At 48.9% G+C, this 144,179-nt stretch overlaps 1 protein-coding gene across 1 annotated transcript; it reads right to left on the minus strand.

The window, feature by feature from the left end:
* Positions 1-212: 212 nt before the first annotated feature.
* On the minus strand, positions 213-82,596 carry LOC140394391 (GRB2-related adapter protein-like). The gene is made up of 5 exons (XM_072481621.1): positions 81,972-82,596; positions 59,795-59,892; positions 44,343-44,465; positions 2,037-2,205; positions 213-949 (listed from the first exon to the last, which is right to left on the minus strand). The coding sequence occupies exons 1-5, from the start codon at positions 82,047-82,049 to the stop codon at positions 764-766; spliced, it is 654 nt and encodes a 217-aa protein (XP_072337722.1). The 5' UTR covers positions 82,050-82,596; the 3' UTR covers positions 213-763.
* Positions 82,597-144,179: the final 61,583 nt, after the last annotated feature.

The raw sequence follows: 144,179 nt of genomic DNA on the forward strand, positions 1-144,179 counted from the left end.
CCCGCATCAGTCAAAATTAGAATTTCCAGCTTTGTCAACTGGCTGGGTGTATACTGACACTGCAGCAATTTAGCAAGCTGTTCAAGCAACTCTTAACAATTTCATACTTTTTTTTAAAAAAAGAGGATTGCTTTTTTTTTTAAAGAGGATTGCTTTAAAAGAAAAAACGCCCAGGATTAACAGCCCAAGCAAACTAAGAGAAAAGCCACACATTTGGGACACAGCTTGTTTTATTTGTCTCACTCAAAACTAAGACCGCCCTCTTGTTTACTATGAACAAGACGATTTAAAAATAAATTCTAGTTTCTTTCTGACAACAGACCTCTAAATTATACATACAAACTAGGAGAAATGCTGTCAACAGTATCAAACATGCATTGCAAAGTTGACGACCACTCAGGGTTTATATTCTCTCGCACCACCAGCTAATTTCTCAGGAATTGTTGTAGATTCAGTATTAAAGTAAGGTTGCAATGGTCCGCGTGCAAAGCAAATAAAGTCACGCACACAATTTGACAAAAATAGTCAGCAGAAGAAACACGTGGTCCCAACTATTTGTAGTTTTGTGCTCATGTCAAGAGAGAAAGAGTGTGCTTTTATACAGCGCCTTCCACAGATACAGGACGGCCCAAGGCAGTGGTACAGCCAATGGAGTGCAGCTGAAGTGGTGACGCTATTGCAAGAATCAGGTTTGAGGTTAAAACAGAAGAGGACAAGAGGCCTGAGCCTTCCACCCGTGTTCAGGCTCAGCTGCTGTTGAGAGTCACTGGACCATCGGTTGGACATAGTTCCGTGGGAAATAGCCAACGCGACCTCTGCACCTTCCTTTCCACCAATTCGGATCCACGCTCTCCACAACTTCAATGATGTCACCTCGATAAAAGATCAGCTCTGTCGGATCTTGGGGAGAGAAGTCAAAGCACGCCTGGACATGTTCGGGCTTCTGTAACTAAAGCGAAAGAGCAATGGTTTGAAAACACTCCTGACAAAACAGTATCAAGTTCAGTCATTTGAGTAACGCAACGCAGAAATGGTCGGACGTCCCACTGTAATTGTGAATAGAGGCTGGCTTGCAGAGGGTAGAATTGCAGCTAAAGTAGTGCTCAGGGTTCAGGGGGTGTGGCGGGAGGGGGAAAGAGGATTTTGTTTTAATGTAGCAAGTTATGTTCTAGAAAACAATGCCTGAATGGGTGGTGGGAGCAGCTTCAAACTAACGATCAAAAGGGAATTGTATGTACACCCGAAAGAAAACGTTTACAGGGCTGCGGGGAAACAACAGAGGGTGTAGGGCTAATTGGTAGTACTTTGAAAGAGTCGACATATAGCACAATGAGTCAGTGCTGTATGGTACTACATCAGATAATGCTTCTATTCATTTTAGGAGCCAATCTATTGTATCCGACATTGGGCTGGATGGAAATCATGTAGAGTAGTATTAAAACAGAGTCAAATACACAGCGCGATGACACAGTGGTTAGCACTGCTGTCTCGTAGCGCCAGGGACATTGGAAAAGTTGGTTAAGGAAAGACAGGACATTGGAGCCCCTAGGCAGCCTGTTTACAGCTTAGGGAAAAATTGACATACCCCTATACTCACTGCCTGCCCAGAATCCATTCCAGCATCTCTCTCTGTAAATTAGGAATTGCCTAAACAAATGTTATGACCAGACAGGCAGCAATTCCTCAAAGAAGCAGAAAATGTGCATGTGCCCTGCATAAGTAGCAAGAATACCTGGTATGTGCATTATATTGCATGGTCATACATGAGGTTACTAGGGATTGGTGTTATTAGTGCAGCAACATTAAGGTTGCATTAAGTAGAAGAGTAAATTAGTTCCATGCAGGCTCTGCTTATTTGGCAAAGCCAAGGTTTTGCTTTAAACTCTGAAGATTATAGGGACAAGCCAATATACAAGGTTGAGGTCCTAGGATAGAACTTGTAAGAATACATATAGACTTAAATACATAAAGTTGATGTCATGAAATGGATAGCAACCCCCAGCTCAAACCGCATATCACATCTGCGATTAGCATACCTCGTCTTCAGCTTTCGTATCTCTCAGGAAAATCTGTTGCTTCTTCGCAATGGTTGTGGTCCTGTAGAAGTCCACCAGCTCATTCAGGGAATGAAACTTCTCTTCCCACAAGTAATATTTGCCATCTTTATCCCGAAGAACCTTAAAGTGCTGTACGTGTTTTCCATAGCTGTGGAAAAATGTCAAGCTCTTTGAGGATGCAGGTTTCACATTCGCAATCAGTGTTTCAATTTGGCTCACATTGAATGTATACAGTGAATATTAAATGTATCGCAATTGTATCGAAGCACCTCAGATTGCAACATTTAAGCAGACAACTCAAATATCATTGCACCCTTTGTAATGACCATTTTCAAATGTCTGTAATGTTTCTTTGACTGTATGGAAGCACCTCATAGTGCAACAGGATCTATGTCAAAAAGCTGAATATTATTGCATTTTGTGTAATGGCCATTTCGAAATATTTCTAATGTTCTTTCAGATACTTTACGAATAAAGTATTTATTTTACATAGATTACATAGAACATACAGTGCAGAAGGAGGCCATTCGGCCCATCGAGTCTGCACCGGCCCACATTAATCCCTCACTTCCACCTTATCCCCGCAACCCAATAACCCCTCCCAACCCTTATGGACACTACGGGTAATTTAGCATGGCCAATCCACCTAACCTGCACGTCTTTGGACGTTTTGCAACAAAAACAAAATTGATAAAAGATATAAACAGCAGCCGGAGACTGGCACTGATATTAACAGACCCAAATACCTATCCTGTCTATATAGGCCGAAATGTTTCGGCCGTTGCGATTCTCTGTCCCCCCGCCCCCCAGCATTGCACCACCCCAGTCCGGGGGTACCCCGGCAGCGAGAGGTGGTTTCAATGGGAAATCCCGTTAACAAGCGTCAGGAGTGTAGAACCCCCCCCCCCCCCCCCCACCAGCGAATGGCAAGACCCCGAGAAAGAAACGGCCAGGGAACCAGAGAATTCAGCTCATAATATTCATCTGTCGGTTATTTTAAAATGGGTATCCTGGGAGTGACGTGAGGTGAGCATGGGAATGGCTGTGTTTTCACCAGTTCTCGCTTTGCTCATCTCTTAATCCTACTGCCCATTTCATAATTTCTTTTCGGATATATGTCTTACACTCTGGCCCTGGATGATGCTGACTGGAGTTTTATGATGAGGAGCTGAATTAAATCGTAGAGAATCCTTGTTCGACCGTGGCAGTCAGAGTTAGTTGGAGTGGGGCCCAGCTTGCAATGGCATTGTTGCTGGCCTTCGCCCGACGGTACTGTGTGCATCCAGACGATGGCCGCCATAGAGAATGTTGTTCTTGATCTTGGCTCCATGATGCCGGTCTTTGGAGCTAACTTCGAAGATTTGCGAGGGATCCTTGGGAGAATGGTGGAAACGCTGGAGGGAATCCTTGTATTCAATAGAGCACTTTCCCTGGTAAGGGCCTGCCCTTGATCCATTGAGATCCTGTGTCGCCTGCCCTGGCAGGTTCAGGAGGTAGGGGCTAGGCAAGGAGTGGCCGTGATACCAGGCCCTGGTGAGAGGTGGGCGGTGGGTTTCCGACTGAGTTTGCTAATTGGATGCCGTACTTTAGTAATCTTGATCTGGGGGCAGGCGTATCAGGTTCAACGGAGCATAGTGTATCCGGTCTTCGAAGCCTGGGGTCAGTTGGGCTTCCTGACCACTGGCCCTATGCTATCCTGTTCACAATGCTCTTCGTGAGGGTTTGGAGGTGGACAATCGTGTCAGGCCATCAGCCCCTGGCTGGGGCCTAGGCTGTGGATTACTTGGGCGTCGGGGCGGCAGCATGGTGGAAGGTTCTTTGTTCGTTGGTATCCATGAGAGATCCTGAGGAGTGCTCGATGATGCTGTCATGGCTTTGGCCTTTTCGAGCAACATTATTGTTCAATAATCCAGGACGTTACTCCCTTGTTATTATGTTGTTGTCTTTTCTCATGCAAGGGTGTGCAAAGTGTGAGCACGAGGGTGAGAGTCGTCAGTTATCCTGTTTTAGAAAAACACATATTGGGTTGATTATATGAAATGTGGTCTGTGCACATTGTTTAAATGATGTGCTGTAATCCTTGTGGTTATGGGAAGGGAGTGCTTTTTAGACACCCCTTTTCTCATTTATAATGAAGTTGAGTGGAGCGATGGTGGGGTGATGGGTGGTGTGGAGTTTGGTGGTAAGGTTGGTTAAGTCCTCACTGAGATTGAGGATAGCGCCCCCCCCCCCCCCCGGTTAGTGCAAACCGAATCGGGTTTTTATTTTGTTTTTTGTTACTTTGAATTAAAAATATGTGTTTGTCTCCTTCCATGAGCCGGGCAGAATATGTATTCTGGGAATGTCTTGGGTTCCTTCTGCCTTTTCCGAGAGACGAGTCTGGTATCCGAGGAGAGGAGGTTGCGGGATGGGCGGCATTGCTGCCTCTGGCTCTGCTGGCGTGGAGGGAGAGAGATATTGATGCACACCCAAACATGGCGCAAAATATTCATCCTGAAGTCTCGTAGCAATTACCAGCATTCGCTGCCTGGAGTGTGTTCACCATTTTACCGTGTTTCCATGGTCTTATCCTGCTTCTCCCTTTGGCTTCTCCATTTGGCCTTATAGAGGCATCAAGTTATGTCTAATGATTGTATCAAGCTAGTTATACTGCTGTTCCTCTGTCCCCCTCTGTATTCTTGTCTACAGAGACTTTTCTTTTCTTGCTGTGCTATATCATTTGGGCAGCACGGTAGCATTGTGGATAGCACAATTGCTTCACAGCTCCAGGGTCCCAGGTTTGATTCCGGCTTGGGTCACTGTCTGTGCGGAGTCTGCACATCCTCCCTGTGTGTGCGTGGGTTTCCTCCGGGTGCTCCGGTTTCCTCCCACAGCCCAAAGATGTGAAGGTTAGGTGGATTGGCCATGATAAATTGCCCTTAGTGTCCAAAATTGCCCTTAGTGTTGGGTGGGGTTACTGGGTTATTGGGATAGAATGGAGGTGTTGACCTTGGGTAGGGTGCTCTTTCCAAGAGCCGGTGCAGACTCGATGGGTCGAATGGCCTCCTTCTGCACTGTAAATTCTATGATAATCTATGATAATCATTCTTGTGGTTTTGCTGCTCTTTTTGTCAAAATGTAAAACCTTAGTAAACATAGTTTAAAAAGGGTATCCTACCCAACACCACGTCCCATTTATCCATCACCCATATTTGCTGATTGCATTAGCGCCCAGTCTCCAAACAATCTGGGGCAGGGTTCTCGGGTCCCCCAGCCGCGTGTGTTTCTCGGTGGCGCGCCGTTCGCTGGCGGCGGGATTCTCTCTTCCTGCCGCTTGTCAATGGGATTTCCCATTGAAGCCACTCCTCGCTGCCAGGAAATCCTTGGGCAGGGGTGCGCTGCCAGCGGGAAAAGAGAATCCCAATGGCTTGAGAATTCCGATCCTGGGGCGGGATTCTCAGACCCCCCCGCCGGGTCGGAGAATCGCCGGGGGCTGGCGTGAATCCCGCCCCTGCCGGTTGCCGAATTCTCCGGCACTGGATATTCGGCGGGGGTGGGTATCGCGCCGCACCGGTTGGCGCCCCCCCCCCCCCCACCCGCCGGCGATTCTCCGGCCCGCGATGGGCCGTAGTCCCGCTGCTGGAATGCCTGTCCCGCCGGCAAGAATCAAACCACCTCTCTTACCGGCGGGACAAGGCAGCGCGGGCGGGCTCCGGGGTCCTGGGGGGGGGGCGCAGTGCGATCTGGCCCCGGGTAGTGCCCCCACGGTGACCTGGTCCGCGATCGGGGCCCACCGATCCGCGGGCGGGCCTGTGCCCTGGGGGCACTCTTTTCCTTCCGCCTTCACCATGGTCTCCACTATGGCGGAGGCAGAAGAGACCCCCTCCACTGCGCATGCGCGGGGATGCTGTGAGCGGCCGCTGACGCGCCGCACGGCAAAGTCATTTCCGCGCCAGCTGGCGGGGCACCAAAGGCCTTTCCCGCCAGCTGGTGGGGCAGAAATCAGTCCGGCGCAGGCCTAGCCCCTCAAGGTGAGGGCTCGGCCCCTCAAGATGCGGAGAATTCCGCACCTTTGGGGCGGCGCGATGCAGGACTGATTCTCGCCGTTTTTGGCGCCGGTCGGCGGACATCGCGCCGATTGCGGAGAATCCCGCCCCTGATCTTTAAATTCTCATTCTAGGGTTCAAATCCATCCACAGACTCTCCCTATTTCTGTAACCTCCTCCAGAGGTTGCATTTGAACAATCCAGCCTCCTTCTGCATGTCAGACTTCCCTTGTCCCATCTATCATGGCTGTGCCTTCAGGTGCCTCGCTCTAAGCTCTGGAATTCCCTTCCTGAACCTCTCTCTCTCTCTCTTCTCCAAAGAGAACACAGGGTGGGATACTCCGTGCCCAACGCCAAAATCGTATTTGGCCACCAGGCGGAGAATCCCCGTTTGCAACCGAATTGGGGGCCGCCGTTTTTCGCATGCTCCACCCCCTCCAAATTGGCGTCATCTAGGAATGAGCGGCACACCATTGTGGTGGCGCCAGCGCGTCGCTTTGAGGCTCACCCCTGATGCTCTGCCCCCCGATGGGCTGAGTTCCCGACCGCGCGGGTCGCGTGTGGTCTGAGTTTTCGTAAACCCGGTGTGGTGTCTATGGACTGTATCCAGAGCCGCCGCAGCGGGGCGGGAGCCGTGTTGCTGGCATGGGGGGCTTAGGCAAGGGCTGGGCGGTCTGGTGAGGAGTGGTCCCGGGGGACACTATTTGGCCGGCCGGGTCCAGGTCGCCGCCGTGCGCATGCGCAGTCACGGACCCGGCAATTTTCCGGCCGTTACGTCGGGAGCGCCGGGAGTTTTACTCGGCGCCGCTGCTAGTTCCCCACTGGGTGGAGCATCGTGAAGGGGTGCGCCGACTTTTGCATTGTAAAACTAGACACTTCCTCCAGACATAGCCTCAAAATCGGAGAATCCAGCCATAAGATTTTAAGAAATAGTAGAATGAATAAGCTATTAAGCCCCTTGAGCCTGTCCATCATCGACAAGGAGTGTGATGGAATACTGGATGAGTGCAGCTCCAACAACATTCAAGAAGGTTGGCACCCAATCGACAAACATTCAATTCCTCCACCACTGATGCACAGTGGCAGCCGTGTGTACCATCTACAAGATGCACTGCAGCAACTCACCCAGCCTCCTTCAACAGCATCTTCCAATCCCATGACCACTACCACATTTAAGGATAAGGGCAGCAGATAGATGGGAACACCATTACCTGAAAGTTTCCCTCCAAGCCACTTAGCATCCTGACTTAGAAATATATCGCTGCTCCGTCAATGTCACCGGGTCAAAATCCTGGAGCTCCCTCTCTAACAGCACTGTGGGTGCACCTACACCACATGGACTGCAGTGGCTCATGAAGGCAACTCACCACCACCTTCTCAAGGGCAATTAGGGGTGGGCAATGTATGCTAGCCTAGCCAATGACACCCACATCCCATGTATTAATTTTTCAAAATCCATAATGGTGGGATGTGTTTAAAATCAATCATGAATCATACTTGCCCTTTATTTCTAGGAGAATAAGAGGAAGCCAGGCAGGATTGCATGATTTCACATTGTTTCAGGTTGAAATCCCATTCCCGGGGTCATGTACAAAAATCAAAACTGACACTCAAATGCAGCACAGAGAGAATGCTGCACTGCTGGAGTTGCTGTCTGTCGGACGAGACATTAAACTCAGGCCCATCTGCCTGCTTGAGTGAATATAGAAGATTCCATTGCACCACTTGGAAGAACAGGTAAGTTCTGCTTGGTGTCTTGGCCAATACCTTGTGACTACCTCTCCTATTCTATCCATGTAGCTAGTGAGCGACTGCAAGGATGTAGGTAGCCGTGCTTGATGAAGACTCTCAGGCACACGTGCCATTGTAAAGTCGGGCATAAACACACCACTTACATAGATAGGCACTGCCAAAATTCCAATGCTGGGTCTTTTACTGTCAAAGGTTTTGAAACTTTAGGACCAATTATTTTACCCTTGCAAACTAGCCAATCGCAATTCCGAAGTGGTAGATACTGGCCGGAATTCTCCATCCGTCCGCGCTGGCGGGATTCTCCGGTCTCGCTGCGGCAAATGGAGTTTTGCCTGAGCGCCAAGTTCTCCGTTCTTGCTGGCAGCGGCGGAGGGGCGACCCCGGATCGGGGAATCCCAGCCATCAGCACGGAAAGGAAATGGAAGCAAGAAGTGCTGGAAATACTCAGCAGGTCTGGCAGCATCCGCGGAGAAACACAGAGTTAACGTTTCAGTTTGATAGCCTCCCATCAGAACTGAAACTAGGCAAAGGGCTCATTTAAAGGTCATCGCCCTGAACCGTGACTCCTCTCTCCGCAGACGCTGCAGGGCCTGCTGAGCACTACCGGCATTTCCTGTTCTCAATTTCAGATTTTCCGCCAACTGCTTTTGTATTTGGCTAGCGAGGGCCAGGTGCAATCCGCGCAGGTGCGATGCTTTTCCCCCAAAAAAAGAGAGACTCAGGAGGGGAGGATCCCATTTTGCCAGTTTTCTTGACAATGCTAGTCGATTAGAGTAATCTCTAAATCGTGCTCAATTTGAATTCCAGAAGGCTATAAATAAAGTTCCAAACAAAGCCTGGTTGATTTAAATTCTCAGCTGTGGGGATTCAGGGTAAATTCTGGGACTGGATAAGAAACTGATTGAACAACAACTTGTACTTCTAGAGCACTTTTAACGTCTTAAAATGTCCCAAATTGCTTCACAGGAGAGTTATAGATTGAAATTTGGCATCAAACACACAAAGTGATATCAGGAGGTAGACCAATAGCTTCAACAAGGAGGTAGGCTTGGAGTGTCTTGAAGGAAGGAGAGAGGTGGAGAAATGGTGAGGTTCAGGGAGGGAATTCTGCAGCCTGGAGTCTAGGCAGCTGAAAGTACTGCCGCCCATGATGGAGTGATTAGAACCAGTGATGCACAAGAGGCCAACTCAAAATCTGCAGAGATCACAGCAGGTTGCGGGGCTGAAGAAGATTCCAGAGATTGGGAGGGGTGAAGCCATGGAAGATTTTGAAATCAAGGATTTGAATTTAAAAATCTCTTGGAAGATGTCAGGTTAGTTGTTAGGTGGGTTGGCCATGATCAATGCGCAGGGTTTTGGGGATAGGGCGGTGCAGGCTCAGTGGACTGAATGGCCTCCTTCTGCACTGTAGGAATTGTATCGATACTATGGAGGGTGCTACGGATAATTAAAGGGAAATCGCAGAGTAGGGAGCCCCAAATTCCTACAGCTTTTGGGTGGGCTATAATTGCCTAACTTAAAAGGTGCTTTCATGTGGTTTCTATCTGCGGATAAGGTATATGCAAAATACTGTAAACTAGCGACGAAGAGGAGGCATCTGTGCAGCACATGGGATGTTACACGATTAAAATTGCTATGTAAATAAAAGTTGTTCAGTCACTTTCTCATCAAGTGGCAGGATTTACTGTAAATCCCCACAGCTACAAGTTTAAATCAACAGTCTTTTGTTTGGAAATATATTTATAGCTTTTCAAATTAACCATGTTTTAGTGATTACTGTAATCCACTTGCATTGGCAGCTTCCTACAGGTTCTGAGAGAACCCGCCCCTCCTGAACTTCACCATCCCTTTTTGGGGAAAGCGTTTAAGCTGCAGTTTGCACCGAACTATCCAGGTAGTAATTACTCAGCAGGTCAGACAGTATCTGTGGTGAGAGAAACTGAGTTTATGGGGGGGATTTTGAGCACGCGTTAGCAGTCAGTGGGAACGGCGAGGTGGGCAGAAAATCCGGCGAGAATTGGAAAACGCAATTACAATTGTATCATTAGCGAGCCCTGCCTCTGGGACTTCTCCCGATGGGGCCACTCGCTGAATATTTATCAGTGGCAGGTGTGATGTTACCCCGGTATGATTTACAACAGCTGGATAAAAATGTGAACGTGGTGACCTCGCCTCTGAATGGAATATCGGTGGCGAGCGCTCAGGTCGCCATTACCCTCCAGGTTAGAACGTTGGTCCATTGAATGCACTCAACTACCCCAACACCTCATGATAATGGGGGGGGGGGGGGGCAAGCGACTGCTGAGACTCTCCAGGGTCGAAGCTCTTTATTCAGGTAGAGTTGAGAGGGACAACTGGGGGGAAGTGGCTTTTGTGTGACAGGGAAGGAGGGCGGGAGGTTCATTGCAAAGGTGCTCATGTAGGGGGAAGCACATGGGTGGATGTACCAGCTACTGAGGGTCAGGACGCTGGGCCAAATGGTCTCCTTCTGGACTCTAACAATTCTGCGATTCAGTGTCTCTGGAATAGGGCTTGACCCCCATGGCCTTCACTCTTAGAGGCAAGAGGGCAAGTCAAGGCTGACATCTTGTATTCAATGCTAGATTAATTTCAAAACAAGGCATTATGCTCCAAGTTCAAAATGGAAGCAGAGGGAAAAGTGCTGTTGAGTGTCAAAGAAAGAATGACTTGCGTTGATAGAAGGACATAAGAAATAGAAGCAGGAATAGAACATTCAGCTCCTCTAGCCCGCTTCACCATTTAATAAAATTACGGATGACCTCATTGTGGTCTCAACTCCACTTTCCTGCCAGACCCGTAACCTGTTCATATCAAAAACCTGTACCACTCAATCTTCAATACGTTCAATGACTCGGCATCAACTGCTCTCAGGGGTAGAGTATTACAAAGTAATAGAGTGACGACCCACTGAGAGAGGGAATTCCACATTTTCATCTTAAATGGGAGACTCCTTACTCTGGAAACTGTGACCCTTCATTCGAGATTCCCTGCGGAGGAAACATTCTCTCAGCATCCACCTGGTCAAGCCTCCTCAGGACTTTCTATATCTCAATACGATCATCTCCCTCTTATTCTTCTGAACTTCAATGTGTCAGCACATCCAATCTGCTCAGTCATTTTTTTTTAACAGGCCAACCCTACATCCCAGAAATCAGCCTAGTGGATCTTCTCTGAACTGCTTCCAATGCGTTAGTTCCTCCTCACGAGCATGCAGTAAACTCCACTTGCAGTCTTTCCAATCTCTTGTGCATTTGTAGCAAGACTGACTTACTTTTATATTCCACCCACCTTGCAAAATAGATAACATCCTATTTGCCTTCCTATATACTTTCCTTATCCGCATGTTAACTTCTTGTGATTCATGGTGTGGACAGCAGATCCCTGTGTACTGCAGTATTCTGTCTCTCTCCAGTTAAATAACATTCTTCTTTTCTATTCTTTCTGCCAAAGTGGACAAATACGCAGTTTCTCACATTATATCACATCTGCCAAAATTTTGCCCACTCATTTAACCTATGTCCCATTGTGGGCTCTTTTTACCCTCCTCACAACATACCATCGGAAAATTTGGTGACAATACAGTTTGTCCCTTGATCCAATTCATTAATTTAGATTATCAATGGTTGAGGTCCTGCACTGATTCCTGTCGCACCCCAGTTTTCCAAGCTGAAAATCACCCATTTATCACAAATTACTGTTTCCTATTAATTAGACAATCCTCTGTTACCCCTCCCACACACCCCCTCCCTCCCTCATACCATAGCTCGTATCTCATACAACCTTTTATGTGGCACCTTGTTGAACGTCTTTTGGAAATCCAAATACACTACATCTACTGGTTCTCCTTTATCCACCTTACGTATGACATCCTCAAAAGCACTCTAATACATTTGTCAAACAGGATTTCCCTTTCAGAAAACCATGTTGACTCTGCTCCACTGTATTATGATTTTATAAATGTCCTGCTGCGACTTCCTTAATAACGGATTCCAGCATTTTCCCAATGACTGTTGCTAAACTAACTTGCCAATCATTGCCTGCGTTCTGACTCCTTCCTCTCTTAAATAGGGGCGTTACATTTGTGATTTCCCAACCTGCTGGGACCTTTCCAGAATCTATGGAATTTAGGAAGATTATAACTAATGCATTCACTATCTCTGCAGCCACTTCTTTTAAACATTTAGGATGGTGGCTATCAGGTTCAGAGGACTTGTCAGCCATTAGTTTTCCAAGTTTGTTTTCTCTAGTGATTATGGTCATTTTAAGTTCCTCCCTTGTTTTTGCCCCTTGATTTTCTTCTATTATTATTGGAGAGCTTTTGGTGTATTTTTACCATGAAGACAGATACAAAATACTTGTTCAAGGTTTCTGCCATTTCACTATTTCCCATTATTAATTCCCCAGTCTCATCCTCTAAGAGGCCAACATTCACAGAATACCTATAGTGCAGAAGGAGGCCATTTGGCCCTTTCGAGTCTGCACACACCCTCTGAAAGAGCACCTCACCTAGGTCCATTCCCCCACCCTATCCCCATAACCCCAATTAGCCTTTTGGACGTCAAAGGGTAATTTTGGCACGGCCAGTCCACCTCACCTGTACATCTTTGGGCTGTGGGAGGAAACCAGAGCAGCTGGAGGAAACCCACGCAGCCACGTGGAGAACGTGCAAACTTCACACAGTTATCCCAGGCCGGAATTGAACCCTGGTCCTTGGCACTATAAGGCCAGTGCTAACCACTGCACCATAAAGCCACCTCTAAATTTTCTTTAGGTACCCGCTTCTTTTTTACATACTTGTAGAAGTTCTTACCATTTTTATATTTCTTACCAGTTAAAGATCATGGGCTGGATTCTCCATCGCCGACACCGAAATCACGTTCGGCCGCAGAATCAGATTTCCTGACCAAATCGGGGGCAGCACCGCTTTCACAATGCTCCGCCCCCTCCAAAGCGGCGTGCCATGTATCGACGGCCACAGGACATTGCCTGAGGCCAGCACCCCGAAGCTCACCCTCCGACCTGCTGAGATCCCGACGGCACGGGACACGTGTGGTCTCAGCCGTGCGGGAACACGGCGTGGCGGCTGCAGACTCAGCCCACAGTCGGGGGAGGGCCAGTCCGCGGGCAGGGTGGAACTTTAATAGAGGCTGGAGGCACTGTGGGGGAGTGGTCTGGGGCGCCCAGCCGAAGGGGGGGGTACTATTTCGTGGGCCAGGTCCACGAGCTGCTGCCACCATGCACATGTGTGGCTATGCACCTGGCAATTCTCCTGGCCTTATCAACAGCTAGATCCGGGAGTTCTAACGCTGCCTTCCTGCTAGCCCCCAGCAAAACGGGGACTCAGACATTTTTTCTGGCATAAAACGCCACCGTTCCCGCCGGCATGGGGACAAAGCCCCAGAATCGGAGAATCCAGCCCTCTATTCTGAAATGAAATGAAATGAAATGAAAATCGCTTATTCTCACAAGTAGCCTTCAAATGAAGTTACTGTGAAAAGCCCCTAGTCGCCACATTCCGGTGCCTGTTCAGGGAGGCTGGTACGGGAATTGAACCGTGCTGCTGGCCTGCCTTCGTCTGCTTTCAAAGCCAGCTCTTTAGCCCTGTGCTAAACCAGCCTCTCGTGCCAAACCAGCCCCTAAGGTTTCTAAGGTTTCCATTTTTAATATTTGTTTAGTCACTTTCTGCTGATTTCTGAAAACGTTTCACAATTATCTGGCCTATTATTAATCTTTGAAATGTGCATGGCTTTTCTTCAATTTGAGTTCACCGTGGTGCTGCATCTTTTTTATATTCTATTGAGAAAGACAGACGCTGGGCGGAATTCTCTGTTCCTGAGGCTAATTGCCAGTGGCAAAGGAGAATCCGGGAGTGATTCACGACGGGAAAATCGGCGCGAACCCCTCACCGATTAGAATCATAGAATCATAGAATTCACAATGCAGAAGGAGGCCATTCAGCTCATCGAGTCTGCACCGGCCCCCGGAAAGAGCACCGTACTTAAGCTCCACGCCTCCACTCTATCCCTTTATCCCTGTAACCCAACCTAACCTTTGTGGACACAAGGTGAATTTAGCATGGTCAATCCAGCTAACCTGCACGTCTTTGGACTGTGGGAGGAAACCGGAGCACCCGGAGGAAACCCACGCACACAGGGGGAGAACGTGCAGACTCCGCACAGACAGTGATCCAGGCCAGGAATCAAACCTGGGACCCTAGAGCTGTGAAGTAACTGTGCTAACCACTATGCTACCGTGCTGCCCACTACCGGATACCAGTGAGGGGATAGCACCAGTGCCGCGTGGTACACCCGCGGATCGCATGGAAAACAGCCCCAGCATCATCGGGTCCCGGGCCACGCATGTGCAGGACTGACGAGCAGCACTGGTCACGCTGGAAAACATGGCGCCAGCTGTGTTGGAACTCTAACCCGCCGACCCTGACGGCTCACCCTCTGGCCACCCCCCACCACTCCCCCCAGCCAGCGGCACAGATCCTGGACGGGTGTGGCAGCACTGGATACTGTCCACAGCCGGCATGCCAGGCTCCTGACCGCTGGGGCCACACGTGGTCCACACCGTCGGGAGCTCAGCCTATCAGGGGCAGAGTATCGCGGGTGGGCCGATTAATGATCTGCCAATGGCCTTGCGATTGCGCGCGGTGTGTGTCCCAATGACACCAATTTGGAGGGGGCGGAGCATCGCCAGCCGGCATCAAACCGGCACCTGCCCCAAATCCGACGTCGGAAGCCATTCTCCGCCCAATTGCCGATCCCGGTTTTGGCATCTTACTATGGAGAATCCACCCTCTATCTTTCTTGTGAGTTATGCAATATATCCTAAAATGTCTGCCCCACCCCTTCACCATCATTCCTTTTAATCTATTTACCCATACTACTGTAGCGAACTCAGTATTCATGCGCTTGTAATTGCCTTTATTTAAGTTTACGATGCCAGTTCCAGACTTGCGTTTCTCACCCTCAAACTGATGGCGAAATTCTATCAACCTATAATCACTTTTACTTGAAGATCCTTTATTATGAGATTGTCAATTAATTCTGTCTCATAACACATCACCAGGACTAAATTGGCCTGTTCCCTGTTTGCTTCCAGAACATATTGTTCTAAGAAGCTGTCTCAAATACATTTCAGAAACTCATCCTCAAGGTTACATTTGTCCATTTGATTCATCCAATCTAATTGAAGAGTAAAATCACCCACAATGGTGGCAGTACGTTTCTTACAATCCCCCAATATTTCTTGATTTATATTCTGTCCTACAATATAGCTAATGTCAGGGGATCTATAAATGTCTTCTTTGCCCTTGCACCGGCCCTTGGAAAGAGCACCCCACCCAAGTCCACACCTCCACCCTATCCCCATAACCCAGTAACCCCACCTAACCTTTTTTTTTGGCCACTAAGCGCAATTTAGCATGGCCAATCCACCTAAGTTGCACATCTTTGGACTGTGGGAGGAAACCTGAGCACCCGGAGGAAACCCACGGGGAGAACGTGCAGACTCCACACAGACAGTGACCCAAACCGGGAATCGGACCTGGGACCCTGGAGCTGTGAAGCAACTGCGCTAACCACTGTGCTACCGTGCTGCTCACAAGTACCCTTGGATATTCAATTCCCAGACTTAGCAGATAGAGGAATCGGTGAGTGGAACGTGCTCTGCCCAGGAAAAGGAATCCACAGCAACTAATTATGTTGCAGTAAATCTCGCATTGCCAGAGTTCCTGAGAGCGAGTTTGTAACTAAAGGGTGTTGCTCATCTGTGTGCTAGGAGTGCAGGTGAATCTGTGGAGGTACGGCTGTCATCACAATCTGAACTGTTGCCTTTGGCCCCTGATTAAAGTAAAGGAAGATGATGTCAGAATGGGAAGAGTGCCAGCATTGATTTAATATATTGCTTCATTCATTTGCCTTAATTTTCATATACACAATTTCATAATGCTGTTAATTTAAAAACCAAACCACACCATTGGCCAACAGTGAAATCACCAGCCATAGACAGAATATAGTTTGGCTGTGAGCCAGTAAAACAGCGTCCGCCTGGAATATGCCCTCGGGATGGGGCTTTAATGAAACAACTCCCGCGTCAATAGGACCCCCAACAGAGCCAAGATGACATAATGTAGATCTGGTGTAGGTCGGGCCATTATATGACATTGGGCAATAATGAATGGAGGAACATTTGTGAGCAGCAATCAGCAGAAGCCCAACATTCAGTTGCCTCTCCTGCTCTTCATCAACCCTTCCACCCACCCAGAGGTTCAATCTGAGTGTTTACTGGTTTAGACTAGTGAGAATCAAATGCAGGATTAATTGGATAAACTTTTGGCAATATGCGAAACCCTTGATTATCGCTTACCAAAACAATGGATGCATTGCTAAACTATCGAGAGCTTTGCCTTTTCAATGACTGAAGGCCTTTTGGCTGTTCAATTATTGAAAGGATTTACGAAGAAAAGGTGGCGCAGTGGTTATCACCGCTGCCTCACAGCACCAGGGACCCAGGTTCGATTCGGGCCTCGGGTGACTGTCTGTGTGGGGTTTGCACATTCGCCCCGTGTCTGCGTGGGTTTCCTCCGGGTGCACCAGTTTCCTCCAACAGTCCAACGATGTGCAGGTTAGGCGGATTGGCCATGATTAGTGTGCGGGATTACGGAGATAGGGCGGGGGGGGGGGGGGGGTGGGCCTTGTTAGAGTGCTCTCTTGGAGGGCCAGTATAGACTGAATGGGCCGTATAACCTATTTCTGCGCTGTAGGGATTTTATGAATTCTACTCTATTGAAAACAAGTTCCTTTTTAGAAGGAAGGTTCTACCTGAATTAATACCAAACTTATAATCAAAACATGTTCAGCTGTTAATCACTTTGAAGCACCGAGAATCTATTCATCTTCTCTTTGCCATATCCATTGCTTTGGCTGATTTTTTTTGCTTTTGGTTCTCAAGAGATACTGCTATGTAAATCTTGAGGATATTTAAAAATAGTGACCTCGGTACTTAAATATGATTAACAGCTGAACATGTTCTGACGACAAGTTTGGTATTAATTCAGGTTTAACCTTCCTTCAAAAAAGGAACTTTTTTTTTCTCTTTGTGCGAAGGCAGAAAAAGAATATCTTTCAATAGTTAAACAACCAAAAGGATTTCAGTTGTTTGAAAGGCAAAGCTCTCCTAATAGCTTATCAATGCATCCATTGTTCAGGTCAGCAATAATAATCAAAAGTTCCTCAAATTCCCAAAAGTTTTTCATATTAGTCCTGTATTTGGCTTTTACTAGTTTAAACCTGTAAACACTATTGGATTGAAACGCAGGGTGGAGAGCAGGAGATCGAGACAGCCAAATGGTGGACTCCTACCTTTCTGCTAACAAAGTATATTCGCTCGTTTGGAACTGAAGTGACTATTTATTATTGCATAATGTTACAGAATGATTTGACTTACATCAGATTCAAGTACAAAGTGTGGGCGCACTATGCCAAGAGTTAAAGTTGGATATTCCTACATAAACAACTTAATGATGGCAGTCAGTGTTTGAAAGCCTGCCAGCTTCTTGATGTCATTCGCCTGGAGGTTGGCAACAGCGGTTTTGGTCTTGACAAGGCAAAGTACACCTTTGACAATCCTGCTGATGTAATATTGGAATTTATATCTAACGGTATGTTGTACTTTAATTGTGATTTAAGAGTCATGCACAGATAATGGAGGAGTCATGAGCTTTCATAGTAATTGGGGGGAAATTCTAACTTCAGGACCTGTGGCCAGCAAGGAGATATGAGAGGGCCTAGTCATTGTTAACTGCTGGACCTCAGGAATGGTAATTGCACTTGTCTCCAGCAGGTGGAGAGCTTTTAAAAGTGCAGCCAACCTTGTATGTTGGAAAATCAATTGTTAAATGAGTTGATTCTCTGAGTCACTGTTAAATAAATGATTTATAGATTTGGGTGGCTGTGGGGTTATAATGCAGCCACTTCATCCTTAGGCCAGGATTCAACTCCATCTCTGAAAACTAAAGTAGGATCAACATTTCTCTTGGGCAGTCTTCATAACCCAACACCTAATGGTTACAAATTGAGAAATTTTAATCTAACAATGTTTATTTTTTGGACTTATCAATTTGAAGGGTGTCTTAAATTTATTGGAACTCTTGCATTGTCAGGTTCAAGTGTGACCTGTTTTGTGTTGTCACCATGTTTTGGTGCGGTTTCATTAATCAGCTTATCTTGAGGAGGTTTTGTTTATTCAGTGATCGACTTGGGATGGTCAACATATGGTTTGGGGTATTTCCGCTTCCGATCGCATCCGGCGGGTTCTGGAACAGAAAATATCGCAATAATTGGATTGGTTTGGATTTGTTTATTGTCACGTGTACCGAGGTGCAGTGAAAAGTATTTTTCTGCGAGCAGCTCAAACAGATCATTAAGTACATGAAAATAAAAGAAAATAAAAGGAAAATACATAATAGGGAAACACAAGGTCCGCAATGTAAACACATAGACCCCGGCATCAGGTGAAGCATACAGGGTGTGGTGTTAATCAGGTCAGTCCATAAAGAGGGTAGTTTAGGAGTCTGGTAACAGCAGGGAAGAGGCTGTTTTTCCGTTACGTGATTATTCCTCCCTGTGCCCTGTCAGTGACAGGGCATGTTTCCTGATGCTCAATGTCGGAACAACATCCGTATTCATCCCCCAAATCATTTCTGCCCCCCAAAACCCCCGGCATAAACCATTTTCATGTCAGCATGACGGCAGAATGGCATTTACCAAAACATGCCCCTGGTGAGCAGACCTCCTAGGGGAACTCAGGTGAACGCGTTACTCATGGGGAGAGAGACCTGTTCAGGAAACGCTTGGGCAGTGCTGGGAGCAGGGCAGAGGGGGTTTGCTGCCGTGGTGAGGGGGGGGGTTCAGTGTCGGGGAGAGCTGGGTTCGGGGAGTTGAGGGGGGAAAAGAGACAGGGCCTTAAAAAATCCTTGTGCGATTAAGTCGCTGGTGGGATGTGCGGATCAGAACCAGTTACACGTCATGAGACTCACCCCTTAATTTTTTTCCCTGGACTGTAAGTGGAGAAAGCTGTAGTTGCTGTTGGAAAATGCTGTGGGGAGGTGCCAGGGGCCTTTAAAAACATAACTGTCTGCCCATTACTCTACATTACCGGGCTAAATGGTGCAAACGTGGAGCATAGCTCTCCAATAATATCCCTTGCCCATAACCTTAAAAGTACACCCACATTCGGAGGAGGAGGAGCAGTCTCTGTCAGGGAGAGAACCTGAGAACATCTAAGACATTCAGAAGGTAAGAAGGTAAGTGATTTTTACTCATTTTTACTTTTATACCTTTTTCAAATTGTGTGTGTCGGGGGAAACTGAAGTGACATCACAGAAAAGCTGTGACCTGAGTGGCTGGTTGGGAATCTACACTAAATTAAAAAAATTAAGCATTGGTAACTAATTAAACATAATTACTTAATTATAATTTAGAGGGATATCTAAGCCAGAGATCGGAGAGTACTATATTTAGCTTTCACATTTATATTAGAAATCTAGTGCTAGGAAACAGATAGTTAACAGTAAATTTAAAACTTTTAAACTTTTAATTTTAATTAATTTACGCAATGTCAGTTAGAGGGGTGCAGTGCTCTGACTGTGAGATGTGGCAGGACCGGGAGGCTTCCAGCGTCCCGGATGGCTTCATCTGCAGAAAGTGCACCCAACTGGAGCTCCTCACAGACCGCATGGTTCGGTTGGAGCAGCAATTGGATGCACTTAGGAGCATGAAGGTGGCGGAAAGCATCATAGATCGCAGTTATGTAAATGTGGTCACACCCAAGGTACAGGCAGAGAAATGGGTGACCACCAGAAAGGGAAGGCAGTCAGTGCAGGAATCCCCTGTGGTTGTCCCCCTCTCGAACAGGTATACCCCTTTGGATACTGTCGGGGGGGATAGCCTATCAGGGGAAAACAGCAGCAGCCAGAGCAGTGGCACCACGGCTGGCTCTGATGTTCAGAAGGGAGGGTCAAAGCGCAGAAGAGCAATAGTAATAGGGGACTCTATAGTAAGGGGCACAGATAGGCGCTTCTGTGGACGTGAAAGAGACTCCAGGATGGTATGTTGCCTCCCTGGTGCCAGGGTCCAGGATGTCTCCGAACGGGTAGAGGGCATCCTGAAGGGGGAGGGCAAACAGGCAGATGTCGTTGTACATATTGGTACTAACGACATAGGCAGGAAGGGGCATGAGGTCCTGCAGCAGGAGTGCAGGGAGCTAGGCAGAAAGTTAAAAGACAGGACCTCTAGGGTTGTAATCTCGGGATTACTCCCTGTGCCACGTGCCAGTGAGGCGAGAAATAGGAAGCTGGAGCAGCTAAACACATGGCTAAACAGCTGGTGTAGGAGGGAGGGTTTCCGTTATCTGGACCACTGGGAGCTCTTCCGGGGCAGGTGTGACCTATATAAGGACGGGTTGCATCTAAACTGGAGAGGCATAAATATCCTGGCTGCGAGGTTTGCTAGTGTCACACGGGAGGGTTTAAACTAGTATGGCAGGGGGGTGGGCACGGGAGCAATAGGTCAGAAGGTGAGAGCATTGAGGGAGAACTAGGGAACAGGGACAATGTGGCTCTGAGGCAGAGCAGCCAGGGAGAAGTTGCTGAACACAGCGGGTCTGGTGGCCTGAAGTGCAAGAAGTATTACGGGTAAGGCAGATGAACTTAGAGCTTGGATTAGTACTTGGAACTATGATGTTGTTGCCATTACAGAGACCTGGTTGAGGGAAGGGCAGGATTGGCAGCTAAACGTTCCAGGATTTAGATGTTTCAGGCGGGATAGAGGGGGATGTAAAAGGGGTGGCGGAGTTGCGCTACTGGTTCGGGAGAATATCACAGCTGTACTGCGGGAGGACACCTCAGAGGGCAGTGAGGCTATATCATAAGAACTAGGAGCAGGAGTAGGCCGCCTGGCCCCTCGAGCCTGCTCCACCATTCAATGAGATCATGGCTGATCTTTTGTGGACTCAGCTCCACTTTCCGGCCCGAACACCATAACCCTTAATCCCTTTATTCTTCAAAAAACTATCTATCTTTATCTTAAAAACATTTAATGAAGGAGCCTCTGCTGCTTCACTGGGCAAGGAATTCCATAGATTCACAACCCTTTGGGTGAAGAAGTTCCTCCTAAACTCAGTCCTAAATCTACTTCCCCTTATTTTGAGGCTATGCCCCCTAGTTCTGCTTTCACCCGCCAGTGGAAACAACCTGCCCGCATCTATCCTATCTATTCCCTTCATAATCTTATATGTTTCTATAAGATCCCCCCTCATCCTTCTAAATTCCAACGAGTACAGTCCCAGTCTACTCAACCTCTCCTCGTAATCCAACCCCTTCAGCTCTGGGATTAACCTAGTGAATCTCCTCTGCACACCCTCCAGTGCCAGTACGTCCTTTCTCAAGTAAGGAGACCAAAACTGAACACAATACTCCAGGTGTGGCCTCACTAACACCTTATACAATTGCAGCAGAACCTCCCTAGTCTTAAACTCCATCCCTCTAACAATGAAGGACAAAATTCCATTTGCCTTCTTAATCACCTGTTGCACCTGAAAACCAACTTTCTGCGACTCATGCACTAGCACACCCAGGTCTCTCTGCACAGCAGCATGTTTTAATATTTTATCACTTAAATAATAATCCCTTTTGCTGTTATTCCTACCAAAATGGATAACCTCACATTTGTCAACATTGTATTCCATCTGCCAGACCCTAGCCCATTCACTTAGCCTATCCAAATCCCTCTGCAGACTTCCAGTATCCTCTGCACTTTTTGCTTTACCACTTATCTTAGTGTCGTCTGCAAACTTGGACACATTGCCCTTGGTCCCCAACTCCAAATCATCTATGTAAATTGTGAACAGTTGTGGGCCCAACACTGATCCCTGAGGGACACCACTAGCTACTGATTGCCAACCAGAGAAACACCCATTAATCCCCACTCTTTGCTTTCTATTAATTAACCAATCCTCTATCCATGCTACTACTTTCCCCTTAATGCCATGCATCTTTATCTTATGCAACAACCTTTTGTGTGGCACCTTGTCAAAGGCTTTCTGGAAATCCAGATATACCACATCCATTGGCTCCCCATTATCTACCGCACTGTTAATGTCCTCAAAAAATTCCACTAAATTAGTTAGGCACAACCTGCCCTTTATGAACCCATGCTGCGTCTGTCCAATGGGACAATTTCCATCCAGATGCCTCGCTATTTCTTCCTTGATGATAGATTCCAGCATCTTCCCTACTACCAAAGTTAAGCTCACTGGCCTATAATTACCCGCTTTCTGCCTACCTCCTTTTTTAAACAGTTGTGTCACGTTTGCTAATTTCCAATCCGCCGGGACCACCCCAGAGTCTAGTGAATTTTGGTAAATTATCACTAGTGCATTTGCAATTTCCCTAGCCATCTCTTTTAGCACTCTGGGATGCATTCCATCCGGTCCAGGAGACTTGTCTACCTTTAGCCCCATTAGCTTGCCCATCGCTACCTCCTTGGTGATATCAATCCGCTCAAGGTCCTCACCTGTCATAGCCTCATTTCCATCAGTCACTGGCATGTTATTTGTGTCTTCCACTGTGAAGACCGACCCAAAAAACCTGTTCAGTTCCTCAGCCATTTCCTCATCTCCCATTATTAAATCTCCCTTCTCATCCGCTAAAGGACCAATATTCACCTTAGCCACTCTTTTTTGTTTTATGTATTTGTAGAAACGTTTACTGTCTGTTTTTATATTCTGAGCAAGTTTACTCTCATAATCTATCTTACTCTTCTTTATAGCTTTTTTAGTAGCTTTCTGTTGCCCCCTAAAGATTTCCCAGTCCTCTAGTCTCCCACTGATCTTTGCTACTTTGTATGTTTTTTCCTTCAATTTGATACTCTCCCTTATTTCCTTAGATATCCACGGTCGATTTTCCCTCTTTTTACCGTCCTTCCTTTTTGTTGGTATAAACCTTTGCTGGGCACTGTGAAAAATCACTGTGAAATATTGGTAGAGATCAGGAATAAGAAGGGTGCAGTCACAATGTTGGGGGTTTACTACAGGCCTCCCAACAGCCAGCGGGAGATAGAGGAGTAGATAGGTAGACAGATTTTGGAAAAGAGTAAAAACAACAGTGTGATGGGAGACTTCATCTTCCCCAATATTGACTGGAACTCACTTAGTGCCAGGGGCTTAGACGGGGCGGAGTTTGTAAGGAGCATCCAGGAGGGCTTCTTAAAACAATATGTAGACAGTCCAACTAGGGAAGGGGCGGTACTGGACCTGGTATTGGGGAATGAGCCCAGCCAGGTGGTAGAAGTTTCGGTCGGGGAGCATTTCGGGAACAGTGACCACAATTCGGTAAGTTTTAAAGTGCTGGTGGACAAGGATAAGACTGGTCCTCGGATGAATGTGCTAAATTGGGGGAAGGCTAATTATAACAATATTAGGCGGGAACTGAAGAACATAGATTGGGGGTGGATGTTTGAGGGCAAATCAACATCTGACATGTGGGAGCCTTTCAAGTGTCAGTTGAAAGGAATTCAGGACCGGCATGTTCCTGTGAGGAAGAAGGATGAATACGGGAATTTTCGGGAACCTTGGATAACGAGAGATATTGTAGGCCTCGTCAAAAAGAAAAAGGAGGCATTTGTCAGGGCTAAAAGGCTGGGAACAGACGAAGCCTGTGTGGAATATAAGGAAAGTAGGAAGGAACTTAAGCAAGGAGTCAGGAGGGCTAGAAGGGGTCACGAAAAGTCGTTGGCAAATAGGGTTAAGGAAAATCCCAAGGCTTTTTACACGTACATAAAAAGCAAGAGGGTAGCCAGGGAAAGGGTTGGCCCAAGATAGGCAAGGGAATCTATGTGTGGAGCCAGAGGAAATGGGCGAGGTACTCAATGAATACTTTGCATCAGTATTCACCAAAGAGAAGAAATTGGTAGATGTTGAGTCTGGAGAAGGGTGTGTAGATAGCATGGGTCACATTGAGATCCAAAAAGACGAGGTGTTGGGTGTCTTAAAAAATATTAAGGTAGATAAGTCCCCAGGGCCTGATGGGATCTACCCCAGAATACTGAAGGAGGCTGGATAGGAAATTGCTGAGGCCTTGACAGAAATCTTTGGATCCTCACTGTCTTCAGGTGATGTCTCGGAGGACTGGAGAATAGCCAATGTTGTTCCTCTGTTTAAGAAGGGTAGCAAGGATAATCCAGGGAACTACAGGCCGGTGAGCCTTACTTCAGTGGTAGGGAAATTACTGGAGAGAATTCTTCGAGACAGGATCTACTCCCATTTGGAAGCAAATGGACGTATTAGTGAGAGGCAGCATGGTTTTGTGAAGGGGAGGTCGTATCTCACTAACTTGATAGAGTTTTTCGAGGAGGTCACTAAGATGATTGATGCAGGTAGGGCAGTGGATGTTGTCTATATGGACTTCAGTAAGGCCTTTGACAAGGTCCCTCATGGTAGACTAGTACAAAAGGTGAAGTCACATGGGATCAGGGGTGAGCTGGCAAGGTGGATACAGAACTGGCTAGGCCATAGAAGGCAGAGAGTAGCAATGGAAGGATGCTTTTCTAATTGGAGGGCTGTGACCAGTGGTGTTCCACAGGGATCAGTGCTGGGACCTTTGCTGTTTGTAGTATATATAAATGATTTGGAGGAAAATGTAACTGGTCAGATTGGTAAGTTTGCAGACGACACAAAGGTTGGTGGAATTGCGGATGGCGATGAGGACTGCCAGAGGATACAGCAGGATTTAGATTGTTTGGAGACTTGGGCGGAGAGATGGCAGATGGAGTTTAATCCGGACAAATGTGAGGTAATGCATTTTGGAAGGTCTAATGCAGATAGGGAATATACAGTGAATGGTAGAACCCTCAAGAGTATTGAAAGTCAAAGAGATCTAGAAGTACAGGTCCACAGATCACTGAAAGGGGCAACACAGGTGGAGAAGGTAGTCAAGAAGGCATACGGCATGCTTGCCTTCATTGGCCGGGGCATTGAGTATAAGAATTGGCAAGTCACGTTGCAGCTGTATAGAACCTTAGTTAGGCCACACTTGGAGTATAGTGTTCAATTCTGGTCGCCACACCACCAGAAGGATGTGGAGGCTTTAGAAAGGGTGCAGAAGAGATTTACCAGAATGTTGCCTGGTATGGAGGGCATTAGCTATGAGGAGCGGTTGAATAAACTCGGTTTGTTCTCACTGGAACGAAGGAGTTTGAGGGGTGACCTGATAGAGGTCTACAAAATTATGAGAGGCATAGACAGAGTGGATAGTCAGAGGCTTTTCCCTGGGGTAGAGGGGTCAATTACTAGGGGGGTTTAAGGTGAGAGGGGCAAGGCTTAGAGTAGATGTACGAGGCAAGTTTTTTACACAGAGGGTAGTGGGTGCCTGGAACTCGCTACCAGAGGAGGCGGAGGAAGCAGGGACGATAGTGACATTTAAGGGGCATCTTGACAAATACATGAATCGGATGGGAATAGAGGGATACGGACCCAGGAAGTGTAGAAGATTGTAGTTTAGTCGGGCAGCATGGTCGGCACGGGTTTGGAGGGCCGAAGGGCCTGTTCCTGTGCTGTACATTTCTTTGTTCTTTGTTTGTTCTTTGTCTTTAGCTGCGTGATATGACACTGCTCCCACTGGCCTAGAGTCCCTTAACTGAGAGTGCCAAATGGCCACGGGTTTCAGTAGAAATACCCAAACATATTTTGGTTTTGCTGTTTTACAGTTGCTGTCGGCTAAAGGAGAATCTTCATCCCGTGTGTCTGGGGTAGTTTGACAATGGACATATCGCCAGTGTCTTGATAAGTAACATAATTAATTAAAGTGATACTCAAAATCTTCTGAAGTCATGGTGATGCTGCAAAAGAAGCACCGAGCTAGATACAGTCGAGGAGGATAGTCAGTTTAAATCAAATATAAAGCAAACTCTCTTAAAGAGGATGTGGTAAACCACTGTTATACTTATATTAGAGGATGTACGGTAGAACCTGCACTACAGGTTCGCCGGTAGTCCCTATCTGCTGGCTCCGCCCAGGATGCGGGGTATAAATATGCGTGTCCTCCAGCTCACAGCCATTTCGCCAGCTGCTGTGGGAGGCCACACATCTGATGCCAATAAAGCCTCAGTTTGGATTCAACTTTCGTCTTTAGTCAAATTGATTGTGCCTCAATTTATTGGTATCAGTTTCGAAGGATGGACCTCCGTATTAAACCGAATCGCCTGCGGCTGGATTCTCACTCAAGCGACGCCAGAAAGGACTTCCAGCACTGGCTAGCTTGCTATGAAGCGTATATTAACGCGGCGCCGACCCCTGTTCTGGAGGCTCATAAGATCCAGATCTTATATTCCAGGCTGAGCTCCAAAGTCTTCCCACTGATCCGGAATTCGCCAAACTACGCCGAAGCCAGGACTCGACTCAAGGACAACTACGAGCAGAAGACAAACACGCTCTTTGCCAGGCACGCGCTCGCAACTCGTTCTCAACTACCTGGTGAGTCCATAGAAGACTTCTGGAGGGCCCTAATCCCACTAGTCCGGGACTGTGACTGCCAGGACGTTACAGCTAAGGAACACTCAGACCTCCTTATGCGGGACGCCTTTGTGATTGGAATTGGGTCAGATATCCTATGTCAGCGGCTCCTAGAAGGGGCCACGCGCGACCTCACAAAGACTAAAACGCTAGCGCTCTCCATGACGGTCGCCCTGCACAACGTCCAGTCCTAAGCCCCCAACTGCGCGGCCCACCCCTCCTACACTTCATGGATCTCACAGGCTGCCACCCCAGCGGGGGCACTGCCCACCCAATACGCCTGCGCTGCACCCCAGCCAGCAAACCCTGGGGGACCCCGATGCTACTTTTGCGGCCAGCAAAAGCACCCCCGCCAACGCTGCCCGGACCACGCCGCCCTTTGTAAAGCCTGCGGGAAGAAGGGCCGCTTCGCCGCGGTGTGCCAGGCCCGCTCAGTAGCCGCGATCACCCCCACCCCCCCAGTCACGGACAATGGGCACCGCCATCTTCTCCTCCCCCCCAGACCATGTGTGACCAGTGGGCGCCGCCATCTTCCCCTCCGCGCAACACGTGCGTTTCATGAGCGCCGCCATCTTGCTCCACCCGCGCAACGAGCATTCCATGGGCGCCGCCATTTTGTAACCCCCAAGATCTTCGGGCGCCGCCATCTTGTCTACCCCTCAGCACATGGACACCACCAGCGTTCCAGGATCTGAACTCAACGGCCCCATTACCCAACGACCAACCAAGGCTCACCTCCATGTCACTCGACCAGTCTTGCCCGCATAACCTGACCAACGCATCCACCAGCGTGAAAGTCGACAGCCATGTGACCTCTTGCCTGCTGGACTCCGGGAGCACCGAGAGCTTTATTCACCCAGATATGGTAAGGCGCTGCTCCCTCACGATACTCCCCGCCAATCAAAAAATCTCCCTGGCCGCCGGATCCCATTGCGTAGCGATCCGGGGGTACTGTAAGGTCACGCTCACGGTCCAGGGCGTAGAATTCCACGGCTTCCGCCTCTACGTTCTCCCTAACCTCTGCGCTGCACTTATCCTCGGCCTGGATTTCCAGTGCAACCTCCAGAGCCTAACCCTTAAATTCGGCGGACCCTTACCACCCCTTACTGTATGCGGTCTCGCGACCCCTAAAGGTCGACCCACCTTCCCTCTTTGCTAATCTAACTCCAGATTGCAAACCCGTCGCCACCAGGAGCAGACAGCACCCAGGATAAGGCCTTCGAGAAGGCATCATCGAGGCCAGCAACAGCCCCTGGAAAGCTCAAGCAGGTAGTGGTTAAATCTGGGGAGAAACGCCAAATGGTCGTGGACTACAGCCAGACCGTCAACAGGTACACGCAGCTCGACACGTCCCCTCTCCCACGCATATCTGACATGGTTAACCAGATTGCACAGTACCGGGTCTTCTCAACGGTGGACCTGAAATCCGCCTACCACCAGCTCCTCATCCGTAAATCGGACCGTCCATACACCGTCTTAGAGGTGGACAGCCGCCTATACCACTTCCTCAGGGTCCCCTTCGGCGTCACTAATGGGGTCTCGGTCTTCCAAGGGAAGATGGACCAAATGGTCGACCGGTATGGTTTGCGGGCCACGTTTCCGCACCTAGACAATGTCACCATCTGTGGCCAGGATCAGCAGGACCACGACGCCAACGTTGCTAAATTTCTCCGCACCGCTACTCTCCTAAACCTCACTTACAACAAGGAGAAGTATGTGTTCAGCACGAACCGCTTAGCCATCCTCGGCTCTGTGGTCCAGAACGGAGTTCTGGGGCCCGATCCCGACCGCATGCGCCCCCTCATGGAGCTCCCCCTCCCCCACTGCCCCAAGGCCCTCAAACGCTGCCTGGGGTTCTTTTCATATTACGCGCAGTGGGTCCCAAACTATGCGGACAAGGCCCGCCCACTCATCCAGTCCATCCACTTTCCCCTGACGGCCGAGGCCCAACAGGCATTTGCCTGGATCAGAGCAGATATTGCCAAGGCCGGGATGCACGCAGTAGATGAAACACTGCCCTTCCAAGTAGAAAGCAACGCATCAGACGTCGCCCTTGCCGCCACCCTCAATCAGGCAGGCAGGTCCTTGGCATTCTTTTCCCGCACCCTTCATGCCTCCGAAATTCGGCACTCATCCGTTGAAAAAGAGGCCCAAGCTATCGTTGAAGCTCTGCGGCATTGGAGGCATTACCTGGCTGGCAGGAGATTCACTCTCCTCACTGACCAACGGTCGGTAGCCTTCATGTTCAACAACACACAGCGGGGCAAGATCAAAGATGATAAAATCTTGCGGTGGAGAATCAAGCTCTCCATCTATAATTACGAGATTAAGTATCGCCCTGGCAAACTCAACGAACCCCCAGACGCCCTATCACGAGGTACATGTGCCAGCGCACAGGTAGACCGACTCCGGACCCTGCACAACAGCCTTTGTCACCCAGGGGTCACACAGTTGTACCACTTCATTAAGGCACGAAATTTGCCCTACTCCGTTGAGGAAGTAAGGACAATCACCAGGGACTGCTAGGTCTGTGCGGAGTGCAAACCGCACTTCTACCGGCCGGACCGCGCGCGCCTGGTGAAGGCCTCCCGCCCCTTTGAACGCCTCAGTGTGGACTTCAAAGGCCCCCTCCCCTCCACCGATCCTCACACATATTTCCTCGGTGTGATCGACGAATACTCCCGTTTTCCCTTCGCCATGCCCTGCCCTGACATGACGTCTGCCACCGTCATTAAAGCCCTCAATTCGATCTTCACTCTGTTCGGCTTTCCCGCCTATATCCACAGTGACAGGGGATCCTCATTCATGAGTGATGTGCTGCGTCAGTTCCTGCTCAGCAGGGGTATCGCCTCCAGCAGAACGACAAGCTTTAACCCTCGGGGAAACGGACAGGTAGAAAGGGAGAATGGGACGGTATGGAGGGCCGTCCAGCTGGCCCTGTGGTCCAGGAGTCTCCCGGCCTCCCGCTGGCAGGAGGTCCTCCCTGATGCACTCCACTCCATTCGCTCATTACTCTGCACTGCCACTAACAATACACCCCATGAACGTCTTTTTGCCTTCCCCAAGTTCACATCCGGGGCATCGCTCCCGACTTGGCTCACAGGTCTGGGAACCGTGCTTCTCCGTAAACATGTGCGGCTCCACAAGACGGACCCGTTGGTGGAGAGGGTGCACTTGCTCCACGCAAACCCCCAGTACGCCTTCGTGAAGTTCCCCGACGGCCGCCAAGTTACTGTCTCCCTCAGGGACCTGGCACCAGCAGGTTCCACCCCCAAACCCCCCCCTTCGCCCCCGGCGCCACCCTTCCCTCCCCCGTCGCTCACAACAGCACCCCCTCCAGGACCGTCCGTCCCCCCTCTGCCCACGCCCGACGATGAAGAGGATTTCGGCACGCTCCCGAAGTCACCTTCGACCAGGTCAGCACCAACATCGCCGTCACCGCTTCGTCACTCTCAAAGGACTATCAAGGCCCCGGACCGGCTGAACCTCTGACCGGTCCACCGGACGCCATGGGACATTTGTTTATCTGTAAATATTAAAATCATGATTGAATATAGTTATCCACCACCCCCGCCGGACTCAATTTTAACAGGGGGTGAATGTGGGAAACGATAGTTGTTCTTATATTAGAGGATGTACGGTAGAACCTGCACTACAGGTTCGCCTGTGGCCCCTGCCTGCTGGCTCCGCCCAGGAGGCGGGGTATAAATATGCGTGTCCTCCAGCTCGCAGCCATTTCGCTGGCTGCTGTGGGAGGCCACACATTTTGGGCGAAATTCTCCGGGAACGGCGCGATGTCCGCCGACTGGCGCCCAAAACGGCGAAAATCAGACGGGCATCGCGCCGCCCCAAAGGTGTGGAATGCTCCGCATCTTTGGGGGCCGAGCCCTAACCTTGAGGGGCTAGGTCGGCACCGGACGAATTTCCGACCCGCCAGCTGGCGGAAAAGGCCTTTGGTGCCCTGCCAGCTAGCGTGGAAATGACATCTCCGGGCGGCGCATGTGCGGGTGCATCAGCGGCTGCTGACGGCATTCCTGCGCATGCGCAGTGGAGGGAGTCTCTTCTGCCTCCGCCATGGTGGAGACCGTGGCGGAGGCGGACGGGAAAGAGTGCCCCCACGGCACAGGCCCGCCCGCGGATCGGTGGGCCCCGATCGCGGGCCAGGCCACCGTGGGGGCACCCCCCGGGGCCAGAGCGCCCCTTGCCCCCCCCCCCCCAGGACCCCGGAGCCCGCCCGCGCCGCCGTGTCCCATCGGTAAGGTAGGTGGTTTAATCTACGCCGGCGGGACAGGCATTTTAGCGGCGGGACTTTGGCCCATCCGGGCCGGAGAATCGTGCGGGGGGGCCCGCCAACCGGCACGGCGCGATCCCCCCCCCCCCCCCCCCCCCCCCGCCGAATATCCGGTGCCGGAGACTTCGGTAACCGGCGGGGGCGGGATTCACGCCAGCCCCCGGCGATTCTCCGACCCGGCGGGGGGTCGGAGAATCTCGCCCCTGATACCAATAAAGCCTCGGTTTGGATTTAACTTTCGTCTTTAGTCAAATTGATCGTGCCTCAGAGGAAAGAACCCAATCCTGCGCAGGGCATTCGGTAATCTTGTCCTCTGCTTAATCCGTGCATCACTGATCACTCGTTAATTCAAACTGAGTCTATTTACTTCAGTAAACATTTAAACACAGAACTAAAGGGAGGGGACAATTTTGAACACGTTTTTAATTTACCCTGTACATGAATCCATTGTCATATATTGAAATTGAGAGGTTCACGGCTGAATCTGTCATTTGGAGCAACAAATGGTGACTCTTCCGTGCTCGTCATAATTTCCCCAGAATTTCGGCATTTAATACAAAAAAGTTGCCCTGTTTGTAAAGGGCTTGGGAATATATGATGTGGAAAACTATTTCTCTATTCATGTAAACAGCATGATTGCTTCTTTTGTCACTATTCACGATACAATTATCCCAATGTCAACTTTCATATTTAGTGTAGACTTGATTTTAAGACCCTTCCGTGCCCTGGAACGGAAGCCTGGGTGCTAAAAATAGCACCAATGGTCTGGATACTGGTTCTCCAGCTCTCTTCTGCCCTCAGGCCATTTTCCCCAGAGGTGGGATTGGGGGGTGGGGGAGGGGGCGGGGAATCAGCAGGGCCACCTACTTGCCCATGGCATGGGCAATTATACAAATCAAAACCGATTAAGGCGCGTGATTGGAAATTTTCAGCCAGCCTCCAATCGGGTGTCACGGTAGCACAGTGGTTAGCACTGTTGCGTCACAGCGCCAGGGTCCCAGGTCGATACCCGGCTTGGGTCACTGACTGTGCGGAGGAGTCTGCACGTTCTCCATGTGCCTGTGTGGGTTTCCTCCGGGTGCTCCGGTTTCCTCCCACAAGTCCCGAACGACGTGCTTGTTAGGTGAATTGGACGTTGAATTCTCCCTCAATGTACCCGAACAGGCGCTGGAGTGTGGCGACTAGGGGCTTTTCACAGTAACTTCATTGCGGTGTTAATGTAAGTCTACTTGTGACAATAAAGATTATTAGTTCTTGGAGGAGTCACGAGGGGTCAACTCTTACATCCCTCATGTGAAGCTTATTGAAAAGGTACAGATAGACATGTAAATTTCAACCAGCGAGATGTTCCGAGAGCAAGCAAAATACCCTTCTGTTTCACCAGATCACTAATTACCTGATGAAGGAGGATGAACGATATTTTTATTGCAGCAATCTCTCACTTAATTGCACCATGTTATTATAGCACTTCAAATCTAAGGCAGGAAGTTGATTGTTATTGAACAAGTGATTAACTTGTTTCTCGGTGCTTTACGTTAATGGAGACCACTGCTTCTGATGATCATTACAGCAGGAATGTTCATGTGAGCATTTTAAAGGCATGGAGGAGAAAATCATTCAGTAATTTTCAGGGTTTAACATAACATTGCAAGCACCACAGAAGATGGTGCAAAGCAAGCCAGAATTATGCAGGGTTAACTTCACATGCAAGGCCGAGCTCGCCCAGAGTTGCAACAGTTCTCTAGTTAGAACCTTTTGCTAACGATGCCAACACGATTGGCTCTTTTGCTTATTTATGATATGTACCTTGGATCAATTCTGAACAGTTTCCACAGGTCAGCTGTACCAAGTTGTGCTTACTCCAAAATTTGACAGCTACAGATATTGTAAATACTGAACGGCATTGCGTCCAAGTGCTGTTTAAACAGCCTTTCAGCATTCTCGCATTTTTAGCACCATTCAACCAAACATCAGACAGTTGCAAACATATCCATTTCACACAGCTCGAACTTAGTGGTTGTTTAAATCCTTGCCAGTAAAGGTAGCCTGTGGTGAATGTATTACTGCTACCATTCACCATTGTATTACATTGTATTATGCTGATGCCCTTGTGTGCTTTGCCTATGGCCCACCATTGTATTACATTACATTACATTGTATTATGTCGGTGTCCTTGTGGGCTCCGCCTCTGGCTCCGCCTCCTCGGGGGAGGTATGTTGATCTGCAGCCTGGAGGCGGCACTCAGTACAGAGCAGTCACAGGCAGGCACAGTTCTAGCTGATTAAAACCACAGTTCACTTCAACTCTCCGTCTCGTGTTAATTGATGGTCGCATCATAGCGACTGACCAAAATTTTCAGAATAACGGGAAAAACAGGTGACACCGGCGGGACTGGAAGATCTCAACGCCCGCCAATGACAGGCCACCTCTGCTGCCAAAACAAGGCATGGGGGGAGGAGGGATCCCGCCCAGCATATTTTAATGGTCTGTTGAGCATCTCAGATTTTAATGCCGCCATGGCTGTGGGAGCCCCTTCAGTTGTCCAGACCCTAAACTCTGGAATTCCCTCTCTACACCTCTGCCTCTCGAACTCACTCACTTACTTTTCCCCTTGAAGCCACTCCTTAAATAAAACCTGTGCGGGATTCTCCCTTCTGGGGACTAAGGCCCCACGTCCGCCGGAAAACGGGCGGGAATCACTCCAGACACTTTCCTAGAACGTCCGGGGTGATTCTCCATCTTCAAGGGGGCTAGCAGGGCCCCGGCGTACGTCCCGCAGCACCGGCTGCCGGCGTGGCCTGGCAGTTACACCCGCGGGGCCACGGGTCTGCGCATGCGTGCGGCCGTCTTCGCGTCGGCCCCCACGCAACATGGCGGAGCCCTACAGGGGCCCAGCGTGAAGGAACATATGCCCCACCCCCCCTGGAATGAGCGTGCCTGCTGATCGGTAGCCCCCGATCGTGGGCCACTGTGGAGGCCTCCCCGGAGCCGGATCACCCCCCAGACGCCCCCCCCCCCCCCTCCCCCAACCAGGACAGCTCCCGCAGCCAGAAAGGCGAGGACCCGCCAGGTGGGACCACATGTGAACGATGCCGGTGGGGCTCAGCGGAACTCGGCCCGTCAAGTGCGGAGAATCGCCGCAGGGGCCGCTTTCAATGGCCCCCGACCGGCGCCGCATCGATTGCACGCACGCGACTGGTGGCGATTCTCCGGTCATTCTCCGCCCCCGCGCTGAGCCGATTTCGGCCAAATATCTCCTTATGCAGCCCATGTCACTGCTCCTGTGAAACACCTTGGAATATTTTAGTCCAATAAAGGCGCCATATAAATGTAAATGGCTGGTGTGTGCATTTTCCCTTTAGTTTACAAATTTCCTGTACTATTATTACAGGAATATTTTGCTTGTACTGTGAATGGAGAAATGATGCAATTTCTGCGTACGCCTGCCATTTACATTTGTATTATTTGCACATTTTTAATCATTCTGGAAAGCTGTGCTGCATCAAGGCCCTTGGAGATGCTCATTGTTAACTTGCAGCAAAAACATCCAAAACAAAATCGTTAGTTGTGCTGTACTTTGTCTGCTGCTGGATATTTTAACATTGGGGGAATAAAATGCCCAACAATCGTACGACTAGAAATCCTGTGATACGAAACCCTAATTCTTTTCGGGTTAAGATTGAAAACCTCACCCTTGCCGTGCTGTGAAAAACTGGGATGATTTCAGTCTCGTGCAAGGTGACCAGACCTGTTGGGCTGTTTCAATCACTGCAAAAATAAAGCTGCCAGCAAAACATTGCTCTGGTCTGAAAAAGCCAGACGTGTAGTCATCTTACTTATAATCAATCAAACACACAATAAAGTTAAAGTTTAGAGTCAAACTCATAACCCTGTGAGAAATATTTACTAATTAATAGGTTATTTTACAATCTTTTAGAGCATTTCACTATAAATCCTTATTTACATGCAACATGTAACTTTTGAAAAGCCGTGACTTGTCCAGGAAAAAGGATGTGTGATTGTGGTAGACACTTAACTGTCCCCTGAAATAGCGAAGTGAGCCTCTCATTCAACGGCAATTAAGGATGGGCAATAAACACTGGCTCAGCTAGCGATGCCCACACCCCAATGAATGGATATTTTTTAAAAACCATTTAAACAGCACGCTGTTTCTGGCCAATATACCGGGCAACGTCTTGTTTACCGACTCCCTGTTTGTTCATTCCCTCCTCACCCAAAGGCAGTGACTCATGCTGAGATATGGTCCCACGGCTGCTGTCAACAGTCTGGAGCCTTGCTCAAGTGAACAGTCACACTCACCATATGTTACCCTGGAAAAACTAGCAAGAAACCAACAACTTTACAGCAACTTGACTCAGTGGCCAATGGGTGCATTTGTCACCCAATTAAGGGCAACGGGTGGGTTCTCGAACCTGGCAGAAGCCCTGTGGCACTGAAGAATCTGCAGCCTGCAATTCCAGGTAAAATAGAAAGAGACCACCGAATAATAATCTTTATTAGTGTCACAAGTAGGCTTGCATTAACACTGCAATGAAGTTACTGTGAAAATCCCCTAGTCGCCACTTTCCGACGCCTGTTCGGGTACACTGAGGGAGAATTCAGAGGGCGGGATTCTCTGACGCCGGCTGCCGAATTCTCCGGCGCCAGGTTTCGGGCGGGGGCGGGGATCGCGCCACGCCGGTCGGAGGCCGTTGGCAGTGACCCCCCCCCGGCAATTCTCTGGGCCCCGATGGGCCGAGCGGCCGCCCGGTTTCGGCCAGTCCCGCCAGCGTGGATTACACATGGTCCGTACCGGCGGGACCTGGCTTGGAGGGCGGCTAGCGGAGCCCACGGGGAGGGCGCAGGTGGATCCGGGCCGGGGGGCCCTCACGGTGGCCAGGCACTCTTTCCCTCCGTGCCGGCCTGTGTAAGGCTCCGCCATGGCCGGTGCGGAGAAGAAACCCCCTGCGCATGAGCAGGAAACACGGCACATCTCTCGGGATTTGTGAGAGGAAACCGGCGCACCTGGAGGAAGCCCACGCAGACACAGGGAGAACATGCAGATTCTGCACAGACAGTGACCCAAACTGGGAATCAAAACCAGGTCCCTGGCGCTGTGAAGTAACAGTGTTAACCACTGTTACCGTGCCGTCCCATCTTGAGGCATTCTCTTTGTACGTTTAAAACATGACCACAACTTTCAGACCGCTATTGTAGAGATGGAACAGCTCACAGGATGGCCTATGACTGAAGCCATGGGGCAGGTAAGAGGGGGTGGGCTCAAAGGCACCCTGGAGTGCTGGCCCCGTGGTCTGCCATCAGGAGGCTGCCTCCAAGCAGTTACCATGCCAACCCCTCAAAAGGTTCATAGGCCAATTGGAAAATTCCAGCCAGGTACTGATCCAAGATTTTCAATGGCCTGTTAATTAGCTTAACTAACCATCCATCAAGGAAAAGCGAGGTATTCCCAGTGAATGAGCTGGGACAGCGGGTTAATTTAGGGGGGATGCCATTTACGGTAGCAAGGGATAGGTTTAGGTATTTGGGGATTCAGGTAGCGAGGGAATGGATGGGGCTCCATAAGTGGAACTCAACGAAGCTGTTGGAGGAAGCCAGGGAGGACCTTGGGAGGTGGGATACACTGCACTTAATGTTGACGGGGAGGGTCCAAGTAGTGAAAATGAATATTCTGCCGAGGTTCTTGTTTATCTTTCAGGCTCTCCCGATCTTTATACCAAAGCCTTTTTTCGGAAAGTGGACACGATCATCTTAGACTCTACGGGCAGGGAAGGTACCGAGGGTGGGGAGGGCTCTGCTACAGAGGCAGAAGCAGCAGGGGGGTTGGCGTTGCTGAACTTGCTTCATTATTATTAGGCGGCGAATGTGGACAAGGTATTGGTGGTGGTGGGAAGGAGAAGGGGTAGAGTGAGTTAGGATGGAGGAGGAATCTTGTAAGTGGTCTAGTTTGAGTGCTCGGTGACGGCAGCATTGCCAATGGCTCCGAGTAGGTATTCAGGGAGCCCGGTGGAGCAGTCCACGGTGAAGATATGGAATCAGCTGAGGAGGCATTTTAGGCTGGAAGGGATGTCGGTGCTAACGCCGCTGTGTGAGAATCATGGGTTTGAGTCGGGGGGGGGGGGTGGATAGTGTATACAGGAGGTGGAGGGAAGTGGGGCTGGTCAAGGTGAGGGATTTGTATTTGGGGGAAGGGTTCGCCAGTCTGGAGGAGCTAAGGGAGAGGGTAGAGCTGCCGAGGGGTAGTGAGTTCAGGGGCGAAATTCTCCGACCCCCCCTGCCGGGTCGGAGAATCGCCGGAGGCTGGCGTGAATCCAGCCCCCGCTGGTTGCCGAAGTCTCCGGCACCGGATATTCGGCGGGGGCGGGAATCGCGCCGCGTCGGTTGGCGGGCCCCCCCGCTCGATTCTCCGGCCCGGATGGGCCGAAGTCCCGCCGCTAAAATGCCTGTCCCGCGGGCGTAAATTAAATCACCTACCTTACCGGCGGGACAAGGTGGCGCAGGGGCCTCCGGGATCCTGGGAGGGTCGCGGGGCGATCTGGCCCCGGGGGGTGCCCCCACAGTGGCCTGGCCCGCGATCGGGGCCCACCGATCCGCGGGCCGGCCTGTGCCGTGGGGGCACTCTTTCCCTTCCGCCACGGTCTCCACCATGGCGGAGGCGGAAGAGACTCCCTCCACTGCGCATGCGCAGGAATGCTGTCAGCGACCGCTGATGCTCCCGCGCATGCGCCGCCCGGAGATGTCATTTCCGCGCCAGCTGGCGGGGCACCAAAGGCCTTTTCCGCCAGCTGGCGGGGCGGAAATTCGTCCGGCGCCGGCCTAGCCCCTCAATGTTGGGGCTCGGCCCCCAAAGATGCGGAGCATTCCGCACCTTTGGGGCGGCGCGATGCCCGTCTGATTTGCGCCGTTTTGGGCGCCAGTCGGCGGACATCGCGCCGTTTCCGGAGAATTTCGCCCCAGGTATCTGCAGGTTAGGGACTTTGCACGAAAGGTCTGGAGGGGGTTCCCTAGGTTGCCGGGATACACCCTGCTGGAGCGACTGCTGCTTCCAGATGTGGAAGGGGAGGGAAGAATTAGGGATATATACAAATGGCTGGGGAGCAGGGAGGTGAGCGGATGGTGAAGATCAAGGAGAAATGGGAAGCGGAATTGGGAATGGAGATCAATTGGGGAGCATGGAGTGAGGCACTGCGAAGGATAAACGGGACCTCCTCTTGTGCAAGGATGAGCCTGATACAGTTTAAGATGGTTCACAGGATGCATATGACTCGGGCAATAATGAGTGGGTTCTTTCAGGGGGTAACAGACGAGTGTGAGAGGTGTGGGCGGGGGCCAGTGAATCACACGCACATGTTTTGACGTTGTGAAAAATTGGGAAGTTTCTGGGCGGGAGTGTTTGTGGTCTTAGCCAGGATAGTGACATCGCCACTGGGAGTAGCGGCTTGGTTGGGTGACCTGTATGACTTCCTGCGGTTTGAGAAGATAAAGTATGAGTTAAGGGGCTCAGCAGGGGGTTTTGAGAAAAGGTGGGGGATGTTTTTGATCGTGTTTTGAGGAGCTGTTCGTTGCAGGGGGGTGTATGAATGGAAGTGGGGGTGGTGAAAAAGGGGGGAAATCTCTACAGACTGTATAGTTGATTATTGGGAAGTATGTTTCCTGGGGTGTTTATTTGCTGTAACCTGTTTTGATAAGTGTTTGTAATAAAGTACATTTTTAAAAAAACTAACCATCCATCACTTGTTGCTAGGTAGTTGCTCAATCCCAAACCTGGGGCGAGATTCTCCCGAAACAGCGTGATGTCCGCCGACTGGCGCCCAAAACGACGCAAACCAGACGGGCATCGCGCCGCCCCAAAGGTGCGGAATGCTCCGCATCTTTGGGGGCCGAGCCCCAACCTTGAGGGGCTAGGCCGGCGCCGGACTGATTTCCGCCCCGCCAGCTGGCGGAAAAGGCCTTTGTTGCCCCGCCAGCTGGCGCGGAAATGACATCTCTGGGCGGCGCATGCGCGGGAGCGTCAGCGGCCGCTGACAGCTTCCCACTCATGCGCAGTGGAGGGAGTCTCTTCCGCCTCCGCCATGGTGGAGACCGTGGCGGAGGCGGAAGGGAAAGAGTGCCCCCACGGCACAGGCCCGCCCGCGGATCGGTGGGCCCCGATCGCGGGCCAGGCCACCGTGGGGGCACCCCCTGCGGCCAGATCGCCCCGCGCCCCCCCCCCAGGACCCCGGAGCCCGCCCGCGCCGCCTTGACCCGCCGGTAAGGTAGGTGGTTTAATCCACGCCGGCGGGACAGGCATTCTAGCAGCGAGACTTCGGCACATCCAGGCCGGAGAATCGCGGGGGGGGGGGCCCACCAACCGGCGCGGCGTGATTCCCGCCCCCGCCGAATATCCGGTGCCTTCGGCAACCGGCGGGGGCGGGATTCACGCCAGCACCCGGCGATTCTCCGACCCGGCGGGGGGTCGGAGAATTTCGCCCCTGATCTTCTGCAAAATGGCATGGAGGCAGGATGGTGCTGGGAAACTGGCATGCTAGTTGAAGGCAGAAAATTACATGTCTGTCTGTCTCCAGTCCCACTCTCATCAGCCCACAGTGTCTGGGCCAGAAAGTATAAAACTGGAAGTATAAATTAGATTTCACTCATGTCCAGGAAACAGAATAAAGATTCAGAAAGACAGATGGAATTCATAGTGTAGGATAAAGGAGATCGCCAAAAAGGAAAAACAAAATAATACATTTTAATTTAAAGGAAGGTAAAAAAAGATCTCCAACGCAAATTCACTTCTGAAGGAATGAGCGTCCACACTTTTAAAACCAAAGATGCTGCTTGGAAGTAATTATCACAACAACCTGCTAAAAATAATTAATTTACTCCCAGATCAACCAACCCTATCCTTTTATGGGACCTATAGTGGAGAGATAGTGGGCAAGCATTCATGTTTTCAATAGTGTAGTGAGTCTATTGGTTTGGATATAATTCAGCCGATGTAGGAGAGGGGAATCTCTGACAGCAACTTCCAGAGTTCAAATGTACGTGTGCAATGCCAGAAGTTTGTTATTTTATTTCCTTCGCTATAGTGCTGAGCACTGTTAGCCTCACCATTACCACTAACCAAACATCCAAGCCATTTTAAATAGTAATGGGATACTGGGTTCTGGATATATTGGGGTCTGGGGATATTGGGTTATGGGGATATTGGGTTCTGGGGATATTGGGTTATGGGGATACTGGGTTCTGGGGATATTGGGGTCTGGGGATATTGGGTTATGGGGATATTGGGTTCTGGGGATACTGGGTTATGGGGATACCGGGTTCTGGGGATATTGGGTTCTGGGGATATTGGGTTCTGGGGATATTGGGTTCTGGGGATATTGGGTTCTGGGGATATTGGGTTCTGGGGATATTGGGTTCTGGGGATACTGGGTTATGGGGATATTTGGTTATGGGGATATTGGGTTATGGGAATATTGGGTTATGGGGATATTGGGTTATGGGGATATTGGGTTCTGGGGATATTGGGTTATGGGGATATTGGGTTATGGGGATATTGGGTTATGGGGATATTGGGTTATGGGAATATTGGGTTATGGGGATATTGGGTTCTGGGGATATTGGGTTCTGGGGATATTGGGTTCTGGGGATATTGGGTTCTGGGGATATTGGGTTCTGGGGATATTGGGTTATGGGGATATTGGGTTATGGGGATACTGGGTTCTGGGGATACTGGGTTCTGGGGATACTGGGTTCTGGGGATATTGGTTTCTGGGGATATTGGGTTCTGGGGATATTGGGTTATGGGGATATTGGGTTATGGAGATATTGGGTTATGGGGATATTGGGTTCTGGGGATATTGGGTTATGGGGATACTGGGTTCTGGGGATACTGGGTTCTGGGGATACTGGGTTCTGGGGATACTGGGTTCTGGGGATATTGGGTTATGGGGACATTGGGTTATTTGGATATTGGGTTCTGGGGATATTGGGTTATTTGGATATTGGGTTCTGGGGATATTGGGTTATGGAGATATTGGGTTATGGGGATATTGGGTTCTGGGCTTCAATACAGCATCATTGGATTCTGAAACAGGCAAATAAATAACAAAATTGACACAAGGTGATGCGGTACTCAGTAAATTAAGGGAAACCAAGGAACTGTTTTTGATAATTCATTCAAAAACAAAAGGAAACGGTCCAGTTGTTTTTTTTTCACACTAGCTTTAGAAGAGTTAGATTGTGTAATATAAAGACGATCAATGCAATTCTCTGGTAATCAGTTTAACCTTTCTGCACTCGATTACAATTTACGATTAAGTCACAGTTTACATGACGTAAATAATATTTAGTTGCATTTTCACTAATAATAAGCATTTTAATGAAAGCCTGTGTTAATGATCAGAATTTAAACACAGCACAGCTAAAATAAAGGACTATTATCCCTCCACAGGCATCAATAGAAGATAGGTAACCTGGTCATTATAATATTTGTGGAAGCTTGCTGTGTACAAATATTCTTCAAACGTTCCTCATTGGCTGTCGGAATTTTATTACCCTACAGAACGGTAGGAAGGTGCAGCTCACTACCACAGGAAGTGGTTGAAATCATAGAATCCCTACGGTGCAGAAGGAGGCCATTTGGCCCAACGAGGCTGCATTGACCCTCTGAAAGAGCTCCCTACGCTCCCTATCCCCTGAAATTCCTTAACCACACCTAACTCGAAGATTCCTGGACATGTAAGGGGCAATTTAGCATGGCTAATCCACCTAACCTGCACTTCTTTGGACTGTGGGAGGAAAATGGAGCACCTGGAGGAAACCCACGCAGACACAGGGAGAACATGCAAACTCCACACAGACAGTCACCCGAGGCTGGAATTGAACCCAGGCCCCAGGCACTGTGAGGCAGCAGTGCTAGCCACTGTGCCGCCAGAAGTGAATAGTACAGTACATTTATGGAGAAGTTAGATTAGAATTTGAGAGAGAACGGAATCGACAGTTATGTTGATAAATTTACATGAGGGAGGATGGCATAGAAACCCCGGGAAGCAAGGACACTGGGATGGGCTGGGGCCAAATGGCCTGTTCCTATGTTCTATGCTCTTGTGTAGCAGGTGGCATGGTAGCACAGTGGTTAGCACCGTTGCTACACAGCACCAGGGTCCCAGGTTCGATTCACAGCTTGGGTCACTATCTGTGCGGAGTCTGCACGTTCTCCCCGTGACTGCGTGGGTTTCCTCCGGGCGCTCCAGTTTCCTCCCACAAATCCCGAAAGTTAGGTGAATTGGACATTCTGAATTCTTCCTCCGTGTACCCAAACAGGCGCTGGGGTGTGGTGACTAGGAGATTTTCACAGTAACTTCATTGCAGTGTTAATGTAAGCCTACTTGTGACACATTATTATTATTAATATTATTATTAATTCCATGTATGTAAAGCACTTTGGGACAGCCTAAAATCGTGCGAAACACTACTCAGTTGGAGAGGTTCTCTTTCTTTATTTCGGGCAGTGGGCCTGCTAAACATCTGCTATCAACACAGGCACCTGAAAGAGTTTGAAATAAACACACAGCCCAACAGATTACATTCACCACAGCAACTGCACCTGCACCAGAGATCAGATGAGGATGGGTGTAACTTTGCATAAACTATCAGCAGATCTCTGGAGATTTAAAGTGAAACCTTTAGAGTCGGCCAAAATGTTTGAAAATTCAGCAAATTGTGAACCTGCAAGCCGAGGTGGTTATGGAGACAAACAAAAACTTGAATGACTTCCTTTACAGTTTATAGCAAAACACAGCACGTTACCTCACTGTGTTAGTGCAGCAGCCCGGGCAATCAATAGCACCACTGTGTGTCTGGAGGTAACATTCCTCAAGACTAATAGGGATAGGGTGGAGGTGTTGACCTTGGGTAGGGTGCTCTTTCCAAGAGCCGGTGCAGACTTGATGGGCTGAATGGCCTCCTTCTGCACTGCAAATTCTATGAACCTTGCACAGCAGGACGCTCCCTCCCATCCTAATACTGTTCACAGTTTAGAAGAACAATGTTTTCTTTTCAATTGCATAGGCCTTGCTAAAGAGTATCTCTGAACCACAAGAGGTTAGCAGCTTTCTTGTACTTGTGGTTCACTGTTGCATCATTGAGTCAGAAGGTTTGTTGGTTGAAGGCCCACTGAAATGTACAATCTATGCCGACACTCTGGTGGGATGCTGCATTGCTGAATGTGCTGCTTTTTGGATGAAGCATTAAACTGAGGCGTCATATGGGTGTAAAAGGTACGATGCCACTACTTTGAAGTAGAGCAGAGAGGTTCTCACTGGCAGCCTGGCCAATAGTTAGCCATCAGTCAGCATCCTTTAATTTGGATTATCTGGTCATTGTAGCATTGGTCTTTGTGGGATCTTGCTGTGTGCAAGTTGACTGCCGCATTTCCAACATTGCAACAGTGACTCCGCTTCAAAAATAATTTATTGGCTATAAAGCGCGTTGCGATGTCCTGAAGCTATGAAGGGCGTAATACAAATGCAAGTCTTCCTTTCTTTGATAACATAAGAGAGACAATAGACCTATCACAATTTGATATTGCAAATCACCCTTCATAGAACATAGAACATACAGTGCAGAAGGAGACCATTCGGCCCATCGAGTCTGCACCGACCTACTTAAGCCCTCACTTCCACTCTATCCCCCTAGCCCAATGACCCTTCTTAACCTTTTTTGGGGGGGCTGAACTCAGGATGGGCCAAGATATATTTGTGTTTAAACTGACTTGGAATTTAAAACAAAGTTGAGAGTTAAATATGCTTTCATATTTTTGTTTCATGGTTTTGTATTTATCAAAAAACATTTCATGAAACTATTTTTCAAAGAATGCTTTCATATGGGATCACAAGCAAGTGGGTTACTCTTCCTTGCTGAAGATTGACTTTGTGACCTTACAATGATTCGTGGAAGGTCATATTTTAGTCCAAGAGGATGCCACACAATGGACTTTTCAAAATAAACATACAATGTAATAATCAGTGTGATCAGATTCATATAAAAATGTTTGCCAAATAACACCCGATTCCAGTCCGTAATTTTTGTTGGATTTGGATATATATTTGAAAAGGAAAAAATGAAGGGCAATGAGGAAAGGATAGGACATGTGCAGGAGTGGGGTTGCACAAAATGGGCAGTTCTTTCAAAGAACCAGCACAGACATGATTGCCTCTTTCTATGCTGCACGTTTGATTCTACAATTTTCGAATGCTCGTGCCTAAATTCAAAACTTCATAATTTACTCTAAGTCATTCCGAAAGAGCGTAAACCTCCTTCCTTTCCCTTAGCTTTCCCTTCCCTCGGGAATTTGCAGGAAATGATCTATAAACAAAAAAAACCACATGCTCATCGTCTGCAAAACCATGACTTGGTGGATTGTCCCATTCTTTCAAACTCGGCCGCCCTGTTTTATGAACCTTCACCCAGCCTCCAGCTTTCCCAACAAAACAGGAACACGCTGAACACTCCACCACACACTCCAGTAGAGCCGCAGGGAATGGAAATCTGCCTGTTTGTCATCATTGTGAGCTTCAGTTGATGATTTACATCACACACTGCTGCATTACTTACTTTACTGATATGGAGAATTCGCCAGGCGAACTCTCACTCTCTCGTAATAGAAACGCTCCGGCATATCCTTGTTTCAGGAGTAATTCTTCAGCTGATGTCCTGGAGATTCTGCCGATATACCAGCTGATCAATTAAAAAAGAACACAAGAATATTAAAATCAGTATCAAACGGGAGTATTATCGGCTCCTGTGTAATGCACTCGATCGCGCGTCAAGGTAAAGGAGTAATTGGCTCAGGTGCATAACCTCCAAGTCAGAATGTTTATGGGTCAAGTCACACCCCGGAGACCTCGTCTCGTCACCTTTGCTGACACTTCAGTGCAGCGCTGCACTGTCAGAGGTGCATTGTCAGAGGTGCTGTCTTTCAGATGAGCCATTGAACCGAGGCCCTGGGCGCGATTCTCCGCTCCCGCGCCGGTTGGGAGAATTGCCTGGCGCGCCATTTTTCCCCGCGACACCCTCCTGCGATTCACCCAAGCAGCGAGAACGGCCCCGTCGAGTTCTGCGCGGCGCAGGCCGGAGAATCGCCCGGGACACCTAAAATGGTGATTCTCCGCTACACCCGCTATTCTCCGGCCCGGATGGGCCGAGCGGCCTGCCCAAAACGACGGCTTCCCGCCGGCGCATCCACACCTGGTCGCTGCCAGCGGAAACAGCGCAGGAACGCTGGGGGGGGGGGGGGCCTGTGGGGGGGGCGAGGGGGGTTCTTTCACCGGGGTAGGACTGAAAAGGGGTCTGGCCCGCGATCGGTGCCCACCGATCGGCGGGCCAGCTTCTCTGAAGGAGGACCTCCTTTCCTCCGCGCCCCGCAAGATCCATCCGACATCTTCTTGCGGGGCGGCCTCGGGAAGGACGGCAACCACGCATGCGCGGGTTGACAACGCTGCTTTCGCGACACGCCCCCCGAGTTTCTCATGGCCCCGATCCTAGCCCATTTTCGGGCCCTGAATCGGTCGAGATCGGGGCCGTTTCGCGCCGTCGTGAACCTCAACGGCGTTCACGACGGCGTGGGCACTTAGTCGCAGGAGGGGAGAATCGCACCCCCTGTCTGTCCTCTTGGGTCCCACGTTTGATCATTTTCTTATTGCAGTTCTTGGGATCTTGCATAATTTAGCTGCTGCATTCCGAGAATTGCAATCATGACTACCCTTCAAAAAAAAAAATCTTTACTGGCTGGAAATGTTTTGAGATGTACTGATGTCATGAAAGGCGCTATATAAAGACAACTTCTTCCTTTTGCTCTTTCTTTTCTCTTTCATTTTACTAAAGCAATATCATCAAACTGATGCACTTAGCAATTTGCAAAGTTTCTGTTTTCTACAGCTTTATAGAGACAGATCACAAAACAATGTTTTCATACTGCTTAATTAACATTGTTTATGAACAGATTTGTGTCGGTATCAGCGCAAAAATATTTCCAAAAGAACAAAACACCCCAATTATTTTGAATGGCATGTTCCACCATGGGTGACCTTCCGCTGCTTCATTTAACAGATTTTTCTGAACAGTTACCAGTTGCGAGGTTAATTTGAGTGACATATGGGCCGGAATTCTCTGGCTGTTGGGATTCTCTGATCCCGCCGGAAGTACACCCCCGCCCGCAGGTTTCCCAGCGGCGTATGGTGGCTTCAATGGGAAATTCCATTGACAGCAGCGGTAATAGAGAATCCCGCCACAGTGAACAGCGTTCAGCTTCTGTTGTGGGAAACGTGGGGAGGATCCAGCCCTTGACTTTCCCAACCCGGAAAGCGGAATGCTTTCTTTTCCTTTAATCTTTTCCAATTGGGATCAATTTATCATGGCCAATCCACCTGCCCTGCACGTCTTTGGGTTGTGGGGGTGAGACCCACGCAGACACAGGGTGAATGTGCAAACTCCACACGGACAGTGACCTGGGGCTGGGATTGAACCCGGGTCCTCGGCGCCGCGAGGCAGCAGTGCTCACCACTGCGCCACCGTACCGCCCCGGGGGGGGTGACAGAAGTGTTCAAACTCAGTCACAAATGAATGGCTGTAATGCTTTCACAGTCTCTGTATCATCTGAGATACATTTTTAAATATGCACAACTAATACATTTGTCACCAGTGTAATTTTCATGTAACTCTCCACTTTTGACTGGTCAAGTGGAATCTGTTTTTCATTTCAAAGATTTTTTTAAATTCATTCTCGGGATATGGGTGTCACTGGCTAGGCCAGAGCTTATTGCCCGTCAACAATTGGCGTTGAGAAGGGACTGGTCAGCTGCCCTCTCGAGCCGCTACAGTTCATATTGGTACACCCATGGTGCTGCTCGGAGGGAGTTCCAGGATTATGTCCCAGCGATGGTGGACAAGTGCCGACAGTTTCAAATCTGGACAGTGCGACTTAAGAGGGGAACATGCACAGAGTGGTGCCCTCATCCATTTTCTTATTTGTCCTTTGAGGTGGTAGAGGTTGCAAATTTTGAGAGAGGCCATTGAAGCAGACAGTAGAAATGAGTTCAGGAAACATTTTGATGGTTCCGGAGATAAATTGGGTTGAGGGTTTACAGCAAGATGGGTTATGATTATGTAGACTGCCGGGACAGAGAGGTTCATCTGAAAATTGCCTTTATCTGCACTAAAAAGAGATTGGGGGAAGATTTCCTCTGTGCCACGTGAAGCGAATTGAAGTGTAAAATTGTGAAGTGAAAACGCCTTTATGATTTGGCTGTAAATAGCAGATGATATTTTCCACTCTCATGTTCTTCTCATTTCAAGTTTAAAATCACAACGGCTGTGGATTCAACCACTACTTGACCATGTAATACACGTGATCCATGTAGTACAAGGGTCTGGAACACACAGGGTTATGTGGCACTGAGTATAGTACTGTTCACAAAGTGATATTAGAAGTCACATGGCCCAGACCCAGGGGCGAAATTCTCCCCCAACGGCGCGATGTCCGCCGATTGGCGCCAATCAGACGGGCATCGCGCCAGCCAAAGGTGCGGAATGCTCCGCATCTTTGGGGGCCGAGCCCCAACATTGAGGGGCTAGGCCGACGCCGGAGGGATTTCCGCCCCGCCAGCTGGCGGAAATGGCGTTTGTTGCCCCGCCAGCTGGCGCGGAAATGCGGCGCATGCGCGGGAGCGTCAGCGGCCGCTGACAGTTTCCCGCGCATGCGCAGTGGGGAGAGTCTCTTCTGCCTCCGCCATGGTGGAGGCCGTGGCGGAGGCGGGAGGGAAAGAGTGCCCCCATGGCACAGGCCCGCCCGCGGATCGGTGGGCCCCGATCGCGGGCCAGGCCACCGTGGGGGCACCCCCTGGGGTCAGATCGCCCCACGCCCCCCCCAGGACCCCGGAGCCCGCCCACGCCGCCTGGTCCCGCCGGTAAATACCAGCTTTGATTTACGCCGGCGGGACAGGCAATTTCTGGGCGGGACTTCGGCCGATCCGGGCCGGAGAATTGAGCGGGGGGTCCCGCCAACCGGCGCGGCCCGATTCCCGCCCCCGCCCAATCTCCGGTACCGGAGACTTCGGCGGGGGCGGGATTCACGGCGGCCAACGGCGGGGGGTCGGAGAATGACGCCCCAGGAGTTAATATGGTGCTGATAGCTCCTAATCTGCATCTTTTATTATACATATGTAAATAGTTCTACTTACTAATAAATACTTACAGTTGACCCACTGAAAACAATGGAAACTGTAAGGGACACTGCTCTGTAACCAACACCCTCCCAACATGGTGGCAAAACGCACAACTTCGCTAAAATGCTGAAATAAACGGGAATGCTGGAAGACGAAAAAAGCTTCCAGACCAGAAAGAAGCTCCCAACAGAAGCAGAGGACGCAAAGAAAATAATCACCGGAAAATGTACCAGAGAAGAGACTTAGAAGCTAAAAGCAGAGATTAAAACTTCCTTACTGCAGCAGAACACTCCACTGAATCTCCAAGGAAGTCCTGCTTCAGAGTGCACAGAACCTATAAGGGTGAGCTAAATCTTTTAAAATTCCAGGCTGCTGCAAGTCCCGAGAACCTTTCAACTAATTCAGTGTCAGAAGCGTCTGCTGAAAGAAACCCACCACTAAGACCCAATCCCCAAGTCTAAGCCTCAACACGTGGCCAAGCATCAGAGAGAGAAAAGTGAACGCAATATCTCAGGAACCTCGCTAATGTCCAGCTCAGAAAAAAACCCAAACATCAGCTAGAATTTGATCACCTTGTCACTCAGCAAGATAAGCTGCTGAACGAAAGAAGTCAGCAGGCAGCCATTCAAGGAAGGATCATTAAAGAACATTTTTTCCAAGATGTACACCATTGCCACTTTGCAGAGACCGGCAAATGCGGGAAAACCCCTTTTTCTACGAGTTATCAGCAACACCATTTTGAAACCCAGGAAAGGTTCCAGAGAAAGTTTAGAAAAAACACTGAAGACAGTGCAAGAAATTGCTTCCCAGCAAAATTCTGCAATTAAAAAACTCCTAAAATGACCCAAACATCCTGTTTGTGTACAGAATTAAAAATTAATATTTTAATCCTCAGGTGCTGGGACGTACAGACCTTCTAAAAGGAGTAGAAAACTCCACGTAAAGTTATGAAAGGATAAAGACATCACCAAGCAAATCACACAAGGCACCAGAGAGGCAAAGAACTTTTTAGAAGTTCCAGGAATATAGGGGGCGATATAGGAGGCCAAGTGTTCGCGCCATCGTGAACGGCGTCACGTTTCACGACGGCGACGAACAGGGCCCGGGCACAACCTATTCTGGCCCCCACAGGGGGCCACCACAGCGCTGGAGCGGTTCACGCTGCTCCAGCGTCCTTGCGCCGCGCCAAATGGGCGCCGCGCCAACCCGCTCATGCGCAGTTGGGGCACGCCATCCTGCGCATGCCCGGGGAACGTCTTACGCACGCCGGCCCCTCACCAACATGGCGCCGGTGTTCTGGGCCCGCGTGCGGAAGGAGGTAGGCCCTGGGGGGGGGGGGGGAGGCCGGCCCGCCGATCGGTGGGCCCCGATCACGGGCCAGAACCCATCGGAGGCCACTCCGGTGAATGAGCCCCCCTCCCTCCCCCACAGGCTGCCCCCCCCCCCCCCAGCGTTCCCGCAGAGTTCCTGCGGGCAGCGACCAGGGGTGGACGGCGCCGGCGGGAAACTGTCGTGTCGTAGTGGCCACTCGGCCCATCCGGGCCGGAGAATCGCCGTTCGCCAGTTCTCCGAGCGGCCCGGTGAGAATCGCGTGCCGCTGGTTTCCGGAGTGTGGGAGAATCGCGTGTGGGGGTCGGGGCGGCGTGGCGCGATTTGCGCAGCGCCCTGGCGATTCTCCCACCCGGCGTGGGTGGGGGGTGGGGGGGGGGGGGTGAATTGCGCCCATATATTTTTGTGAAGCCCAATACATTACCCAAACTGCAACAGCAGGTGGCAGTGTTGGGAGCAGTTGGCTGTGAATGACAAAGAGCTATCTGGTGAAAGGGCGGTGATTAGCACTGCTACCTCACAGTGCTGAGGACCTGGCTTCGATCCTGGCCCCAGGTCACTGTCCGTGTGGAGTTTGCACATTCTCCCAGTGTCTGCATGGGTCTCACCCCCACAATCCAAAGATGTGTAGGGTAGGTGGATTGGCCATGCTAAATTGCCCCTTAATTGGGAAAAAAAATAATTTGGTAATCTAAATTTATAAAGAAAAATAAGGGGCGAAATTCTCCGTTATCGACGGAAAGTCCGCCGATCGGCGCAAAAAACGGCGCAAATCCGACTTGCGTCACGTCGGAAAAATGGGTCGATAGTCTCCGGCCCGAAATGGGCTAGCAGCGACGTAACGGGATCCGCGCTTGCGCAGTGGTTCACGCCGTGCAGCGTCATACGCGCTGCACGGCGTGACGGCTCATAAGGCCGCGCTGCTCCCCCCCACCCGACCGGAACACCCGACCGCAACACCCGACTGGATGGCTGGCCGTCGCTCAGCCCCGAGGTTCGAGTCACGCGATGTGGAGGCGCTCCTGGACGCGGTGGAGCAGAGGAGGGACGCCCTGTATCCCGGGCACGGCCGCAGAGTTGCCCCACGCCACAGCCGGCGTCTGTGGAGGGAAGTGGCAGAGGCCGTCACCGCTGCGGCCCTGACACCACGGACAGGCACCCAGTGCCACAAGAAGGTGAACGACCTCGTCAGAGCAGGCAGGGTGAGCCCCCCCATATCCCCCCTCCCCCATATCCCCCCTCCCCCATATCCCCCCCTCCCCATATCCCCCCGCCCCCATATCACCCATATCCCCCCTCCCTCATATCCCCCCTCCCCATATCCCCCCTCCCCCATATCCCCCATATCCCCCCTCCCCATATCCCCCCTCCCCTATATCCCCCCTCCCCCATATCCCCCCTCCCCCATATCCCCCCTCACCCATATCCCCCCTCCCCCATATCCCCCCTCCCCCATATCCCCCATATCCCCAAGTGAATCCAGCCCTAACCTTAACCTCTGCAATGCACGCGCAACCGATGGCGTGCATTCATATACCTGCCTAACACTGTTGCCTTTTACCCCTGCCCCCCCACCCACAGGAGAAGCGCGCACACAACAATAGGGAGCATGTGAGGACTGGAGGAGGGCCCGCTGATGAGAGGCCACTGACCGTACACGAGGAAAGGGCCCTGGAACTGGCTGGCGGACCTGAGGACCGGGAGGTTGCTGATGCAGAGGTCGGGGGCGTACTAGCGAGTGAGCCACCGACAGCCCGTCCCCATATCCCCCCTCCCCTATATCCCCCTCCCCCGTATCACCTGATCACTGCCTGATGTCTAACCATGCATGCTTCATTGTGTATCGCAGGACCAAACGTCCAGGCACCCATCCCCGCAGATGCAGACCGCCCGCAGGATGCCCCTCGGAGACCGAGAGACCCGGACCCTCTAGCATGCGACGCCCGCAGGATGCCCCTCGGAGACCACGGGAGACGGAGAGACCCGCACCCTCCAGCATGCGACGCCCGCAGGATGCCCCTCGCACACCACGGGAGACGGAGAGACCTGCACCCTCCAGCATGCGACGCCCGCAGGATGCCCCTCGGAGACCACGGGAGACGGAGAGACCTGGAGCAACAGGGAGACGACACCCCCGTCACGTGCGGGAGCGACCACCCAGCGACGAGGGGGGCAGCCACAGGCCCCCGTCACATCCGAGCCAGGACACCACTACCCAGGACACCACTACCCAGGACACCACTACCCGGGACACCACTACCCGGGACACCCCTACCCGGGACACCCCTACCCGGGACACCCCTACCCGGGACACCCCTACCCGGGACACCCCTACCCGGGACACCCCTACCCGGGACAGCACTACCCAGGAAGACGAAATACCGGACAGTGACTCAGAGTGGATGGGTGGAGACGAACCCCCACCCCAAAGTGCCATGGACTCAGAGTGGGACGAAGAGCACGACACAACGCCACTGCTGTCACCAACACCCTCCACCATCGCAGAAACACTCACCATGGTTGGGCACTTTAGTGATGAGGCGTCTGGTACACTCACTGGTGCGCACAACACAGCCGTCCCGGTACAGCAGGTGGAGGTAGGAGCAGCAGAGGGACCGGGCGGTCGGAGGGCAGCCCAGCCCAAGCGAACATCTGCCGCCCAGATGGATCCCGGGTTCCTGCAGTTACCACACCCACACATAGATCCGATGCAACCACCGACCCGGAGACGAGCGAAGAGGGTGACGGGCGGCTTGCGGCGGCTGCGGTCGCAGGTGGAGGAGTCCACCCGCGTCCAGGAGCTGGGAGTGGTGCCGATCATGCGTGCCACCCAGGCTGACACCGCACGGGTGGCGTCCGCGGTGGAGGCAATGGGTGCGACGGGGTCAGACATGGGGAACGGTTTGCGAGGCCTGGGGCCTTCCGTGCAGGCGGCGTCTGTGGCCCAGGAAATGGCTGCCCTCTCACAGGAGGCCATGAGCCAGTGCCAGCGCCAGATGGCAGAGGCGCTCAACGCCATAGCCCAGTCTCAGCAGGCCATGGCCCAGTCTCAGCAGGCCATGGCCCAGTCTCTGCAGGCCATGGCCCAGTCTCTGCAGGCCATCGCTGAGGGCATCGGCGCCAGTGGCCATGTGCGAGCCGGCGTCGCACTGTCACAGACAGGGTTTGCCAACTCCCTGGGCTCCATGGCTGCAAACCTTCAGACCCCTGTCGATACCAGCACGGGCCTCCAGGACTGGCAGCGCCAGATGTCGGGGGGGTGTCGGATGGCCAGTCTGTTCGCATCCCCCACCCATGTAGAGGCCTGGGGGCCATCGGGCACCCCGAGGGAGGAGGAGGTGGTGTGGTCCGTCCCGGCTCCCTCTGTAGGGGAGGTCCCGGTACACCGCGACACCTCGGACTCCCCCCCTTCCGTCCCAGGTGCATCGGGTGGGCAACGGGCAGGACAGGCTGGCAGCTCGCCATCCCAGTCGCCCGGGCCGCAGCCTGGCCCATCTAGGCCAGGACGCCCCAGGAAACAGCCGCCAAAGGGATCCAGTGTCAGAGGGCAGGAATCACAGGAGTCCACCTCCAGTTCTGCTGTACCGTCTGGGGAACCACGTGGACGTAGTCAAAGGGCCCGTAAGGCCAAACAATTAGACACTGAGTAAGTTGGCACGGGTGCAGGGCACAGATGAGTTTTAGGGGCTAGGGCACGTGCATGAACTCCTTTGGTTATTAAAGTCAATGTTACACCTACCGAAGCTGCCTTTGTGCTCTGTCCAAAGTGTGCGGGGGTGTCATGTACGTTGAGCGCAAGTGTGTGTGTGAGGGGTGGTCTTACCTCAGCCCCAGGTGAGTCTGCCCCCTTCCCCCTGGGCCGCCATCAGCATCCCCCGGGCAGAGGACGGGACCGTGCGCTGCAGTGTCACCGCCGCATGCAGGGATGGTCCGGGTGGATGGTGGTACTGTGGCCATGGGTCAGACATAGTCCAACGATGTAGAGCCAGGAGCTCATCGCAGGGCGAGTTGTCATCATCCTCCATGGTCTGCGATAGACACGCGTCCATCCGCAACTGTGTGAGCCCGGCCCGTTGTGCCGCAGGTGGATCGGCAATGGGGGGGGGGGTGCTGTGCATGCGGGTGGGGTGGGTGGGTTTGGGGAGGGGGGTGAGGGTGCTGGGTGGGTGGATGGGTGGGGGGTGTGGGTGGTCGGCTGTTGCCATGGTGTGCGGTCTGTGGCCATACTACCCGATTCCCACGCCCATCTAGTCAGTGAAGCGGGCGTCTATCAGTCTGTCCCGTGCCCGCTGGGCCAGCCGGTAACAGTGGACAGCCACCCGCCTGTGTCTACCCCGTCTGCCCTGACCATTGCCTCCATCCCCCTCATCTGGGGAGGACTGCGCCTCTTCCTGCTGCTCCTCCACTCCGCCCTCCTCTGCCTGCGGCACATCGCCCCTCTGCTGGGCTATGTTGTCCCACTATGATGCGGCCGACCCTATCTGACCGATACTGGAGGGCGCCCCCAGAGAGGTCCAGGCACCTGAAACGCATCTTCAGCACGCCAAAGCACCTCTCGATCACTCCCCTTGTCGCTACATGGGCATCATTGTAGCGGTTCTCCGCCTCATTGCGTGGCCTCCGTATAGGCGTCATCAGTCACGATCGCAATGGGTAGCCCCTGTTGCACAGCAACCAGCCCCTCAGCCGGGGATGGCGTCCCTCGTACATGCCGGGGATGGATGACCGCGACAACATAAATGAGTCGTGTACACTGCCTGGGTGACGGGCGCAGACGTGCAGGATCATCATGCGGTGGTCGCAGACCACCTGTACGTTCATCGAATAGGTCCCCTTCCTATTAGTGAACACGGCCCTGTTATCTGCAGGTGGCCGCACGGCGACGTGCATCCCATCGATCGCGCCCTGGACTATGGGGAACCCGGCCACGGCAGAGAAGCCCACGGCCCGGGCATCTTGGCTGGCCCGGTCCACGGGGAAGCGGATGTAGCGGTGCGCCATGGCATATAGGGCATCTGTCACTGCCCGGATGCACCGATGCACCGATGTCTGCAATATGCCGGACAGGTCCCCACTCGGTGCCTGGAATGACCCCGTTGCATAAAGGTTCAGGGCCACCGTAACCTTGACGGACACGGGGAGAGGGTGTCCCCCGCCAGTGCCACGCGGTGACAGGTGTGCCAGCAGGTGGCAGATGTGTGCCACGGTTTCCCGGCTCATCCGGAGTCTCCTCCTGCATTCCCGGTCCGTGAGGTCCTGGTATGACTGCCGGGGCCGGTACACACGGGGCGCCCTGGGGTGCCTCCGTTGCCGTGGGGCCGCGACGTCCTCCTCCCCCTCCTCGTCCTGTCGGTCAGGTGTCCCTCCAGCCTGGGCGGCTGCCGCCTGCCCCTCTGCGGCAGCCTGCGCCGCCTCTCTGGCACGCTCCTCCTCCTCCTCTTCCTCCTCATCCAGGGCAACATAGACATGAGCGGCTGCCACCACGGCGGCCAACATCGCTGGATGATCTGAAAACATGACAGCCTGGTGGGGGGGGAGGGGAACGACGACATGTCATCATTGCCCATATCCCCTCCTCCCCCCAGCCAGGTGGCATGGACCGCATGGGTCCAACTGTTGGACGCTGGCACCTGGCCAGGTGGACCAACTCACTTGCCCTCCCATCCCCCTCCTCGGCACAGACCCCCCCCTAACCCCCAACCTCCACCCCGCACGGACACCCCCCCAACCTCCACCCCAGCACGGACCCCCCCCCCCAACCTCCACCCCGGCACGGACCCCCCCCCCCCAACCTCCACCCCAGCACAGACCCCCCCCAACCTCCACCCCAGCACGGAACCCCCCCCCAACCTCCACCCCGGCACGGACCCCCCCCAACCTCCACCCCAGCACGGACCCCCCCCAACCTCCACCCTGGCACGGCACGGACCCCCCCCCCCAACCTCCACCCCAGCACGGAACCCCCCCAACCTCCATCCCGGCACGGACCCCCTCCCGGCACTCCCCCGGAGCCCAGCCTACTCTAACCACCCCCCCCCGCCCCCCCGCCGCACACACACACACACAACCCGAGACACACCTCTCCTCACGCATTCGGACTGCGGCCACGCCATCACCTGCCCAGAGCCAACCCCCCAGGCCGTCACTCACCTCCACGCTGGTCGGCGTGAGCCTGGAGCACCGGGTCACGCCGATGAAAAGGAGGTTCGATTCACGTCGACGTGAACGGTCATCACGTCGACGGAACTTCGGCCCATCCGGAAGGGAGAATATCGGCAGGCCGAAAATCGGCTGCCTTGCGCAGACCCGTGACATTCTCCGTGGCAGCGGCGCCATTAACGCCCCGCCGACTTTTCTCCCTTCGGAGACTTCGGCGGGGGCGGGATTCACGGCGGCCAACGGCCATTCTCCGACCCTCTGGGGGGTCGGAGAATGACGCCCAAGTTATCTGATGAAAACCAAAACAACCAACCCCTGCAGAGGGACAATGAGATCAGGTTTGAAAATGTTTATATCAAAGCAAAACTGGGAGATTTGAAATGCAAGATTCAGGCTGAGTATATACCTCTGAAAATGCTCAACAGACTAAAGTTTCAATGATCTGAACAAACAAATTTCAGAGATATCACAAAGGTACCAGGAGGAAATAACAACCCTCAATTCGACGATTGACTGAAGTTAAGAAAACTCCACCAGCTGTACTGCCAGGCACAAAAGCAGACAGAAAAGGTCCTCAAATAAATTGCCATCTTGAAAGACTCTTTGAAGAATTAATACATGCCCCTGAAAAACAAGAGGAGCTAAAGGAGACCTCGAGTGCTAATTCAGAAAAAGCTGCGTTAGAGCTCTCAGTATAGTGACAAAGCAATGCACTGAAGTGCAGAATGAGAAGACAAGAGCTGAACAAGAAAATAAACAGTTGAAAGAACAGCTAATTGTTCTTCAAGTATCAGATTCAAAATCAGTACATCACCCTTCAGCAACATGACAGAATAAAGACCTACTTGAGCAGCAGAATGGCAGAACAGCAGAGAAAGCTCAATGAGATTCTAGCAAACTACAAGAAAACGCAAGCGAAGGGCGGGATTCTCCGGTTCCCCAGCTGCATGTTTCTTGACTGCGCTTCGTTCACTGCTGGCAGGATTCTATTTTCTTGCCACTTGTCAATGGGATTTCCCATTGTAACCAGCGCACACCGCTGCAAAATCTACTGGCGGGGGTGCGACCCCGGTGGGAAAAGTGAATCACAACAACTGGAGATTACCAGCCAAAGTAATTCAGCATTGCAACAAAAAGGAAAACCTGTTGAAGCACTGCCCCAAGAATTGGGGCGGCACAGTGGTTAGCACTGCTGCCTCACAGCGCCAGGGACCCGGGTTCAATGCCAACCTTGGGTGACTGTGTGGACTTGGCACGTTCTCCCTGTGCCTGCGTGGGTTTCCTCCGGGTGCTCCGGTTTCCTCCCACAGTCCAAAGTTGTGCAGGTTAGGTGGATTGGCCATGATAAATTGCCCTTAGTGTCCAAAGGTTAGGTGGGGTAATGGGGATAGGGCAATGGATTGGGCCTAGGTAGGGTGCTCTTTCGGAGGATCGGTGCAGACACGATGGGTCAAATGGCCTCATTCTGCACTGTAGGGATTCTATAATCCCTTCAGAGTATCAGAGTTTTTATCAGCGTTTGTTCCTCTGGAACATTTTGAAGTGAAATAAAATGAGTTTGATACCATTCTGAAAGAACAGACAAACTGGTTTTCAGGGAAAACTCAGGAATGCATTCCAGGAGGAAGCCAAGAAGTCCAAGGAAGAGACAGCAGCAGTGAAACACTTAAATGCTGAACTTGTACAAACAAATTCAACAGAGATAAACCTTCAATTAAAACTCGATGAACTTTAAGCATCTTGGGCGAGATTCGCCGACCCCCCACCGGGTCGGAGAATCGGCGGGGGCTGGCGTGAATCCCGCCCCCGCCGGTTGCCGAAGTCTCCGGCACCGGAGATTCGGCGGGGGCGGGAATCGCGCCGCGCCGGTTGGCGGGCCCCCCCGCTCGATTCTCCGGCCCGGATGGGCTGAAGTCCCGCTGCTAGAATGCCTGTCCCGCCGGCGTGGATTAAACCACCTTTTCAACGGCGGGACAAGGCGGCGTGGGCGGGCTCCGGGGTCCTGGGGGGGGCGCGGGTCGATCTGGCCCCGGGGAGTGCCCCCACGGTGGCCTGGCCCGCGATCGGGGCCCACCGATCCGCGGGCGGGCCTGTGCCGTGGGGGCACTCTTTCCCTTCCGCCTCCGCCACGGTCTCCACCATGGCAGAGGCGGAAGAGACTCCCTCCACTGCGCATGCGTGGGAAACTGTCAGCGGCCGCTGACGCTCCCGCGCATGCGCCGCCCGGGGATGTCATTTCTGCGCCAGCTGGCGGGGCAACAAAGGCCGTTTCCGCCAGCTGGCGGGGCGGAAATTCCTCCGGCGCCGGCCTAGCCCCTCAATGTTGGGGCTCGGCCCTCAAAGATGCGGAGCATTCCGCACCTTTGGGGCGGCGCGATGCCCGTCTGATTGCCGCCGTTTTGGGCGCCAGTTGGCGGACAACGCGCCGTTTCCGGAGAATTTTGCCCCAGATGTCTCCAGTACATGTCACCACAGTCCCAGAGGACCATAGGCTGTTCTCCCCTTTTGAGAGCTGACTGGTGGGGATTTAACCTGAGGAGTCACCACACCTCGGGCGAGAGGCAAGGTTGAGAAGGCAGGGTCTTCATGAATAACTTTGGCCGGAACGGGAATTGAACCCACGCTGTTATTGTTGCTTTGCAAAATGGACCAGCCTCCAGCCAACTGAGCTGAACATCATGAGAATTGCCTGAGACAGGCAAAGGAATTGCTGAAGAATCAAAATCGTTGCTTGAATGCAGAATAATGACCAAAACCAATTAAATTGTTGAAGTCTGACCCAACATGATGGGCAAGATGCATAACATGGATGGTAAATCCAGACTTTAAAAGCAGATAAGGAGAGTTCTAAGAAACCTAGTGAGGATCTAACAAATGAACTGAAAGAGTCTAAGGAGCAGTCAGTAACCAGGTAAGAAAGACTCCCAACAGAATTGAATGCCCAGGTGAAGTTGTCAAACTTTTATGAGTTCCACAGATAACTCAAGACAACTCAACTTACCAGAGTAATTGCCGAGTTGAATGAAAAGACGACATTAGCTCAAGAAACAACTGGAAAAGCAGAAAATAATAAAATATTTGGCTGAAATTGAGAAATAGGTGCGAACAAAGGTAAGATTGTTGAAACGTCGGCATCATATACATCGCAATGCCCCATACAACGAAAGAGAAGGAAATGCCAAGGAGATGAATACATTGTTGGTCCAACAGCAAGGAACAGGTTGGAGTAGCAGCAACCATTGATCAACGCAAAAGTCAAGCCCACCAAATGCGGTTCAACACAAAGAAATGGAAAACAATAAAAGCCTACCCGAATGGCAGTCCAACCTCCAAGGAAGGACCAGAAGCAAGAAAGCCTACCATTCCTCTGACAGAACGGCAAACGGATTATGGAAGAGTTATCAGGTCTCCCGACTGCCCGAACCTATAAATTAGATGACTTGAAGTGGGGAGATGGGATAGCGAGATTGTTCTAATAATCCTAATATGGACATAACAATAATGTAGTCATAGCAGTAATGTGGTAACAACTATGTAAATGCATGAGACTGACACGATGTAAGACACAAAGTAAACTGGTGTAACTCCACATACATTGGATAAAAACATGGGGGGGGGGGTCTGGCATTTACGAGGTTAATGTGGGACTGCATACAGTAATGTCCACAAAGTGATGTTAGAAAGTACATGACCCAGCCTCAGAGGTCAGTATGGCACTGAGTGGAGACACGTCAAGGCCTAAGCATGAAGATAACTCCGTGTCTGGACCCTTTACTGTACATGTGTAATTAGTTCTACTAATAGTTTTAATAATGGCCTACAGTAAACCTACTGAAGACTATAAAGACTTCTTTAAGAAACACTGTTCTGTAGCCAACACCCTCCCAACAACCCAGTGCAGCATGAGAGAAGGCTACATTATTGGAGGTACCATTAAATCAAGGCTCAGTCTACCAGTTCAGAGGAAAGAAGATCCCCTAGTTCTCTGCAATGTCCAACCTTCAAACAACAACAGTGCAACAAAGCAAGGTACTTTTTCTTGCCACCGAAGTACCTTCCTTATTTATCCATCAATAGGATTTTTCCCTTTCAGTGCTGGGGTACCGATCCACGGTTGGTACCCGACCTCTGGTTCATTGAGCGTTCAATCCTTCTAGGGCAGATTATCCAACCATGTAAACTATCGCAGCATCAAGCATTCCTGTTGAAATATTCTTCACGCAACACAGTGAAGCCAACTGAAAAATCCAGACTGTGGCTTCTGCATAGTACAGAATCCCACTTTACCGTCCTCATATTTATGCAGGTCAGTGAGGCTCTCAATAGGTAGATGTTGAAGAACCAGAGAATACTCACTCATGTGGTTTCACTTTAATGTAATTCTTGGGAATAAAGCCTTCTTGCCCATGTAATTCAGCTTTATACCAGTTGGGATCATCCTCCATGTTAAGCACCTGAAAGAAAGATGTTAATGTTATTGTGGAAATTCACTGAAGGTCCTTGCATCAACCACCTCTCTGTGGCAAAGCTTACCATCCTTCCAACATCCCATGCCTTCATTCTCTGTGATGGTTTTAGACTGAGGGACCTTTGTTACGGACTCCACAACTGGTTTTTTTGTATCAATCATATTAAAATATCTATAAAAACCCTTCATTGCTAAATCTCTTTCAATCTATGGTTTCCTATCACTGGTGAACCTCCACACAACACTCTGACCTCAATGTTCTTTCTATATTGGAAAATGTACACTATCCCTTAACTATGGGCTAATCAATGCTTTGTACATATTTCTAATTAGCCTTTACCCTTGTACTCTGCACACATTTTAAAAATTCACAATTTTGGTTCGCACTTTTGAATGGCTTTGTCAGTGAAGCATCACATCCACTTTAGATTGCGAAATAAAAACAGAAAATGATGGAAATATTCGGTAAGTCTGGCAGCATCTGTGGAGATAGGAGCAGATTAGCTGTTCAGACCAAAGACCTTTACACATCAAAGCTGTTGAGCGCTTCCAGCATTTTCCACTTTTATTTCAGATTTCCAGGAGTCCCAGTATTTTGCCTTCAGATTGTGTCAAAGAACAAAGAACAAAGAAATGTATAGCACAGGAACAGGCCCTTCGGCCCTCCAAGCCCGTGCCGACCATGCTGCCCGACTAAACTACAATCTTCGACACTTCCTGGGTCCGTATCCCTCTATTCCCATCCTATTCATGTATTTGTCAAGATGCCCCTTAAATGTCACTATCGTCCCTGCTTCCACCACCTCCTCCGGTAGCGAGTTCCAGGCACCCACTACCCTCTGCGTAAAAAACTTGCCTCGTACATCTACTCTAAACCTTGCCCCTCTCACCTTAAACCTATGCCCCCTAGTAATTGACCCCACTACCCTGGGGAAAAGCCTCTGACTATCCACTCTGTCTATGCCCCTCATAATTTTGTAGACCTCTATCAGGTCTCCCCTCAACCTCCTTCGTTCCAGTGAGAACAAACCGAGTTTATTCAACCGCTCCTCATAGCTAATGCCCTCCATACCAGGCAACATTCTGGTAAATCTCTTCTGCACCCTCTCTAAAGCCTCCACATCCTTCTGGTAGTGTGGCGACCAGAATTAACACTATATTCCAAGTGTGGCCTAACTAAGGTTCTATACAGCTGCAACATGACTTGCCAATTCTTATACTCAATGCCCCGGCCAATGAAGGCAAGCATGCCGTATGCCTTCTTGACTACCTTCTCCACCTGTGTTGCCCCTTTCAATGACCTGTGGACCTGTACTCCTAGATCTCTTTGACTTTCAATACTCTTGAGGGTCCTACCATTCACTGTATATTCCCTACCTGCATTAGACCTTCCAAAATGCATTACCTCACATTTGTCCGGATTAAGCTCCATCTGCCATCTCTCCGCCCAAGTCTCCAAACAATCTAAATCCTGCTGTATCCTCTGACAGTCCTCATCGCTATCCGCAATTCCACCAACCTTTGTGTCGTCTGCAAACTTACTAATCAGACCAGTTACATTTTCCTCCAAATCATTTATATATACTACAAAGAGCAAAGGTCCCAGCACTGATCCCTGTGGAACACCACTGGTCACAGCCCTCCAATTAGAAAAGCATCCTTCCATTGCTACTCTCTGCCTTCTATGACCTAGCCAGTTCTGTATCCGCCTTGCCAGCTCACCCCTGATCCCGTGTGACTTCACCTTTTGTACTAGTCTACCATGAGGGACCTTGTCAAAGGCCTTACTGAAGTCCATATGGACAACATCCACTGCCCTACCTGCATCAATCATCTTAGTGACCTCCTCGAAAAACTCTATCAAGTTAGTGAGACACGACCTCACCTTCACAAAACCATGCTGCCTCTCACTAATACGTCCATTTGCTTCCAAATGGGAGTAGATCCTGTCTCGAAGAATTCTCTCCAGTAATTTCCCTACCACTGAAGTAAAGCTCACCGGCCTGTAGTTCCCGGGATTATCCTTGCTACCCTTCTTAAACAGAGGAACAACATTGGCTATTCTCCAGTCCTCCGGGACATCCCCTGAAGACAGTGAGGATCCAAAGATTTCTGTCAAGGCCTAAGCAATTTCCTCTCCAGCCTCCTTCAGTATTCTGGGGTAGATCCCATCAGGCCCTGGGGACTTATCTACCTTAATATTTTTTAAGACACCCAACACCTCGTCTTTTTGGATCTCACTGTGACCCAGGCTATCTCCACACCCTTCTCCAGACTCAACATCTACCAATTTCTTCTCTTTGGTGAATACTGATGCAAAGTATTCATTTAGTACCTCGCCCATTTCCTCTGGCTCCACACATAGATTCCCTTGCCTATCCTTCAGTGGGCCAACCCTTTCCCTGGCTACCCTCTTGCTTTTTATGTACGTGTAAAAAGCCTTGGGATTTTCCTTAACCCTATTTGCCAATGACTTTTCGTGACCCCTTCTAGCCCTCCTGACTCCTTGCTTAAGTTCCTTCCTACTTTCCTTATATTCCACGCAGGCTTCGTCTGTTCCCAGCCTTTTAGCCCTGACTAATGCCTCCTTTTTCTTTTTGACGAGGCCTACAATATCTCTTGTTATCCAAGGTTCCCGAAAATTGCCGTATTTATCCTTCTTCCTCACAGGAACATGCCGGTCCTGAATTGCTTTCAACTGACACTTGAAAGCCTCCCACACGTCAGATGTTGATTTGCCCTCAAACATCCGTCCCCAATCTATGTTCTTCAGTTCACGCCTAATATTGTTATAATTAGCCTTCCCCCAATTTAGCACATTCATCCTAGGACCACTCTTATCCTTGTCCACCAGTACTTTAAAACTTACTGAATTGTGGTCACTGTTACCGAAATGCTCCCCTACTGAAACATCTACCACCTGGCCGGGCTCATTCCCCAATACCAGGTCCAGTACCGCCCCTTCCCTAGTTGGACTGTCTACATATTGTTTTAAGAAGCCCTCCTGGATGCTCCTTACAAACTCCGCCCCATCTAAGCCCCTGGCACTAAGTGAGTCCCAGTCAATATTGGGGAAGTTGAAGTCTCCCATCACCACAACCCTGTTGTTTTTACTCTTTTCCAAAATCTGTCTACCTATCTGCTCCTCTATCTCCCGCTGGCTGTTGGGAGGCCTGTAGTAAACCCCCAACATTGTGACTGCACCCTTCTTATTCCTGATCTCTACCCATATAGCCTCACTGCCCTCTGAGGTGTCCTCCCGCAGTACAGCTGTGATATTCTCCCGAACCAGTAGCGCAACTCTGCCTCCCCTTTTACATCCCACTCTATCCCGCCTGAAATGGGTCTTTTCATGTCCTCATTTTTCTCCCAAGTGGTGGTTAAATGTGAGGTAACGCATTAAATGATCTTTACCACCCGTTTCACTAACATTTCACTAACCTATTTATCTTACAGAAATGTTGTGCATTTCTGGTCACTGTTTTGCCAAACCCTCTGTTTCCTGGTTGGAAAATGTTTAGACTTGTCAAAGAGTTTAGTTACCCTCTGGGAAATTGAAACTTCCCCACAATGGATGGCAGACCCTCCCGTCTGTCATCTCCTGTTTTTCTTGTCCATTCTTCTTGAACAATGACATGTGATGCTGCAATTTTCCAATCTGACAGCACAACCCCTAAAACGAGAGAGCCTTTAAATATTATGATTACCGCACCTACAACTGCCTCACCGATTTATTTTAACATCCTGGGGTGAAAGCCAACAAGTCCTGGAGATTTGTCTAACTTAAGTCCCATTACTTTCTCCATTACCAAGTTCAATAAGCCCCTCCCCTTGACTTATTTTTAGCTTCCATTGTACGGTTGTCATTTTGCCCTCTTGCTCTACAGTGGAGGCAAATGCAATAATGCATGTAACAAGTCTGCCATTTCATGAATCTTCTAACTTTCATTCAAACTTCCATTCACGGGCAGTCATATTCACAACCGTTCCGAAACATTGTGACACGATTGTGGCACACATTGCAGGAAACCAATCTATCATGTTGTTGCTATCTTATTGTGCCCAATAAATTCTCCAGCCACAGTTGCAATAATATATATCCATCGACAGCACGGTAGCACAGTGGTTAGCACTGTTGCTTCAAAGTGCCACGGTTCAATTCCCGGCTTGGGGCACTGTCTGTGCGGAGTCTGCACGTTCTCCCTGTGGCTGCGGGGGTTTCCTCCGGGTGCTCCGGTTTCCTCCCACAAGTCCCAAAAGACGTGCTGTCAGGTCATTTGGAAATTCTGAATTCTCCCTCAGTGCACCCGAACAGGCGCCGGAATGTGGCGACTCGGGGTTTTTCACAGTAACTTCATTGCAGTGTTAATGTAAGTCTACTTGTGACAATAAAAAGATCATTATTATATCAAGCTCCTCAGTATTGTGAGATGTACCTGTGCTGTTAGCTTACATCAGAAGGTCTTAGTGCCAGAATGCAAACATCTCACCCGAGTGCTTTTTGTTTAAGCAAGTTTATGGCCATGTCTTATATTATCAGACTCCATCACTTCAGCTCATCTCTTCCTCAGTGGGAGGAGCAAGTGGTTGGCTGCTGGCAGTTGATGCATAGTCCTCAAGAAGCAGGAGGCCTGTACCTCGTTGTGCAGATTCCAGAAAAAATGCTGCAACTTACTGCCGCTGCACATGATGCTCTGGTTCGGCAACCTGTTCAGCAAATTTCTTCAAAGGGATGGCTGGGTAGGATGAATGTGGTGTCTGAAACCCCTTATCCTTTGTGTCAATTTTTGTTATTTCCCAGCGGTGCTCACCTCACATCTCCTGTGATCCATAAGACCATAAGACGTAGGAGCAGAAGTAGGCCCTTCGGCCCATTGAGTCTGCTACACCATTTAATGAGATCATGACTGATCTGATGTGATGATCCTTAATTCCACTTTCCTGCCTTATCCCCAGAACATTTAATCCCCTTATTGTTAAAAAATCTGTCTATCTCAACATTGAAAATACCCAACAAGCCAGCCTCTGCAGTAAAGAATTACACAGATTCACTATCCTCGGAGACAAGAAATTCCTCTTCATCTTTGTCTTGACTCGTCTTGCCTTACCCTGAGATTATGCCCTCTGGCCCTAGACTCTTGCACAAGGGGAAATAACCTCTCAGTATCTACCCTGTCAAGCCCCCTGAGAATTCTATATGTCTCAATAAGGTCCCCTCTCATTTTTCTAACCTCCAATGAGTACAGGCCCAACCTACCCTACCTATTCTCATAAGAAAATCCCTCCATACCTAGGATCAACCTAGTGAACCTTCTCTTGGCTGCCTCCAATGCCAATATATCTTTCCTTAGATAAGGGGATAAAACTGTTCACAGTATCCCATGTGAGAACAGACATTGGGAATCAATGGGGTAACTGATAGAGCCAAAGGCTCTCTCACTCGGATCCCCTGCAAGTTACATAGAACTACAAAGTACTTAAAGGACAGAAATAGCCCAACTGGTCCATGCCTGTGTTTATGCCTCACACAGGCCTCACAGTTTACTTAATCTCAGTTTAGTTGCATATCCTTCTAATGCCTTTTTCCTCATCTTTGTCTAACTTCCCATTTAAAGCATCAATGTTATTTGTCTCAACTAGTCTAAGTTGTAGAGTGGTCTTCATTCTAACCATTCTCTGCATTAAAAAAAAGTTTCTCACGTCAAAACAAAATTAAACTGAACTCTTGAATTTGAGCTCAAAATATCTATGACTCCACTTGAGGCATCAAAGTAACGGGACTTGCACTCAAGACCTCTAAGTTGGAGAACTATGTTACAAATTGTCCTGGTGAGGCTAGTCTCTCCATGATGCAGTACAATTCTATTATCAAATATCACTGAACACGTGAGGTTAGTGGGGTTCCACTGACATTGCTTTATCAATTGGAAAGTGTGGGGGCTCACATTTAAATTACAGCATGAGACACTGATGTTTGCACATTAGACTTTGTCGGTAGGCCTCAGGCTTGGACTCAATAGCTGAAGAAGGATTGAAACTGCGTCTGAACTCCAACCCAAATCCAACCCCCCACCCCCCCAACCATGAGGTTGGTGGAAGGCGGAGGAAGAGGGACCAGTGTGGAAGGAGGTGGGTAGAGTGTTGAAGGAGTTTTGAGGGGGGCAGGACGGAGGGGGGGGGGGGGGTAGGGGGAGGGTGGAAGGAGACAGGGGAGGTGGAAGGAGATGGGGAAATATGGAAGGAGGCATGTGTGAACGTGGGCGAATGGAGGATAGGAGAGGATGGAAGCAGGTGAGGGTGGAGGAGGAGGAGAAGGATCGAAGGAAAGGAAAGGGTTCCATGATGGAAGGAGACTTATTTCTCATCTTTGGTCCCATGGACAAACAATACTCCCTCTGAGAAAGTACCCCTTCACAATATGCAATAGATACACTGGACAAATTCCACATCATCTGAACTATTAAAAGCAAATTACTGTGGATGCTGGAATCTGAAACAAAAGAGAAAATGCTGGAAAATCTCAGCAGGTCTGGCAACATCTGTAGGGAGAGAAAAGAGCGAACGTTTCAAGTCCGATGACTCTTTGTCAAAGCTTTGACAAAGAGTCACGGGACTCGTAACTTTAGCCCGTTTCTCTCCCTACAGATGCTGCCAGACCTGCTGAGATTTTCCAGCATTTTCTCTTTTGTCATCTGAACTATTGTAAGCTTTGCTTTTCCTTTCCAATTTAGTGATCTTTCATATGCTGGAATACAGGAAGTAAGATTTTAACGCAGAGCTTAATCTTATATGGTAGTATCTGGATGATTCTTGCTTAATGACAAAATTAACCATGTGGCTCGGTATCAAATACTGGGCAATATTTTACTACATTAAAAGGGATTACAGAAATGAAAATTGCTGTTTGGATTTTCTTTAAAAAAAAATCATTATAACCCCTCAATGTCTGGGCTTCCCCATAAGCAAAATGAGCATGTGACATGATTCTGAGCCCTCACTAACATCTTCCAGGGAAAATAACAAAAGTTTCCCCCCTCTATTCTAATAAGCAAGGGTGCTGTTATAACCTGCCTGCTTACCATTGGCTGGGGACTAATGACAATCCCACAATCCTGTGGGAGTATGAGCTTCCCCAATGAGGGGGGCGGAGAAACCATTAGTAAACTCCAAGTATAAATAAAGCTGGCCAGTTTGGAACCAGGAGGAAGGAGTGTGCAGCAAGGGACGTTGCTGCTGCAGTTATATATATATATATATATATGTTATTGTAAATAAATGTTATTACTTTGTATCCTTAAAACTCGTGCTGGATTCTTTGTGGCCCTCACAAAACTGGCGACGAGAATGGGATTTTCTCAGCATCGGCCGATTCGGCAGTTTGCGCCCGGTGACCCAGTGTTCGTTCGGAATTTTGCTGGTGGTGTCCAGTGGGTTCCTGGCATAATCTTTCGCCAAACAGGCCCTATATCTTACCAGGTGCAAGCCCAGGGTCGTCTCCAGCGCAAACATGTAGACCACCTTAGGTCCAGAAGACTATCCCCTCCAAAGTTTCCCCGCCCCCGGAGAAATTTCTACAGCCGCAGAGACCAAAGACAAGGGAAGGTAGTCCTCACAATCTTCCACTGGTGCCTCACTCGAAGCCTGCGCAGGTTGTTACAGAACCGAATGGAGATAGAGATGGTGACATGACGGAGGCAGCAGTCTCTGACTCCGAGATGGAGACACAGGACGCATCAGAGTGGGAATCCTCGGGTACACGGGCCGTGGATGTACAACCGTTACGCCGTTCATTACGGAAGCGCCGGTCTCCATCTCGTTACACACCGCCTGATCCAGCGCCGCGTGCAAATGGTGTCCGGCCTGCGGCAAAACGAGTCCGATGCCCTCCTTCGCCAGGGTCTTCGGTGGATTCCTTGGACTTTGGGGGGGTTATAACCTGCCTGCTTACCATTGGCTGGTGACTAATGACAATTCTACAATCCTGTGGGAGTATGAGCTTCCCCAATGAGGGGGGGCGGAGAAACCATTAGTAAACTCCAAGTATAAATAAAGCTGGCCAGTTTGGAACCAGGAGGAAGGAGTGTGCAGCAAGGGAAGTTGCTGCTGCAGTTATATATATATATATGTTATTGTAAATAAATGTTATTACTTTGTATCCTTAAAACTCGTGCTGGATTCTTTGTGGCCCTCACAAAAGGTGCATATCGTCATTATTTTACCTCATGATTCCCTTGAAATTACTCATCTCCCTGCCCACCAGCCACTGACACACTTGCTCCTCGAGCTGAGAGGGCAGGAGGGTCCCTAATGGAGCAGCGCTGTGGTGCAGTGAGTAGCACGGCTGCCTCACGACGCCGAGGTCCCAGGTTCGATCCCGGCTCTGGGTCACTGTCCGTGTGGAGTCTGCACATTCTCCCCGTGTTTGCGTGGGTTTCGCCCCCACAACCCAAAGATGTGCAGGGTAGGTGGATTGGCCACGTAAATTGTCCCTTAATTGGAAAAAATGAATTGGGTGCTCTAAATTTATATTCAAAAAAAGGAGGGCCCCTTATTCCAAGGCAGTCAATTTGGTGCAGCAAAAATGACAGGTTTTTGGGAAGCTTCGACTTGAACTCTGACCTCTGATTAAAAGTCTAAGGTGGGTGGAAAAATGGAGCATGCCAGTCTGGGCCCGATCGAGGTCCCAGGGACTGATCCGTGCACCAGGAGAGGAAGGCCTAAGGCCTGGTTGGAATTCTAACCTGATACAGATTGTCAATTCCCTTGTCACCTCGGAATACGTAGGTATCCTTGCGGTGAAGTAGCAGTCTAGGTGTTTGGCAACAGCATGACTGAAATCAAGACTTTTACTTTTGCAACTGTCTGAACATCACCGACAGCAGCCAAAAGCAATGAACCACAAAGGTCTGTGGCACAATACAGCTGCTACATGAAGAATAAAGTGGAATCTTGTTCGTTGGGGTCACGACAACTGTAGAACCCATCGACTGCAAAGTGTTCTTTGACTAAAATCAAAAACAGGCTGTGTTTTTATCTTTGAGTCTGAAATGCCGTTTCAACAGTTCCACATATCAAAAGTCATTGCCTTCACACATCCCGAGCTCAGAGCATAGAATTATTGTCTCTGAATCAAGCCGAGAGAGCCCTATTCCAGAGATCCGAGCACAAAATCAAGTCTGACCCCCCCTGAAAGTGTCAGCTTTTGGAAGAGATGTTAATCTCAGAGTCTGCCTCCACTCTCCGGTAAACGGAAAAGCTCCCATGGTACAGCTTTGGTGAAGAGCAGGACAGTTCCCTTTAATATAATTGTAGCCACCGGGGTTGACCACTTCCCGACTTAAAATGGAGGTCCGCAAAGACTACAGGGAAATTCAGCCAACACAGGAAAAAACTAGCAAGTGCAGAAATCCTGTGTATTAGAGCTTGCAAAAGCCCAGACAGCACTGAAACTCACAGCCATCTGCATACTAATGAGCGATCCACGGGAACAATCAAAACATTGAAGGTGAATAAGGCCAAGCCAGACTCCTCGGCGCCAGCAGGAGCCAAGACAAAGGAAGGCCAACGGACACTCAGGGACCGCCCAGCGATCAGGGAACAACTCCAGTATTGGAGAAGTCGATCCAAGTGATCGGAACGTAGTCCAATCACTTGGAACCAGGTCTGGGTCCGCCCAAAGGGGCGGGAAGCCCCTGGGGACTATAAAGTAGAGCCCCCAAGTTCAAATCGGTCTTCTTGGTAGGGTCACTCAGCAACTCGAATCAACCCTTGAGAGTGAACTGCCTAAGCTGCCGCATCAACCAAGTAAGTCTCCAGTCAACGCACGCTACGAGATAGGCGCTCCTAGCTACCAGTCCATACCAGCTTTGAATCCTGCAGACTCAGGCTGAACAAAAGACCATTTGTTCCCCTGACCTGGTGGGCCAATTCTGAAGCCAAGTATAGGCCATTTAGTGATAGAGAATAGTCTAGAAAGTAGAGTTTATGCATGAGTAGTGATTTACTGTGTATAATAAATGTGTTTTGATTTGAATCTTACTAATTGGTGTGTCGAGTTATTGATCAGTACTTGAACTTGAACCTCGTGGCGGTATCATAAAGATACCTGGCGACTCTAAAGCAAAGGTTATAGAAACAGAGCAAATTAATTAAAGATACAACGGGCAACATTTAAGAGCCAACCAAAAGTTAGCAACATATTACTGGCGACATCCTGACGAGACCCAACTTAGAAGTGGCCTAACCACTCCGGGAGAACCCAAAATTTGAATTAGAATCCAAATGGGAACAGAAAAACCATAAATGTTAAAGCAGTTCTGATCAATCCTCGTAATTCGGAAGTGTGTTAATGTATGCTTAACTAACAGGGTTATAAGGTAAAACTGATAGATTTTTGTTGCGAAAAACTGTCGAGAGTTTGTATTCCGGAAATTAGTGAACGCCGTACCCGTAATTACAGCACCGCCTTAGTACCCCTCGTTCCAAATTTTAAGAGAGTATTTAGAGAGGAAAGATGGCAATGCAGGCAATGCAATGCCTCATGAACCCTGAAGAATTTGTGGTCGTAGCGACCAGCAGTAGAGTAGGTCAGTGTCCCGTTTGGGAAGAAGAGATCAGAAAATATCTCAAAGGGAAAGGATGGCCCCTTTGGAGTGTATTCTGTGACAATGAGGAAACAGGACCCGGGGGTATAGGACATACTTGGTGGGAGAACCTGTCAGAGATCCATAAGAAAAGCTTAGGGAAAGCTCGCAAGCCAATGGCAATCGTGTCCTGTTTGGCACAATTGCGAGGCACAGAGGAGGTCGTTCGGACGCTCCGAAAAGAGATAGAGGAGAGACATCGAATGAGCAAGGTCGATGTTAGCGAGACCGAGAAAGAGAATATAGAGTTGCGAAGGAAGTTGGCAGCAAAGGACGGAGATGTGGATGATGCCAAGTTGGGCACACCAGTCTTGTCTAGCGCATCTGAGCAGCTTCCAAACCCAGTACGATAAGGCCTATCAGGCCACGCAACGTGCAGTCCTGGTAAGAGAAGAGACAGAGAAACAGGTAGAGGCATTGCAAAGGCAGTGCAGCGATTTAAAGGCAGCATTAAGAGCACCCCATGCTGCTACCACAGAGCACAGACAAAGCTCATTAGATCATGCGAAATGCAGGAAGCAGATTGTGGAACTGCAGTCTTTGCTTTCAGTACAAACTGGGTTTCAGGGCACCTTTGGATCTAAATTAGATGAGGAAGACGGCCCTGATTGGCAAGAGTTAAACAAAACCGCGCATAGATATGTTCAGGGAACATGTGCGCAAGGAAAGCCCCAAAGGAGAAAAGCACCCCGACCCCCCACAGAGCAGATAAACCAGGCACCCATGAATCCAGTAACCACCCATCGCACAGTCACACCGGAAGGAGACGCAGAATTTCTTTACACCACCCCCTTAACCGTGACCCAATTACGGGACGCGTGCGAAAAGATCACACCGTTCCTCCCCACCTCAGACCACCACCACTTCTTTGCTAGAGTAAAGCAGCAGGTGACCACGTACGGCCTGGATGAGCGTGAGCACGTGAAGCTCACAGTTTTGAGTGTAGACCTTTCAGTCGTAGCAGCCCTTCCTGACCCACAGAATGTAGGAGGAGACACCCTTACAGAGATGCACGCAGCGATCCTAGATGCGATCGGCTATAACAGAGGTGACCCGGTAGAAGGCCTGAATAAGTGCAGGCAGAAAAAGACAGAACACCCCACAGCGTTTGCTGAATGCCTGTGGATTCATTTTACAGCCATTTTCGGCAATTTAGAACGCGCCCACTTGTCCAAAGACGGTATGGCCAAATGGACCCGCACCCTCATCTCCCATGCCACAGAGGCAGGGGAGATGCCAAAGGCCTGTACGAATTATGACCCCTCAGAGGAAGCCCACAATGAGAAATGGGTTTTAAAAAGATTGTCCCGCCCCTGCGAGCAATCTGTCCAAAACAAACCCGTAATTAAGAAACCCGAAGAACAGCAGGCAGAGGCAGATATCCACACAGTTAAGATGCACCAGAACCCCACATGGGTGAACAAAGGCAGGAACAGCCCCCCACGGAAACCACAGGAGCGTTACAACTGTGGACAATTAGGTCACTTTGCACGAGAGTCCAATGCCCCACGAAAGCCGCAGAGAGCCCAGCAGGCAGGCACTCTGAATAAGAATAGGACAAAGCCCATACATAGTGTGAGCACCTGTTCAGACCAGACAGACATGAACGGATCTGACTGATGGTGTTCGGGCTCCCCCACCTGGGTCTGCGACACCCTTTGGGATAGGTCCGGCCGACCAGTCGTTGCAGCAAAAGTACGGGGACAGCCCGTCGAATTTCTCTGGGACACCACAATTAATTCCTCCACCATGTTCCAAAAAGACACGTGGCCCACTACAGCCACAATCACCCTCAGCGGCTTCACAGGCCACTCACAGCAGGGACACATCACAGCCCCAGTACCCATTCAAATTGGCAATATTACGACAAAATACCCCATAGTTTTAGTCGATCTATCCCACACAGCAGAACACATTTTGGGCATTGATTTTATGAACTCCCACCACCTTTCATTCGATCCAGTCAACCAATGTGTCTGGAAAATGGCAAAATCCGCAAGAGCCCCCGCAACGCTCACAGTAGGTGAGTATGCAAAGAAGATTAGCGCAGTCGGCGAATTCTGGTTTGACCCGACCACGATTAGCACAGACAAGCAGGTTAGGGCAGTTCTGCAGAAGCACAGGACAGCATTCGCGACCCACAAACATGACTATGGCCGGATGACTGGTTCCGTTCAAATCACAGGACCTGACCCTAGACCCCAAAAGCAATATGGATTTCCCCAAGAGGCAGAGGGAGAAATCTCAAAAGTTATCGATAGCTTATTAGAGCAGGGCGTACTTAGATCAGTAGCCTCTACTAATAATGCCCTGATTTGGCCAGTGAGAAAGCCCGATGGATCATGGCGACTGACCATCGATTACCGGGAACTCAACAAAGTCACCCCCGCAGCAGCCCCCACGGTAGCCACACGTCCCGAGACCATGCTCAAACAGGGATTCAACTCACGATGTTTTACGGTTTTGGACATCAGTAACGGATTCTGGTCCTTCCATTGGCAAAAGCGTGCCAATACAAATCTGCCTTCACTTTTAGAGGTCAGCAGTACACGTGGACATGCCTTCCACAAGGATTCCACAACTCCCCCTCCATTTTCCACCGACAGCTGGCAAATGGATTATCGAAATTTTCTCGCCCCGAATGTCTGGTCCAGTATGTGGACGACCTATTACTGCAGACAGACACCAAGGCAGAGCACATCGAGCTTCTGTCCGAACTCCTGGAACTCCTACAGCAGATTGGTTGTAAAGCAAACCCCAAAAAGGCCCAAATTTTGGAAAACAATGTGATGGATTTGGGTACGATTATCACACATGGTAAACGTGAGATCGAGCATAAAAGAATTGACTCGATTGTCAAATTGCCCCTTCCCCAGAATGTTTCAGCCCTCCGGTCGTTTTTAGGACTGGTTGGCTACTGCCAAAAACACATTGACGGTTTTGCCACCAAGGCAGCACCCCTCTCAGACCTCCTAAAGAAAGGAGCCCCTTGGGAATGGCTTCCGCAGCATAGGGATGCTGTGGATGCTTTGAAAAGAGCCCTCATTGCAGCCCCCCGCACTGCATGTTCCAGACCCGCTTTCCCCCTATGCTATAGAGATAGCTAGCACCGACCGCACCCTTTCGGCCGTGCTCCTCCAAGAATGGCACGAACAGTTAAGGCCCGTGGCTTACGCCACCAGACTTTTAGATCCTGTGGAGCAGGGATTTTCGGCCTGTGAAAGGCACCTGCTCGCAGTTTTCTGGGTGGCTCAGTACTTTTCCTACATAACCGGACTAAACCCCATCACAATCCTCACGGAACACACCCCCACCCAACTTTTACTAGACGGACGACTTAAGGACGGTACAGTAAGCCAGATCAGAGCAGCCAGATGGACCCTTCTTTTGCAGGGACGGGACATCACTGTTAAAAGGACCAAGACCCACACTTTCCTAGCCGACAACCTTCAGTACCCAGGCACCCCCCATGAATGTGAAATCATCTCACCGCACCACAACACAGGCCCCTTTATTGCGAAAACACCCCCCAGAAAGATAGATAGTTCACCCCAGAACCCCCAGCACACAGATACGTGCGCACCCTTGAGAAAATATGTGGATGGTTCTTCCACAGTATTAGACGGGAAGCGCATTACAGGATGCGGCATTTATGTTGAGGACACGCAGGGATGCGCCCTAGAAGAGATCTCGTTAAAACTTCCAGGACACTTAGGCGCACAGGCGGCAGAACTAGCAGCCGTTGCGTACATTGTGGATCACCCAGATTCCTTCCCCAGCCCAGCAGACATATAATCGGACAGCCTCTATGTCTGCAACAGCCTAACAGAATTCCAACCCCTGTGGAAAGCAAGAGGATTTGTTTCCACAGACGGAAAACCCCTCCCTTCAGCCCCATTGCTCCGCCACATTTTAGAGAAAGCACAGGACAGGACATTTGGAATTGTTAAAGTTCAAAGTCAGCATCGTTCCTCCCCACCTGGAAATGTAAAAGCCGACGCACTGGCTAAAGCAGGTTCCAGGCATGGATATTTTTGGACACCCCCCGAAAGCGCCCCAGTGAATGCAGTTCAGGTCTCACTGACTAATATCGAGGATTTAGTGCAGGCCCAGAAGCAAGATAGCAATCTCAGGGAGATTTTGAAAGGAGGCTTTCCAGCCCCATACGAAAGATTTAAAAATGCACTAACCACACATGACGGTGTGATCCTGAAAGACACCCTTTATGTGGTTCCTGAACAGGACAGGAATCAGCTTATTAGTTTGTTCCATGACAGTCATGGGCATCAGGGAATTGATCCCACTACAGCCCACCTCAGGCAGCTCTTTTGGTGTCCAAGTTTAAAAGAAGACGTAACGCACTACATTGAGAATTGCCTTATCTGTGCCCAAAACAATCCGGACAGATACGCAAAGAAAGCTCAGCTTAGCCACACCCTCCCCGTTAATGGCCCCTGGACTAACCTCCAGATTGATTGTAAAATGACCATTGCCCCCTTGCAGGAATGGTTACAAGTACGTATTAGTCGTCATAGACACTTTTACGAAATGGGTAGAGGCATTCCCATCCAGAACTAACACGGCAAAGACCACAGCCAAGATCTTAACCCACCACATCTTTACGAGATGGGGACTCCCCCGCAGCATTGAATCCGACCAAGGTTCCCATTTTACGGGCCATGTCATGAAGAACGTCCTCACGATATTTCCACATCGCATGCCACCCCCAGTCAAGTGGTATTGTGGAGCGAATGAATCGGACCCTAAAAGCAACCCTCAGAAAAATGGTCCAACAAAACAACACCACTTGGGATTCAGTCCTCCCTTTTGCGCTGATGTTTTTGAGAAATACAGTTTCAACATCCACAGGATACACCCCACACACTCTCATGACCGGACGCCCCATGAAAGGCACAGAATTTTTATTAGGACTTGACTTGACCAGCCCCGAAGTGACGGCCCTCACACACGAGAACGCAGTGAAACAGTTAGTCGAAATTGTAAAAACGGCTCAGCGAGCAGCCGCAGTAAGATTAGGCACTAGAAAGAAACAGAGCAAGGCCTGTTTCGACAAGACAGTGCATGTGACTGAGTTTGAGGTAGGACAGCAGCTCCCCATTTACAACCCCAGCACATTCCTGTCACCGAAGTATTCGGGTCCGTAGTCCATTGCGGACAAAGTAAGCCCCTCCGTGTATAAAATTAAGTACCCCAATGGAAAGACTGCGTGGTTCCATATTAACCAGCTTAAGGCATATGGCCCACAGTCTAACCACGCACACCACGTCATGCTCGACGCAGCAGACCACACCCCGCCCACAGCCAACGTATCCCTACCCTCCCCCAACACGTCCACCCCACCCACGGACTCGCCCTCGACTCCACCCCCGAACTCTAGACTCCGCCCCGGAATGCCCACAGACAGCAGCAGAGACAGCGACTGTGACACAGACAATAGCCACAGCAGGCCTCCCTATTATCCCCATGCAACAGGCCCCACACCCAGCGAATCTGAACACGATTCGAGTGATTCCTTCCTGATCACATTCCTCAACAAACCCCACCAAAGACCACCGCCCTACGATGACGACTCCGTCCCCACAGAATTAGACACAACTTTTTGGCACCATGACAATTCATACAGGCTCGTCCGAAACGACGAGATGGACCCAAAGTCACACCATGCAGCTTTATCAACACTCATCCATTCCAGAGTATGTCATCCGGGAGACGAGGACGACTTTGAGTCTGACTCCCAAAACGAGAACCCCTTTGCGACACTGTTCGCAACTGATAACTGAGGTTTCCAGATGATGTTTTAAAAGGAACCACTTGGGAGAAACGGTGTCCTTTCTGATGGAACCTGCAGCATGTTGTTCAATGTTGTTTGTTAGTGTTATTGTTAAGTGTTGTTTGTAAACTCGGACGTTCCACAGCCACACGCCATATTTTTCGGCAGAAACCTGTGAAAACTTGCCAGCACGCTTATCAGCAGAAACCGCTGAGAGCTTGCCATCCCCCGGTCATAACTGCTCTTCTGGTTCAACAGTAGAACCTTTACAGCAACCCCCCACGATGACTACATTTTTGCCCGTTCTTGCCGGTTGCTCAGGCAGTGGAGAAACGGCATTGGTCCCCGCCCTGCCTGAGGTCCCCCCTCTGGTCAGCTACACTCGGGTAGAGCACATACGGCATTGATCACCGTCCTACCCGGGGATTCCATCCAAATCTTACCCGTTGTGGCCCATACGCACCTCATTTCGGCACTTTTGGTTCAAAAAGTTTTGTTTTGTTTTCGGGCAACCCTTAGGTTTCCATCCCTATGGTATTTACATCCTCAAGCATTTGGATGGTAAATCGCACAGCCTGCGAGACGGCTCGCACTGTTTCAGTATTTTTTTAAATGTGTGTCTTGTCCTGACTATTCGGTTTTTTTTTTTAAATGAGGGAGTCACACATGGTGACAAATTATAAAGGGAAATTGGCACTACAAGACAAACATGCTAACGCACGAGATATTAACCAAGATATATAACAGAAACTATGCTTGATCCACAGAATTCCAGAAGCTCCAGGAAGAGCGAAGAACCGGAAAGGAAGAGACGAAAAGGAAAGAAGACAACAATGAAGACGTCATACGTGTTTTTCGTCGTTATTGTAATTTGTATCCGTTTCTGCGCGAATGCGAACCCCCTGACCCCTACCACACAGGCCAGGAATGATTCCCACCCCTACCATACACTACACCCTGAAATAGTTAACCCCGAGATAGTCACCGACACACCATCATGGTGTGATACGTTCATAACCTGGTATTCACTATCATACGTAATTGAATCCCTTCTAGTATTGGCGATACTCTGCAACATCGTGCAGACTATCCACATGAGGAAATGGCGAAGGAGAGCCTACCGCTCTCGCACCCCGGTAAACAGGATAAGATCCCCTATTTTCGGTTATCACCAGGACCCCGAACCCCTTGATCTACAATAAAGAACATTTGTGTTGCATCTTTTGTAAATAAAGAAATGTGTTTCATTTACAACGGAAATATTTTACACCTCTGTGCTTGACTGCCAAGCCAGAGGAAAAATGTGAATGCTGCTATTATTGTTGTATTGTTAGGAAGTTAGTATGATTGAATGCTTGAGTGAGTGTAGTTTATGAGAGATAATTAGAGGTACCGTGTTTTTTGTGTAATGCATGTCCCTGTCTGACATAGCGCCACTTAGAATTGTTAGTTTAAAAATGTTCATACATAGTTATGGTCAGTGTAGAGGCCATGGAAGAGTGCTCGCTGGGTCAGGAAGTGAAGACAACACAGTTATGTGATCCTTCACGCTTCGCGTTAGGGATCACAAGGAGGGAGTGTAGCCACCTGGGTTGGCCACTTCCCGACTTAAAATGGAGGTCCGCAAAGACTACAGGGAAATTCAGCCAACACAGGAAAAAACTAGCAAGTGCAGAAATCCTGTGTATTAGAACTTGCAAAAGCCCAGACAGCACTGAAACTCACAGCCATCTGCATACTAATGAGCGATCCCCGGGAACAATCAAAACATTGAAGCTGAATAAGGCCAAGCCAGACTCCTCGGCACCAGCAGGAGCCAAGACAAAGGAAGGCCAACGGACACTCAGGGACCGCCCAGCAATCAGGGAACAACTCCAGTATTGGAGAAATCGATCCAAGTGATCGGAACGTAGTCCAATCACTTGGAACCAGGTACGGGGTCCGCCCAAAGGGGCGGGAAACCCCTGGGGACTATAAAGTAGAGCCCCCAAGTTCAAATCGGTCTTCTTGGCAGGGTCACTCAGCAACTCGAATCAACCCTTGAGAGTGAACTGCCCAAGCTGCCGCATCTACCAAGTAAGTCTCCAGTCAACGCACGCTACGAGATAGGCGCTCCTATCTACCAGCTTTTGAATCCTGCAGACTCAGATCGAATGAAAGGCCATTTGTTCCACTGACCTGGTGGGCCAATTCCGAAGCTAAGTATAGGCCTTTTAGTGATAGAGAATAGTCTAAAAAGTAGAGTTTATGCGTGAGTAGTGATTTACTGTGTATAATAAATGTGTTGTTATTTGAATCTTACTAATTGGTGTGTTGAGTTATTGATCAGTACTTGAACTTGAACCTCGTGGTTCATAAAGATACCTGACGACTCTTGAGCAAAGGTTATAGAAACAGAGCAAATTAAGTAAAGATACAACGGGCAACATTTAAGAGCCAACCAAAAGTTAGCAACATAATTATAGTCAATATTTACCCATCAGCCAGCATCGTGAAAACAGCTTGTCCAATTAATTACCTCTTTGTTGCTTGTGGGAGCTTGCTGTGCACAAATTGGCTGTTGCATTTCCTACATTATAGCAGCGTCAATGTTTCAAAGTGTTACATTTACTATAATTGCCTTGGGTGGTCCCAAGTTCAGAAAGGTGCTCCATAAATGCAATTTCCCCCCCCCCCCCCCCCTTACAGGGCTAATACTGCACTTGCTCTCCAAATGGATACTAACACTCCCAACTACGTCATGAGCCTGCTCGCCAATGTTACCATTAATCAACCTGTGCTACTGCTCAATTAATGCTGATGGTTTGAATGAGGCACCACAGAACAATCGATATCTGGTCACTGTGCTGTACCACAGCTAGGAATCTGTGCCTTAGGAAAGGAGATTAAAGGAGGAAAATTAGCAAGAGAGAGAGAAATTAATGCTGCTCTGACGTTACTTTTACATTCAGAAAGATGGGTATTTCTGGAATGACATTTCCCACAAAAATATGGAGTCACTGTCTGCAAGTGATTGCCTGATACACTGCGTTATGCCAATCGTTTCTGTCCATGGACTTGTTTGTAACACACTTGTGTGATCCTCTGCCTTAATTTCAAGCCTTATTTTGAAAAATATGTTCTGAACCCAAATACAAGCTAAGTCAAACTGATGACAATAACCACAGGTATAAAAGCCCATCTATTACAGTGTTAATTTTTTGGCTGCAAATGAACTGCCTTCCTGATTCTCCAGTACCACACTCCCACCACCCAGACACTCTTATTCTCATCCAAATTTCTGCTGCCTGTATCCTACACATGGCAAGCCCTATTCACCCATCATCCATACCCTCACTCATCTACCTGTGACTCCCGGTCTGAAAACACCTGGATTTTAAAGTTCTCACCCTTGTTCTCAAATCCCTCATTAGCCTCACCACTCCCTAACTCTGTAAATTCCTCAGCTGTAGAACCCTCCAGCCTGTGCTCGTCCACTTCTGGCTTCTTTCATCTCTCTGTTTCTCAGCTGCTGTAACCCATAAGCCTGACCTTCTCTCCTCTCCTCTCTTACTCTCTCTCACACATTAAAACACTCTTACAACCTACCTCTTACCCCCATGTCCTCATACCTTTGGTGTTAAATGCTATTTGCTAACACTCAAAGTTGTTGTCGGTGATTACACGGCAGGGGATGACAGGTAATGTCTTGGGTGAGATGCACCTCAATCACACAGTACAGGAAAGTCTCTTCTATCGTTCATTCCCTCCTTATTGTGCATTGCTGCAATGCCTACACTTCAAAAGTACTTCATTGGCTGTAAAGCACTTTTGAGATGTTAGGTGGTTGTGAAAAATGCTGTATAAATGAGAGTTTTTCTTTTTCTGATCTCAATGTAATCGACCCCAACCTTTATAAGGCCCTTAACTGAGAGCTTCAGATACTTCCCCAAACCCCCGAGAGTTAAAATGGCGGCGGGCAGACGAGAAGCATGAACATGGAGAGGAGGACACTATCCTAATTTTAACCATCATTTTCTGCTCGCACCAGCTCATTGGGCACCAGAGGTTTGTGGGGTGGCATTACAATCAAGGCTTTGTATCATTACATGGAGATCATGATTTGTCGTCTAAAAATCAGTTCCTGCTTTTTTTTTTTAAATGTGCAACACTAAAAGTAACATTTGCAGTTTTTAAAATAATGTTCAGGGGCAACGGGTGTGATGGAGCTGAGAGCAGAACAAACTAGTGAATAGGCACATCCCGAACGAAACTGCTATCACTGATATCTGATGTTCTCATGAGATTACTGGTGAACTAATTGACTTGATATGCATTACTGTACAAGCTTCAATGCAAATCTCCTGTTGCTATGCACTTGTAAGGATGTGCCTACTCTCATTTAAAAACAATATGCTGAACTCTTAGCTATGATAAGCTCAATCAGAGGTATTCAGTCTCAAATATTGCATGGTATTATTTTATGTGGGCTAGTTTTATTTTAGGAAACAATTAGGCAAGACTCTCTGTACACATTTCAAATTGAGCAAACAAAAAAATAAAGTTTTTGTTTAATATTCATGGTCCAACTGGCAGGCACATGATTGCAGCAGCTGAACATGCAAATTAGAGGCTGGGTAGGCCACTCGGCCCATCGAGCCTGCTCCACCATTAAATAAGAACATGCAACATCACTTTCTAATGTCAAATTGTGTGAAACAAGATTGCTATTATCTTGAAAGCTGAGACTTAATTGGATAACTGTTTGGAGGACAAAAAAATAACTTAATGGGAATCAGTTCTTGCAAGAACAGTTTAATTCCAAGTTGAGCACCCAATGGGCTTTACCTGTGAACTATTTGATCTGGGGGGGGGGGGGGGGGGGGCAGTATTGGACAAGGGTGCTAAGGGTTTCAGAACCAGGGGACAGCAGATAAGGTTAAGGTAAGGTCAGAGTTTAGGAATCCTGCAGTGAGCAACTCAGCTCCTGACTCCCCAAAGCCTGTCCACCATCGACAAGACAGAAATCAGGAGGGATGGAATACTCCCCACATGATGAGTGTGGCTCCAACAACACTCAAGAAACTCCACACCATCCAGGACCTAGCAGCTCACTTGATTGGCACCCTTTCCACAAACATTCCTTCCCTCCACCACTGACGCACAGTGGCAGCCGTGTGCACCATCTAAAGATGCACTGTAGGGAACTCACCAAGGTTCCTGAGACAGCACCTTGCAGGTCCATGACCACTACCATCTGCAACAGCAAGGGCAGCAGATACATGGGAACAGCGCCAACTTGAGGATCTCCTCCAATCCACTCACCACCCTGTCTTGGAAATGTATTGGCTGTCAAAATCCTGGAACTCCTTCCCTGACAGCACAGTGGGCGCACCTACACCACATGGACTGCAGAGGTTGGAGAAGGCAGCTCACCACCACTTTCACAGGGGAAATTAGGGATGGGCAACAAATGCTGGCCTAGCATCCCTTAAAAATGAATTTAAAACACACACACGCACACCAGACATAATGTAAGGAAATGGCAGAAGAGGCTAAGGAGGGCTGATGTAAAATAGATCTCACTAAAAAGAACCAGAGGAGAAAAGCCACCGGCTGGCTCTGAGGATGAATTAGCTGCTTCGGACTCACCTTGAGAGTTTCTCCCTTGTTGAAACTGAGCTCGTCGGTGGCCGATGCCACAAAGTTGTACAACGCGACAGCTTCCATGGTGGCTGTGTCCTCCTGTCCCTCCCGGGGGGAACCCTGAAAGGGGGTGAAGTCCAAGTAACGGCGAGGAACTGCAGATCCCCCTCTGTGTGCCTTAAATTGCTGCCTCGCTTTCTTTTGTTCCGCCCTTGCCTTCCGAGGCTGAGCGGGTGAAGTTTGGATCAGGCTGAGAGTGCTGTGTGTGTGGAGGACAGGGTACACACTGCCCGGCTTCTCTCGCAGTGTCTCAGCATCAGTCGAGTATGGAAAGCATTTCCGTCTGCCGCGTCTCCGAGAGAAGGGGGATTTCTCTCTCTCTCTTCTATCCTCAAACACAATACCCAAACAGGAAACTCGTGTCACATTATTGCTGAAATATTTACCAGCGGTAGAATTTTTTTTCCTGAATCCTCTCCTCACTTCTGATAGCAAGCAAAACTCTTGATTCCCTGTAGTTTAGAAATGCTCCGAGTGTTGCCCCATTTGTCTCTCACCAATGTCCACCTCCCCCTCCTGGCAGGCGTCTACAGGTCCAGGGGCACAGGTGCCTTCCTCTCCTTCCCCCAGTCTTCCTATTCAACCTCAGAGCGTGAGTGCTGACAGCATATTCAAATCACAACTGCAGTCCAATGTCGTCTCTGCTGACCCAATGCATGTCCATACATGTCAAATATACATATGTGTGTGTTATCTGTTATATGTAATAATCTTTATTGTCACAAGTAGGCTTACATTGACACTGCAATGAAGTTACTGGGGAAAGCCCCTAGTCACCACGTTCCGGCGCCTGTTCAGGTATACAGAGGGAGAATTCAGAATGTCCAAATTACCTAACAAGCACTTCTTTCGGGACTTATTGGAGGAGACCGGAGCACCCGGAGGAAAGCCACACAGACACGGGGAAAAACGTGCAGACTCCGCACAGATAGTGACCCAAGCCAGGAATCCAACCTTGGACCCTGGGACACTGTGAAGCAACAGTGCTAACCACTGTGCTACCGTATATATATGTACATATGTGTGTGCGTGTGTTTGGGCATGTGATATGATGGACATTTATTGGTGGCATTAAGGCCCAACCTACTCTCACAGGTTGACATAAAATATCCCAAGGTTGCGAATATGATATCAGAAATACTGAAGGCAAGTATTATGCATCTATTACCACTTCCTGCTCCAAGCACACAATACTTTGTAGTCTTGCTGGCACTGTGTAGGGATGGTATCATCAGCCCGGCAGTGCATTACATGGTGACATGTTCCAAAGTGAGGCTTTCAAACTCCGGGGTCTATAAGTTAACTATACAGACTACTGAGATATCGCTGTGCAGTCAGGCCCACTCAACATCTCCGACCACTGCTTCTGTTTTCATCTGAGCATTTGAATTAATCCTGCCCATGTCCACTCCTTGCAGGTTGTACTTAAGCCATCCCCTGCACCGCCCCTCCAACAATGCCAGCTCTGATCTTGATCACCATCAATCCAAAGCAATGGGCCCAAAAGTTAACCTCTGTACCGGACAGGTCACGTAACAGAGATTTTAACTGTCACTGCATCATTAACAGATCAGTAAAATTCACCTTCACATTTCAGGGGCTGTACTCAAAGCAAGGGGCAAGCAAAAACATTTTTTTTTTTAAAAGTTGAAGATGACAACTGTTTAATTTGTACAAGACTGAGAGCTATGTGCACTGAATATATTTAACATCAGACTGTAAATGCTAACTTCTGTCATATCCTTAATTTGGTCCTTTTGCATGACACATTTCCTTGCCGCTGTTGAAAATGGTAATGAATTGCCAGGAATGTTAATTGTTTGCTATCCAGGGATGTTCAGCTTCCATCGCAGAAGCAGTTAAGAGTTGAGCAGTTAAACAGTCGGTTGCCCTTGCCATTAATCAATACTTTACCCCAACTTCACCTGAAACTTCTCCCTGGTAAACATAGTTCGTCCCAGTCAAGTGAACCATTGACCGTACCAAGTGTGTTAAAGAGGTTACTCATGAATATGATTGCAGTCATCATTAGTAAGGGGGAGCTACTCCACAGTCAAATTAAATTATATTTGGACGTGGTACTGTGTGGTTTCTATTTTCAGTGCGTACAATTTTAGCTTTCTGAACTGATTTACATTCACTCAAGATGGTCAATCAAGCACAGCTGATATTGAGGAACCTCTCTGCTTACCAACAACCGGGCCAGAAGATCTGTCATAGCTCTTTAGAAGCTCATTTGCAGAAGTAAACATATTTAATAGCTGCTTATGCACATTTAAACTTCTGTTACAAAATACATATTACAAAAGCACCTTCAGATTTGGTTTTGTGCCTGAGGTATTGAAAATCAGTCTGTGATGTTGCATTTGGAACCTGACATTATCAGCATGTTGAAATTATTTGACATACATTTTAATGTCCATCATCCATATGTACAATTTTTTGCTGTTCTTCATATATGTCCAAATCAGGAACTATACATGCAGCTGTTACTCTTTATACTGACATTTTCTTGAAGGGGGAGGACAGCAGGTTTCAAAAACTCTGAAAGGAAATAACTCGTATGTGCTTGCACCCAAGTTTTTCTGTGTCACATGGCCATGTATTTGAAAAACAGTCTGACTTTATAATCACTTTGCAGCCTTCTGACTCAGATTGAGCTCGACAATTTCAGATGACAATACTCCCAATTTCTTTTTGGACAGCAGGTGGCAGTAATGGTTCCGCTGTTGTCATTTACATTTTCTCCAGACCCATCATTTACCTTTTGTCTCGTTATTATCTCTTTTTGCCTCGCACCGTTATCTTTTCTTGTCATTTAATCACTCTCGCCCTGCATGCCATCACACGCTTCTCCTTTTGTTTGTTCTTCTCTCTCCTCTTTCCCCTACCTCTGCACCAATTACATTACAAGCCTATGCCAATTCAGATGAAAAGTCAATGACTTGAACCGTTAACCCTCTTTCTCTCTCTCTCTCTCCTCCACAATGGCTGCCTGACCTGCATTTTTTGTTTATAACTTTTTATAATAATAATCTTTATTATTGTCACAAGTAGGCTTACATTAACACTGCAATGAAGTTACTGTGAAAATCCCCCAGTCATCACACTCCGACGCCTGTTCGGGTACACAGAGGGAGAATTCCAAATGTCCAATTCACCTAACAAGCACGTCTTTTGGGACTTGTGGGAGGAAGCCCAAGCACCCGGAGGAAACCCACACAGACAATGACTCAAGTGGAAATCAAACCCAGGACACTGGCGCTGTGAAGCAACATTGCTAACCACTGTGCTATCGTGTCGCACAATTTTAACACCAAGCTTCCATTTGTCGCCTGCCCTCCTCCCAGAATTCTGGAAATCTAGCTGCTGAATTTGATTGCCTTCCTCTCTCAGTAAAAATGAACACTTAATAACTCTGATTTCCTTCTTCTCCAACGTTCAAGAAAGATGTGCGGGTTGGGTGGATTGGCCATGCTAAAGTGCGCCTTAGTGTCCAAAGAAGTGCAGGTTAACTGGGATTACAGGGGTAGGGCGAGGCAGTGGGCCTGGGTGGGGCGCTCTTTCAGAGGGTCGGTGCAGACTCGATGGGCCGAATGGCCTCCTTATGTGCTGTCGGGGTTCTAAAGTTAATGATGAAATTGTGAATAGTTTCAGATTCCCTTTCTGTGAACTCATGACTTTGCAGAGCAAATAGTTGCGGCAGCAACAACGCAACTTAAATCAAGGCAAGAAAGTCTCTGGGTTCAGTCGTTAAATAAGTTACTGATCTCGGCCGGGTTGGTCAACACTGTAATTCACCTCATCACCACCAGCTCGGGGAGAGGAATCATGCTCAAAGCGTGGCACTCTTGGTTGGTGCCTTAAATCACTGAGTGCCTTTCATTTAACCAGTATGGACTTCAATTGTAGGAAAGCTAATTCTAACTGACCATCTCCAATCTATTATTACATGTCACATAATGGCACTATATAAATGCAGGTTTTTGCTGTTAAGTAATGAAATGTCACACAAAAGAGTTACTAGACAAATTCTGGCACTGAACCACATATGGAGATATTAGGACAAGCGACTAATAACTTGGTTAAAGAGAAAAAGGAAGAGAGACGGATAGAGAGGATTCGGCATGACTATCACTGCTTAATGCTGAAGTCACAGTCACCAATAGTGGAGAGAAACATCTTGTGGAAAAAAAAATTGCATATATAAGGCTTTTCTGTTAAGAGACCTTTGGCATGAGCATTAAAATGCCAACATTGTGGTCACTAAATCCTTAAGGTCCATCATCTCCTACTTTAGGTAACCTCCCGGGGCCTTTAGCAAAGTTAGGGTCCACTATGGCCTCAAACCATGTCAGCTTTTAAGCAAACTGAGTAACAAAGCAATCTTGCACCATCAGACTGTACCACAAAAGCAAAATACTGTGAATGCTGGAAATATGAAATAAAATGGAAATAGCTGGCAATACCCAGTAGGTCAGGCGGCACCCATGGAGGGGTAAACTATTATGCACATTCCTTCATAGTTGTTTGTCTCGTATTTTGTCCCATCAGTGTCTGAGTAATTGAATTTTCGCCATGATTAATATTCTAGTCTCCTTTGCATAGAAAGCATTCCTTATCTGAAAAAGATTTACCTGCCTCCATTGGGACGAGTGGGAGCAAGTCTGGGCCACAACAACTGCTAATATTAATTTGGTAACCTTAGTCTACATTGTTTCAGCAAAGGTACATACATTGTTTGCTTCTGTGGATCCAAGGGATTGCATTTCTCCCACTGCCCTGCGGAACCTGCAAACATACTTGACGCTAAGCTTTCCTCTTGGCTTTTTGAATAACCCAGAGTGGGATAACCTGCAGAAAGATCGAATCAGTCATTTTCTCCTCATCGGTTCTGGCTCGGTGGGTAGCACCCACACCGCCAAGCCAGAAAAGTGATGGGTTCAAGTCCCACTGCAGACATTTGAGCGCAGAATTTAGACTGGCACTTCAGTTCTGGATTGTGTGTGCTATATTCTCCGAGGTAGTGTCTTTTGAATGAGATGTTAATTGTAGTCCCCGCCTGCCCTCTCATGTGGCACTATTCTGAAGAGGAGCAGGTGAGTTGGCCTGTCAGCAACACTTATCCCTTAACCAACATCGGTAGAACAGTTGGTATGGTTAGTACCTCATTGCTGTTTGTGCCACATTGCTGGATATGGAGTGACTGCTGTGTTCTTACATTACAATAGTGACGACACTTCAAAGGTGCTTCATTGGCTGTAAAAGTACTTCTGAAAATCCCATGGTTATGAATATATTAACATATGAATTAGGAGTAGGCCATTCAGCCCCTCAAACCTTCTTCACCATTTGATAGGATCATGGCTGATCTGTTTGCGGTCTCTACTTTCCTCTCTACCTTTGACTCTTTTGTCATCAAAAATCTACCTACCTCAGCCTTAAAAGTATTCCATGACCCGCTACTCTCTGGAGAAGAGGAATCCCATGGAAAAACATCCCTCTGAGAGAAGAAAAATGCCCTAATTTCTGACTTAAATGGGAGATTCTTTATTTTTAAACAATGTCCCCAAGATCTAGTCTCTCCCATAAAGGGAAACATCCTCCCAGTATCCACCCTGTCAAGCCTCCTCAGGATCTTATGGGGGCGATTTTCCAAAATGGAACCCAAGTGTTTGCGTCGTCGTGAATGCCATCGCGTTTCACGATGGCGCGAAACGGGCGCGGGGCGACCGATTCTGGCACCCACCAGGGGGCCAGCACGGCGCTGGAGTGGTTCACGCCGCACCAGCCTCCCTTCCCGGCGCCACGCCAACCTGCGCATGCGCAGTTGGGCCTCGCCAAGCTGCGCATGCGCAGGGGACTTCTTCAGCGTGCCGGCCCCAACTCAACATGGCTTCAGGGTTCAGGGGCCGGCCACGCAACAAAGTAGACCCGTGGGGGGGAGAGGCCGGCCCGCAAATCGGTGGGCCCCGATCGCGGGCCAGACCCCATCGGAGGCCCCCCCACCCCCCCGCTGAAGGAGCGCTTTTCCCCGCCCAACAGGCCAACCCCCGACCGTTCGCGCAGAGTTCCCCCCGGCTGCGACCAGGAGTGAACGGCGCCGGCGGGACTCTGTCGAATCCGCGCAGCCGCTTGGCCCATACAGGCCAAAGAATCAGCGGCCCCACCGATTCCCGCGGCCGGCACCACGCCAAACGCGCTGGCACCGATTCTCCGCACCTCGTTGAATCGGGCGCCGGCATCTGGGCGGCGTGGCGCGATCGCGGCGATTCTCCGGCCTGGCGCAGGGCTCGGAGAATCGCGCCCTAGATGTTTCAATAAGATCACCTCTCATTCTTCAAAACTCCCAATCTTTCTTATCACACTTCATGCATCGAGTGGTTAAGATTTGGAACGCACTGCTTGATCGGATGTTGGAAACAGATTTTTTTTTTAATGAAGTTAGAGTATCCAATTATTTTTTTCCAATTAAGGGGCAATTTAGCGTGGCCAATCCACCTACCCTGCACATCTATGGGTTGTGGGGGCGAAACCCACGCAAACACGGGGAGAATGTGCAAACTCCACGCGGACAGTGACCCAGAGCCAGGATCGAACCTGGGACCTAGGCGCCGTGAGGCAACAGTGCTAACCACTGCACCACCCTGCTGCCCGTTGGAAACAGATTTGATGGGAGCTTCCAAAGGTAATTGGATAAATACCTGAAGAAGTTAAAAAAATTGCAAAGATATGAGGCAAATGCGGGTGAGTGGGATTAACGAATTCAATAGAGCAGGGTACTGAGCTGATGGGACCCATGGCCTCCTTCTGCGCTGTACTCTTTTATGATTCAACGATTCTTGAAAAGCTGCTCAAGCCTTTCCAGCTACTCAGCCATTTGTGAGCATTGTTGAACCTGTATCAAACAATGACGAGAACAGGGTAAAGGTGTACAGAAACACAATGGCCACTGTTGAAACCTTCACGGACTTTTTTAAGAGAGCAGATTCAATAATGAGCGTTTCAAAAAAATATGGCTTCTACATTAGAAATACATTCTTGCTTATTCAGCGCTTCAAAATGTTCTTTCCAGATTAGTTTCCATTCTATAAATACTGTGTCATAGGAAATATTATTATTGAATCTGAATTAGTTGGAGCTTTCAACGGCTGGTGTATGTTTTATTTTGCAAAAGTTTATCAGCTCCTTAAGTCAGCTTAAAAGACTGGATTACAATCCGCTAATTACAGTCTCTAGATTTTTGTTATCAGATTTTCTTTAGTTCACAGAACTGTTACGGCGCAGGAGGCCATTTGGCCCATCGAGACTGCACTGGCTGTCCATACGAGCACTTTACTTACTTTATTAGCACGCTGATAGGTGTTAGTTCTGGCTCAGTTGCTAGTGCTCTTATCTCTGAGCCTCAAGGTTCTTGGTTGAAGTCTTGTTTGCTCCAACACTTGAGCGCAAAAAATAAATCAAGGCTGGCACTCCAGTGGAGCGCTGGGCTGTTGGAGGTGCTGCCTTTTTCTGAGGCTCTCTGCCCTCCTCGAGTGACTGCTGTAATAAGGACACGGGGAGCCCACATCAAGTAAAGTAAAGAAATAAAGAACTTTGATTTATTTACATAACGGCGTGTACATTCCCGGTGGATCCCTACCGGGTCTCTTTCTGGTCAGTGCCTTACTGTCCGAACCTTTATACAATGCTAAATGGGGCCCCCTCCACACACACAGTGGGCAAGTTCGTACCCCGCGAGAACCACGGGGAATGATAGTCATTCCCACACCGTAGGTCCCACGCGGAATATTGCAGATGTGAAAGATCCCATTGTATTATTTTGAAGAAGAGCAGGGAAGTTATCCCTGAACAATATTTACCTGTCAACCAGCATCACGAATACCGATTATCCAGCCATTATCAGATTTCTGCATATGGGAGGTTATTGAGTACAAATGCTCTGTCGCGTTTCCTACATTGCAAGCAATGACTACGTATCAAAAATACCTTCCTGGCTGGAAGACGCTTTGAGACATCTGATGATTTTGAAATGTGCTGTATAAATGCAAGTGTTTTCTTTCTATAATTAAGGTGCAAAGCATTGAATTTGGGTGCTTTAGATTATGGATGCTGACAAAGATATTTCTTTTAAGATTAAAATCGAATCAAAACTATAATGGCACTGCTGGTTTTAAGTAACAGCTTTGTAATTATTCACATATTGCCATAATTTGCTCTTATTTATTCTCCCATGCATAATTGAGGATGGGAAAAATTATTAGTTCTATATGATACTTGTTGGAATGTATTATTAATGGACTATTCACGTCTGTGGCTATTGAAGATAAGAGCAGCACCTGTTAATGGCAAGTAGATGAATCTGACTTGCTCCAAGCATAATAGCAGCTCATCAAAGGTTCAGTTGTTTCCATGGCAGCTGGATTTGCAAAGGGTTTGATTGTTTTCCATCCACTGCAGTTCACAAGTCCTTCGTTATCGAGCACCTCAGTCGGGCATCTTTTTGCCAATGGTCGTGACATTTGAAATGGACGGAGGTGACCTAGTATGTATTTTCAGAGGTTGTTCAATTTTGGAGCTGTTATACAGCTTGGGAGGTATCATTTTTTGTATAAAACCATATAACCTTATCAAACACTGGATTTTAGTACTTGTTCGTTGCCAGGAATATGTTGTGAGTGTTTTATTCGTTCTAAAGCATTCAGAAAAATTGAGTTTGCAATTTGAAAAAGAGATGGTCTAATGTTTCACCCATTTAAGACATTTGACACTCTACTTACACAATGTACAAAGTGCAAAGCACCATCCCACACGTACCTCTCTGAATCACTATGTACAGTTTCCATTGTGGGTGAAAAGATTGTGGTGAATTTTGTTTTTCTCAAATAACAAGCTTAATTTTCCTAGGAATGATTACTACTCCTACAATCAGAAAATGCAGCTGTTTATCAAAAAGGAACTGTATAACTCAGGACTCTTAATTGCTTTGTGCAGAGGTGGAGATACTTTAATATAAAAGCTAAAGATGTTAAGCCACTTGGTGCATGTTGTTTCATTGCAGTACACATGACTGATCGAACTTGGTTCCTTTTCTATGTGGGTATGCATAAGTATCAATTATTTGACATGCTGAAAGGCTTTTGTTTGATTTTTGTTAGCCGTGTCTCAGTCAGTAGCTTTCAAACCTCTGAGCCAGGAGGTTGTGATGGTTCAAGTTCCATTCAAGAGCCTTAAGCACAAGGTTCAGTGCAGTCACTCGGGCGGCATGGTGGCAGTGGTTAGCACAGCTGCCTCACAGCGCAGGGGACCCGGATCCAATTCTGACCTTGGGTGACTGACTGTGTGAATTGTGCATGTTTTCCCCGTGTCTGCGTGGGTTTCCTCCGGGCGCCCCGGTTTCCTCCCGCAGTGCAATGATATGCAGGTTAGGTGGATTGGCCATGCTAAGTTGCCCCTTAAGGTCACAAAGATATGTAGGTTAGGTGGGGTTACGGGGTTACAGGGATAGGGCGGGGGAGGGGAGTGAGCCTAGGTAGGGTGCGCTTTCGAAGGGTCGGTGCAGACATGATGGGCCGAATGGCCTCCTTTTGCACTGTAAGGATTCTATGGCAAAAGGAACACTGTACTGTTGGAGGTGTTGTCTTCCAGATGAGATGTTCAACCGAGGTACAAAATGCCAGAGAAGACCTTGAAGATTTTTGAGGAGATTTTGATTTTCCACAGGTTTAACAAAGTACATATTCTCAAAGTCAGACCGGGACCAATGATGCAAGTTTATCCCTAAATTGCAAGGCACTTGGGAACATTCCTTCTTTTTAAAATGACCACAAGAGAACAAGTCACTGGTAAAAGGAATTCTCCATTTTGGGGACTAAGCGTGAAGGTGGCTGGGAAAGTCGGCGTGATTCGTGCTGAACAGCGGGTCAGATTTTCCCACCCGATTTTCCACTTTCCAGCTCATCAATTATGCATCAACGAAGAGCTCATCAAACCTCGTGCCGTCTTGCATTGTTACTTCAAGGGGTCAAAGATCCCAGTGCCACATTCACTCACTGCAGGCCACATGTGGTGTAAAGTTATGCTTCATCGTGGCACCCAAATGGAAAACAAAGCTCTTCTCGATGGTTCAGCGAGGCTTCCCTGTGGATTTTCCTCAGGCTGTCCTGGAATGTCCGAGGAATGGGAACAGAGAAGGACCACCTTGCAGTGTAGGAAAAGACTGAATGATCTGATGCGCTCTACCAGGGGAAGGGAAATTTCTACTCACTCCAAACTCACAGTCTCAAAAGTGCATCAGGCAGTCTAAGGGTTAGAGTTCGCAAGGGTTTCACACACAACCAGAAGGTGGGATATCAGCATTGAATGTCTGACAGCCACTTTGAGGTCATCGTCTCATGTAAGATCCTACACAAACGGCATCATAATCCTTTACTGGGGAGGACTCCGCACACCCCTCCACAAATGCATACTTCTGAAACGCTGATCCAGAGTGCTCACAGTCAATCCATCTATTTTTGTCCATCTATTTTTGTGCAAGGCCAGATCTCCCACAACGAATGGGAAAGAACCAAAACTGGGAGGGAGGGGGTGGGGGCAGCTGGGGGCAGGACCTAAACACGCCGGCAAAACTGGGATTCTGCAATTGGGATGCCTTGTTTAAAGGGTGCCCCGATCTGAAAGTTCAATTTAAGTGTGCCCGCCACCCCTCAAACCGACATCGATTCGCACCACGCCCCCACCCACACCCCCCGCCCACCCCCCACACCCTGCCCCCCCCCCCACCCCCCACCCCCTGCCCCCACCCACCCCCCGCCCACCCCCCCACCACATAAGGGGAACCCACCCCAATGGGGCTTCCCAGAGTGCCCAATCCTGGCACTGCCACTTTTGCACTGGGTGCCAAGGGGCAGTGCCGGGTCACTGGCTGGCCATGTCCTGCACCATCCGGGGGTTATACCTCACCGTGTACCACAGGCACGGTCATCATACCAGGTTTTTGTTTGTGAAAAGCAGCAGCGATCCACGCCAGTGTGAATCACAGCAGGTGGGTGGGAAGGTAAGGCATGAGTGGACAGTGTCAAAATCAGTAAGTGGATGTGAATATATCAGAAATTATGAAAATCAAGTTAACGTCCTTTGAGGTGAGAGGTGGGGAAGACCCCAAATTCAGAGCCTGCCAGCACAAATCCCATTTCTGGTGGCTGCCAGGTTTAGCAGCCATTACAGGGTTTGTCCAATGGCTAACGGAGCCGTTAGTTCGCAGCCATACTTTCCAAAATTCATCATGGAACTTTGCATCAAACACCTAATTGGGTCAACAGCTGCTTTGGTGCTATGTGTTTAGCTACAATCGATAGACATTGTGGAAAGGGAATGTTTGTATTTTCTACCTATTACAGAGTGTTCTACACTTAAAGTCATTGATTTTATGTCACTTGCATGGATATTCCAGACAGGCTTAAAGGGTTCAAAGCCAATAAATTATTTGAGACAAGTGATACCTGTGTGTTGTGAGTTAAAAGGATAAAATGAAAGAGATGGTGAATACAAATTAAATCCCATTCACCTGGAAACAAGCCAATGTGGGTCAAGAAATCTGATAGAACATTGCTCTGGTAATTACAGGCCTATTAGTAACTGACAAAATAATGGATTTCATCATGAGGAACAAATTTAATGATTGCAGGTTGGAAGAAAGCTTAGTAGGAAGCAACTGTCATGATTTTAGAAAGGAAAGATCCGTGCTCACCAGTCTCCTTGACGTTTTGAGGGATTGACATCATTAGAATGTATTGCAATCCCCATGGCTATGCATAGACCTTTTGTTTTTAATGATTGCTGCATGTAAATGCTACTACGACAACCTCAATACAGTGGGTATTCTAAGTAAATCTTGAAGTCGGATAGAGAAATGCGTGGAAGGGATGAAGTATCAGATGCACATTATGGAGTGCTGGTCTTGGTAAATTTGGAGTATTCCAATAATTAATGTTGTGGTCCCTACTATTACTGATCTGCATTTAAGATATCCTTGTGCATATACAAAGGGGTATTTTGTCTTTGGTAACATATGGAAAGTACTTGCATATTGGGCCAAACAATTGGGCTCAACGTGACTAAATCACTGGTTCAACAGTGAGGTTTCTGTTCTCAATGATTCATGATGTTTGGAGCTGGTCCTCCAAAAAGCTGTGGAGATGCAGAATTCCTTCGCCCCAGCCAGTTCTGCTCTGCTCTCTTCGACTGTGTCACTTTGTCCTTCAAGAGTGAAGTAAAAATGCCTGTGATTATGTGGCATTATGTTTGGGTGATATGTTTGCCATAGCTGTATGACTGGAGGCATGTGGTGGCAACATAAGCAAGTGTGAGAGTTTCTGAATGTTTAGCGGGAATTCAGAGTGTCAGGGGATGCTGCTGGGTGAGTGTTAGGGGTGTTCTTGCATTGAGCATCATGAGAGATTGATGTTGTGGTGAGGAGAAGCTGGCACGTCAAGATACGTTCACTGACTTTGACCACCTGTGTGAGATCATTAGACTTCTTGTGGCAATGATTCCTGGTCCATCAGTTCAGACGTTGGGAAATGACTTCCCGGGACCACCTCATCCCAATTCATTCTGAGGGTGAGCCTTGAGCGCCTCCCGACCCTCTAGGAAGCATTGGTGTCTCTTTCCTCCTGTCTTTACCACTAAGGCCTTTGCTGCCGCATCTGGGGCCCTGGTGTTCCATTTTCCTCATTACGAATTACAGCAATCGTATCATACAGAAACCTCCTGCAATTCAATGCAGCTTTTCTTTAAGAGGGACAGACTGCCTTTGAGAATAGAAGGCTGGCTGTACCCTATGCCATTACCTCACACTACTTCTTCCCCTGTTAAATTCTGAGGCAGGCAGCAGGACAGGAGTCACTCAGCCCTTTGGTACGATCAAGGAAAGGAGGAGGTGCCATCAAATTTGCACGCGGCCAACCTCAACCTCAAAAGACTTATGCAGGTGGCAAATCGTGTGACCCCTGTGCCTAAGAAAAGGTGTGGACTAATTTTTAGTTGCCTGAGTGTGCTCTCAAATCGGCAGGATAGTTCTCCCTGGTGTCCCTCAATATCATAGCTATCATAGAACATACAGTGCAGAAGGAGGCCATTCAGCCCATCGAGTTTGCACCGACCCACTTTATCCCTAACTTCCCCCCTATCCCCAAAACCCAATAACCTCTCCTAACCTTTTTGGTCACTAAGGGCAATTTATCATGGCCAATCCACCTAACCTGCACGTCTTTGGACTGTGGGAGGAAACCGGAGCACCCGGAGGAAACCCACGCAGACACGGGGAGAACGTGCAGATTCCGCACAGACAGTGACCCAGCGGGGAATCGAACCTGGGACCCTGGCGCTGTGAAGCCACAGTGCTATTCACTTGTGCTACCGTGCTGCCCTAAATTCAGGTGATGGATATTATGATTTAAAGCCCTCCTGTCCTGCTGGCCACCTCAGAATTTAACAGGGGAAGAAGGAATGTGAGGTAATGGCATAGGGTACAGCCAGCCTTCTATTCTCAAAGGCAGTCTGTCCCACTTAAAGAAAAGCTGCATTGAATTGCAGGAGGTTTCTGTGTGATATGATGAGCTCTGGCCTTCACATATTAAAGGTGTATACTGGAGATTTGAGTATGCAGGATAGTCCGCCCTGATATACATTCCCAAGACTGGAATCTCTGCACTTGGAGAACCTCATTCATATAAGTTGTCCAGCACAGTAATTAGATCAATAACATGGAATCAATCCACAAGTAGTTAATTTCCATTAGTTTTTAAATACCTGATTTAAGCTTCATTAAAATAAGCAACCCCGATCGGTTTAATGCCAACACAATCTACTGGAGTGCTGGTATGTTTCGTTTCATGAAAATCTATGTAATGTAAGACTTGTTATGGAACATGTCTCTCTTACAGGGTTAAAGTTAGACTATTTCCAGTATTATTCTGTCTTTACATCAAGGTAACAATGCCGTTTGCCCTTGTGACAAAACTTGAAACCTAAATTATAATTGAGCTTTTCCAGTTTATAAATAAATGTAACCTGGCCATCTAAATTTTTTGTGCAGTTTGTAACAATTGCTAATTCTCCATTCAATTCATATGAAAAGACAGGTGAACACCCAGGGCTGTCCAATGTCAAAGCATTGACTATATTGCATGACCAAGTGTCTGCACTTCTATCTGAGGCTGAAAAGCATCAAAAGGAAAGAACATGGAAGGTGCTGAGGCATGAATTGTTTATTAATCTGTGTCAAAAATAGTGTAACTGTGGGAGCAGCCCATTAGAGAGCCTACAATGACCTGGAGTAAAACCGAACTCTTCACAGCAGAAAGAAAAATGATTTAAAAGAGAATCATTTATGGGATGTGAATGTTGATGTTGCTGGCCTGGGCTAGCATTTATGGCCCATCCCTAATTGCCTTTGTTCAGAGGGTATTTAAGAATCAACCATATTTCTGGGGTCTGGAGTCACATGTAGGCCAGACCAGGTAAGGAGAACAGATTTATTTCCCTAAAGGACATTAGTGAACCTGATGGGCCAATACAGCAATGGATCCATGGTCATCATTAGACTTTTTAATTCCAGATATCTTTTTTGAAATTCAGATTCCACCATTTGCCATGGTGGGATTGGAACCCGGATCGCCAGAGCATTACCCTGAGTCTCGGGGGTACTAGACAAGTGACAATACCACCACGCTACTGCCTACAAACAGGGCTTTAAGTATGCAATTGAAAAATAGTGAATTAATTTGAGTACCGATGAAGGGAAAGCAAAGAATTAGTAGAGTTGCTGAGGGAGAAATACATTTCCAGGCTGGGAAGAAAATGGAGAGAGCAGGACCAATTCAATAAGGAGAAACGGTAACGGAGTGAAGGATAGATAAAGAGCATTGGAAATGTTACCAGACTCTTAAACTGTCAGAGAATAACATATCTCCAAATTAAGTCTGGGAGGTGAGGGACAGCAGGGTAAATCACTATATCCTCTGGAAATAATTTAATTGCAAATTTTAAAGGAGACAATACTGATAATTTTATTCAAACTGTAAAAGTATTGGCAAACCAACAGCATCCCGTTTCCATAGCATTCATAGAATGCAGATGGAGGCCATTCAGCCCATCGAGCCTGCATCAACCCCCTGAAAGAGCATCCTATCTAGGTCCATTCCCCTGCCTTATCCCTGTAATCCCATCTAACCTAAGGACACTAAGGAGCAAATTCAGCTTGGCCAATCCACCTAACCTGTACATTTTTGGACTGTGGGAGGAAACCAGAACACCCGTAGGAAACCCACGCACACACTGGGAGAAGGTGCAAACTCCACACAGTCACCCGAGGTTGGAATTGAAGTCGGGTCCATGGTGCTGTGAGGCAGCAGTGCTAACCACTGTGCCGCCATGCCGCCATAAAATATCCAGTTTGAAAGGGGAGGCATTCAGGCCTTAAGTTTCGATTAAATGCCTGCTTCTTTAAAACTCAGTTTTTGTGCTGAGTGAGAATGACAAATTCAGACAAAAAGCAGATGGAACTTAATGGAGAAGCGTTGGATCTGAGGAAGAGAAATTGGGATATTTGCTGAATGGTTGAGAGACCTCAGAGCTGGGGAAAAGTTAAGGAAATTTGGTGTTTGTGCTCAACCAAACACTAAAAGTGAGTGCACATGATGAACAGAATGCAAAAGATTAATGGAATGTTGCCCTTTTGTTCCAAGGAGTTGGGGTGCAAACACATCAAAGTGATCCTCCAGCTGTACCAGAGACGTGGTCAGACCCCATATCGAGTATTGTGCTGGACATCAAACCTCAAGAAGAAAACATTGTGCTTGGAGGGAACACAGTGCAAATTCAGTAAAATATTAGGTCTCAAATTACAATGCCAGCTTGCCTACACTTGGTTTGCATTCCTTTGAATTGATAGAACATACAGTGCAGAAGGAGGCCATTCGGCCCATCGTGTCTGCACCAACCCACATTAAGCCCTCACTTCCACCCTATCCCCGTAACCCGATAACCCCATCTAGCCTTTTTGGACACTAAGGGCAATTCAGCATGGCCAATCCACCTAACCTACATGTCTTTGGACTGTGGGAGGAAACCGGAGCACCCGGGGGAAACCCACGCAGACACGGGGAGAATGTGCAGACTCCGCACAGACAGTGACCCAGCAGGGAATCGAACCTGGGATCCTGGTGCTGTGAAGACACAGTGCTATCCACTTGTGCTACCGTGCTGCCCCTTAGAATTGGATGTGGGGTGATTTCCTAAGAGAACATATCAATGCGATATATACAGAGAAAATGGTGCTTCCTCCAGTACTCCAGCCATCTGTTTCCCTGCACGCGCCGTTCGCTGGCATCAGATCCTCTCTCCCCGCCGCTTGTCAATGGGATTTCACGTTGAAGCCGCCCCACGCCCGCAGGAAATCCGTTGGCGAGGAGGCGCGTTGCCAGTGGGAAAAGAGAACCCCAACAGCAGGAAAATTTCCGCCCAATATTTCCTCTGATGAGAGAATTCTGAACAAGAAGGCAAATGATAAAATTAGAGCTGGGCATTTTTTTGCTTGATTCACATCTATTTCTGTGTACTCCACTAGGCCACCTGGAGAAGTTGTGTCCTGCACCATCCAAATCGTTGGTCGAGCTTCCATTGGCCGGGAGCATTCCTGTTGCTCCTAGCAGCCATTGCCCTAGCTGGCTGCCATCATTCCCAGCCACCTGAGGAAAACTGAGTAATTCCCAATCAGCAATGAAATTATCCATTTGAGCAAATGTAGCTGATTAGAAAGACGTCGCTCTTGCATCCAGCAGTGAATATTTGGTTTCCACGTGATTCATTTTTATCATAGTAATGAGTCCCTATGGTGTAAGCGCTGAGCAGGTCACTGGTGAATCACTTTCCAAAGATTCATGCGAGCTATTGGAACATTTGCATCAGCCTTTCAAAGCTAAATCTTTAATCTTGTGGGCGTTTTTAGAATTATTTGCTGCTCATATATATATCGGAGAGCACAAAATTATAAGATTGTGGTCTTGAAGGTGTTATTTTGTCAGCACTTTCTGATAGACCGTGAGACATTCAAACATAACAGCTCCGAAGAAGCCTTTTCGAATAAGCGATGTGTAGAAGCTCCTGGAAATAAACTTGTTCTTGTGGAAATTAGATCAGGATTTAGCTTCACCTGCAGCTGACATGAAGTGATTTTTGTGCACATGAGGCTGGGGACACTGAGTGCCGGCAGATCCTTTATGTGTAATAACCATGTATCACAGCTGAAGCTGATCCTATCTTTAGCTAGTTGTCGCTTGCCTGCTGCTTCAGAAAGGGTAGCTGATTTTTGATATCATCGGTGGCTCACTGAACTCTGAATCAGAAGATGTGGCTTCAAGTCCCACTCCACAAGCTTAAGCATACTATCCAGGCTGGCAGTCCCCAATGAAGCGCTGAAGGCAGTGCTACACTGCCTGAGGAGCAGTCTTTTGGATGTGATGTTAAAACAAGGCCCTGTCTGTCTTCTTAGGTAGTTGTGAAATAGAAGCTCAGAGGAGTTCTTCCTGGTGGCCTGGCCAATATTTATTCCTTCACCAAAAGCGAAAAGCAGATTGTCCAGTGATTGTCACATGGTTCTTTGTGGGACCCTGTGCAAAAACTGGTTCCCATGTTGGCTACATTACAGTGCTTCAAAATTGCAGCATTGGCTGTTCAGAGCTTTGGGACATCTCGAGGTTACGAAAGATGCTATAGAAATGAAGTTGTTCTTTCTTTCTGGTATACTTGTTTCTTTTTTCTTCTTTTTCCTCATTTTGAAAGCGAATCCATTTGAGATTTCTTAATTTACCAGATACCAGGGATTCTGTTCTGCTCCCGCATTCCTCAACCCCATACCTCCTGCATTCCCTCACCGAACCTTGGTTGGGTACAGGAATTTTAACCCATGAGTCCTTTTTTCAATAATTAATTATTTTTCACTTTCCATCTTTTGTGTAAGGATCCGGCACATATTGGGTTAATGTGGGACTGAGAATAGTGCTGCCCACAGAGTGATGTAAAACAGCACATGACCTGCATGCAGGATCAGCAGAGTGTTGGACAGAGCCGTGTGTGCCAGCAAGTATGGAGACAACTCCCAGCTTGCAGCCTTTACCGTTTGTAAATAGTTTTAAGAGTCAATAAAGGCTTACAATTAACCTACGTATGATTACAAAGGCTTCTTCAGACTCACCAAACTGTTACCAATGCCTGATAACAGCAATAATAAAAGAAAGACTTAGGCCCACATTTTTGCTGTCGGGTCGGGTGTGCAAAGATGGGAGATTTCTGGACTCTGCGAACCTGTCCTTTAAAAATGGCCGCCCACCGGTCTGATTTCCGGTTGTGGGAGAGGCGGGCTGGAATCGGAGTCAGGGTGGGCAAGCTCAGAAATGGTTGAAGAGTCAGAGGCAGGCTGGCATGGGCCAGGCAACTCGGGTGCATGTATAAAGTTCCCCTTTGGAATTGCCGGTCCAAGTGTTACTTCCTGAATGCAGCACATCCGGAGCCTTGAGGGAGACATTTTATTGAGTTCCCAGGTGAGTGTAAATGTTGTCCAATTGTTAGATTATCCACCTATCCTGAATGGCCCACCATGGACTTCCCCTCTGGGTGAATTGTCATTGATATTTCCCAATCAAACGTGGGCTGAACAAAACCACTGGGTGGATTCTCAAGATGCCACTGAGATAACATTGTCTTGTCCACCAATGCTTGATGCAGATAATATGTATGGATTTATTAAGCTGACTAGACGCCAAGCATAAATGAACAACATTGCCATGCTCCCATCCACTCACCCTGTCACCTTCATCTCTCCCAATGCGCCCACACTGGACTCTTGACCAGGTCCCTCACATTTGCACAGTGTGAGCGGCATAACTGTCTAAGTATGCCCGACTCTCAAACACACCATTATGAGCATTCATGGATGAGATGATTTAAATGGTTAGGGCACATGAGCGCACACAAGTAAATGCTAGCAATCTAGTCCGAGTGGATCAGGACCCTTCTCACCTTCCATTTTCATTAATCAATAGAATACTGCACACTGCGGCGGCTCTGAAGGGCTGGGGTCAGGAGCCTCACACTTTTCTAACCAGGACCTGGAGATCCTGGTAGAAGAGGCAAGGAGAAGGGACATTGTCTACCCAGCTGGATATTGCAAACCACCTGCTATGACCAGAAGGCATGGGTTTAGATTGTAGCAGTGATGGGCACCACTGGAGGCCAAGGGGGCCATAGATCCTTGCCCCAAAAGGTTCTGGCAAGGTGAGTAGCTTGACTCATAGACACAGAGGTCAAAGGGAAAGGTCACATCAGTATGCTGCAGATAAAAGGTGAGACCTGGCAAGTACGGGACACAATGTTGAAGCAGAGCAATGTGTAAGCAGTGCAGTTAGCTGCACGCAAAACAGATGTGAATAGGCAGTATGATGCGCAGACACATTGAAGAGCATTATCGCTGCACATGCTATTTATGAGGGTGACATAAATGCATGTTGTGGTTGCAGAATAAAAGAACGCCAAAGAGATGGCCCAGTCTGGGGTTGGGGAGCACACCGAGGCCCAGGCACCCTGTAAAATAAATGGCCATGGAGATCACCTGGTTGCCAGAGCTGTTGGTGTTGCGATTTCCCGTTCATGGTGGCAATTTGGAGGTCATGCTGTCACTTCATTGAGTATAATGAGACGTTGGTGTGGGGTGAGGCACGATCAATTGGATAAAGACGATAGTTGAATCCAACTGAGGCTTTATTGCTATCAGATGTGTGGCCTCCCACAGCAGCTGGCGAACACGCATATTTATACCCCGACTCCTGGGCGGAGCCAACAGGCAGGGACTACCGGCGAACCTGTAGTATAGGTCCTACTGTACAAGACCTAATACAGGTTCAACAGTGGTTTACCACATTCACCCCCTGTTAAAATTGAGTCCGGCGGGGGTGGTGGATAACTATATCCAACAATGAGTTAATATTTACAAGATTTGAGCAAACAAATGTCCTTTGATGTCCGGTGGACCGGTCAGAGGTTCAGCCGGTCCGGGGCCTTGATAGTCCTTTGAGAGTGACAAAGTGGTGACGGCGATGTTGGTGCTGACCTGGTCGAAGGTGACTTCGGGAGCGTGCCGAAATCCTCTTCATCGTCGGGCGTGGGCAGAGGGGGGACGGACGGTCCTGGAGGGGGTGCTGTTGTGAGCGACGGGGGAGGGAAGGGTGGCGCCGGGGGCGAAGGGGGGGGTGTGGGGGTGGAACCTGCTGGTGCCAGGTCCCTGAGGGAGACAGTAACTTGGCGGCCGTCGGGGAACGCCACGTAGGTGTACTGGGGGTTTGCGTGGAGCAAGTGCACCCTCTCCACCAACGGGTCTGCCTTGTGGAGTCGGACGTGCTTACGGAGAAGCACGGTTCCCGGAGCTGTGAGCCAAGTCGGGAGCGACGCCCCGGATGTGAACTTCCTGGGGAAGGCAAAAAGACGTTCATGGGGTGTATTGTTAGTGGCAGTGCAGAGTAATGAGCGAATGGAGTAGAGTGCATCAGGGAGGACCTCCTGCCAGCGGGAGGCCGGGAGGTTTCTGGACCGTAGGGCCAGCTGGACGGCCCTCCACACCGTCCCATTCTCCCTTTCTACCTATCCGTTTCCCCGGGGGTTGTAGCTTGTCGTTCTGCTGGAGGTGATACCACTGCTGAGCAGGAACTGACGCAGCTCATCACTCATGAATGAGGATCCCCTGTCACTGTGGATGTAGGCGGGGAAACCGAACAGAGCGAAGATTGTGTTGAGGGCTTTAATGACGGTGGCAGACGTCATGTCGGGGCATGGGATGGCAAAGGGGAACCTGGAGTATTCGTCGATCACACCGAGGAAATATGTGTGATGGTCGGTGGAGGGGAGGGGGCCTTTGAAGTCCATGCTGAGGCGTTCAAAGGGGCGGGAGGCCTTCACCAGGCGCGCGCGGTCCGGCCGGTAGAAGTGCGGCGTGCACTCCGCACAGACCTGGCAGTCCCTGGTGATTGTCCTTACTTCCTCGACGGATAGGGCAGATTTTGTGCCTTAATGAAGTGGTACAACCTTGTGACCCCTGGGTGACAAAGGTTGTCGTGCAAGGCCCAGAATCGGTCTACCTGTGCGCTGGCACATGTACCTCGTAATAGGGCGTCTGGGGGTTCGTTGAGTTTGCCAGGGCGATACTTAATCTCATAATTATAGGTGGAGAGCTCAATTCTCCACCGCAAGATTGTATCATTTTTGATCTTGCCCCGCTGTGTGTTGTTGAACATGAAGGCTCTGATCCGGGCGGAGGTCTGTTGGGCCTCGGCCGTCAGGGGAAACTGGATGGACTGTATGAGTGGGTGGGCCTTGTCCGCATAGTTTGGGATCCACTGAGCGTAGTACGAAAAGAACCCCAGGCAGCGTTTGCGGGCCTTGGGGCAGTGGGGGAGGGGGAGCTCCATGAGGGGGCGCATGCGGTCGGGATCGGGCCCCAGAACTCCATTCTGGACCACAGAGCCGAGGATGGCTAAGCGGTTCGTGCTGAACACACACTTCTCCTTGTTGTAAGTGAGGTTTAGGAGAGTAGCGGTGTGGAGAAGTTTAGCAACGTTGGCGTCGTGGTCCTGCTGATCATGGCCGCAGATGGTGACGTTGTCTAGGTACGGAAAGGTGGCCTGCAACCCGTACTGGTCGGCCATTCGGTCCATCTCCTTTTGGAAGACCGAGACCCCGATTGTGATGCCGAAGGGGACCCTAAGGAAGTGATTTAGGCGGCCGTTTGCCTCGAAGGCAGTGTATGGACGGTCCGATTTACGGATGAGGAGCTGGTGGTAGGCGGATTTCAGGTCCACCGTTGAGAAGACCCGGTACTACGCAATCTGGTTAACCATGTCAGATATGCGTGGGAGGGGGTATGTGTCGAGCAGCGTGTACCGGTTGATGGTCTGACTGTAGTCCACGACCATTTGGTGTTTCTCCCCAGTTTTAACCACAACAACTTAAGCTCTCCAAGGGCTGTTGCTGGCCTCGATGATGCCTTCCCGAAGCAGCCGCTGGACTTTGGACCTGATGAAGGTCTTGTCCTGGGTGCTGTACTGTCTGCTCCTGGTGGCAACGGGTTTGCAATCTGGAGTGAGATTGGCAAAGAGGGAAGATGGGTCGACCTTTAAGGTCGCGAGGCCGAATTTCAGGGTTAGACTCTGGAGGTTACACTGGAAGTCTAGGCCGAGGATTAGTGCAGCGCAGAGGTTAGGGAGGATGTAGAGGCGGAAGCCAGTGAATTCTATGCCCTGGACCGTGAGTGTGACCATACAGTACCCCCGGATCGCTACGCAATGGGATCCGGAGGCCAGGGAGATTTTTGGGTTGGCGGGGTGTATCGTGAGGGAGCAGCGCCTTACCGTATCCGGGTGTATGAAGCTTTCGGTGCTCCCGGAGTCCAGCAGGCAGGAGGTTACATGTCCGGCGACTTTCACGCTGGTGGATGCGTTGGTCAGGTTATGCGGACGAGCCTGGTCGATTGACATGGAGGCGAGTCTTGGTTGGTCGTCGGGTAATGGGGCGGCTGGTGAGCCCGGGTCCTGGAACGCTGGTGGTGCCCATGTGCTGAGGGGTAGACAAGATGGCGGCGCCCGAAGATCTTGAGGGCTACAAAATTGCGGTGCCCATGGAACGCATGTTGCGGGGGTGGAACAAGATGGCGGCGCCCATGAGATGCACGTGTCGCGCAGAGGGGAAGATGGCGGCGCCCACTGGCCACACATGGTCTGAGGGGGGGGGATGGCGACGCGCATTGTCCGTGACCGAGGAGGGTGGGGGCGATAACAGCTACTGAGTGGGCCTGGCTCACCGTGGCGAAGTGGCCCTTCTTCCCGCAGGCTTTACAAAGGGCAACGCGGGCCGGGCAGCGTTGGCGGGGGTGCTTCTGTTTGTCGCATAAATAGCATCGGGGCCCCCCGTGGTTTGCTGGCTGGCGTGCAGCGCAGGCGTATTGGGTGGCCAGCGCCCCCGCTGGGATGGCTGTCTGTGGGGTCCACGAAGCGTAGGAGGGGTGGGCCGCGCGGTTGGGGGTGTAGGACTGGACATTGCGCAGGGCAACCGTCATGGAGAGCGCTAGCGTTTTAGTCTCTGCGAGGTCGCGCGTGGCCCCTTCTAGGAGCTGCTGGTGTATGAGGTCTGACCCAATTCCAGTCACAAAAGCGTCCCGCATAAGGAGGTCTGAGTGTTCCTTGGCTGTAACGGCCTGACAGTCACAGTCCCGGACTAGTGGGATTAGGGCCCGCCAGAAGTCTTCTATGGACTCACCAGGGAGTTGAGAGCGTGTGGCGAGTGTGTGCCTGGCAAAGAGCGTGTTCGTTTTCTGTGCGTATTTGTCCTTGAGTAGAGTCATGGCTTCGACGTAGTTCGACGCGTCCTGGATTAACAGAAAGACTTTGGAGCTAAACCTGGAATATAAAATCTGAATCTTCTGAGCCTCTGGAACAGGGGTTGGCACCGCGTTGACATACGCCTCGAAGCAAGCTAGCCAGTGCTGGAAGTCCTTTCTGGCGTCGCTTGAGTGCGGATCCAGCTGCAGGCGATCCGGTTTGATACGGAGGTCCATCCTTAGAAACTGATAGCAATAAATTAAGGCACGATCAATTGGACAAAGACGATAGTTGAATCCAACTGAGGCTTTATTGCTATCAGATGTGTGGCCTCCCACAGCAGCTGGCGAAATGGCTGCTAGCTGGAGGACACGCATATTTATACCCCGCCTCCTGGGCGGAGCCAACAGGCAGGGACTACCGGCGAACCTGTAGTACAGGTCCTTCCGTACAACACCTAATACAGGTTCAACAGTGGTTTACCACAGGGAGGCACTGAAACAATAGGGTTGAGTCACATAGGCCGCGTGAACATGGTTGAGCCAGCGACATGCACCAGGCAGCGCACTCACCATGAGAAGGGCTAGACCTAAATTTGTCATTTTGTGTCTCAGACAAGCCCCAGCTCTGCTCACATACCCTGTCTAAATCCCATATCCCCCAGGCCAGATCATCCCTTGGGCACCAAGAGGAGGAAGAGAGAAGAGATGTCCAAGGATGTGGCGTCACATCAAACTAGCTCACAGCCCGCCAACTCAGATACCGGAGCCGGATTCTCCGTGCTTTGACAGCAGCAGGGTTCTCTGCTCCCGCTGCAGTGAATGGGGGATTTGGCTGGGCAAATAATTCTCCGTCCTCGTTAACAGCGGGAGCGGGGCGGACTCGTAGCGGAGAATTCCAGCCAGGCACTTTGCATGGATGTAGTGCATGTTTAGAGTCAGTGGCACAGGGTGAAAGTCACTTCACCAGAGTGCAGGAGGAGGTGTCAAAGACATCTGTGCACAGTCCCCCTTGGAGGAGGGTGGAAAGTCACAATGATGCTCCAGCGGACAGGAACGCAGAGACTCAGGAGTCATACAGTATTTCTCCAATTAGAAGAAGACTTGTGGACATCTGGCCGGGTTCCCTGAGGCAGTGGGAGCTCCAGGACTGCGAATGGAAGAGTCCATTGCCGTCATGAGTTCCACGTTGTCCTGGGGCTCAGCCCCACCAACTCTGACCATGAGAGATTGGCTAAGACGCATGAAGCATTCAGAGTGGATGCAAGAGCAGCATCTCTACCAGGAAAGGGTATAAATATTCGTCAGTAGCCTGAATCAGTCCACTCAGAGTATGAATGCTGACATCATAGAATCCCTACAGTGCAGAAGAAGGCTATTCAGCCCATCGAGTCTGCACTGACCCCCTCAAAGAGCACCCGACCTAGGCCCAATCCTATACCCTATCCCCGTAACCCCACCTAGGGGCAATTTAGCGTGGCCAATCAACCTAACTTGCACATCTTTGGATTGTGGGAGGAAACCAGAGCACCCGGAGGAAACCCACGCACACAAGGGAAGAATGTGCAGTAACCCGAGGTCGGAATCGTACCCGGGACCCTGGCACTGTGAGGCAGCAGTGCTAACCACTGTGCCGCTGTGCTGCACTAATCCATGGAATATATGATGAGCTGCGTACCCATACCGGACGGTCACACAGTTGGTCCAGTGGTTGGTTGGTTCGGTGACTGCTGCACACGAGCAATCAGCCCCTGCAACCCTACCTCAAATCCAACCTAGGATTGTGGTGATCTGTGATGTGGGTGAAGGTGCGAAGTGATCCTCCCACCCCCATCTAAGTGTGACATTAAGGGAGACTTAATGACCCCAGTACATGACCAAATGCTGGTCAGCAAATGCATCTCAAACGTGAGTGCTGGATGCTAGACATTCATCCACACTGCAGTGTTGCACTTTAACTTTAGTATGGCCAAATGTCGGCTATCTATCATCTGGTTAATAGAGGTTGTCTGCTGTTGCCAATACAGTGACTGCATTGTTCCTGACCAGCAGCCCCACCCGGGGGCCACAAGAAGACAGTGGGAGTTAAATTCTTGACACCAATGGGCCACTCAAGACAGACTTAAATATAACCCGAGAGGGCACCCCACCTCTCACCCCTGGCTATCAAAACAAACGGCCAACAAACAGACCTCCTCTGACCTGGTTTGTCTGCACATTTTGGAAATTGGAAACATTGGAAATCAGTGGAGGCACTAGACAATTTAAACTGTAAGTCGTACATGCGCAAAGCTCAGCTCATCAAAATGGAACGTGCCGTGTTTCGGGGACATATTTTAATTCTTTTAGTGGTTTCTGTGATTTTCACCGTGATGGAGCCAGAGTGTTATTCTGGGCTGAGTTTCAAAGGTAACAAAATAAATTTGTCTCAGTCTGTTTGATAGTGTTATCAATCAAGTTGAAACAAATCTTCAGTAGCTGACGTTTTTATAACCAATTATTCACCGCTTGCACCTGATAAAAATGAATACTCTGTAACCTCCAACTCTTCCTCCCTTTTTCTCAGTCAAGATACGAGACCCATTAACGAATCCACCCTGCTTTTCTTCCTTGTGATAAATCTGGGTGCGATTGGGCTGCAGCAGTGGTTAAAATCCCGAGGGGTCCCACAGAGGGTCCAGGCTATCTTGCAAAGAGTAAATGGTAAAGAGAGTTCATGATGTGATGGTGGCTCAATGCCAGATTGGCAGTGTGAGATTTTACTACTGTTTCTGATACTTTTCTAATGAGAGTACGCTTTAAGTTTTAATTAGAACCCCAGAACTTGGGAGGAACGATTTTTGTCAAGAATTGTACAATCCTCCTTTGGAGTCCCTATCTCTCCAGTGGACCTACAGAGATGGACAATTGGTAAATCTGCCTACTAGCATGCTGGTTGAGGGAGATATTATAGCCCTGAGACCAGGGCATAAAGCGCCAACACCCCTTAAAGGAATCCAGGTAACTTCTAACGCAACATTGAATGAATTGCCTATTTAAAATTTATAGAGTTATGTGATGAATATAAGAAATGGTCATATTTTATGGTTTGTGTTTTTGCAGTAATATTATTAAAACCTAGGTTAAAATGCTTACGTACAGTATGTCTGCTGCAGCTGTGATTAAAAATGAGGTAATCAGTGATTTTTGCAGAGCAAATGTTTTGTTAATAGATATTAAAAGCTATTTTACCTATAGCAGATAGAGAGCTAGTGTAATGTTGTAACAATTTGAGCCTGGCTAAACAAATCAAGACACATCTTGTTACAAGAGACAAAAGAATGCTGTGTGCCTTGAGTGCAGCTGGTGTAGCTAATGGGAGGAGCCATGTCTGTCTAGATGAATTAGTTGCCTTCAGGACTTGAAGCTGAGCAGAAGGTTTTCAGCTTGGTCCTAAAAACGGTTTCTCTCTCCAAGGCCTCTGCACCTAGATAAGCAAGTAAAGCCTGGCTGCAGTATTTGAAATATATGGGTTTGCTTAATTGGAACGTAGAGGCAGGTTTCACGAAGTAAGTTAAGATATGGTACCTGTTAATTGTAAAGCTATTTCTTATTTGCTAATGTGCTTAATTCTGTGTTCAAATTAAAGTTTGCTTTTAACATAAAAGCTGTCCACTGGTCAGGGTTATCACTCCTGTGGTGCAGTAACATTTCCTCACAGTTTTACCAAATGCAAACCGTTTGGTTCTAAACCAGGATCTTAACCAAAATTGGGGTTCTCACCTGCAACTAGAGATGGACAATAAATACAAGACTTGCCAGTGATATCCAAATCCTAAAGAGAAATAAAAACAATACAATGCCTACTAGAAGAACATATAGACATGTGGCAGTGGGTGAAGGGAAGGGTGAAAATTAAATGATTACATTTTGTTTTCAATGTCCATGTTTTCCACGATCCTGCTGGTTGTAACAAGTAGATATCTTCAGGCTAAATTCCCTTTCTTTTCCCAAACCGGGGCAGCACGGTAGCATTGTGGATAGCACAATTGCTTCACAGCTCCAGGGTCCCAGGTTCGATTCCGGCTTGGGTCACTGTCTGTGCGGAGTCTGCACATCCTCCCCGTGTGTGCGTGGGTTTCCTCCGGGTGCTCCGGTTTCCTCCCACAGTCCAAAGATGTGCAGGTTAGGTGAATTGGCCATGATAAATTGCCCATAGTGTCCAAAATTGCCCTTAGTGTTGGGTGGGGTTACTGGGTTATGGGGATAGGGTGGAGGTGTGGACCTTGGGTAGGGTGTTCTTTCCAAGAGCCAGTGCAGACTCGATGGGCCGAATGGCCTCCTTCTGCACTGTAAATTCTATGAAAAATTCTATGAAACGTTTCTCCTACACCAACTCAGCTAGACAACTTTCTTGGACAGGAGGTTGTGCTCTCCATGCACTAAAGAAGGATCAGAGTTAGCTAGGGCAGGAAGCTTGGAGCTTCAATGAGCTTTACACTCTTCATCAATGTGCAGACAGGTACAAATTAGACACTTCCATCAACACTCATGTCACTGTAGAACTTTAGCAAATCAGAGATGTCAGCTTCCTGAGGTGCAATGTGTTTTTAAACGAGACAGTAAATTGTGACATTCTACTTCCACATAGGACGAAGAACATGTGATCCTAGACAGGGGTGACATCTTTTGCCACTTCTCCTCTCCTCCGACACCGCTTCAGAATGAAGAAGCAAGCACTCACAGCCTTCTGAACCCTCGCCCTTTCAGAGTAACAAAAACATCAGTAGTTGAGAATATCCAGTAAGTTCAAGAGGGCACTTCTGTTCTTTAGCTACTTAAGCTACAATGATTGAGTTACAAGGACAGATCTCTTCCCACTTGTGCTTCCTCTTTTTACCCTTACAACCTGCTCCCTCTTTTGCAAAGTCATTGAATTTGGTTTGCTGCAAAGGCCAACTATGTGGTCAGTTTGTTTCAACTTGGGGATTAACACAAGGGGGGCCCGTCACCAACATATGTTCTGGGGCCGCATGTGGAAGGAGGTAGGCCCGGGAGGGGGGGGAAAGGCCGGCCCGCCGATCGGTGGGCCCCGATCGCGGGCCAGACCCCATCGGAGGCCACCTCGGTGAAGGTGCCCCCCTCCCTCCCCCACAGGCCGCCCCCCCAGTGTTCCCGCAGAGTTCCCGCCGGCAGCGACCAGGGGTGGACGGCACCGGCGGGAACCTGTCGTGCCGTAGCAGCCGCTCGGCCCATCCGGGCCGGAGAATTGCCGCTCGCCGGTTCTCCGAGCGGCCCGGTGCGAATCGCGTGCTGCTGGTTTCCGGGGGGGGGGGGAGAATCGCGTGCGGGGGTCGGGGCGGCGCGGCGCGATTTGCGCGGCGCCCCGGCGATTCTCCCACCTGACGTGGGGACGGAGAATAGTGCCCAAGGTTGCCATATAGCACAGAAAGCAGAAGGAAAAATGCTGGCTGAAGCATGTTATTATTAATGAAGGCTACATTAGTGGAATTAATTTCAAGGAAATTCCAGATATTGAAGGTTGCATGCAATGCGAAACAGAAGTAAATATCTCTCACTCCCTCCTCTGACCGTTGTTTCCTCTTTAAGTTCCGTGAATGTGTTGTTATTGCCTTGTTTGCATTACTCTGCCCACTTCCTGGCACCAAAGTGACCTAACCAAAGTCATTAATGAGATTTATTGGTGCTTTATGTCTCTTTATTATTCTCGTCTTCTCAACAGTGTTCAACTTGTTTGACCATATCAGCGTTCTCCTACATCTCTCTTCCCTTATGTAGCCTTATTAGAGCTCCCCTTGTATTATTCCACTTCCATCCATCAGGATGTAGCCACATCACCTTCAGGAAAACCTCTACTTCTCACCCTGGCACCGTGCGTTGAGAATCCCTCATGCCATCTCTTGGCAACGTCAGATTCAGTTATGGGTTTGGTACCAAAAGGATGCTAATGACACATGCTTCTCCCTCTTGAGATGTTTTGATTGCCTCGATGTTTGCAGACTGCTTCTTGGGATGAACCTGAACTTACTCCAGCTCAATGTTATTTTCATTCATTCAGGGGAATTGGGGTGTTGCTTTCTGGGCCAGCATTTATTGTCCATCCCTAATTGCCCTTGAACTGGGTGACTTGCTAGGCCATTTTCAAATGCTGTGGATCTGGAGTCACATGTAGACCAGACCAAGTAAGGATGGCAGATTTCCTTCACTGAAGGACATTAGTGAACCAGATGGCTTTTTATGACAATCGACAATGGTTTCATGGTCAACATTAGACTTTTAATTCCAGATTTCTTTTTGGGGATAACCCTGTTGTAATAATAAAAAACAATGATTCTATTCTCTACTCCCACACTATTTGAGACCAAACAAAACAGTTGGTAACTTCAGCATCATGTGTGCCGCTCTCATGTAGACCCCTTGTCCTCTCATTTATAAAGAATTCTTGATTCCACTGCCATACCCCTCGGACTGATCTGTTCCCTGTAAGAACACTATTCACGATGCCCTATGCTGCTCTTGCTCATGTATTTGTTTGTCTGGCCCCTTGTTCTGCGCTGTAACCAATCACTGTTTGTCAATGTACCATTTGTCAATGTTCTCTGTTGATTATTCTTTTGTCTACTATGTATGTACTGTGTACTTTCCCTCGGCCGCAGAAAAATACTTTTCACTGTACTTCGGGACATGTGACAGTAAATCAAATCAAATACCATTACCCACCTCTGTCTCTACTTCGACCTCGGTGCTCTTGAGTCCTTGTCCCTGTCTTCTTCATATACAGGGTGGGATCTAACTGTCACATTGAGCCAGAAAAGCAGCACAAAGCACCGTGACCGGTATATGCCGGGAGGTCCCACTTCCAGGATCTATCCGGCTCACCGTGCCTCATGAGATCTAATGCAATCTCGCGAGACGTCGAAATGTGAATCCCTCCCATTGTGGGCAGGATCACTTTCTGGCAAATCTGCTTATTAGAGTGAGACAGTCGTCTCGTTCTAATATATGTTCCCGAGATCTACCCATGGTGTGGGTTCTAACTCCCACGCTTGGAGACCTCGGACAAGCACCGTTCAGTATTAGTCTCCACAAACGGGGACCAGGTGGAACCGCATGCAGTGGGACCTCCCAGGTGATTGGAGACCCCTTTGTGCATGCCCTCTGGGCATGCTGGTACCTTGGAACAGCTTGTGCAAACTGGGCACCCTGACACTTCCAGCCTGGCACCCTGGCTGTGCCACTTGGGTGCCAGCCTGGCCCTTACCCGCTGAGGTCCCCGATCTACCCATATGCCTCCTATGCATCATCCATCAATTGGTGGCAAATCTGTTCTGTTTCCTGTGCTCTCATCTCCAGAATTCACACCCATTTCTCCTCAAAACACTTTCTTTCCCAGGCAAACGTAACCCTCACAATCACTAATTTCTTGGCTCAGTGTTGACTCTCCTCAGCCTTGGACTACGTTATAACCATTAATTAAGTGGATTTTGTTTTAGTGTATCAATGAGATTCAATACTCACCCGAAATGAATAAATCTGAAAAAATGCAGTTTTTAGAAGTTCTCCTTGTGATTAGTGCAGTTAAACAAATTGCTGTTACATTTTTTTTAGCTTTAGTTTGCAATATTTCTTTCTTTATGGAAATGTAATAATTGAATTTTAATATAATATGAGTCTCTGGCACCCCTTCAGTTGAAAACATTACTTTTTTGTGTTTCACAGGCAATGTCTCGAATTAGGACAACAAAGACGCGGATAGTGAACGTTTCATTGCCCAGAGGCTTCGGGAGAAGCACATTGCTCCAGTGGTTTTGGTATGCCATTGTAATGATTGACATATAGGGAGCTCTGGGTATCGGGTGAGAATGAGGGTTCATTATCCCGTTATAGATGCTTCAAATGGGCATTCGCACATAAAAAGTTGGATAAATGCTCTGGTCTTGCATATACAGCATGAGTTTGTCTGGCACTCGTGGGATGGTGATAGATGGAATCATAAAATCATACAGCGTAGAATGAAGTCAATTGGCCAACCAACCTTGGAAAGGTTGTAGAGTTGGAGGACACTATGGAGATAGGGAAAGTGGAGGCCTTCAAGAGATTTGAAAACAAAGGTGAGAATTTGCAAATTGAGATGGTGCTGGCCTGTTACCAATGTAAGTTAGTGAGCACAGGGGTGGTAGGGGACCAGGACATGGTATGGTTTGGGCAACAGAGTTGAGCTCAAGTTTAGGGAGGGTATGAAATAGTCAAGTCCAGAACTAACAAAGCCACGAATGAAGGTTTCAGCAGTAGGTAAGGTGAGGAAGGGGTAGAGTCAGGTGATGGCTTGCGCTAGCTCTTTGAAAGAACTATCCAATTAATCCCACGACCTTGCTCTCTAACAATAACCCTGAAAATGTTTCCTTTTCAAGTATATATCAAATACCATTTCAAAAATTGCTATTCAATCTGCTCCCACCACCTTTTCAGAAAAATCTTCCCATGCCCTCATTGGTTCTTTTGCTAATTATCTTAAGGTTGTCTCCAATGGTTACCAGCTCACCCACCAGTTTAATAGAAAAACCTACAGGCACAATTTAATATTTGGAGTTCTGAGTTGTGTTTATTTACACTGCTTTTCCTAGGCTGTGCTCCTGATCACCAATTGTATACGGTTTCTGCTCGGTGTTCCAGGGATAGGTTCATGGCAAGTTGCCCTTCTACAACTTCAGGTAAGACAAGTGTCATTTATCAGTTATTTTAAAAAGTTTTTATTGTGTAAGTGCTGGGAAACATTGCCTGAATCTGCCCCTTCCTCGGCCTATCTGATGCTGAAACCTTCATTCATGTCTTCATTAGCTCTAGATCTATTTCAGTGTTTCAGACCCTGCATTAATTGGAGCTCAACCACAATTCTGCCCATATCTGAACTCACACTAAAGTCCTAGTTCCCTATCACCCCTGCGCTCGCGAAACTACAGTGGCTAACAGACCAGCACTGTCTCAATTTTAAAGTTCTCACCTTTGCTTTCAAATCCCTCAAAGGCCTCAACTTTCCCAAACACCATAGTCTCCTCCAGCTTTCAGAGAGACTTGCCCTCCTGCAATTAGGGGTCTTGAGCACCTCTGATTTCAATCACTCCACTATCGGTGGCTGTGCCTTCATAGAACATACAGTGCTGAAGGAGGCCATTCGGTCCATCGAGTCTGCACTCTGGGGATAGTCAGAGGCTTTTCCCCAGGGTAGAGGGGTCAATTACTAGGGGGCATAGGTTTAAGGTGAGAGGGGCAAGGTTTAGAGTAGATGTACGAGGCAAGTTTTTTACGCAGAGGGTAGTGGGTACCTGGAACTCGCTACCGGAGGAGGTAGTGGAAGCAGGGACGATAGGGACATTTAAGGGGCATCTTGACAAATATATGAATAGGATGGGAATAGAAGGATACGGACCCAGGAAGTGTAGAAGATTGTAGTTTAGTCGGGCAGTATGGTCTGCGCGGGCTTGGAGGGCCGAAGGGCCTGTTCCTGTGCTGTACATTTCTTTGTTCTTTGTTGACCCACTTAATCCCTCACTTCCAACCTATCCCCGTAACCCAATAACCCCTCCTAACCTTTTTGGTCACTAAGGGCAATTTATCATGGCCAATCCACCTAACCTGCACACCTTTGGACTGTGGGAGGAAACCGGAGCACCCGGAGGAAACCCACACAGACAGAGGGAGAACGTGCAGACTCCGCACAGACAGTGATGCAGTGGGGAATCGAACCTGGGACCCTGGCGCTGTGAAGCCACAGTGCTATACACTTGTGCTACCGTGCTGCCCATGGTAGCACAATGGCTCCAGCTGCAATGGCTTCTGGAATTTCCTCTCTAAACCTGCCTGCATCTCCACCTCTCTCGTCTCCTTTTAACATGCTCCTTAAAGCCCTCTTACCTGTCCTAATATCTCTATCTGTGGCTAAGTGTCACATTTTAATGCTCCTGTGAAACATCTATGGAAAATTTACTGTGTTAAGGATGCTCCATAAATGCAAGTTGTTCTTGATGTATGTCAAAAAAGCACAGACAGTGATCCAGTGGGGAATCGAACCTGGGACCCTGGAGCTGTGAAGCAATTGTGCTAACCACTATGCTACCGTGCTGCCCTTTTACCGTGCTACTGTTTTCAAAAAATACTTCTCCATTTCAGCTGTACCACACCTGTAGAGTGGGCCGTGTGCTCCCCATACCACAATCTGTTAAATGTTGAGGGTCAGGTGAACTCCATGACACACTTTGGGGTTCTCTGAACCCTGGCCGATATCGTATTTCACACAGCAGCCATCCTTATAGGCTTAAGTAACACTGACATTTAACTAAAGGTACAATTAACCAGATGGTGTTGTAGATTAGAATTATTTTGTTTCATCTCTACATTCAAATTTTCTCTCTGTAAAGTCTCAAATAGATTTAAGTCGGTCAGCTCAGTTTCTAGTAAACGTGGGGGAGCACGTGATAATTGGAATGTGGGTGCTGGGGTTCAGTATACCGACGAGACAGAATGGATGGATGCCCACAGTAAAGACTCTGGGCACAATAGGTGCAGATTTGGATGATGGCGGGTTGGTGGGGCAGGGAGTGTCAGTAAGTGTGGATTTAGGGAGGGGGTCAGTAAGTGTGGATTTGGGGAGGGGGGTCAGTAAGTGTGGGTTTGGGGAGGGGGTCAGTAAGTGTGGATTTGGGGAGGGGGTCAGTAAGTGTGGATTTGGGGAGGGGGTCAGTAAGTGTGGGTTTGGAGAGGGGGTCAGTAAGTGTGGATTTGGGGAGGGGGTCAGTAAGTGTGGATTTGGGGAGGGGGTCAGTAAGTGTGGGTTTGGGGAGGGGGGTCAGTAAGTGTGGATTTGGGGAGGGGGTCAGTAAGTGTGGATTTGGGGAGGGGGTCAGTAAGTGTGGGTTTGGAGAGGGGGGTCAGTAAGTGTGGATTTGGGGAGGGGGTCAGGAAGTGTGGATTTGGGGAGGGGGTCAGTAAGTGTGGATTTGGGGAGGGGGTCAGTAAGTGTGGGTTTGGGGAGGGGGTCAGTAAGTGTGGATTTGGGGAAGGGGTCAGCAAGTGTGGATTTGGGGAGGGGGTCAGTAAGTGTGGATTTGGGGAGGGGGTCAGTAAGTGTGGGTTTGGGGAAGGGGTCAGTAAGTGTGGATTTGGGGAGGGGGTCAGGACGTGTGGATTTGGGGAGGGGGTCAGGAAGTGTGGGTTTGGGGAGGGGGGTCAGTAAGTGTGGGTTTGGGGAGGGGGTCAGTGAGTGTGGATTTGGGGAGGGGGTCAGTGAGTGTGGGTTTGGGGATGGGCTCAGTAAGTGTGGATTTGGGGGGGGGTCAGTAAGTGTGGATTTGGGGAGGGGGGTCAGTAAGTGTGGGTTTGGGGAGGGGGTCAGTGAGTGTGGATTTGGGGAGGGGGTCAGGAAGTGTGGATTTGGGGAGGGGGGTCAGTAAGTGTGGATTTGGGGAGGGATGTCAGTAAGTGTGGATTTGGGGAGGGGGTCAGTAAGTGTGGATTTGGGGAGGGGGTCAGTAAGTGTGGGTTTGGGGAGGGGGTCAGGAAGTGTGGATTTGGGGAGGTGGGTCAGTAAGTGTGTGTTTGGGGAGGGGGTCAGTAAGTGTGGATTTGGGGAGGGGGGTCAGTAAGTGTGGATTTGGAGAGGGGGGTCAGTTAGTGTGGATTTGGGGAGGGGGTCCAGTAAGTGTGGGTTTGGGGAGGGGGTCAGTAAGTGTGGATTTGAGGAGGGGGTCAGTCAGTGTGGGTTTGGGGATGGGGTCAGTAAGTGTGCGTTTGGAGAGGGGGGTCAGTAAGTGTGGATTTGGGAGGGGGGTCAGTAAGTGTGGATTTGGGGAGGGGGTCAGTAAGTGTGGGTTTGGGGAGGGGGGTCAGTAAGTGTGGGTTTGGGGAGGGGGGTCAGTAAGTGTGGATTTGGGGAGGGGGGTCAGTAAGTATGGGGTTGGGGAGGGGGTCAGAAAGTGTGGGTTGGGGAGGGGGTCAGTAAGTGTGGGTTTGGGGAGGGGGTCAGTAAGTGTGCGTTTGGAGAGGGGGGTCAGTAAGTGTGGGTTTGGGGAGGGGGTCAGTATGTGTGGATTTGGGGAGGGGGATCAGTAAGTGTGGGTTTGGGGAGGGGGTCAGTAAGTGTGGGTTTGGGGAGGGGGTCAGTAAGTGTGGGTTTGGGGAGGGGGTCAGTCAGTGTGCGTTTGGGGAGGGGGGTCAGTAAGTGTGGGTTTGGGGAGGGGGTCAGTAGGGTGGATTTGGGGGGGTCAGTAAGTGTGGATTTGGGGATGGGGTCAGTAAGTGTGGATTTGGGGATGGGGTCAGTAAGTGTGGATTTGGGGGTGGGTTTGGGGAGGGGGTCAGTAGGGTGGATTTGGGGAAGGGGGTCAGTAAGTGTGGGTTTGGGGAGGGGGGTCAGTAAGTGTGGGGTTGGGGAGGGGGGTCAGTAAGTGTGGATTTGAAGAGGGGGTCAGTAAGTGTGTGTTTGGGGAGGGGGTCAGTAAGTGTGTGTTTGGGGAGGGGGTCAGTAAGTGTGGGTTTGGAGAGGGGGGTCAGTAAGTGTGGGTTTGGGGAGGGGGTCAGTAAGTGTGGGTTTGGGGAGGGGGTCAGTAGGGTGGATTTGGGGGGGGGGTCAGTAAGTGTGGATTTGGGGATGGGGTCAGTAAGTGTGGATTTGGGGGGGGGTCAGTAAGTGTGGGTTTGGGGAGGGGGTCAGTAAGTGTGGGTTTGGGGAGGGGGTCAGTAGGGTGGATTTGGGGAGGGGGGTCAGTAAGTGTGGGTTTGGGGAGGGGGTCAGTAAGTGTGTGTTTGGGGAGGGGGTCAGTAAGTGTGGGTTTGGGGAGGGGGTCAGTAAGTGTGGGTTTGGGGAGGGGGGTCAGTAAGTGTGGATTTGAGGAGGGGGTCAGTAAGTGTGTGTTTGGGGAGGGGGTCAGTAAGTGTGTGTTTGGGGAGGGGGTCAGTAAGTGTGGGTTTGGAGAGGGGGGTCAGTAAGTGTGGGTTTGGGGAGGAGGGTCAGTAAGTGTCGATTTGGGGAGGGGGGCCAGTAAGTGTGAGTTTGGGGAGGGGGTCAGTAAGTGTGGATTTGGGGAGGGGGGTTAGTAAGTGTGGATTTGGGGAGGGGGTCAGTAAGTTTGGATTTGGGGAGGGGGTCAGTAAGTGTTGGTTTGGGGAGGGGGTCAGTAAGTGTGGATTTGGGGAGGGGTGGTCAGTAAGTGTGGATTTGAGGAGGGGGTCAGGAAGTGTGGGTTTGGGGAGGGGGTCAGTGAGTGTGGGTTTGGGGAGGGGGTCAGTAAGTGTGGATTTGGGGAGGGGGTCAGTTAGTCTGGGTTTGGGGAGGGGGTCAGTGAGTGTGGATTTGGGGAGGGGGGTCAGTAAGTGTGGATTTGGGGAGGGGGTCAGGAAGTGTGGGTTTGGGGAGGGGGTCAGTGAGTGTGGATTTGGGGAGGGGGTCAGTATGTGTGGATTTGGGGAGGGGGGTCAGTAAATGTGGGTTTGGGGAGGGGGTCAGTGAGTGTGGATTTGGGGAGGGGGTCAGTATGTGTGGATTTGGGGAGGGGGTCAGTAAGTGTGGATTTGGGGAGGGGGTCAGTAAGTGTGGGTTTGGGGAGGGGGTCAGTAAGTGTGGATTTGGGGAGGGGGGTCAGTAAGTGTGGATTTGAGGAGGGGGTCAGTAAGTGTGGATTTGGGGAGGGGGTCAGTAAGTGTGGATTTGGGGAGGGGTCAGTAAGTGTGGGTTTGGGGAGGGGGGTCAGTAAGTGTGGGTTTGGGGAGGGGGTCAGTAAGGGTGGATTTGGGAGGGGGGTCAGTAAGTGTGGATTTGGGGAGGCGGTCAGTAAGTGTGGATTTGGAGAGGGGGTCAGTAAGTGTGGGTTTGGGGAGGGGGTCAGTAAGTGTGGATTTGGGGAGGGGGTCAGTAAGTGTGGATTTGGGGAGGGGGGTCAGTAAGTGTGGATTTGGGGAGGGGGTCAGCAAGTGTGGATTTGGGGAGGGGGTCAGTAATTGTGGATTTGGGGAGGGGGGTCAGTAAGTGTGGATTTGGGGAGGGGGTCAGTAAGTGTGGGTTTGGGGAGGGGGTCAGTGTGGATTTGGGGAGGGGGGGTCAGTAAGTGAGGATTTGGGGAGGGGGGTCAGTAAGTGTGGATTTGGGGAGGGTGTTAGTAAGTGTGGATTTGGGGAGGGGGGTCAGTAAGTGTGGATTTGGGGAGGGGGGTCAGTAAGTGTGAATTTGGGGAGGGGGGTCAGTAAGTGTGAATTTGGGGAGGGGGGTCAGTAAGTGTGGATTTGGGGAGGGGGTCAGTAAGTGTGGGTTTGGGGAGTGGGTCAGTAAGTGTGGATTTGGGGAGGGGGGTCAGTAAGTGTGGATTTGGGTAGGGGGTCAGTAAGTGTGGATTTGGGAGGGAGTCAGTAATTGGGGATTTGGGAGGGGGGCAGTAAATGGGGATTTGGGGAGGGGGGTCAGTAAGTGTGGATTTGGGGAGGGTGTTAGTAAGTGTGGATTTGGGGAGGGGGTCAGTAAGTGTGGATTTGGGAGGGAGTCAGTAAATGGGGATTTGGGAGGGGGTCAGTAAATGGGGATTTGGGAGGGGGGGGTCAGTAAATGGGGATTTGGGAGGGGCGTCAATAAATGGGGATTTGGGAGGCGGTCAGTAAATGGTGATTTGGGAGGGGCTCAGTAAACGGGGATTTTGGAGGGGGGTCAGTAAATGGGGATTTGGGAGGGGGTCAGTAAATGGGGATTTGGGAAGGGGATCAGTAAATGGGGATTTGGGAGGGGGTCAGTAAATGGGGATTTGGGAGGGGGGTCAATAAATGGGGATTTGGGAGGTGGTCAGTAAATGGGGATTTGGGAGGGGGGTCAGTAAATGGCGATTTGGGAGATGGTCAGTAAATGGGGATTTGGGAGGGGGGGGGTCAGTAAATGGGGATTGGGGAGATGGTCAGTAAATACGGATTTGGGAGGACGTCAGTAAATGGGGATTTGGGAGGGGGGTCAGTAAATGGGAATTTGGGAGATGGTCAGTAAATGGGGATTTGGGAGGGGGTCAGTAAATGGGGACTTGGGAGGGGAGTCAGTAAATGGGGATTTGGGAGGAGGGGTCAGTAAATTGGGATTTGGGAGGGGGGGTCAGTAAATGGGGATTTGGGAGGGGGGTCAGTGAATGGGGATTTGGGAGGGGGGGTCAGTAAATGGGGATTTTGGAGGGGAGTCAGTAAATGGGGATTTGGCAGGAGGGGTCAGTAAATGGGGATTTGGGAGGGGGGGGTCAGTAAATGGGGATTTGGGAGGGGGGCAGTAAATGGGGATTTGGGAGAGGGTCAGTAAATGCGGATTTGGAGGGGGGGCAGTAAATGGGGATTTGGGAGGGGTCAGTAAATGGGGATTTGGGAGGAGGGGTCAGTAAATGGGGATTTGGGAGGGGAGTCAGTAAATGGGGATCTGGGAGGAGGGGTCAGTAAATGGGGATTTGGGGGGTCAGTAAATGGGGATTTGGGAGGGGGTCAGTGAATGGGGATTTGGGAGGGGGGTCAGTAAATGGGGATTTGGGAGGGGAGTCAGTAAATGGGGATTTGGGAGGGGGGCAGTAAATGGGGATTTGGGAGGGGGGGTCAGTAAATGGGGATTTGGAAGGGAGTCAGTAAATGGGGATTTGGGAGGGGGTCAGTAAATGGGGATTTGGAGGGGGGGCAGTAAATGGGGATTTGGGAGGGGGTCAGTAAATGGGGATTTGGGAGGGGGGTCAGTAAATGGGGATTTGGGAGGTGGTCAGTAAATGGGGATTTGGGAGGGGGTCATTAAATGGGGATTTGGGAGGGGGTCAGTAAATGGGGATTTGGGAGGCGGGGGCAGTAAATGGGGATTTGGGAGGGGGTCAGTAAATGGGGATTTGGGAGGTGGTCAGTAGATGGGGATTTGGGAGGGTGGGTCAGTAAATGGGGATTTGGGAGGGGATAAATGCTCAAATTTATCTTTCTCCATTTACTCTCATCTGGTTGTTTTAACCCCATTGTATAAGCCCTTTCCCCCAGCTAAACAATATCTGTACACAGGCTGTGTCACTGTGTTTTTCGGATACACCATTAAACCATCTCTCAAGTGGCCATAAAAATGTCAGAGCACCTTTCGAAGAACAGCAAGGGAGCTTTCCCTGATGACAAATAAGTCTTCCTAAATAAATAACATGATGAAAAAATAGATGATCTGGTCATAATCATTTGCTGTTTGTAGGAGATTGCTGTGTACAAATAAATGTCCGAGTATCCTACATTGCACCAGTGACAACGTTGTTGTAAAGTGCTTTTCTGCATTGTGAAAGGCATCAGAAAAATAGAAGTATTTTCTTTCTTTACCAGTGACTGTGAAGGATTGTGCAATCGAAACGTGCTTGATGAGCCCCTCAGTTGTGCTGTCTTGTCAGGAAGTGCCAACCCTGTTAGACAGCCTCTCTCCCTCTCTCTCGCTCTTTAATGGCACAGTACAGGTCTGGAACACACTTTGTGACCCATTTCGAGAGGCAAGTCACAGCCTTTGGCATACTGCACAGTGTTACACCACCACAATGACCCAGTTTGCTAGTCTGTACAGATGTATTTGACAAACACACACAACAGTGCATCAGAGGTGTAACTGAACTCTGCAATATTGCAGGACACAAATTACATAGAGTTTACAACACGGTCCAACTTGCCTGCGCCAGTGTTTATGTTCCACGTGTGCCTCCTTTCACTCTGGTCCACCCCACCCTACCTGCATATCTTTACATTCCTTTCTCCCTCTTGCACTTATCCAGCTTCCCCTTAACCATGTCGACACCGCTCATCTCAACTGCTCCATGTGGTAGCAAGTTCTACATTCTCGCCACTCTGGGTGAAGAAGTTTCTCCGGAATCCCTTATTGGATTCATTAGTGATTATCTTATATTTCTGGCCTTTTTGTTTTGGATGATACTATTTAAGCACCTTCAGAGTTCAGCCGATTTAGTTTGTAGTACAGCTTGATCTTTTGACCTAGTTTCATGTACATTTTGGAAAGCATTTGGAAAGCATTGATATCATCAGACAGAGTCAGCATGGATTTATGAAAGGGAAATCATGCTTAACAAATCTACTAGAATTCTTTGAAGATGTAACTAGCCGAGTTGACCAGGGAGAACCAGTGGATGTGGTTTATTTAGACTTTCAGAAGGCTTTCGACAAGGTCTCACAACGCAGAATGCTATGTAAAGTTAAAGCACACAGTATTGTGAGTAGTGTCTTGAGATGGATAAACAGCTGGTTCGCAAACCGGAAGCAAAAAGTTGGAATGAATGGGTCCTTTTCTGATTAGCAGGCAGTGACTAGTGGGGTACCGCAGGGATCTGTGCTAGGACCTCAACTGTTCATATTATATATTAATGACTTGGACGAGGGAAATATATGTATTATCTCCAGATGTGCAGATGATGCAAAGTTGGGAGCGAGGGTGAGAACTATGCAGAGGTGCTTCAGCATGATTTAGACAGGCTGAGTAAGTGGGCATATGCATGGCAGATGCAGTATAATGTTGATAAATGTGAGGTTATCCACTTTGGTAACAAAAATAGGACAGCAGATTATTATTTGAATGGGTGTAAATTGAGAGAAGTGAATACTCAGCGAGATCTTGGTGTCCTCGTGCATCAGTCACTGAAAGTAAGCGTGCAGGTACAGCAGGCAGCAAAGAAGGAAAATGGTATGTTGGCCTAAATGAATATTTTTCGTCAGTATTCACACAGGAAAAGGACAATGTTGTTGAGGAGAATACTGAGATTCAGGCTACTAGACTAGAAGGGCTTGAGGTTCATAAGGAGGAGGTGTTAACAATTCTGGAAAGGGTGAAACTAGATAAGTCCCCTGGGCCGGATGGGATTTATCCTAGGATTCTCTGGGAAGCTAGGGAGGAGATTGCTGAGCCTTTGGCTTTGATCTTTAAGTCATCTTTGTCAACAGGAATAGTGCCAGAAGACTGGAGGATAGCAAATGGTGTTCCCTTGTTCAAGAAGGGGAGTAGAGACAACCCCGGTAACTATAGACCAGTGAGCCTTACTTCTGTTGTGGGCAAAATCTTGGAAAGGTTTATAAGAGATAGGGTGTATAATCATCTGGAAAGGAATAATTTGATTAGATGTAGTCAACACGGTTTTGTGAAGGGTAGGTCGTGCCTCACAAACCTTATTGAGTTCTTTGAGAAGGTGACCAAACAGGTGGATGAGGGTAAAGCAGTTGATGTGGTGTATATGGATTTCAGTAAAGCGTTTGATCAGGTTCCCCACGGTAGGCTCCTGCAGAAAATACGGAAGCATGGGATTCAGGGAGATTTAGCAGTTTGGATCAGAAATTGGCTAGCTGGAAGAAGACAAAGGGTGGTGGTTGATGAGAAGTGTTCAGACTGGAGTCCAGTTACTAGTGGTGCACCACAAGGATCTGTTTTGGGGCCACTGCTGTTTGTCATTTTTATAAATGACCTGGAGGAGGGCATAGAAGGATGGGTGAGTAAATTTGCAGATGACACTAAAGTTGGTGGAGTTGTGGACAGTGCGGAAGGATGTTACAAGTTACAGAGGGACATAGATAAGCTGCAGCACTGGGCTGAGAGGTGGCAAATGGAGTTTAATGCAGAAAAGTGTGAGGTGATTCATTTTGGAAGGAATAACAGGAAGACAGAGTACTGGGCTAATGGTAAGATTCTTGGCAGTGTGGATGAGCAGAGATCTCGGTGTCCATGTACATAGATCCCTGAAAGTTACCACTCAGGTTGAGAGGGTTGTTAAGAAGGCGTACGGTGTGTTAGCTTTTATTGGTAGAGGGATTGAGTTTCGGAGCCATGAGGTCATGTTGCAGCTGTGCAAAACTCTGGTGTGGCGCATTTGGAGTATTGCGTGCAATTCTGGTCGCCGCATTATAGGAAGGATGTGGAAGCATTGGAAAGGGTGCAGAGGAGATTTACCAGAATGTTGCCTGGTATGGAGGGAAGATCTTATGAGGAAAGGCTGAGGGACTTGAGGCTGTTTTCGTCAGAGAGAAGAAGGTTAAGAGGTGACTTAATTAAGGCATACAAGATGATCAGAGGATTGGATAGGGTGGACAGTGAGAGCCTTTTTCCTCGGATGGTGATGTCTAGCACGAGGGGACATAGCTTTAAATTGAGGGGAGATAGATATAAGACAGATGTCAGAGGTAGGTTCTTTACTCAGAGAGTAGTAAGGGTGTGGAATGCCCTGCCTGCAACAGTAGTGGACTCACCAACGCTAAGGGCATTCAAATGGTCATTGGATAGACATATGGACGATAAGGGAATAGTGTAGATGGGCTTTAGAGTGGTTGCACAGGTCGGCGCAACATCGAGGGCCGAAGGGCCTGTACTGCGCTGTAATGTTCTATGTTCTATATTCTATACGAGAGGATTTGAGTATAGGAATAGGGATATTTTACTGCAATTGGTATAGGACATTGGTGAGGCCACACCTGGAGTATTGTGTGCAGTTTTGGTGTCCTTATCTGAGGAAGGATGTTCTTGCTGCGGAGGGAGTGCAGCAAAGGTTTACCAGGCTGATTCCTGGGATGGCGGGATTGTCATATGTGGATATTCATTTTTTTTAAAAAGTGTGTTTATTGGAATTAAATTATTTACATTGAGTGTATATGGAACATACTGGCAAAAACATCGTAATACAGTAACAGAGAAAAACATAAGAAACTAACCATAAATAACAGAATGGAAAAAAAACCCACATGAAATAAGTTAGTAAGTTAATATACAAATATCGATACATCTACAAAGCCACAAGTAACCTGTGATCATTGTCTCGATTGGTTATGGTGCAGAAGTAGGCTGATGCCTTTATTGTCTGAGTCCCCTTTTGTGTCTCAGTGTTTCTGGGGCCAACCTAACATTTCCATATCGCCCCAGTCCTTCATGTGTGGAAGGCTGCACCCCTCAGAGGGTAAGGCCTATTTCCCCGGTTCCCCTCTATGGTGTGGATGTTTCCCCCCTCCTCCTGCCATTCTCTGGTTGTTGCTCCCACTCCCCGATTACAAACAGGTTGGTGCAAGAGGCTGGTGAATTTTTCCACGTCTGGTAGAATCTTTCATCAGATCCCTGAATTGCAAATGTAATTTTTTTCCAACTTTAGGAACTTGGCTAGATCAGAAAGCCAGCCTGAGTCTCCCTGTCCCTTCTCCAAATGCCTGCCCACCCCTTCACTGATGTAAGAGCGATGGTCAGTGACTCAATTGCCAGTGCGAACAGCAGCGGGGGCAACGAGCATCTCTGCCTCGTCCTTCCGTGCAGCCCAAAATATTCCGAGCTGGTGGCATTTGTCCACACATGGGCCAATGGAATGATATGCCGAAGTTTCACCCATCAGGTGAATCCTAGTCCAAACCCAAACTATTCATTTGTGTTTTTCCCCCTCCGCCATTAGTTCCACAGTCGGGGCCGTGGAGTACAGCTGGTCCTCCTCCAATACGGAGTCGATCAGGGGTAAGACGGATCAGGGTATTGAACTTAATGATCAGCCATGATCAGAATGAATGGCGGAGTAGCCTCGAAGGGCCAAATGGCCTCATCCTGCTTCTATGTATTTTCAAAATCATGTATTATGAAAAAAGAAGTCTGTCAGAGAGTCACATATTGAATAATGGGCGACATTTAGAAACGGTTAACATTGAAATTATAGCCATTTTACCTGTCTGATTGTTCGAAATGCAGCAAATATCGTTGTATTTATAGCTCTGTACAAAGCACACAGCTCGCGATATGTTTTTTCTCCTTCTCACAAAGATCGAGATGAACCATTTAGCTGCCCCTGCTGCTTCTCCCATTCTCTCTGCCAAACAAGCCAAGGCTCGTGTCACAATTCCCCTGTCTAATCTCTAATTCTTTCTCTAATTTCTCCCTTATCTCCTGTCACGCCATCACTGAGCAAAACCTGTCCATGAGATTCGTCTCCTGCTTCCTTGATTCCAGTGCCCCTAAATTACTGCCCATAAAACGTTCCTCCCTGACCTCCGTGCCAGTTGACATTGTAAATGGTTCCGTTTTCACAGTAACTTCATTGCAGTTGTCATGTGCAAGTACCTTTAAGAAATGCGTGTTTATAAATGGGTGTGTACATAAATATCTGTAGTGAGAGTACCTTTAGGAAATGGGTGTTTATAAATGGGTGTGTATATAAATATCTGTAGTGAGAGTACCTTTCAGAAATGGGTGTTTATTACTGCAGTGATGTGAGAGAGGGGATGGAGCTGGGCTGTCTGTCAGCTTTTTACTTTTGTTTTAGGCTGTTTGCTGCAGGGTGTATTTTAGTTTCGTTTTCAGAGCTGGATAGCGGCAGTCACAGCCAGAAGGTGCATTAGAGTCTCTCTCTGTAATCTAAAGACTGTAAATCGATCCTGGTGATTTAAAACTAATAACAGTAGTGACTTTAACCTGATGTGCTTCTAGTAAAAGGTGTTTTAAGTCTTATGGATGTTAAAAGGAAAGCTTAAAGGATTACTTAGTGTTGTATTCTTTGGGGGTTGTATTTGAATTAATGGTTGCTGTGATGTTCACTGTATGTTTTAAAAAGGTTAACTTGAGTTCATAGAAGAAACATTGTTTTGCTTTAAAAAATACTTTTCCATTTCTGCTGTACCACACCTGTAGAGTGGGCCGTGTGCTCCCCATACCACAATCTATTAAATGTTGTGGGTCAGGTGAACTCTATGATACACTTTGGGATTCTCTAAACCCTGGCCCATAACAAATTGGGGTCTCGAGGGGGATAAAAGTCTATCTATTGGATTGGCTTAGTGAACTTAAAGACAGTGAGGGGTGAGCATATTGTGGGTGCTTTTCAGGTGTTGAATTTTAGTTTAAGTAGGGAGTGTGTTGTGGACAATGGCTCTTTCAGAGGCTCAGAAGCTTTTGGGGGTGGAGACGGTCACATGCAGTACCTTACGGACAGAGACTAAATTCAGACTGTTAGATTTGGCAAAAACATTGCAGTTAACATTACCTGACAAAATGTGAAAAGATGAGGTCATTATGGCAATGGCTAAGCATTTAAAGTTGCCTGAGATATAGCTTGACTCATTGGAAATGGCAAAAATTCAGTTACAAATTAAACAAATGGAACATGAGAAAGAATTAAAGCAGCTTGAATACGAAAGAGAGAGAGGAAAAAGAAAGAGAAGGAGAGAGAGAGGAAAAAGAGAGAGGAGAAAGGAAAACAGAAAGAATAGCCCTAGCAGAACAAAAAGAAAGAGAAAGGGAGATACAGATCAGGGGGAAAAAAAAGAGAGAGAGTTTGAACTTCAGAAAGTGGACATCAAACATGACAGTCAGTTAAAATTGGCAGACGTAAAGGGAAACATACAGTTGGTTGATAATGATGAGGATAGTGAGAAAGAGCTTCAAATTTGAAGGCTTGGTGGGAACCTATTTAAATATGTCCAAGCATTGCCAAGGTTTTACGAGAAGGAGTTGGAAGCCTTTTTCATTTCATTTGAGAAGGTGGCTAAACAAATGAAATGGCCAGAGGATATGTGGGTATTACTGATTCAAACAAAGCTGGTAAGTAGGGTTAGTGAAGTGTTTGCATCAGTACTGGAGGAGGTATCTGAGACGTATGAGGAGGTGAAAAAATCCATCTCAGGTGCATATGAACTAGTGCCTGAAGCTTACAGACAAAGGTTTAGAAATTTAAAGAAAGAATTTAGTCAAACATACATGGAGTTTGAAAGGCTCAAACAGAGTCATTTTGATAGGTGGATAAGGGCTTTGAAAATAGACCAAACGTATGAAGCTCTCAGAGAAATTATACTTTTGGAGGAGTTTAAAAATTCAATTCCTGATGTACTGAGAACTCATGTGGAAGAGTAGCGGGTTACAACTGCGAGATTAGCAGCAGAAATGGCAGATGATTATGAATTAGTTCATAAATCAAAGCTTGGGTTCCGACATCAGTTTTAGCCTGTGAGGGATAGAAACTGGGGACATGAGAAATACTCAAGTGGTAAAGCTAAAGGTGATCTGAAGGGAGATAATAAGGAGAGTGTACCTCAGATTAAAAAAGAAATCCAGGAGGGTGGAAGAGACATGAAAAGTTTCAAATGTTTTCACTGTAATAAACTAGGCCATGTAAAGTCACAGTGTTGGTTGTTGAAGAAAAGCACTGGGAAGGCTGATGTGGTAAAACAGGATAAGACAGTGGGGTTTGTTAAAGTGGTAAAGGAAAGCCCAAGTGAAGCAAAGGAGGTACAAAACATTGTACAGCCTGATCAAGAGGTGATTGATAAGAAGGTGCCAGATCTCTTTAAAGAATTTATTTGTGTGGGTAAAGTTTACTCATGTGTATCAGGAGGAGCAGGTAAAGAAGTCACAATTCTAAGAGATACGGGAGCTAGTCAATCTTTAATGGTAAGAGATGAGGAGTTATGTAGTTTGGGAAGAATGTTGCCAGAAAAGGTGGTAATATGTGGAATTCAGGGTGAGAGAAGTAATGTTCCATTATATAAGGTAAGGTTGGAAAGTCCAGTGAAGAGTGGTGAAGTGGTAGTAGGAGTAATAGAAAAACTATCTTGCCCAGGAATACAGTTTATCTTGGGTAATGATATAGCTGGATCGCAGGTGGGAGTGATGCCTACTGTGGTTGATAAGGCAGTGGAAAATCAGATAGCTGAAGTGTTGAAGGACGAATATCCTGGAATTTTTCCGGATTGTGCAGTGACAAGGTCGCAAAGTTACAGGTTAAGACAAGAGGAAAAATCAAAGAGTGAAGATGAAGTGGAAGTGCAATGATCAGAAATGATTTTTGATCAGTTGGTTGAAAAAGAACAAGAACAAGGTGGAGGATGAGGCGGATATTTTTAGTTCAGGAAAAGTGGTGGAGTTACAACAAAAAGATGTAGAAATAAAACGGCTGGATCAGAAAGCATACACGGAAGAGGAATCTGAGTGTATATCAGAGTGTCATTACCGTAAAAGTGATGACTTGATGAGAAAATGGAGACCTTTACATATGCAGGCGGATGGAAAGTGGGCAGAAGTTCATCAAGTAGTATTGCCGGTATGGTATAGAAAGGGGGTGGTGCGAGTTGCACATGAGGTACCAGTGAGAGGTCATTTCGGAATAAGGAAAATGCAAGCTAAAATCCAGAAACATTTTTATTGGCCTGGACTACATAAAAATGTAGTTATATTTTGTCAATCATGTCGCACATGTCAAGTGATAGGGAAACCTCAAGCAGTGATAAAACCAGCGCCCTTAATACCTATTCCAGCATTTGAGGAACCTTTTACAAGGGTCCTAATTATTCAAATTAGGACCCTTCCTAAAATGAAAAGTGGGAATCAATATCTTTTGACTATAATGGATGTGTCTACTAGGTTTCCAGAGGCCATTCCAGTACGTAATATTACAGCTAAAAAGATTGTGGAAGAGTTACTTAGATTCTTTACTCAATATGGACTACCGACAGAAATACAATCGGATCAATGATCAAATTTTACCTCGAGGTTATTCAAGGAAGTTATGGATAGCTTAGGAATAAAACAATTTAAATCAACTGCAGACCATCCAGAATCAAGGGGGCATTATAAAGGTGGCATCAGACATGAAAAACAATGTTGAGGGCTTATTGTCAAGATTATCCAGAGGATTGGGATAAAGGAATTCCATTCGTACTGTTTGCAATTAGGGATGCACCTAATGAGTCAACCAAATTTAGTCCTTTTGAACTAATTTTTGGTCATGAGGTAAGAGGACCACTTAAATTGATTAAGGAAAAATTGGTGAGTGAGAAATCAGAACTTACATTATCATAGAATTTACAGTGCAGAAGGAGGCCATTCGGCCCAGCGAGTCTGCACCGGCTCTTGGAAAGAGCACCCGACCCAAGGTCAACACCTCCACCCTATCCCCACAACCCAGTAACCCCACCCAACACTAAGGGCAATTTTGGACACTAAGGACAATTTATAATGGCCAATCCACCTAACCTGCACATCTTTGGACTGTGGGAGGAAACCGGAGCACCCGGAGGAAACCCACGCACACACGGGGAGGATGTGCAGACTCCGCACAGACAGTGACCCAAGCCGGAATTGAACCTGGGACCTTGGAGCTGTGAAGCAATTGTGCTATCCACAATGCTACCGTGCTGCCCTCAGAGGCCATTCCAGTACGTAATATTACAGCTAAAAAGATTGTGGAAGAGTTACTTAGATTCTTTACTCGATATGGACTACCGACAGAAATACAATCGGATCAATGATCAAATTTTACCTCGAGGTTATTCAAGGAAATTATTGGATTACGTGTCAAATTTTAAGGAACAATTAAGAAATAGTGCCTGAGCATCCATTTGTCCACCTGAAAGGGCCTCAATTTAGCTTTTTATCTGAAAGGCCTCTGACTGAACTAAAGTAGAGACTGTGCCCAGGCCTCTGGAATAGAACTTGAAATCCACAATCTTATGACTCAGGAGACAGAATGCCAGAGATTCAACCTGATATAAAAATTAACCTGACAGACGTTGCTTGCAAGCAACCTGGGAGAAAGATTATGTGGGATTCCTAAAATTGATATTCAGTGGTACCTGCTTGATGCTTGGACCCATCATGCTCTCAGAGCTGCCTTAACCTCAGAACCTTTCTTCATCAATCCAACCCTCTTCAGTGCACATGGCATCACCATGTGAACAAAATCACTTTTGTTGAAGGTTTTCTGTTACTAAGGCAAACATATATTTTTCCTTCTGCGATTTTGAGTCTGTAAGACCGGTGCTGGAGCTGATACACAATGATTTAACAGAGTATTGTTCAGCATAATATAATGTGGACTGCTAACCAGAGGGCAAAATATAATTGACAAACAAAAAGACGGAAAATCAGGTGAGTTTCAATTGAAGAGAGGCCGACAATGAGGCTGTGCACAGCCGCCAAAATTATTCAGTTTGTACACAGGGCAAATATTCAGAGACTCAGATGAAATTCCAGGGGAACAAAATGGAGGCAGAATCAGAAGAAAATTATCAAGTAAAATCTAGTAGCTTGGAATATGGATTCAGTACGCACACCAGTGGTCATCAGGATGAATACTTTGGAAGAAACGGCAGTGAATATTAGATGGAGTCATATTTGAACAAGTCTACTTCGGGCAAAATGACAACAGAAGGTTGTGATATGATGCCAAAATCAAAAGGGTAGAGATAGCCAGACGCAATTTAGTGAAGGATTTGTTAACAATGAGAAAAGAGGGAAAACATATTTTTTTAAAACCATTTTATCAGAGCTTCAAACTTCAGAGATCTCTAACTGGAAGGCCTGGAACTGGGTGTAGTTGGATGACCGACATGACCGAGTGGTTGCAGATGGGCTACTTTGGATGTATGAGGATGGCACAACTGGATGGGCATGACATATTATGATAGCAGATCACTTGGTAGGAGTAGCTGCAAGCAGAGAGAGAGAGAGGAAAAAGAGTGTGGCGATGAGGAATTTCTTTTACACAATGAGTTGCTATCTGGAATACACTGCCGGGAAGATGGTCGAAGCAGATTCAACAGCAACTTTCCAAAGGGAACGTATACTTGAAAATTTGCAGGGATTTGGATAAAGTGCAGGGGAGTAGGACTAATTGGATAGCTCTTTCAGAGAGCTAGCGCAGGCCCAATGGGCTGAATGGCCTCCTTCTCTGCCTCATGATCGTATGATATTTTAAGTCGCCTTCTTTGTTTCCCTTCCCCATTAGGCGAGCTGCTGTGTGCATAAACAAGGAATCCTATCCTGGCCCAGGTCAAGCCCGGATAAAGTATTTTTCTTCACTGATGCACATCGTCGGATCAAGCCACAGGAGGAAAACCTCATAACCCCAATCAGCCTGAAGACTGCTCATTCTACCAGCAGCACAATGCAGCAAGGAAACGAACAAGTAAGTTGCTGAATTGTTTCTTGCCTCCGTTCAAGTGCAGTTTCAGACATAGTTCACCAGCCACACCGAGGAGACAGGCGTGTGGGACCACCTATCGTGCAGAGAAAAACATCTCTCCAAACAGTCTGTTCTCTCTCTCAATGCTCCGTAATCCCAAGTAAACCGGAGCGATAATCTATATAGTAATTATGCAGCCATTATGTTACAAAATTTGATCCTGCACTAAACCAAAACCTAGTTTTAACCGAATTAAAGGTGGATATTAGCCCCAGCCAGAATAGTGAAATATTCCATTCAGTTCGATTTGCTCTTGTAAGTTATTTACAACAAATACAACCAAAGGGCAGCAGGGTGGTGCAGTGGGTTAGCTCTGCTGCCTCACGGCACCGAGGTCCTAGGTTCGATCCCGGCCCCGGATCACTGTCCATGTGGAGTTTATACATTCTCCCCGTGTTTGCGTGGGTTTCACCCCCACAACCCAAAGATGTGCAGGCTCGGTGGATTGGCCACGCTAAATTGCCCCTTAACTGGAAAAAAATAATTGGGTGCTCTAAATTTATAAGAAAAGGAAAAAAAACCAACTGCAAACAAGTGAAATTGTCGGGAAAACCGCTTGGAGTAGAAATTGGTGCAGTATTGTACATGTCTGTCTTGCTCGTGGAAAATGGATAAAATATGTAACAATTTTAGATGTTTAAATATTTACTGGGTGTGAAATGGACAAAGCAATTTAGTAGTTGGATGGCTTGCGGCCCAGTGGGTGCTAGAAAATGCGTCAGCCCCTTGACAGGTACATTCGGGGGTCTAATGCTTGTTGAAGGACACCTTTCAAAATGTGTCAACGAAAGTTTTAGAGGCATCTGTGGCCAGCAAGTAAAGGTAAGTGTTAGGCGCCTACTTTGTCTTGCCAGGACAAGAATGTGAGATCAGATTAGAGCCTGTTACTTTATCTGGCTTTAATATTCACTTGATACTTTTTTTAAAAAGTTTTTGAATTTACTGGATGGTGCAGCAACCCATTGTGAAAGAAGGAACTTGCATTTTTGTTGCATCGCTCACACGCGGTCCCAAAGCACTTTTCAACCAACCAAGTTCTTTTTTGATTGCAGTTGCTGTTGTGATAAAGAACGTGCAGCAGCCGAATTGTGGACAGAAATTCCCACAATGGAATAACTGATTAGATAATCTGTTTCTTGTGATGAGGTTTTGAGGGATAAATGTTGGCCAGGATACCAGAGCAGCCCTGCTCCTCTTCAAATAGTAGCCTCGAGAAATTTTCCATCCATTTCAAAGGGGTCAGTGGAGCAAAGGGTAAAGCACTATGTGCAGAGCAAGCATGCAGCACGTGAGCTGTAGAACCTGTAACTTCCCAAACACACCTGGACAATTCTCATCTGGAACAGAATCTGATGGTTAACGATGATCAGACCTTAATTTATTTTTTTCAATGAAAACTTAATGTTACCTTCAACTCAAATGGATGTCTAATATGTAAGCAGCAACGCTGTACCTCAAGGGGAATTCAGATAAAGTATCTCTTCCTTCGAAAGGGCAATTGAAAGTTACGGCTTTCAAATTTTCTTTCCCCTTATCAGACAGACAGTTCTTGCACTTCTACGCTAGTTTTCACTACGTGTAACCGTTAGCTGAGAGCTTGTTCCCAAATCTAATAATCCCTTATTTCAAAGGTTTCAATTTTCAGATATAACCTTGCATTTCCGGCACGATGCTTTGATATGTGGTGCAGAAGTTTGGGTTCTGCAATGTTGAAATGTTGCAAAAACAATTACGTTTCAGTTCTGTGCAAGACCATCAAAGGGTGGTTGTTTATCAAGAAACCTCACTTTTGTCTCTTGTGAGGAAGGTGCAGACTGCAAAAAAAAAGTGAATGAATTGGCACCTGCCTGATAAAAACATACAAGGAGTGTAGTGTGAATGTTCATTCCTGGTTTTCACTAGTCTCTAAATATATCTCTGTATGTTATGAAACCGTATATTGTGACTGGATGTTTACATGTCAGCTGTTTCTTTTTTAAAAAAAAATATATTTATTCAACTTTTTCAACAGATTTTCAACAAACGCCCCCCCCCAACATAAAGAAAGAAACAAGAACACAACAATCAGAAATTAACCCGCCATATAACATTTAAAAACACAAATAGGGAAACCCCCCCCCCACCTTCGCCCAAATACCACCTCAAAAGAACCCCCCCCCCCGCCCTTGGGCTGCTGCTGCTGACCTCCTCCTAACGCTCCGCGAGATAGTCTAGGAACGGTTGCCTCCGCCTGAGGAACCCCTGCACAGACCCTCGCAAGGCAAACTTTATCCTCTCCAGCTTGATGAACTCTGCCATGTCATTGATCCAAGCTTCCACACTAGGGGGCTTTGCACCTTTCCATAGTAGTAAAATCCTCCGCCGGGCTACCAGGGACGCAAAGGCCAGAATACCGACCTCTTTCGCCTCCTGCATTCCCGGCTCATCCGATACCCCAAATAATGCTAATCCCCAGCTCGGCTTGACCCGGGCGTTCACCACCTTGAACATAGTCCTCGCAACACCCCTCCAAAACCCATCCAGCGCCGGGCATAACCAGAACATATGGACGTGATTTGCCAGGCTCCCCGAGCACCTCCCACATCTGTCCTCCACCCCAAAGAACCTACTCAACCTCGCCCCTGTCATATGCACTCTGTGAGTAACTTTGAACTGTATTAGGCTGAGCCTGGCGCAAGAGGAGGAAGAATTAACCCTTCCCAGGGCATCAGCCCACAGACCCTCATCTATCTCCTCCCCAAGCTCCTCCTCCCACTTGCCCTTTAACTCCTCCACTGAGGCCTCCTCCTCTTCCTTCAGCTCCTGGTAAATCGCCGAAACCTTGCCTTCTCCAACCCATACACCCGAAATCACCCTGTCCTGAATCCCACGTGCCGGAAGCAGCGGGAATTCCCTCACCTGCCGCCTCACAAACGCCCTCACTTGCATATACCTGAAAGCATTTCCCGGGGGTAGCCCAAACTTCTCCTCCAGCGCCTCTAGGCTCGCAAACGTCCCATCGATGAACAGGCCCCCCATTCTTCTAATCCCTGCCCGATGCTAGCTCCATGTCAGCTGTTTCTTACCAGGAGCTGATAATTTATGAGCACCTTTTGGATTGGCAAATATCCCTCACTGACAATTAGGGTGCGATTCTCCGGCCTCTCGCTCGAGCGAAACGAGGCCAGCGAATAGCAGGAGAGGCCAAAAACGAGAACCATGCCAGGCGCCAAACAGTTTCCGATGCAATCAGCCCGCTCCCATAGTTAAAATCGGGATCTCTCCGTAGCTTGGCGAGAAATTAATTATCACCACTTAAGCCCTAATTAACGGCAGCCACCCCTTATCCAACAGGCTCCCGTCATTCATCGGCCTCCCCAGCAAGTGCTCACACTGCTGCCGATTAGTGCTTCTTTTGAAAAATGGAAGAGCTTCTGTGGGGAGCTGAGGACATGAGTAGCCATCTTTGCTCACAGGCAAAGAGCCCAGGGCGCTAGGCTTGCCGCCTCAGTGCTTGGTGGGGGATGGGGGACCCTCGGCTCGGGGTGGGTGGGGGGCGGGAGGGGGGCATCCTCCGGAGGGCTGGGCCACCATGGGAAGGGAGAGGCGCTGGGGAGCGTTGGGGACAAATAGCTCATGGCACCAGCATGCCAACCCATGGCATATATTCCCATTTCGCAGGCAACCCTAGCCCCTGCCCGTCTGCTCCACCGACCACCCATAATCCCCACCGACTGTCAAGGCCAGTGGCCGTGCGGCTGAAGGCTAGTGTTAATCGGGAATTGGCAATCGAGTTTAGGTGAGCACTTCACACAACCCAACTGGATTCCTGTGGGTGGGCTGGCCATGTAGCATGTGGGGCTCATTGCCTAGCATCCCACTCACACCTTGATGCATGGACACTGTGCTTGAACACTGCGGAAGGCAGCACCAGTCACCGCCAGTCTGGGCCCTCTCCCAGTGATTGCGGGAGAGCTTTTCCTGTGGAAACACAGAGAGGGCATCATTAGCCAATTGCGTGGTTCACAATGGTGGGAGAAGGGGTTGTGAAGGGAGGGTTGAGGGGTTGAAGGGAGGGGGATGGAAGGGTTGGGGGTTGAAGGGAGGGGGGGAAGGAAGGGTGGGGGTTTGAAGAGGGGAAGGAAGAGTTGGGGGTTGAAGGGAGGGGGGGAAGGAAGGGTGGGGGTTTGAAGAGGGGAAGGAAGGGTTGTGGGGTTGAAGGGAGGGGGGAAGGAAGGGTGGGGGTTTGAAGAGGGGAAGGAAGGGTTGGGGGTTGAAGGGAGGGGGGAAGGAAGGGTTGGGGGTTGAAGGGAGGGGGGAAGGAAGGGTGGGGGTTTGAAGAGGGGAAGGAAGGGTTGGGGGTTGAAGGGAGGGGGGAAGGAAGGGTTGGGGGTTGAAGGGAGGGGGGAAGGAAGGGTGGGGGTTTGAAGAGGGGAAGGAAGGGTTGGGGGTTGAAGGGAGGGGGGAAGGAAGGGTTGGGGGTTGAAGGGAGGGGGGAAGGAAGGGTGGAGGTTTGAAGAGGGGAAGGAAGGGTTGGGGGTTTGAAGGGTGGGGGGAGGAAGGGTTGGGGGATTGAAGGGGGGTAAAGGAAGGATTGGGGTTTGCATGGAGAGTTGGGATGGATGCTCGTATGGGGGCGGAAAGGTCTCGGAGGAGGGCATTGGTGTCTACTCCCTCATGCTGCCTGTGTAGGTCGTTGACCTTTCTTCGGCACTGGAGGCCTGTCCTCCTGGTCACGTTCCCAGAAGTTACAACCACAGCCACCTTGTCCCAGGCAGCACTGGCTGCTCTGTAGCTGACCCTCCGGGGTCCTCAAGGGAACAGGACATTTGTCCTGGACTCCACTGCATCTAGGAGCCTCCCCAGGTCTGCAACTTGGGGCCGGTCTTCTCAGCGCCATTGTTGCGACCTGGCTGACCGGGGGTGGGGGGGGGGGGGGGGGGGGGGCTGGCGAGCGCGATGTCAGCAAATCTGCTGGCAAGCCTTCATTTGCGGTAAGAAGCTGTGGGACCTCGTTAAGTGGACCAATTAGCGTTGAATTGCGTTGCCGGCCTCGCTGGGCCAAGCGTCGGGAAGCTCGCGGCAGTTCCCGCTCGCTATCACACTTAGAAATCTTTCCAGCGATCACTCCCTAAGTGTCCAATTGACCATATGTTCTGCAGCAACCAGGATCTTAAAAGGTCTCGGCAAATTTAAAGACTTTTCCACTTTAGCAGCAGAATAATACTGTCACGACACCCTGGGCTGCTGCGCGGTGAATTTTGTTATGAACAGCATTATAATTAAAGGGACAGAGAATGTAACTGACTATCTAATGCCCCTGTTCCAACCCCTCCTTTGTAACTATCCCCTCTCTCTCTTTCTCTCTTAATGACGCACTGGGATGACTTCTCGTTAGCGTATTTCTGGGGTTCAGCTTTCGTTTTGATACACTTCCTTCTAGGTTTGAGATGGTTTTGTCTGGCAGAGGTGTCTATCTTCTCTGCAGACTCAGCATCGTTCCAAGTTAGCAAAGGATGTGCCGGGCGCTGACTGGTTTGAGAATAATTAAGCAGTTTTTTCACTTCAGTAAACAGAAGAGAGAGAGAGAGAGTTCCTTTCACTTCCAAGGAATAATTACTTCTGCCCAGTTCTCTCAGAAAGCATCATGCATGAACCAATCACTGACCATTGTCAGGTGGAACACGGCCCCTGACCAATCTACTGGTTGCCAGTTAACCAATCGATCCAACTCCCCCCACACCTGGGGCCGTCATTCTCCGACCCCCCGCCGGGTCGGAGAATAGCCGTTGGCCGCCGTGAATCCCGCCCTCATCCCCGCCGAAGTCTCCGGTACCGGAGATTGGGCGGGGGCGGGAACCGGGCCGCGCCGGTTGGCGGGACCCCCCCCGCTCAATTCTCCGGCCCGGATGGGCCGAAGTCCCGCCCAGAAATTGCCTGTCCCGCCGGCGTAAATCAAAGCTGGTATTTACCGGCGGGACCAGGCGGCGTGGGCGGGCTCCGGGGTCCTGGGGGGGGCGCGGGGCGATCTGACCCCGGGGGTGCCCCCACGGTGGCCTGGCCTGCGATCGGGGCCCACCGATCCGCGGGCGGGCCTGTGCCGTGGGGGCACTCTTTCCCTTCCGCCTCCGCCACGGCCTCCACCATGGCGGAGGCGGAAGAGACTCTCCCCACTGCGCATGCGTGGGAAACTGTCGGCGGCCGCTGACGCTCCCGCGCATTCGCCGCATTTCCGCGACAGCTGGCGGGGCAACAAACGCCATTTCCGCCAGCTGGCGGGGCAACAAACGCCATTTCCGCCAGCTGGTGGGGCGGAAATCCCTCCGGCGCCGGCCTAGCCCCTCAATGTTGGGGCTCGGCCCCCAAAGATGCGGAGCATTCCGCACCTTTGGGCTGGCGCGATGCCCGTCTGATTGGTGCCGTTTTTGGCGCCAGTCGGCAGACATCGCGCCTTTGGGGGAGAATTTCGCCCCTGGTTTCGAAGATCCACTCGGTGCCGGGGAGTCTGGCTTCTCCTCTCAAAAACAAAACCTGGGAACACAGCGTCCTGACAAGCAGGCTGCTTCAACCTTGAGTCTACTCCTTAAAGGCACATTCCGATTATGGGTCCACGGACCAAAATAATAAAATAACATAAAAGAAATGCGAACAAAGGAAATATATAGGAAGGACACTTACAATATATTGTGTGTTACATGATGGTAACATGAATAAAACTCGAGTGGATGTCAGCTGAAAGCCATAGAGAGGGAAAGCGATTTGGAAGTGATTGTTAACTGCACCCTCAAGATTCAAGCACAATGGTAGGAAACTGTGACCAAAGAAAGCACAGTTCTGAGTTGCACGTCCCGATGATTCTCCACAAAAACAAGGTTACATAGGACTTTGTAAACCTCATCTTTTAAAAAAATATCTTTATTGCCATTTTCAGTAGTATTATATACATTGCAGTTCATGTTTGTTTCCGTACAGTACAAAGGTTTTTCTTATGTCTATCTATTTACAGCTTGTTGCCGTCTGACTCGTTGTGCTATCCTCCTCACCGCCCCCCCCCCCCCCCCATGCCCTCCTTGCTCATTGGGGGGGGTGACCCCCCCTCCTTGGCTCTCCCCCTTATCCTCCTTTTTTCCCCACCAATTTCAGCCGTGCCCATCTTGTGGATGGGGGGGGGGGGGTTACCTCCCGACATGGAGGACATCTCCCATGTACCTCCCATGTCCCGCGAAACAACCTCTTGCTTCCATTTCCACAAGCCTGCCATCTTGAGGTGGTTCTACACTCACATGATGAGCAATTCCTTCTTTCAGGCCCTGAATTAGTGGCATTGAGGACTCTGGCTGTATTTTGCAGGATCCCCGAGTCTGTCCAAGCATTTTGCGCAGAATCAGATGAAAATCGACACTGAGCCAGAAGAGGAAGTATCTGGACAAATGAACAAAAGCTTGGTTCAATGAGATAGATTTTAAGGAATATCTTAAAGGAGGGGAGAAGTACAGAGGGAGCCTAGGGGCGAGGCAACTGAAGGCATGGCCGTCACTGTTCGACTGAAAATAGATGGAGATGCACAAGAGGGCATATTTGGTCAAGCGCAGAGATTTAGAAGAGGTGTGGTTTGTGCACGTTGATTCCCACCCAAAACTCTGTAACAATGCACAAGTGGCCAGCACAATTAGAAGAGGACCTCTTCTGCTCAGCTGATGTGTTATCATGGACAGTGTCATGATATGCAGACACACACATAATGATATAAAGGCAGGCACAGACAAGCAGCTAATGCACACAGAGAGCGGGACATGACCAATAAGCAGGCAGGACACTCAGGGGTGGGATCTGACTATAAAAGACACGAGGCTCTGACACTGCACCTCTTTCCACTGATGAACATCTGGAAAGTCAGTCAAGGTTGTTGTTACAATCTCACACCTCCACCACGTGGTTAAGAGCTAGTCTGGTTCAGTCAGACAGAGTAACCACACTTAAGTTAGCAGAGAGTCAAACTCATAGAGAACTGTGCTAACTATGCTATTAGTTTAATAAACCTGATTGAACTAACTTCAAGGTCTGGAGTATCTTTTTGATGTAAGCTGCATCCAGTTGCAGCCAGTGTTATACCAGTGTACCTAACACGGCATGATACCAGGAGACTACTAATTTAAGGTGGCTTACCTCAGTCCGTTCCGTGACGACCAGCAACTGAATCCCGGCACCATGGAGATGATTCAGGCTCCTCACCAGCTCAGGACCTCCGGCAATCTCAGTGCCGACTGGCGGACATTCAAGCAAAAGTTTCTGCTGTACATCGCAGCCTCAGAACTCGAGGGTGCATCTGATGCAAGAAATATCTTGCTTCTCCTCTCAACAGTGGATCAAGCCATCAAACTCTTCAACTTGTTTAACTTCACCGAAGGTCAGGACAAGACAAAATTTCAGACGATCCTGGACAAGTTTGATAGTCACTGTGAAATGGACACCAATGAAATCTTCGAGCGCTACATATTCAAACAACGTCTTCAAGGTAAAGATGAATCATTCAATGCCTTCTTAATTAACCTCCGCCTGCTAGCGCTGTCCTGCAACTTTGGTGATATTGCTGACTCCATGATCAGAGACCAAATCGTGTTTGGAGTTCACTCTGATCCTCTGAGAAAGCAGCTCTTAAAAATCAAGCATATGACCCTGCCAGTCGCGATTGAACATGTACAGTGCATGAGCACACAAAAAATCGGTATTCCCAATACAAATCGGCTGAAAATGAGAAATTTGCCCCCTATGAGCAGAGAGTGCCCAGGCCATCTCCCAGATGCAGCGCCTCAGCATTGAAGACAACGGCCATCTCGCGCGGTTTTCCCAGAGCCCCACGTGTGCGCGATGCAAACGGGATAACGAAGCGGCTGACACCCACACTGCGCAGGTGCTGACGTCTGCCGATCGCATTGCGCATGTGCGACAACGTACACCGCGTCACGACGCTGACAGCATGACGTGCCCGAACTGCGGCAGCATCCACTTAAAGAAACACTGCCCTGCAAGAGGCAGGCGATGTTTAAACTGCGGGAAACCTGGACACTATGCGGCCTTGTGCAGGTTTGCACCACCAGTCAGAGGCCAGCGCTCCAAATTCTGACGACGGCGCGTCCAGAATGTGCAACGACGAGTACAGGATTCTGATCCTGGCAGTACAACGGATCCAGAGGAGAAGTGCCTGGGGTCCGCCTATCGAGTGGGCATCATTACCACATGTGAACATGCCACACCTAACTCATCTCGCATTCAGTCCATCCTCGATGTAGATTCGGAGGATGAATGGCGTGCGGTGATGCAGGTCAACCGCTGCTCCATCCAGTTCAAGCTGGACACAGGTGCTTCTTTCAACCTCCTCTCACAGGCAGACTTTAAACGCATCAAGAAGCCCCTCAAGGTCCTGCCAGCTCCTGGACTATAATGGTAATGCCATCACGGCACTGGGGTCTTGCCATCTACTCGTCTCCAACCAGAGCACCCATGCACGGCTAAGGTTTGAAATTGTCAAGCCGGAAAGGGCATCCCTACTGGGCGCGCATGCCTGCAAAAAACTAAACCTGGTGCAGCGGGTTTATTCAACAACATCCTCCAATGTGGATCTTCAAGCTGGCATTGACAAAATCCTCGCTCACTATCCAGATGTGTGTTTGACGGGATGGGCACTTTACCATATCGGTACAAGATCCTACTGCGACCTGATGCCAAGCCAGTGGTCCAAGCATCACGCCGGGTCCCGGCTCCGCTGAAGGAGTGCCTGAAGGAACAGTTCAAGGAGCTGCAGCAGTAGGGGAACATTTCCAGGGTAACCGAACTGCATCTATATATGTTAACATTGGCCAGGACATCGCGAACATGGTCCTTAACTGTGCGACCATTCAATGCTTCCAGCCAGCGCAGAGCAAGGAGATGCTCCGGCAGCATGAAATCGAAACCTCTCCGTGGTCCAAGGTTGGCATCAACCTCTTTCATGCAAATGGTCTTGATTACGTGTTAATCATTGATTATCTTTCCAATTACCCTGAAGTCGTGAAGCTCTCAGACCTCACATTTCAGACCGTCATTAAGGCCTGTAAGGAGACGTCCTCCAGGCATGGTATCCCACTCACTGTCATGAGTGACAATGGCCCGTGCTTCAGCAGCCATGAATGGTCGCTGTTTGCCCAGTCGTATCAGTTCACGTCACTTACAGCCCACACTATCCGCAGTCAAATGGGCGCACATAGTGAAGCAGCTCATCTGCAAGGCCATGGATTCTGCATCTGACATTCACCTTGCACTGCTTGCGTACAGGGCGACCCCACTGTCCACTTGCCGGCTCAACTCCTGATGAACAGGGATCTGCGGATGACACTTCCAGCCATACACTTGCCCAACCCGGATCACCTCCCGGTGCTGCAGAAGGTGCAGCAACTCCGAGACCGGCAGAAACAGGGCTATGATGCTCATGCCAATGATTTTCCCGTGTTATCCCCATCAGACAATGTTGGGGTCAAGATCCCTGATGGAGGCTGGTCAGCTCCAGCTGTCGTTGTCCGGCTGGCTGCCCCCCGCTCGTATGTTGCGCGTCTGGCTGATGGTTCTGTTGTGCGATGAAACAGACGGGCTCTGCGCAAAGTTGCCTACCCGCAACCACATTCTTCTCCGTTTACTTCTGTTGTTTTGCCACCTCCTGATACCTCGACTCACGAGGCCACCAGTCAGGCTTCAATCCCGCCCCTCAAGGCGCTGTCGTCTCCCCCACCACCTCTCCGGCAGTCGACCAGGATCAGACGCAAGCCACAGAGACTGGAGTTATGAACATTTGTTCTGTTTGCTTTGTTCTGTGTTCTCGCCTTAGACAGCTGTTTTCACATGTACATATGTTCACATCCATTGCATATATATATGTTAACATTGGCCTATTCTTGTAAATACATTCACATATGTCATCCAAACATTAAAAAAAAAGGGGAGATGCCATGACATGCAGTCACACACATAATGATAGTGCAGGCACAGACAAGCAGCTAATGGACACAGAGAGCAGGACATGACCAGTGGGCGGGCAGGACTATAAAAGACATGAGGCACTGACACTCCACCTCTTTCCACTGATGAACATCTGGAGAGTCAGTCAAGGGTGTTGTTACAACCTCCCACCTCCACCACGTGGCTAAGAGCTAGTCTGGTTCAGTCAGACAGAGTAACCACACTTAAGTTAGCAGAGAGTCAAACTCACAGAGAACTGTGCTATTAGCTCAATAAACCTGATTGAACTAACTTCAAGGTCTGGAATATCTTTTTGATCTAAGCTGCATCCAGTTGCAGCCAGTGTTATACCAGTGTACCTAACACGACAGACAGCTCCTTAAAGACAGCAAATTTGACGCAATTGTGTTTTTCTCTCTTTCAGGTTGTGTTGTCATCCGATACAGTAATCGCAGATAACCATGCAGATTTTGCTACAGAAATGCTAAGCCTCTCGCAGGACCAACGGGACCCAACTCATATTTAGTTTGACGATTCCAACTGGTTGCAGCATAGTGGCTCACTGAGGCCACTGGGTCTTTGCATTCTGCTTGGCCTTTGTGATCCTGCATCGGCAGCCAGAGTCTTCCAGTTGACTGACCATCTCTCCCACATGGCTTGGCTGAAGAGCAGACTATGCTGTTTGCCTGTTCAGATGCCGCAGGGAATATGCGAACTACCGAGGATTATTGGTAAAATTGGATTTTCTTAACGTGCGCCTTCCTGTTCGCAATGTGCACTTTATTT

This window comes from Scyliorhinus torazame, chromosome 17 (assembly GCF_047496885.1).
Source record: "Scyliorhinus torazame isolate Kashiwa2021f chromosome 17, sScyTor2.1, whole genome shotgun sequence".
Taxonomy (NCBI): domain Eukaryota; kingdom Metazoa; phylum Chordata; class Chondrichthyes; order Carcharhiniformes; family Scyliorhinidae; genus Scyliorhinus; species Scyliorhinus torazame.

Excerpts from the sequence above, each read along its gene's own strand:
- LOC140394391 (XM_072481621.1), bottom strand. The coding sequence starts at position 82,049 with ATGGAAGCTGTCGCGTTGTACAACTTTGTGGCATCGGCCACCGACGAG. Across the intron at positions 44,466-59,794 it reads ATTAAAGTGAAACCACATGA|CTGGTATATCGGCAGAATCT; the intron begins GTGAGTATTCTC and ends TTAATTGATCAG. Across the intron at positions 950-2,036 it reads ATACGAAAGCTGAAGACGAG|TTACAGAAGCCCGAACATGT; the intron begins GTATGCTAATCG and ends CTTTCGCTTTAG.